We start from the raw sequence: 144,179 nt of genomic DNA, 5'->3' as shown, positions 1-144,179 counted from the left end.
TCGTGACCTTGTATCACCGCATGAAATCATTTTTCATGACGTTTTATGAACGTCATGGAAGTCCATGTCTTTCATGACAGTAATTAACCGTCACGTGTGCTAATTTTTGTGACGTTTTTTAAACGTCTCGTATACCTTTCGTGATGGGCGTATACGTGACGTCGTTAAAAACGTCACGAAAGATTTTTGTGACATTAAAAAAACGTCACGATAAACCGAATTTCTACTAGTGATCGTTCAAGCCTAATGCTGTCATGAATAATGACTAACTACAATATGCAAATTGATGCTAAGCAATCAAAGAAAAATAAAAATAAGCAAGAAAAGTAAGAAAAAACCAAATTAACTCTAAACAATGTACAAAATCCAATTTGTTCAAAACACACACAAAAAGATTTTACCAACAGAATAGTAAGGTTCGTGGAAAATGAGATATATTATGGGCAAGGGTGTGTGGTGTACAAGGATCGAATTAGGATGAAACCAAAGGCAACATGTAGTACTAGTGTACAAGACCTATATGGGTTACCTTAAGGTTCAGAGGTCGTTTGGAGGGGCTGCAATGTACCAACTGCATGATTTATCAACACACTTTACGACCAAATATTTCTTATTGGATTTGACAGTTTTGGATTGGAAGCTACATTTTAATGCGATTGCATGAACAACCTTCTTTAGTTCTGCCTTGTATTAGAAAACATAGTGTTCTTCAAACATGAAATTGGGAGGGGCATAATCAAAATCAATAGGGTCCATGAAATTAAATTTCTCCTCGTTGAGGTGACTAGTTTTGAGTGACATTCACTCTTTTACTCCCTTTGTATGTGGAACTATCTATAGGGTCGTCTATACCTACAACTATAAATTAGTCGCTTACCATGTCATTTGACAAAATTAATAGCGCCTAGACCACACATCTGTCTACTGTAGACTCATAATAATTGACTTACTTGCACCATTTCTGAATAAAGAGAGGTGCAAAATTTTCTTTTCTTCTTGAAAAGGGAAATCTTTAGAGATGCATCAAACAAGTTGTTGTAGGGTGGAATCGTGGGAAATTGGAAGCTGTAAGATTTAGAAGTCTTTGTAGTTGTTATGCTCCCCCCAAATTCCATGTAAAATTATAACTATTAGCAATTCCATTACTTGATTAGAATTCCAAAGTTGTGTAATTTAAAATTCCGAACTGTGAACGAAATACTAAAACGAATAGTATGGTTAGTTAAATTGGTGTAATCGGCAAGTAGTTAGAACTAAGATGATGTTGTGGAATTAATTAGTTTTGTTTCATAGTTTCCGTTTATGTAGGGTAGAGATAGAATTTTAATTAGTTTGAAACATAATTAAAATTAATTTCATTGTAGGGATTCAAATTTGAGGTTGAACCAGAATCTATGGCTTCTGTAATAGGAGGGGTAAAATGGATAAATGATACATTGGTAATCTCCGTGAAACAAGGGACGGCTAATGTGGGTGGGGTAAATATGAAACTTGACCCTACATAATTTTTGTAAAAGCAGGTGTTTGGCCATGTTTTAGGATTATGAAACCTATGACCATTTTTCATTAGACTACCATGAATTTGGCCATTACTAAATTGAAATACTTTATTTGTTTTGGTACAAATTAATTTGAAAATGTATTAAGGGGTGTAGCTGATATGGTAGAGCGCTCGTTTTGCATGCGAGAGGTACGTGGTTCAATTCCCTACACCTCCAAATTATTTTAGTGAGTAAATAAAAATGTCACATATATATTTAATAACGTTTTTCATTTTCCAATACTGGTTCTTTTTTTTTTTTTTTTACAAGCGAATTGTTATTTTACAAATTTAAATAAAAAATTTTGGAATAAAAAGATATTATAATACAAAAATATTATTATTGTTTTTCAAATATCACAAAACAAATGCAAAAGTAGGGATTTTAACTTATATTCTCAATAGCCAAACTTTTTTTCTTTTTTTTTTACAAAGTTGCTTGCAGAGTGCTCCGGTGGTAGATGACGAGGAGGTGATCTCTGGGAAGTTGGAAATTGATGTAGCTCTTCTGGAGAGACTGGTGATATCAAAACAAGTGCGTAGAGGCGAGTTCCAATGGGAGCCTGATTACCCCTTAGTTACAAGGGTAAAAAAAGATTGAAATCATGATGTTGTACTTTGTTTATTTAAAACTAGTATGTCTTGGCTTGCTTTTAGGCCCAGTTGATGTTATCTTTGTACATTCTTCTTTAACATGGTCCATTTATGCAAATATTAAGTTTTAGCATCCTTTAGAGTTGGAAAATTAACAGAAAAATTGAAATTTTTTGTGTAGGGGCATCAGGGGAGGTGTCAAGCACCTACCTCGGGCTTATTTTCTTATGTTTTTACCCTTAATGAAACACAAGTTCCCAAGTGCTTTTACGAGTTCACTACCTCCATACGTTTCAACCAAGTGTTTTGACGAGTTCACTACCTCCATACGTGTCAACCAAGTGTAGAAGAGTGTAACGACCCAGAAATTTCCGCTCACTTCTAGGTCACGTTAACTACCCAACTAATCAAATTTAACCCCGGCTATGACCTGCCAACTTCCTATGCACATAAACTTATAAAGTCAAGTCCCAATCCTCAGCAAATTAACGATAAACCAATCTCATGGAATAACATTCAACAACATTCATGAACCACTTCACGAGGCAAGTTATTATTCAATTTATGTGAATCTAAACAAATGGAATAAATCTCAAATAGGCACCTAACCCGAAGCAAATCTAACGACAAGGGAAAAAATCTCTCGAATATTTAAATGCACATAAACCGTTTATTGGCCACAACATAAGGCCCTAACCAATGAATTAAACTAAATAGGAAAAACTAAGCAGCCTATGGTCCTCGCTTGTCAGGTCTCCTCCGTCCCATCACCCTGGTCACTTCCGAGTCCTTCACCTGAAACAATCATTGTAGAAAGGGGGGTGAGTATATGAAATATACTCCGTAAGTAGTCCTCACCAAGCACACACAAACATCATGCTCATAACCATAAAGGAAACATACATCGTCATGCTCTATCATATCAGTATGCGAACAACCATAGACATGCTTTGCTGGTACATTATATATTCATCCATGCTCTGTAAGACCCAATGCTAACCACAATCATATACAAACAAATACCGTCCACCTGGCTCTCCAACACCTCAAATACAACTATGTTCACCTCAGTTATTCGAGCTCTTCGAAACCATTCTTTTGGTAGTGTCGGCCCCTGACCATTTATACCCAGAGCCCCGACACTAGTGCATCGACCCTCGACCATTTATACCCGAGGCCTCGATGTCTTACAATCTATTGGCCCTTGACCATTTATACCCAAGGCCCCAATAGTTCTCCTTCGGAAAGACTCCTCACATCGACCCCCGACCATTTATACCCGAGGCCTCGATACCCAATTAGTGACGTATCAGCCCCCGACCATTTATACCCGAGGCCCTGACACTCACCCATTCACTTCATAATTTGTAAAACTCCACATATCGTTTCTAGCCTCCAACCAAGATTCCAGTACTAACCCCTTAATAACACCAACCACCACAACGCCCATCAACAACACCACCACTAGTATGATTTCAATGCATCTCACAACTCACCAACACATTTCAGCATGCTTCCACAACATAAATTCATTCTAATAGCAAAACAATAAAACAATCATGCTTTCACAACATATTAAATCTTAACAACAACGCCACAGTGAGTTTAGTCGTAACGGAGCATGGTCAACAATTTTTAAACGACTGCAGTCCAACACAAATCAGCCAAGCACTCATTATCCAACATCCGCAAACATTCAGCATTGCAAGATATAATAAAAACTCATAAAACATGCCAAACACTTCATACAGATTTCAGACAACAAACATCCCCACCATAATATTTATTTTAACGAATATTCCCTGCAAACACACATCATTCCACGACAGATCTCGGCAGCTCAACAATACAAAGTTTCTACTATTATCACCAACGAACATTCAACACTACCTAGGCATACAAACCAACATAAACGAGAGTTATACCGCACGACATCGTATCAGAACCATTTTCAAAACATCATAAATGATACATCGACAAATAAATAATAAACACCAACACACGCACACACCCCCGTGCTACTTACTCACAACCGCTCCCTTAAATGTTGCGCCGACTCCACACCTAAGCACACCGAAACAGAAAATACAGCACATTAAAAAACCTATTTGGCCTCCGAAATTCGACTCTAAAAGGATTCGAATGACACATTACCCCTAAACTGGCTTCGTATGGATGTGGGTCACCTAGATCTAGCTTGCTAAGGTGTGGGTAGCCTAAATCGAGCTTCGAACAAGCGTGGGTCGCCGCCAAACGTCCCAAAACACCGCTGTAACGTTCAATCTCTGCCGCTGTTCCGCTGCTGTACGCCGTTCGCCGTGCGCCGCCGCGAGGAGGGGTCGCGCCGTCATTGGAGTACCGGGAGTCGCCGGCCGCCGCTGCTGAAAAGAAAGTGTGTGATTACGCTTGTTTACATGCGTAAAAAGAAGGTTTTAGATGCTGTTTTTACTATGTTTTAACTTTGTTTCGGACTTTTTCTCGGTCGTTTGAGTTCCAATTCATGCAAAATTCATATATGATGGTTTGTGGTTGGCTTATATTATATTTAGGACATTTTAGGACCATTTCGGAGTGTAAATTAATCAAAAGAAGCAAAAAGACGAAAAAAATCATGGGAGGCGCCAGGCGCCTGGGAAGCCTGCAGAAAAACAGTTTTTCTTCCAACTTTGTCCTTAATGAAACGCGTCTTCCAATGCATTTTGGTGGTTCCAACCGATGCATACGTGTAGAAGAAGTGTTCCACTATCAGTTTGAGCACGATTTGGTCAGTCAAAAGAGTTGGAAATGGGTGATTCACCATCGTTTTAGGACCTACCTAACCAATTCTGCACAGCTATAAATTCCAGCAGCTTCTCCACCAAATGCATCAAGCCTTGCTTCCTTCTCTTGATCATTTTTAGTGTTTCTTTATTGCTTTCTAAGTACTTTTGAGTTGCTTTCATTAGTTGCTTTTGATTTTTAAATCCCGAGCACTTTACATTCCTTTATTGAGCTTTGTTTTGTTTCCATTTGTACTTAGTTATTTTCTACTTATTCAAATATATAAAAATCCAGCACTTTGCTTATCTTCCCTTTGCCTTTACTTTATTTTTAGTTAAGAGAGTTGTGTTTTTGGAGGAAAGAGCACGTGACACTCCCCCTTGCTTGAAAGAGAAGGGCGAAGCTCTCAATCCCGATAAAAACCCTCCGTTAGTTAACTTTTGTTGTTCACACATGCATTCCAATTTCAACCATTTTACTTGCTGTATTTTCTTCAATATGTCTTTCTAAATTCCCGTCTCTAGCCCGGTTATGGATAGTTAGCCTTTTATGTCTAAAAAGGGTTGCTAAGAAGTAGTGTTTTTGCTTTCCATTCATTGCTCAACATGTTTTCCCAAAAAGTTAGGATTTAGAGAAGGTCACTGTAAGTCTTAACAAGTCAATACTGAAAAGGTTGCTTATTTGCATTGTTGAGTGGTTAAACCGAGGAGAGGAGCGCCTTAGACATAAGGGTTCCGCTTAAGTAGCCTAGACATAGGACCTTAACCCGAGGTTGCGACTATTTCCATCCTAAAACTAAGATATCTCTCATAATAGACATATTAGGGAATGTCTTAGGACTTTGAACTTGCTTAGACATAAGTCAAGTGAAAAGCGTAGTCGTTGGTTCCTAAAGTAAAATGCATATCGTCCTTAGCATATCCTTGATTCTTTGTTGGCTAACTTGAAGTAATTCGGGCTAGGTTTTACCATTATAAGTCCAAATCTCAAATCCAAAACCATTATTTGTGACCACTTCCCATTTTACAAGAATCACTCATTTCAACATTCACTATTCTTTAAAACTTTAGAGTTTGGAAATTATTTAGAAGTCCTTGAGGATCGATACTTGGATACTCCATCCATTTTATATTACTCTGACAGGTGTGCGCTTGCATCTATATAATTGTTACCCCGCTTAGTGCGTGCGTTCAGCAAACCACCAGTCAAGTTTTTGGCGCCGTTGCCGGGGACTTTAGTTTTAAAATTATTTTCAAATTCTTTTAGTTTTTATTTTTGTGAATTGTTGTTGGGTGTAATTTCCATCCACCGTTTTTGTTCTATATTTTTGGTCGTTTATCTCACAAGGGTAAGTTAAAGTGCATGAGCACAAGATCTTTTCTTCTACCCCTTGACCCTGAGATTGAGCGGACCCTTCGAAAAACTCGAAAGGAGCAAAGACTTCGAAAACAACTAGAAAAGCAAAAAGAGAGAGAAGGTGAAATCAATCCTGAAAGTGAGGTAGAGAGTACGAGCACATCAATGGCAGATATTCCACCTCGTGATCCGGTTGATCCACCTGCTGTTAACGGTAATATGAGGGATCATGCAAGGAATGATGAATTCAACCATATCCAGATGGCGGACAACAGAGACGTGGCAATGCGAGAATATGCCGCCACGGCTTTTCAGAACTTTGATTCAGGGATAGTCAACCCTATTCCAGCCCACGCAAACTTTGAGTTTAAACCAATGATGTTCCCAATGTTACAGACAATTGGACATTTTGGAGGGCAGGAACATGAGGATCCACATGATCATCTGAAATCATTCATTCAAATTGCAAATGCATTTCGATTACCTGGTATAACAGACGATGCTCTTAGAATAACACTTTTTCCATTTTCTTTGAAGGACCAAGCTAGAGCATGGCTCAATGCATTTCCACCGGGATCCATCACCACATAGGGGTCGTTAGTGGAGAAGTTCTTAACAAAATTCTTCCCACCTACTCGCCACGCTGATATCAGAGAGGAGATCATCTCCTTTAGACAGTATGATCGTGAACCTGTTCACGAGGCGTGGGAAAGATTTAAAGAACTAATCAGAAAATGTCCGAACCATGGCTTGCCGGCATGCATCCAGATAGAACATTTCTTTAGAGGTTTAGATCATCCTACTAAGATGATGCTAAACAATGCTGCCAACGGAGCCTTTACAAAGAAGACATTCAACGAGATAGTTGACATCCTAAATGACTTAGCTTCACACAACGAACTAAGATGATGCTAAACAACGAGATAGTGGACTGGCATATGATGGACCAACAATGCCAACAACAGATGTACAGATTCCGTCCACTGAACCAACTGTAAAGATACCAGAAAATCCAACAACACCAGGAAAAGAAAATATTAGAAAAGGTAATGAGGACACCCCGAGTGTTCCTCCACAGGTACAACCTTCTTTTACCTCTACTCCCCCGTTTCCACAAAGATTAGTTAAGAAAAATAATGATTCCCAGTTTAGAAAATTTTTAGATATTTTAAAACAATTGCATATAAATATACCATTAGTGGATGCTCTAGAACATATGCCAAATTATGCTAAGTTTTTGAAAGATATAGTTTCTAGGAAGAAAAAGATAGGAGAGCATGAACTGGTAGCCATGACAAAATGTAGTAGTGAAGCCGTAGGCAGCCCGCTACCCATGAAATGTAACGATCCTGGCAGTTTTACCATTCCATGTTCCATAGGAGGAAAAAACTTAGGCAGGGCATTATGTGATCTAGGCGCTAGCATTAATCTTATGCCATTATCAGTTTTCAAATCTTTAGGCATAGGAGAAGCTAGACCTACTACGGTTACCCTCCAACTAGCAAATAGATCTATCATAAGACCTGAGGGAAAGATAGAAGATGTTTTAGTCCAGGTGGACAAATTCATTTTCCCTGCGGACTTTATCATTCTAGATTGCGAGGCAGATTTAGACGTTCCCATTATTTTGGGAAGACCATTTCTAGCCACTGGGGATACAGTTTTTAATGTGAGCAAGGGAGAAATTACAATAAGGGTAAATAATGAAGAAGTTAAATTTAACGTTCTAGACGCCATGAAATTACCAGGAGACTTTGAAGAGTGCTCTGCTATAACTAGCTTGAATCCTGTTATGTTTGATGAGTTTTATGACTTGTTAGTTACAGAGATTGAAGAAGAGCTTGATAAGATAGCAGAAGGACCGGAAGATGTGACCAATCCTGTTAAAAAAATACAAAAAGAAGAATGCAAGTCGTTACTTCCGTCCATAGTGGAACCACCCACGTGAGAGCATAAGCCATTGCCGTCGCATTTGAAATATGCGTATCTAGGGGATAACGACACTTTACCAGTTATTATAGCTTCCAATTTATCACCTACTAATGAATATTCTTTATTGCAGATTTTGGAGAAGCACAAAAAGGCCATTGGATGGACGATAGCAGATATCCGAGGGATAAGCCCAGCCTTTTGCATGCACAAAATCTTATTGGACGAAGATGCTGAGAACTTTATCGAGAGTCAAAGGCAATTTTCTTATGAGAATGCTAAGCTGTTTAAGGAAAAAACTAAACAGTGGCACGATAGGCGTCTTCGACCAAACAATCTTCAAGAAGGTGATCTGGTTCTGTTATTCAATTCTAGGTTGAAACTTTTTCCTGGGAAACTTAAGTCTAGATGGTTTGGTCCATTTAAAATTTTTAAAGTCTACCCATATGGGGCAGTGGATCTAGTTGACTCTAAGGGAAGTATTTTTAAAGTAAATAGGCAGAGACTTAAGCTGTATTTTGGAGAACCAGTGGATAGAGGAAAAACCTCTATTCAACTTTCAGGTCAATAAATGTTTGCGAAAAATGTTTTTCCTTCTTATCTATTTTGAAAGAACAAAAGTAAAGGAAGGAAATTTTTGTATCTTACATTCTTTTTGTTTGATTATAAAAAGTTTTGCTTATTAAGAATGTTTTTGGAAAACGTTGAAAAACAAAAAAGAAAGAAAGAAAAAAAAAACGTTGAAAAATTTTTTTTTACGCAGGCGCCAGCGCCTGCCCTTTGCGAAAATAAATCACGCAGGTGCCTGGCGCCTGCTCTGTTTTTCAGAAGTTCAAAAATATTTTCCTTCACGGTTTGGGTTTTAATTTTCGATAATATGGGCTTTATTTTGGGTCAAACATTAATCCTCTATGATTTAACTTTAAAACTTCTCTTCAAACTCAAATTTTGTTTCCCTAATCCTATTTGGTATTCAAATTTGTTTTCTTTTCCTTTTAGGTTTAGGAAACTTAGTTGAACTTAAATGTCAATCCCTTTCCATTTAGGATTTAGTTTGGGGAAAGCTTAAATAGACCCATTGCCTAAGCTTTACAACTCCACCAAAACCCACACAACTTTCTTCTTCCCCTTGTTTTTTCCGGCAAAAACCACTCCCTTCATCACCCCTATTTTCGATTTTCAGCCACCACCAAAAAGAAGAAGAAATTTCCAGCATTTGCTTACATCTATGGCTTCTTCTTCTCAACATACTTCACTTCCTACCTCTTCTACTCAAGCTCCAAATGCCACAAGCATTCCCTTTCCACCATTGGAGAACTTCCAACACAACATGGTTTCAGATTCTAGGCTAGCTGCTGTTAGGGGAGGAAACCCACTTCAAACATTTGAATGTCCTCCATCCCAAGCTCCTACACAACATCCTATAATGAGCCCACATGGTTATGTTAATTTTCAGCAACTACCCACCCTTAATATACCTCAAAACAGTGAGTTTAGGGCTGAAAATCCTCAAAAACCTCCTCCAATGATCAATCCGGGTATGTACCAACCGTTTATGTTTAACCCGGTTCCTTCCTATCATTTTCCCTTGTCCCAAGTGCAAATTTCAGCTAGTGTTCATCCTTATGGAATGCCAAACTCATCTACTCTATTTCCTAGCCTTCCACCTTATTATGGAATGGGTCATTGGGTACCTCCAACCAATTATGGGATGATTTCACCTAGGGTTCCCCCACCACCTCAACTTCCATTCCTAGAAAGAGGACCTCAAGCACCATAATTGAACCCTAACATATTGAGTACCTTCAACATGGGACAACTAAAACCCTTAGAGCCTCCTAGGATGCCAACCCCAACCAATATGCCAATGGATGCCGGGGATGAGCATGGAGGAGAGCAAGAGAAGAGCCATAGCCATAGGCTAGAGCCCGGGGTTTCGATAGGGCAAAAGAGGAAGGGCAAGGAGGTGATGACAGACACAGAAATTGAGGAAGATGGGAGTAGTAGGCGTCTGACGCCTAAGGATTCTTCTATGGAGAACAGGGACGAGGAGCAGTTTTATTCATCTCTATTGATTATTACACCGGAAGATGGTAATGATGATTTTCTACTGGTTTCACGAGGCCATTGTTCAAATATGCCGGAAACAGAGGATACTGAGAACGAAGTGGTGAGAACAGATACTCAGGAACCTTCCCCATTGGATACACCTACAAAAGGAGCGTTTTGTAGTCACCAAGAGTTGCCTACTGGGGCAACTGGATCTACTCCGTTGGCAACGGATGAGTATGTCACACCGATGGCCACTCTACCAGGGGTAAGGGATGCTCACACTATTCCTTCTAATGCAGTTAACCCGCTTGGGTGTGATACAGGTAGATCCAAGGTTGGGGAGAATAGTACTCAAGAACCTACCAGCGAAGAAGATCCTGAGGACACGCAGACGATAAGGGAAATGTTTCAATACAAGAGGCGGGAGAAAAAGAGTTCAAAACGTCGTGCAGTTCAGGCTAAGAAGCCGACAGTGCCCATGAATGAACCTAAAACGAGAGCTGCGAAAGCTAAAGCAGCTGAAGCTAAGAAGAAGGTAGTGGCACCTAGGCCAGTTGATACAATTGAACTGGACTTGTCTGAGGGAGAGGAGGTCGCGACGAAATGGAACGCGGCAAATTTAGCCACTCGAACTTCATTAATGAAATCCCGTAAGATTATGACAGAATTGGGATTCGATCTCACTCTAGGAGATGTGCCTGATCATTGGAGGGAGACCGCTAGAGACAAAGAATGGAGACCACTCATTCAGCCCATACAATGTGAGGCTTTGGAGTTAGTCAGAGAGTTCTATGCTGCTGTCCATCCCCAGTCACATATAGCCATAGTGCGTGGGAAGAAAATACGGTTTGATGCCACTCAGATCAACTACACCTTCAACATTGAAAATATCAGAGATGCTGTGGGCAATAAGATGTTAGTGACTCCGACTCTAACACAGCTTGATTAGGCTCTAGAATGTGTTGGAAAGCCCTCTACCACTTGGGATTTGACTACTCATGGCAAGGTACGACTAAAACCCGAGGATGTTTCCCTAGCTGCTGCAGGATGGTTATACATAGTCAAAAATAGAATTCTGCCAACGGAGCATGATGAGCATGTCACTCAGGATAGGGCACTGCTGGTTTATGCCATGCTAAAGGGCATAGATGTGAATTATGGATAATTGATCAATACCAGTATCCATGAGTGTGCCCACCAGACACGTGGTAAGCTTTATCACCCACGTTTAGTCACTTCTTTATGCTTGCGACAAGGTGTACAGCTCCCTGAGGATCAAATTAAGAGAGATGCCCCAATTGTGGAAGAGAAGAATATTCGGCGTATTATCGCCCATGCGTTACAAGGAAGGGAAGGTACTGGGATGTCTCCTACATCGGAGATCCGTCGTCTTCGAGAGGAGAACCAACAGCTGCGAGATCAGGTTCGAGAAGTCTTGCAACATATCTACAACTTGAGGGCTTCATTGGATTTTGCGGTTTTATCTTCATGGCCTCCAGCGCTAGCTGCTATCCTTGGTCATCCATCTTCCAGTACTGACACTGATCCTAGTCCACAACCTCCGACTTCATGAAGGGGAGGTTCCTTCTTTGCTATTTTTTGTGTATTACTCTTTTGGTTAATGACGTAGTTTGCATATTCTAGCATTAGTACGCATGTTTTTTGTATTGATTATGTTTCGAGCTCAGTTGAAGCATGTATAAATTAGTATCGTTTATCTTCTGATCACTTAAAGTATGCCTTCACTTAACCTTAGTTTAGCTTTTTACATGCCTACTTTGAGGCATCTGTGCTGTGCATGTGATTTCATGTCAATGATGATTCTAAGAGATTGTTGAGTTTTCTGTTCTATGCCTGACTAAGCTTTGAGCTATTTCCTTTGTTTATGTGATAAACCCATTTTCTTTTATGTCTTTTTGATCTTTACAGACTTTAAACTTTTTCTTTACCCCTATATAGGAAGTCCTTGTCCTTTTTACTATTAAGCCTTTTTCATCCGATGCAAAAGTCTTTTCCCAGTGAGGACACTGTCTCTCTTAAGTTTGGGGGGGACAGTCGTTGTGTCAGTCGTTGTTTCAGAAAGATAAAGTGGTATTTATATTTGAAAACTCATGCTATTTTCTTTTGAAAAAGAGTCAGTTGGAAAAACAAATGCTATTACAGAAAGAAAGTGTTGAAAAGCACTTAGCTTAAAAAAAAAAAAGTTGCAAAAGAGTAAAAAGAGTCTTGTTGAGAGAAAATAAGAGTGGGGAAAAGACTTGTGTTAGAAAGAAAAGAGTGGTAAAAACAATGAGAGTTAAAGAAAATGTATTTATGATTTCCGAGTCCTACTGTAGACACCCATTTAGTTTTAGGTTGGGTGTTGACTTTGAAAATAGCAGTAAAGATGGTGATAAGTGACTTCGTGTTTCTCATTGTCGTCGTTTTATGACCTAGCTGTTAGTTCAAAGTCTTTCTACGAGTAGCTGTGGTTGAAACCGATGTTAGTGTGTGGAAACCTCAGGGGCTAGTAGCCGGTCTTTCAGATGTAAAAGTTTTAATGTAAGAAGGAAGTGTGCAGATTCCTTAGGGGTATTTGAAAACGTTTTCTGTTTTTGAAAGGAAAAAGAATTTTGAAAGAGAAAGTTTTTATCATTTCAAACTTGGTTTATAGTGACTAAGCTTACGAAGGCAATAGAATGGTAGGCTTTGACATCTTTTCCCTGAGACAATTTATGATTGAACATCTCGGTTGCTTTTGCTCTACCTTGTCCATGTGTTAGAAAGCTGATTAAAGTTGCTAAGTTTTGCTTGAGGACAAGCAAAAAGTTAAGTTTGGGGGTGTGATTACGCTTGTTTACATGCGTAAAAAGAAGGTTTTAGATGCTGTTTTTACTATGTTTTAACTTTGTTTCGGACTTTTTCTCGGTCGTTTGAGTTCCAATTCATGCAAAATTCATATATGATGGTTTGTGGTTGGCTTATATTATATTTATGACATTTTAGGACCATTTGGGAGTGGAAATTAATCAAAAGAAGCAAAAAGACGAAAAAACATCATGGGAGGTGCCAGGCGCCTGGGAAGCCTGCAGAAAAACAGTTTTTCTTCCAACTTTGCCCTTAATGAAACGCGTCTTCCAATGCGTTTTGGTGGTTCCAACCGATGCATACGTGTAGAAAAATTGTTCCACTATCAGTTTGAGCACGATTTGGTCAGTCAAAAGAGTTGGAAATGGGTGATTCACCATCGTTTTAGGACCTACCTAACCAATTCTGCACAGCTATAAATTCCAGCAGCTTCTCCACCAAATGCATCAAGTCTTGCTTCCTTCTCTTGATCATTTTTAGTGTTTCTTTATTGCTTTCTAAGTACTTTTGAGTTGCTTTCATTAGTTGCTTTTGGTTTTTAAATCCCGAGCACTTTACATTCCTTTATTGAGCTTTGTTTTGTTTCCATTTGTACTTAGTTATTTTCTACTTATTCAAATATATAAAAATCCAGCACTTTGCTTATCTTCCCTTTGCCTTTACTTTATTTTTAGTTAAGAGAGTTGTGTTTTTGGAGGAAAGAGCACGTGACACTCCCCCTTGCTTGAAAGAGAAGGGCGAAGCTCTCAATCCCGATAAAAACCCTCCGTTAGTTAACTTTTGTTGTTCACACATGCATTCCAATTTCAACCATTTTACTTGCTGTATTTTCTTCAATATGTCTTTCTAAATTCCCGTCTCTAGCCCGGTTATGGATAGTTAGCCTTTTATGTCTAAAAAGGGTTGCTAAGAAGTAGTGTTTTTGCTTTCCATTCATTGCTCAACATGTTTTCCCAAAAAGTTAGGATTTAGAGAAGGCCACTGTAAGTCTTAACAAGTCAATACTGAAAAGGTTGCTTATTTGCATTGTTGAGTGGTTAAACCGAGGAGAGGAGCGCCTTAGACATAAGGGTTCCGCTTAAGTAGCCTAGACATAGGACCTTAACCCGAGGTTGCGACTATTTCCATCCTAAAACTAAGATATCTCTCATAATAGACATATTAAGGAATGTCTTAGGACTTTGAACTTGCTTAGACATAAGTCAAGTGAAAAGCGTAGTCGTTGGTTCCTAAAGTAAAATGCATATCGTCCTTAGCATATCCTTGATTCTTTGTTGGCTAACTTAAAGTAATTCGGGCTAGGTTTTACCATTATAAGTCCAAATCCCAAATCCAAAACCATTATTTGTGACCACTTCCCATTTTACAAGAATCACTCATTTCAACATTCACTATTCTTTTAAACTTTAGAGTTTGGAAATTATTTAGAAGTCCTTGAGGATCGATACTTGGATACTCCATCCATTTTATATTACTCTGACAGGTGTGCGCTTGCATCTATATAATTGTTACCACGCTTAGTGCGTGCGTTCAGCAAACCACCAGTCAGAGACACAGTGAAACTTCAACCACTTTTCGTAGGGAGGTTAAGGGAGTTTTAATGGACAAAACCAGCAGTTCAAGTACCTTCATGTTCCTCCTACTTTCTCGAATAATCAAACGCAGCCATCCATGAGCTCCGACGCAACCAACTCAGAATAATAATATTAACCTTGAGAATATGGTGAAAGTACATGGCTAGAATCGATGTAGTGACAATCACAAAATGCTACCATTCAAAGCTAAGCGTCGATGAGAAACATAGAGATGCAAGTAGGACAACTTGCTAACGAAATGAAGTTGAGACCACAAGGCTCTTTTCCTGGACATACTGAAGTTTCAAAAAGAGAAGGAAAAGAGCAATGCAAGGCGGTAACTTTGAGAAGTGGGCCATGCTAGGACCAAAGATGTGGTTGATGCAGAGGAACCCTCTTAATCAGTTCAAGATGCCTCAAGTGAGGCATAGAAAGAAAAAACATCCTCATGCGACGGAGAGGCGCCTGACGTCCTTCCTCAGGCAAAGTATTCGTTTACCCCAATTCCTCATTTTCCACAAAGATTAGCCAAGAAAACTCAAGTATCTTAGTTTAGGAAGTTCTCAGACATCCTTAAACAGCTACACATAAACATTCCTTTAATAGATCCTTTAAAATCAATGTCGAATTATGCTAAGTTCCTAAAAGATATTGTGTCTAGGAAGGAAAGGATAGGTGAACACGAGATGGTAGCTATGAGAAAATGTAGTAGTGAAGTTGTAGGTAGTACTTTACCTATTAAATGGAAAGATCCCGACAGTTTCACCATCCCATGTTCCATTGGAGGAAAAATGATACGCGAGAACCCAAGTTTATGGACTACTTGAGTTTCTAGCCACTTAAATCCGTATAAATGGTTCAACTCAAAAGAGAAAGGTTAGATGGATTACCTTTGCAGTCGATTACCTTGAGCAGATAGATGACTCACTATGATTGAGGCTGAAACACTTCACGAGTTTGTTGACTAACCAAACAAGCATGCTCCTATGATAAAATAATGAAATCCTAAGTTCAACTACAAAAAGGAATACTATTTTTAGGGGGTGTTTTGCACGAGGCAAGTCTGGGAGAAAAACTCTCTAACTTCAATTTTATTCAATTCCAAGATAAAAAAAAAACAAACACACCTAATTATAGGCAAAGGCCAATGGCCTTTACAAGAATTTTGTAAAATAAAAATAAATCTAAAATAAAATAAAATAACTGAAAGATATTTTCCTAATTGGCACCAACTTGCCAATTAAGCATAGAAACTATTCCTTAAACTAATTTTGATAAAAATAAAATAAACTAAGGAAAATAAAAAACAAAAGTTTTTCTAAAATCCACAAACTTGCTAATAAAGTAAGGGAAATTATTTCCTTAAATCTAATTTGATAAAACAAATATAAAACAAATGAAAATGAAAATGAAATAATTTCTTTATTTGGGATGGATTGGGCAGCAAGCCAATTTGGCACCAAAAAGAGGCGGGAACATGTGGGGCAGCGGCAACAAGGCATGGGTGTTGTGCATGGGGCGTGTGCATGGGCATTGGTTGATAAAGGTTGTCGAGACCCTCCAAAATAATTATTGATTTTACTAAATCTAACTTGTAGAAGTAGTGAGACCAGGTCAAATCCCAAGGGAACCAGTGAAATTAATTTCTCAAAGTTAAAAAAATAGGGGGTTTTGTATTTAAAATTTGAAATTTAAAAAGATAAACTAAAAGGAAAACGAAAGTTAATGTTACCAAACTTCCAATCCAAATGTGTGATTTTCATCCAATTGTAATCTTGATCATAGGCTTTATATAAAAAATCGATTTCTTGATTCAAGAACTTAGTCTACTTACTCGGAACAACCGTGGTAAGTTTTAATTCTCCTAATTTAATTAATTTAGACCAAGCATCAAAATTAAATCTTATTAATAAATCAATTGGGCACGATAGCGTTCCATATTAATCAAAGAATAACATTAAGGATGATGAGAATGACTAAACCAAAATCAATTAATTTGAGATAGCTACAAGTTAATTAATTGTGTCCCTTTGTTTCCCTAGAGTCTATTATGCCAGCTATGTAAACATGGAAAAGCCATAAATACACACACATAAGCCAACCTCTTGCAACTTATTTCAATCATTCATGACAATTACGGATCACAAACTAATGTATAGCAGTAAAACAATTAATATGAATTAAGGCGTCAATTTAATTAATATAAATTGTTCATAAATAATAAAAACAAGAAACAAAGAATACTTGAAAAAAGAAGAAATCTCTATCTAACTTGAGCCTCCCAAGCTTACAATCGGACTTGAATCACCCTTGAGTTGGAAGAATTAAAGTCTAGCCACTCATGATAGAGAGAGAACTTGAATTTTGGAGAAGAGAGCTTTTCGTTGGAACTTGGATCATGGATCTCCCAATAAGGCTTCTCTATTTATAGAGATTAACTTTATCCTCTTTTAAGGAGGAATTATATCTAATAAGGAATTCCTAACTAATTGGGAAGATCATTTCTAAAATAAAACAAATTAATAAAAGAGTTCCTAATCAATTTAGGATTGTGTTTCCTACTTTGATTATATTTCTTTATTTACAAAATATCCTAAAAATTCATACTTGAAGCGTCCCGCCATAATAATTGTGTCTGTATTTTTCCGTTGAGCTCTCCCCAATTTGGTGAAGTCCACATTATCCTCTAAAATTGTGTTTTTAAATTATTATTCTTGAATATCTTCAATCTACCACCAAATGATAAATTATAATTTAATTCAAATATTTAAACATAATAAGTTAATAAAAAGTAAAATAAATATATAAAATATGGGTATCTTTTTCATCTTATCAAATTCCCCCATGTCTCCCTTCTCTATTCCTTTTTATATTTCTCAATATCAAAAATACCGGTAAAGTTAATCACACATCAATAAGATGAATCATAATGAAAATAAAGTGAATAAGCATTGATAAGTTATAATTTACAAAAACTCAAATATCTCATTAACTTATTAAAATTAAAATACAAAAAACTTGACACCCTCATGGAGTTTCACTCAATTTTCTCAAAGTGTTTTTAGGGTGCTTTACTCTCAAAGACAAAACTTAGCATGTTATTATCATAGGCTTGTAAATGAATCAAATCTCCCCACTTAAAAATGAACTGAATACAAAAGTCAAAGAGACTTTAATATTTGTTGTAACGGGGCTTAGATAAGGGTGTGGTCACTACAACAAATTTGCCTTTTCATGACGGGCATTGCCCGTCATTAAATAATAACCATATCGGTCACTGACCGACATTTATACGAGTGTCCTTGTTTCCCTTTCATGTCGGACAGTTTTAAGGTCGGGCATTGCCCGTCATGTATATTCTCTTGCCATCCGGACATGGCCGTCATGAAAGGACTATTTTAAGGTCGGGCAGCGCCCGTCATATAGCGTTTTCCATGACGGACATGCCCGTCATGAAATGATAACCATGACGGGTGACAACCGACATTATATGTGCGTCATTGTTTGTACGCCATCGTATGTTCGTTATGGAATGACTATATTTCGTGACAGGCATTGACCGTCATTATTTTGTGAATAAATTAATTAAAAAAATATTTGGTTGCCCAGACGTGGCTAACCAACTATATATATTTCCTTCAAACCTATGATAATATCTCAATATGCAGCTAAAACTTTTAACACATTCATCTATTATAAAACAATATCTTTTATAAAACTTAACTAAAAAACTAACCTTAGACTCAAAACACAAATAATAAAAAGTAAAAATTTCAACATAACCTCTCCACTTTTAGACTAACTCAAAACTAGCCAACAATATATCTCTCCCTTCGAACCTATTCTATAAAAGCTTAACAAAAACACAAACAATCACAAGTAAGTACAAATTTCATCATGACCTCTCCAATTTAGAATATAACTCAAAACTAACCAACCAATATATCTTCTTCCAACCTATTCTCACAAAATAATTCTCAATATTATTGAAACTCAAAAACTAATAGGCAAGTAAAACCAATTTCAACATCATGATCTTCTAAAACTTAACTCAAGAACTAACCTTAAACTCAAAAAACAAATAATCAAAAGTACAAATTTCAACATAACCTCTCCACTTTTAGAATAACTCAAAACTAGCATGGTTATAAACAAAACAAACACTTCTATATTAACACCCTTCCACACAAGAACAAATGGGACCGCCCGTCCCTTCAACAAAACTACATTCAGCAGAAGAATGCAGACTTCTATATATTATAAACAAAATAATCCAACACATTCAGCATCATCAGTCAAATACTTCTATAATAATCCAAAACTAATATGTTATGCAGTACCATATATACACCATTCAAACTTCTACATATTATAAACAAGACAAAGTATTTCTAATCTAGCAAGTACTACACAGAAAGTAGTCTGAACCAAATACTTACATCAAATAAACACAACTAATAAATCCATAGGTACTACACAAATCGTCCAACAAAAGATGCCCATTCTATTCAAACTTCGTCGATTTCTTCTTGTTGATAGGCACTTTTGTATTAAACTACAAAAAAAGAAAAAGAAAGACAATTATAATATAATGACAAATCATATATAAACACATAAAGGTATATGATAATGCGTACAAGTTCAGTTATAAGAGCATGAGGGTTCCGCACTATTTCTCGTATATACTTTTACAAATAGTACCCACACTCGATAGAACCTAGTTGTCGAGGACACTATGAAAATTTGAAAAATAAAAAAATTATGAGTTATACAAAGAATTTACTGCGACATTGTTATGATTTATGCAAATTTACCTTCACAGGTTTCCAAATTTTAGTACTGCGAGATTGTTGAGTAGAATGTTTGGCTTGCCACATTTTCAATAATCTAAATAATTTGAAACATTAGAATAACATAATTGTAAAACTTTCAACTATAAGAGTTCAAGGCACTTACGTGTTTATGATTCCCTTATAATTTTCTTCAATCTTACTTCTTAGAGAGTCCAATACATAAACACAATTCTCTCAGAGATGTATAACAAACAACTTCTAGTGAAAACTATTAAAACCAACATGATAATATTATCATTCATGCATGGATAAAAGAAACTATAAATAAGTAAAATGAAGTTAAATTGCTAGTTTACCCACTGTTATGTGGGATGAGTACTACTTGTTCTAAGTTACCCATGTCTAACCTGTTGGCTAGATGTCTGGAACAAGTTTCTTCAGACATTATTTGTGGTACAATGTTGTCTGGGTCAACCACCAAGAACTTCTTACATGTCTCCTCCTTACATTCATTCAAAAGATACCTAAAAATATAATTGTAAAACATTAAACTTCTTAGTTAACGAATCTAAGAAGATTTAATATACTTACGAAATGTATGTGAGCACACACATATAGCCTATTTCAATTATCTCGCAGTATTGCATGATGTCATCACGTGTTAAACTAATGATCTTCTCTCTTCCAAATATGTAATCACCAATATTGAATCCAATGACATCCTTGTGGTTCATCGTACGCATGGCATATTGATTTAGAAGTTATCGTACGCATGGCATATTGATTTAGAAGTTTAATAGTCATATGGACATCAATATGTTTAGATGATTGTGTTATTGGCTTCGACGTTCGAGAAGAAGGAACCTTTGACAAACAAAATTACAAACATTTAACAAATGAAATATTAAAACCTCACTCAAGTTAGAACAAGACATACCTTTTTCTCCTCATCTAAAATTACTAGTCTACGAGGCCATGCCACGAAGCTACCAATGGTTTGATTTAATGTCTCTATCTCCCCCTTAACAGGAATTGGTAGTGTAGCATTTTCACCAATGACAATGTCTACCATGACTCTCACATTGTCCACACCTAATGGCACTCAATGAATTGTTGGACATCTTATTTTTTTGGTTTTGAAAAAGACTAAAATCTAATTAAAAAAAATGTGTGTTTTACTTTAAACGGATGAATAAGGAAAATAAAAGGAAAATTTTAGGGTCGTTTTGATAATTATTAAGGGATCATAGTCTTTTTTTTTTTTAGAAAACATATATATATATATTAATGAAAGAACTTCTTATAAATACTTTTGGAAAGAAAAACCAGTAAATGCCCCACACTTTATAAGTGTTTTTAGAACCTGTTAAAATATTTTTTATTATCTAAATTCTAACCATTTGGTTCAAAATTCATTTCAAAATGACCCTAAAAGACCAATTGGTTTTATTTTGAAAAAGAAAAGAAAACGTAAAGAAACAAATTTTGCCAACATAAGGAAATGATAAGGCATAAAAAATCACAAACCCAGAGGGCAAATAAAACTAACATATAGAAATTGGCATACATTACAATTTACATGCTATGGAAAGAAAACTAACATCATGACCATTAAAAACCAACATTATATGGCATAAATATCGAGAGCAATTAATATAAACTATCATCTTCAAAGACATCTCCAAATACAATTGTTTAGTAAGAGATAAAACTTGAGAAGTAAAATAAATGGATGATTTCGGTAATACAAAAACACAAGCCAAAGAAACCAAGAGAACCACCAAAAGAATAACACGAAATGGTTCTAATTATTCCAAACCTACAAATTTGCATGCTTGGCCTTAGGTGCAAGTATCTCAAATGAGTGAACAACATGATGATATTTATACTAAAAAAATGATGAGAAGTGAAAACACAGAGTCTGAGTTTGCAAACAATCAAATTTGTATTATTTGATTTTATTACCAATTGACCGAGCTTCAACCTAACTACAATTTCCACAGAAAAAGAACAACACAGCTTCTCAAAACAAAATTCAATCATTCCTCACAAAAATATCCTTTACGGCCAAAAGAGGAAAAAAAAACAAAGCAGTATCTACAAAACCCACAATTTCAAAAGGCCATATGAACAAGGGATGCGAAACAATCGAAAACAGTTGGTGGGTGTCGGCCAAACCCTAGACAAATTGCAGCCCTTTGTCAGTACAAATCATGAAGCAATAGAGATTCTAAAGAGTCAATTTGAGTATTCTGACATTCATAAGAAACTTACCCACTGCACAAAAGAATGGATTCCGCCGTCGATCAAAGCCATGGAGGTCGTCGTCCTCATTACTGTCGCTGTCGATCGAAGCCATGGAGTTCCCCATCTTATGTTGTTGTCGCCATCGAAAGCTGTGGACTTTGACTGTCGCCACCAGACTCGCTATTCTACCTATTTCACGCGACAATGAGGTGAGAGATAAAGACCACAAAATTTGGTGGAAAGTTAGTGTTAGGGTTAAAAATAAAATTTGGGCCACTTTTGATGGCGGGCCCAAATGATGATCTACTATGTCGGGCCTTGCCCGACATTGAAATATAATTTCTTTTCTTTTTTTATTTTTTAAATTGTCCGTCATTGTTTCCTCCTTGTTTTTTTGTCCGTCATAGTTTCTTCCGTATTTTTTTCTGTCCGACATTAAAACTCATATTTGTTGTAGTGGGTAAAAGGAAATTTAGGGGTTTACAATCAAGACAACATAGTTATTTACTTGCATGATATTGATACAAATGTACTACTCGTAGCTTGAATTCTCTTCTCACATCTTCTTCGAGCACTAAGCACCTTGGAGAAGTAACATCAACTGATTGTTTCTTGGAAAATACTTCTCCAAATTTCATCTCTTTCATTAAGGAAACGAGGTGACTTCGTTCCATGATGTGACGTTTTTTTTTTTTTGCAGTACATAGTTTGGATAATGGCTTGAACAGTGAGAATGTAATATCATGCAATGTGTTTTTTAATTGTTATCTTGACAAAGGTAGAAATATTGAAGATAATAAATGAAAAATGTCCAAGGTTTAAGTATTGTGTGTAGAGTAAAAAAAATGGAAAATTAAGCTCAAATGTGGCTTTCTAAAGGAAAATGTAAAAAGGTTGGCTTTTAGAAATCTGAAATTTGGGTAAGCCTAAATTGCCCTTGTCATATTAAAGCATCACTTCAAACATGTGGTCACAAAATATGTTCATAAGCAAGTTCTAGAATAATCATGCTAAGTTTGATCACACTCATCAAGAAAAATAAATAGAGCAAAATGTAATGTATTGCTCAAAAGTTTAAAAAGCTCACTTGGGTGTGTAAATTGCATCAAGTCCAGTGCATTTTTCAATCAACAAATCAATGAAATACTATCATAAAATTTTGAAAGAAAAACACTAATCATGCTCATCAAATTTCATGTATAAAAAATTCAAACCAAAGATGCATTCTTAACATACAAAGTATTCAAGGGTATTGATCAAAATATCAAGGTTTAAAAAAGGATAAAACAGCATAACAAATCAAGATATACTGAGTATAAAGCATGAAAAAGATGTAAGTTTGAAAGACTCTTTCGAAAGATGACAAAAATCTCCCCCACACCTAAACTATACGATGTCCTCAACGTATAACTATGTAACTTGCTTATAAAAGGAGAAAATTGAAACTTCCTTGATTTGAAGTTACTTGGACTGAATAGTTTAAGATGTTGGCGATGGGAAAAATGTAAGCATGCTATAAAGTTGGACTTCTTCTTTTAATATCTAAACAAAAATCAAATAAACAAAGTGAATCAAAATAGAAAGACAAAAAATAAAATAAAATAAAATGAAGAAAATAAAATAAAGAAAACATTTGGGTTGCCTCCCAATACCGCAACAATTTAACGTCAGTTTGCTTGACGGTGTGCATAAATATTTCAATCATCCAAAGTCTAACGGCACAATAGAAAGTGACATCATATTAATTGAGGCAGAAATTTCAGCATTTAATGGTTCTGTCAACCCTTCAGCACCAATATCATTAATAATCACTTTAGTCTTATAATCAAAATTTTCCTCTGTAATTATATCATGTGTATCTAGATCATTCATGTTATTTCGATACAGAGAATGTTCAACATTAGTATCGAAAATATTAAATTTTACAATATCTCCATCTAATTCTATTGAAAAAGTGCCTCCATCCACATCAATCTTCGTTTTAGCAAATTTCATAAATGGACGTCCCAACAGAATGGAGGCTGACTTTGATGAAGGGTTACCATCCATTTCTAAAATATAGAAGTCAACAGGGAATGCGAGCTTATTAACCTGCACTAAGATATCTTTAACAACTCCGAGTGGGTTAACGTAAGAATGATCAAATAATTGAACCACTACACCAGTCTTTGGTGAGTCTTTTAACTTTAACTCTTGATAAATAGAAAATGCCATCATCTTTATGGAAGCTCCTAAATCTAACATGACATGTTCAATTTTGTTATTATTAATCACACACGGTAATGAAAACATACCGGGATCCTCGCATTTTTCTGGTAAGTTATTTTTCATGATAGTTGATAGTTTCTTACATACCTCTACTATCTCATTTTCATTATCTTTCTTTTTTTGTTCGTTAAACCTACTGGGAAAAGGAGGTGGTGAAGTGTAAGATGAAAGAGATAAAGGAGGATCAAAATTTATTCCGCATGATACGTTAGGAGAAGTTTCTTTCTTTTCTTCGCTCAACTCATTCTGCTTGAGTGGAATTGATACTAGAGGGATATCTTCTTCATTTCTCAACATAACCGCACTAATTTTTTCCACTTGATTCTTTTTTGGATTCACTTCTATTTGTGAGGGTAATGTTCCAGAACTTTGAGCTTCCAATCTACTCATTGATGTAGCCAATTGGGTAATTTGGTTGCCCAAATTTTGCATACCAACCCTTGTTTCTTGTTGAAATTGAAGAGTACTATTAGCAAGATTTTTAACAATTTCTTCTAGAGACATACCTGAGTTTGAAGCTTGAGTTTGCATAGGAGGTGGAGGTGGTCTAATGAAGTTTTGATTCCCATAGCTGAGATTTGGATGGTCTCTCCATCCAGGATTATAATGATTGGCGTATGGATCATAGTTTCTTTGTGGAGAAGGAAATCTCCCTATAGCCTTGACCTATTGAATGAAATCTTGTTGGAATTAGGGAATGTATTTGTAGGATATCCTTGAAGTGCGTACATTTCACGTGGCTTTTCTCCTACAGCAATTGGACGAACTAAAGTAGTTAGATCGAAAATTTGACTTTTAAGTTCACTTACCTCGTTGACTTGTGTAACAGATCCTCGAGTTCTAAATCCAAATTGTTGGGAGTTTTCAGCCATGTTTAAAATTAGTGGCTTGGCTGCTTCTGGTGTCTTGTCTACCAAAGCTCCTCCACTAGTTGCATCGATCATACTCCTATCCATTGATAATAATCCTTCGTAAAAATATTGGATGAGGTGTTGATCTAGGCTTTGATGATAGGGCAAACTAGCGCATAATCTCTTAAATCGTTCCCAATACTCGTACAATGTCTCCCCAGAGATCTGTGTGATTCCATAAATTTCCTTTCTAATATTTGCAGCTCGTGATGCAGGAAAGAATTTATCTAGGAATAGTCTTTTCATCTTGTTCCATGTTGTGATTGATCCAGAAGGTAGATAATAAAGCCAATCTTTTGCTTGATCCTTTAAAGAAAAGGGAAAAGCTCTAAGGTTGATTTGCTGCTCAATTACTCCATGTGGCTTCATTCCAGAGCATACAATATGGAATTCCTTCAAATGTTTATGAGGATCTTCACCTGCACATACACGAAAAATAGGAAGTAAGTGTATTAATCCAGATTTTAATTCAAAATCATTTTCAATATTAGGAAAAGTTATGCAAAGAGGCTGTTGATTCAAATCTGGTGCCGCAAGCTGTTTTAATGTTCTATTCGCCATCTCTTCGTTGAATTCCAAACGTCGTCTTCTCTTCCTTCTTAACTGGCGCAATGTCCTTTCAATTTAAGGATCAAATTGTAGTTCTATATTCTTAGAAGAACGAGTCATAAACAGTTAAATTAAACAATGAGAAAATAATAATGGCTCCCCGGCAACGGCGTCAATTTTGATAAGGGTTGTCGAGACCCTCCAAAATAATTACTGATTTTACTAAATCTAACTTGTAGAAGTAGTGAGACCAGGTCGAATCCCAAGGGAACCAGTGAAATTAATTTCTCAAAGTTAAAAAAATAGGGGGTTTTGGATTTAAATTTTGAAATTTAAAAAGATAAACTAAAAGGAAAACGAAAGTTAATGTTACCAAGCTTTCAATCAAAATGTGTGATTTTCATCCAATTGTAATCTTGATCATAGGCATTATATAAAAAATCGATTTCTTGATTCAAGAACTTAGTCTACTTACTCGGAACGGTCGTGGTAAGTTTTAATTCTCCTAATTTAATTAATTTAGACCGAGCATCAAAATTAAATCTTATTAATTAATCAACTGGGCACGATAGCGTTCCATATTAATCAAAGAATAACATTAAGGATGATGATAATGACTAAACCAAAATCAATTAATTTGAAATAGTTGCAAGTTAATTAATTTTGTCCCTTTGTTTCCGTAGAGTCTATTATGTCAGCTTTGTAAACATGAAAAAGCCATAAATACACACACATAAGCCAACCCCTTGCTACTTATTTCAATCATTCATGACAATTACAGATCACAAACTCATGGATAGCAGTAGAACAATTAATATGAATTAATGCGTCAATTTAATTAATATAAATTGTTCATAAATAATAAAAACAAGAAACAAAGAATACTTGAAGAAAAAAAAGAAATCTCTACCTAAATTGAGCCTCCCAAGCTTACAATCAGATTTGGATGACCCTTGAGTTGGAAAAATTAAAGTCTAGCCACTCATGATAGAGAGAGAACTTGAAATTTGGAGAAGAGAGCTTTTCGTTGGAACTTGGATCATGGATCTCCTAATAAGGTTTCTCTATTTATAGAGATTAACTTTATCCTCTTTTAAGGAGGAATTATATCTAATAAGGAATTCTTAACTAATTTGGGAAGATCATTTTTAAAATAAAACAAATTAATAAAAGAGTTCCTAATCAATTTAGGATTGTGTTTCCTACTTTAATTATCTTTCTTTATTTTCAAAATATCCTAAAAATTCATACTTGAAGCGTCCCGCCATAATAATTGTGTCTGTATTTATCCGTTAAGCTCTCGCCAATTTGGTGAAGTCCACATTATCCTCTAAAATTGCGTTTTTTTAAATGTTCAACATGACAGGGCCACTAGCAAGGGTGCTCGGGGTGTTGGCGAAGGCGCTAACGGGGTGTGTGGCAAGAAGGAGACATGTTGCATGGGACATGCACGGTAGGGGCATGCAGTAGGGGCAAAGCGCAGAACGTGCGACATTAGACGTAGGCGGCATGGGCAGGGCATGCACGGTGTGTGGCGCGCGCACATCGTGTGTGGCAATGGTGTAGGCGTGCGCGTTGTGGGCATTTTGCATGCAGTGGTGTTATCGTCTTGGTGTGACTTGGCTCTGATGACTCGTTTTTAAATATGATTATATCAAAAGAACTTAGGTAGAGCTTTATGTGACTTATCTGCTAACATTAACCATATCCCCTTAGGAAAAATAGGCATAGGAGAAGCTAGACCCACAACTGTTACTCTCCAATTAGCAGACAGATCCATTAAAAAGCCTAAAGGAAAAATAGAAGATGTTTTAGTTTAGGTAGATAAGTCTATCTTTGATGTAGACTTTACATCATTCTAGATTGTGAGGCAGACTTGGGCCTACCTATCATCTTAGCGAGGCCTTTCTTAGCTATTGGAGATACTGTGTTTGATGTATGAAAAGGAGAAATAGCAATGAAGGTTAAAAATGAGGAGGTTAAATTCAATGTTTTAGACACAATGAAGCTATCAAGAGATTTAGAAGAATGTTCAGCCATTTATACTTTTAGTCCTGCGTTGTTTGATGAGTTTTATTACCTATTTGTTGCAAGAATAAAAGAAGAGTTAGAGCCTGTATAAGATGAATGCCCAAAAGTAACAAGAGATTGCAAGATGTTGCAACCATCCATCATGGAGCCACCTAGTTTGGAACAAAAGTCTTTACCATCTCATTTAAAATATGCTTATCTCGGAACTAATAAAGCTTTTCCTATCATTATATCTTCTTGTTTGTCTACTGACAATGAAATATTGTTATTGCAGATTCTGGCAAAGAATAAGAAGGCGATTGGGTGTGTTCGATTTCATGCCCTAAACTCGTGGTTTGTAAATGTAAAACAAATTATTTATTCAATAAGGTTTTCTTTGAAGTTTTAGAATTGCATTGACCCAAATTCAATAAACTAACATCCAAGGTTATTTAATGTAACTGGAACAGTATATACCTCATCCTTGTGACACTAAGGATACGACTCACTTTCTAAAAGTTACAAATGGCTTGACCCAAGTCGTTCATGTGGAGACATGCGAATGGGGGTATTTTATACAATGAATTTGTATAAGATCGGAGCACAAAATTATTAATCTTTAGTTGTAACACCGTTAACTAATTAGATTAATATTTCACAGTATGACCATGTAACTCGATCTCAATCTTGAGTGAGTTATGAACTCCAACCCATGAGGAATTGTCTTTTGATTTGTATGGGTGAGAGTGGCCCGAGATGCCGACTCAATATGCCTAACTGACACGACCCGTCCTAAACACCAATTAACTATAGGACAAGTCGTGCCGACTACAAACCCTCAACCATCTACCAAGTCTGTAGTCAATTACTTTCTAAATTTCTAAAACTAATTTAGATTATTTTTCAACATATAAAACATAAACTGTAACATAATTCATGTCAAAAATAACTATTCGGCCACGACTTCTAAACATGTTGTACGACCACAAAAGGTACAACTATTCCAGTATAAGTCATTCTAGATGTACATACAAAATGATATGCAAATTCTGAGACGGTGAGTGGCAGAAACTGGTCGGCTATCTCTATGAAACTCAGGTGCAGCCTGGAAGAGAAAAACAATGATAAACAGTGAGGTAGGAAGCTCACTGAGTGGCATTTTAATAAGGAAATAATTTTGTAAAACTTCTTCCATAAAAAAATAACTGAGATTTAAACTCTTATAACAAACTTCTCTAAATTGAAATAATAAGCTTTCTCAGCAAAACTTCATATACTTTCTAAAGAAACACATTTTAAATACATATCAAATATCTTCTTTCAAACCTAAAACAGATTAAAGAAACTCAACACCATATATGTATCCACATTCTATTCTGGTCTACTAGCGCAGAGTAATAATCTCAATGCGCATAGCAGATAATTCTATTTCTGGTCCACTGGCATAGAGTAATCTCAATATACACAGCAGAATATTTCTCTCAACGCGCGGAGTAAAATGGTCCCAAAGACCTTCTATTTCTGGGTATACTATAGAAACACATTCACATAGCATACGGGTAATCACCTGGATACAACAATATGGTGGTTTGAAAACGATTCTCAGAAAATTGTCAATCTCATAAACAGTTCTAAAAAATCTTTTTTCTTTCTTTCTAAGAACATTTCTTTCTCAAATCACTTCTAAACATAATTCTTTATTATCATATTTAGTAAACACAACAGTTTCTCAAAAATTCATAAACATTTCTATGTTCTTAGAAGCATTCATAAATTCTCAGCAAACTCAATTTCTCAGCAGAAATAATCAAACATACGTAATATTTTTTTTTCTTGAAGTTCTATAATAGATATCTTAAAAAATTAGTAAATTAACCACTCACAAATCCTATGAACGAGGTGAATTTGGTTGGTACGCTGCTCCAATTCCTGTATGACCTTCAATTTCTTCTCCTTTCCCCTCTGCTTTCTTCTCTTCTCCTTGCTCCCTTTCTTTTCAGTTCTCTTTTTTTTTTCCTTCATTTTCTCCCCTTTCCCTTTCCTATTCTTTTTTTTTTTTTGAACACGTCACACACACACCAACCTCACACTACACACACGCGTCCCTTTTTTTTCTTTCAAAAGACCAAAATACCCTTCCAAGTAAGATTCCAAATTTTTTTTCCTTTTTTTTTTTACTGAAAAATTACAATACTGCACTTACACTAACATTTTGGGGACGAGTCTGAGTGGGGAGCTGGAAACATAACTTTGTGAGATGGAATTCACTCCTTCCCAACTTTAGGGAAGTAGATGAGTTGTTCCTTTAAGTGTTGACTCTAGAGGCCTGAACAAGGGGCGCCACTCTCTCATTGCCCCGAGAGGGACTTTGTTTTAAGGTAGGACCATAAACGATTGTTGATTAGAGGATCAGTGGTACTTAAGGAGCAAGAAGTATCTACAGAGGTAAAACGATAATTTGACCCAGCTGTAGTTATGGACAACTCGTGAAGGATTGACTTATTCATTATTGTTATATCCATGGACGCAAAATATTCTACAGTGCAAAGAGTGTAGTTGTGGGTCTTTAGTGGAGTGGCCCACAGTTATCGAATGTTGATTGATTTAATTAATGTGTTTAATTAATTAATCCGCATCATTAGAGCTTCTAATCTGTAAGTCCATTAGGTCCCCTTGCTAGCTCACAACAAGTAAAATGAGGATCAAGAATTTGAAAGAATTTGAAATGTTCAAATTTAATAAGGAAATGTATATAAGGTATACACCATTTTGTATAATGTATATATTGATACGTTATATAATTAATTTTGAATAAGGATTCGAAATTAACTGTAACGCCCCGAGTCCCTCAGGTCAGTTAGTCTCGAATCGGGAGATTTTTCATTTAAATTTCAAAGTGAATGTTAATTTAATTTATCGATAATTATCGGGCTCTAACAATCCAATTAAATGATTATTAACCGAGCTTGGTATGTTGGGTCTTGGGTTGAGGGAATGGACTCCTCCTTCTTTGGGCTTGGGCTTGGATGATTGGGCTTAATGGGAAAATTGTTTTAAATCAAAACAAAAGGGGAAACCCTGACACTTTTCTTTTTCCTCTTTTCCCTCCCTTTGTTTCTTCCCCATCCCTAGCCGACAGCCCCCCCCCCCAAGCTTCTCCTCCTTATTCTTGTTCAGCCGGCGGCCCTCTTCTCCGGCGAACCGGCACAGCAGTCCCTCACGCCGGCGTCCTCCTGCAGCAGCTCGCGACGGCGCACGACTCTCCATGGCGGCGATGCATTCCGAGCAGAACCGGAGCCCGACTGCTGCTACCTCCGGCGACGTGCGCAACCCCCGGCGGGCCTTCTCCACGGCGGCGACGCATTCCGAGCAGAATCGGGCAGCGACGGCAACAGGTTCGACGTCGTTCCTCCGGTGACCCCGCGCCCAGATCTGCGACGCCAGCAAGCATCGTGACGTTTCCTTTCCTCGGTTTGGTGTTATCCAGCCCCTCCGGCAACGTTAGACGATTACCCACACATAACCGAAGCTTGATTCTTGATACCCACTCCTTACGGCATTGGGTCGGCATTGAACCACCTTCAATCAGACCCAGATCTATGTTACCCATCAGTTTTTGACATCGTTTCAGCAAGCCTAAGGCCATTCGAAGTCGAATTTTGGAGCTAGAACATCCTCGGCGTCGACCCACTTCTAACCCAAGAGGTTTTGGTGTGAGTTAGTAGGTAACAACACACCTAAATTTGGGTTCAATATTATTTAAATGTTTCCAATTGGCTACTAACCTCGAATCGTACTTTTTCCTTGTAGGAAGTGTTTGACAAGCTTAGGAGCTTTAGGACTTTTGGTAGTAAGTAGCACGGGGGCGGGTGCGTTCGTTGATGCTTGTTATTTGGTTGCCGATGTGCTTTTTATGATACTTAATATTGGTTTTGATACATGGTTGTGTAGTGTAACTCTTGTTTATGTTGTTTTGTATGCCTGGTTAGTGTTGAATGTCCGTCGGTGATAATAGTGGGAATTTTGTATTGTTGAACTGCTGAGATCTGTTGTAGAATGATGTATGAATGTAGGGAATGTTCGTTAAGGTGAATTTATTTTGGAAATGTTGGTTGTCTGAATATGTATGAAGTGTTTGGCGTGTCTCGTGAGTTTTATTATATCTAGTAGTGCTTATGGAATATGGACGTTGGATGTTAAGTGTTTGGATGAATTGTGTTGGGCTCCAATCGTTTGCAATTTGTTGACTATGCTCTGTTATGACTAAACTCACTGTGGCGCTGTTGTTAAGATTTGGTATGTTGTGAAAGCATGTTTGGTTTATTGTTTTGCTATTAGAATGATGTTTATGTTGTGGAAGCATGCTGAATTGTGTTGGTAAGCTAAGAGATGCATTGAAATCATAATAGTGGTGTTGTTGTTGGTGGGCGTTGTGGTGGTTGGTGCTATTAGGAAAGTAGTACGGAAATCCTGGTTGGACACTAGAAATGGTATGTGAGGAATTAGGAAAGTTATGAAGCGAATGGGTGAGTGTCAGGGCCTCGGGTATAAATGGTCGGGGGCTGATACGTCACTAATTGGGTATCGAGCCCTCGGGTATAAATGGTCGGGGGTCGATACGCTAATATTGGATAAAGATGAGCGTCGGGGCCTCAGGTATAAATGGTCGGGGGTCGATGCGAGGAGTCTTTTGAAAGGAGAACTATTGGGGCCTTGGGTACAAATGGTCAAGGGCCAATAGACTGTAAGACATCGGGGCCTCGGGTATAAATGGTCGAGGGTCGATGCACTAGGTGTCGGGGCTTTGGGTATAAAAGGTCAGGGGCCGACACTACCAAGAGAATGGTTTCAAAGAGCTCGAATATCTGAGGTGAGCATAGCTGTATTTGAGGTGTTAGTGAACCAGGTGGACGGTAATTGTTTTATATGATTGTGGTTAGCATCGGGTATTATAGAGCATGTATATGGATGAATGTATAATGTGTTAGTAGAGCATGTCTATGGTTGTTCGCATACTGTAATGATAGAGCATGACGATGTATGTTTCCTTTATGGTTATGAGCATGATGTTGGGTGTGTGCTTGGTGAGGGCTACTTACGGAGTATATTGTATATACTCACCCCCCCCCCCTTCTACAATGATTGTTTCAGGTGAAGGACTCGAGGGTGACCATGGTGATGGGACGGAGGAGACCTGACAAGCGAGGACTATAGGCCGCTTAGTTTTTCTTATTTAGTATAATTCTTTTGTTAGGGCCTTATGTTGTGGCCAATAAACGGTTTATGTACCTTTGAATAATTGGGAGATTTTTCCCTTGTTGTTAGTTATGCTTCGGGTTAGGTGCCTATTTGAGCTTTATTCCATTTCTTTAGATTCATTTAGATTGAATAATAAACTTGCCTCGTGAAGTAGTTCACGAATGTTGTTGCATGTTTTTTTTTTTTTTGAGATTGGTTTATCGTTAATTTGATGAGGTTTGGAGCTTGATTTTATAAGTTTATGTGCATAGGAAGTTGGCAGGTTGTAATCGGGTTTAAAACTGATTAGTTGGGTAGTTCATGTGACCTAGAGGTGTGCGGAAATTTCTGGGTCGTTACATTAACACTAAATTGTTATGAGAGAATTTTTGAATAAAACTCAAATAAAATTTAATATGAATTGGATTCATATTAAAACTATTGGTAAAAATTAATGTGTATGAGATACACATTAAAACTATAGGTTATAAGAGAAATACATTTGCATCTGATTCAAATATATGCTATTAATTAATAATTAGTTTTTTAAATTATTGATTATATTAATTATTTAATTAAATTAAATTTTAATTAATTAATTATTAGTTAACCCACCCAAATTTATAAGAGAGTGGGGGAGTGATGAGGTGGGTAACTTCCTCCCACCTCATCGATAAATTGCAAAACTTTTCTGCAAGTTGTGCTACTAGAAAAACCTCTCTCTCTCACAATCTTTGCAAGAAATTCCCTGTTTCAAAAGACAGTTCCCACAAAGCTGGTTCTCGTCTAGAGGATAGTGAGGAAGACCTTGTGGTGGTGTCTATTGGTCTACTGTGAAGAACAGGTTCTTCAAAGGTAACCAATTTTTTCTGTTTTTCTTAGTTTTCTGTGTAATTGAATTCAATCGGTAAATTCGAGCAACGCGTTCACACGCTTCCGCTGGAGATTCAATCCCTTTAGGGTAGACCATTGCTAACATCTTAGGAATAAGCCTTTCATTTTGTACGCATAAGATCTTGCTAGAAGAGGGTGTGAGCAATTTTATTGAGAACCAGAGACGATTGAACTCGAAAATGGAGTCATTAGAAAAGATATTTTAAAATGGTTGGATTCTAGAGTCATCTACCCCATATTAGATAGCAACTGGGTGAGCCCAGTACAGTGCGTACCAAAGAAGGGATGGATGACCGTGGTGGTGAACAAGACAAATTAACTTATTTCAACACGAATGGTGAGTTGTTGGAGAGGTTGCATTGACTACCGTAAACAAAACAAGGTAACAAAGAAAGATCCTTAGATCCTTTTTTTGATTTCGTTCGTTGATCAAATGTTAGATCGTCTTGCACGTAACCTCTAAAAGGGTGTTTGGTTCGCTATTTTGCCATGGTTTATTCAGTTTAGGTTTGTTAAGTCTAGGTTTATTAAACCTAGGTTTGTTAAGTCTGTGTTTGGTTGGTGTTAAGTCTCGGTTTCTTAAGTTCGTGTTTTGTATTTTGTTAAACTAGCTTTATTAAACTTGTGTTCGGTTGGTTGAGTTTTAATTTTCTTTTTAAAAAAATATAATTTTTAACCTAATTACTTAATTAAAATAATTTAAATGACATCTAAATTATTTTACAAAATCAATTTTCTTATGACGTTAGGAAATACTATTTTAAGGATATACAAAAGATTTTAAAACATTTGTCTATCCAATTTTTTCCAATGATTAATTCTTAAAATAAATATTCAATTATTTGTGAAAATACTTTTCAAATATTTATCAAAGTCTAAACAAGAGTATACAAATTCATTCGACATAAATTTTACCGTAGAGAAAATGTTATCAACGATTTATTTAATTTTTCACTATTTACTAACTTAAGTAAATTTGATTACTTAATTATTCAAAAAAAAATTGATTACTTAATTATCATCAACATTACTATTAAATTTTACTTATTTTTATTTGACAATTACATTTTATTACAAAGCGAAAACCTTTTAAATAATATTTGTTTAAAAACTATTAACTTCATAAGTTAAAATAAATATATAAAATTAAAATAAACAATTATACAAAATTATAACATCTTTTACAAATATGATACTGATAACAAAAAGTAAATAAAAATTGTAGAAACAAAATGAGCAACTATATAAAATGGAAAAAACAAGAGCTAGAAATAGATACCAAGAACAAAAAAAAAATAGATTTTTCTGGGATCATTTGAAAAAAAAAGAAAAAAAAAACTAGAGAAAAAATTGTCAAGCGATGAATTAATTATTTATTACATGTAATTTTAATTAACTTGATTTACTTATTTATAATTAAAATTATAAGTAATTAATTTCATCATTTATTTAATATAATTAATTAAAAAATTAATGCATTTTCGAAGAGATAATAAAGACAAAATATACACTATAGTAACTTGGGGTGTAACGCCCCGCGTTCTCTGACTTGTTTATTTTAAGAGATAAATAGTGTCTTTAGATTTTTCCTTAAGTTGATAACTTTAATTCTTGGATTTTATAGTTTTTAAATTCTAATTTTTGGCTAAATTAGAATTAAGTTTAATTTCATTGGATTAAGATAATTTAAGTTCTCGACCTGTGTAGGAGATTTTTAGTTAAATCTTAAATTCACGGTTTTTAGGATTTTATTTCCTAAATTATACTTTGTCTTTGGATTATTATTCTTGGGTTTTAGAGTTTCAGTTAACTATTTTATTTCGGGTTGTTGTGGGTTTTATTTGATTTCTAAAGTATAATTATTGGGTTTATTGTTTTAGGCCATTGTGTTTTTTTAGTTGGGCCTCCTTTAAGAATAAGGGATTGGGCTTTTAGTATTAAAAACAAATAAAGAAAAAGGGAAATGAAGAGAAAATTAAAACAAGGAACCCTAGGTCCCCTCCCTTATTTCTTCTTCTTCTTCCTCCCAACACCCGTAGCCGCCCCTCACCTTGTGGTTCCATCATCGCCGCCCAGCCATCCCCATCTTCGGCGAAGCAGCGAACGGCGGTGACAGCAGCTTAACAGAGCAGCAGCGGAATGCGAACGGACCCTCTTCGACGATGCAGCTCTTCTATCGGCGGCAGCGTTGGCATTAGATCCCTCGATCTCCGGCGAGCTGTTTCTCCTCAGTCGAGCTCGACACCCAGATCTAGTTTGGTCAATTGGTTTCGCGTCGATCTCTCTCTCCCAGACGAAGCACGGCAACCCCCGTGCGTGAAGTTTCTCCAGCATGGTTCTTTCCCCGTGCGATGAGCAGACACCCACGGTGGCGCTTTCACCTGCAGCGACACACGAGCCGAGCGTTTTCCTTGCAGCAGCTGTGGTGGGCTTTCGAACTTGGATTTGGGAGCCCGAACCTCCTTGGCGTCGACCCACTCATAACCCAAGAGGTTTTACTGTGAGTTAGTAGGTAACGATTCACCAAAACTTAGTTTCAAAGCAAATTAAGTGTTTTTGAGTTGGTTTCTAACCGAAGCTTGGTTGCTTTGATTTAGGGAATCCTTCGGCGAGATTTAGCAGTGTGTTAGGACCCGTGTGTAAGTAGTTCTTACTTGGGAAATGTTTGTTGTTTGAATATGTATGAATTGTTTGATGTTTTCGGTGTGTTTATTAATTTTTAATATGTAAGTTGGTTTTGTCTTTGTGAATATTGGCTAATGATTATAAGTAGTTTGAATGAAATCATGTTGGTTCTGGTTGTTTATAACTGATTTGCTTTGCGTTGTTGGATTTGATGCTTAGTGGTATTTCTAAGAGCATTATGGATTATGAATGGGTTTATTGTTAAATGGTTGTGTTCATAAAAGCATACTGAAATAATGTGGGAGAAATCTGTTGTGTTGCGCATGCATGTTGGACATGTCATTTCATTTTTAGCCTGCTGTTTTTGGTTCTGCAAGCATGCTGGTTTTATTGTAAGTTGAGTGCTGCATGGGTCATGGCCTAGAAAGTATATAGTAGGACTCTGGTGAGAGTTTGGTCCTTAATGAAGTGAATGGGTTATGTTGTGTTCTGATTACTATGAAATTTTTAGAGTGTTGGGTGCGTATATGGATATATGGGTCATGGCTGAAAAGCATGTAGGTCTCTTGTGAGAGTTCCGGGATGTAATAAAGTAAATGGAGAACTAACAGGGCCAAAAAGGCTGGCACGTCACTAGTTGGGTATCGAGGCTCCAGGTGCAAAGGTCGGGGATCGATACCCCAACTTGGTAGAGATGAGTGTCGAGGCTCCGGGTACAAAGGGTCGGGGGTCGGCACGGTGAATCTATTTGTTGAATTAGTATTGGGTCTTGATGTTGTGGTGGTCAAGGACCAATACGTTGAGTAGTCGTCGATACCTTGGGGATAAATGTCAAGGGTCGATGCACAGTTCAAGGCCGTGGGAATAAATGGCAAGGTCGAACGCCAAGCCTCTGTAGATGAATGTCGAGCCTTGGGGATAAATGGCAAGGGCCGAAACGATTCGAGGAGTGAGACTTGGAGGACTAACATAGTGTGACTGGTTAGAAGTTGCTTGGAGGCAAATGACCATTACGTTTGGTATTAGTTGAGGCCTTGGGGATAAATGTCAAGGTCCAACGTCGAGCACCGTAGAAGCGTGGCTGTCTTGGCTATGCGAGGTCAGGGGTCGATACGACTCGAAGGAGTAAGTCTTGGAGGAACTAGGAAAGAGAACAAGTGAGTGGAGATGTAAGGATGAGTTTGACATGCATAGTGCATGATTAGTTAAACTTATGCATAAACTGCTTCTTTTAATATGTTTCGTTTTATTTAAAGCTTGAAGTTATTGACAAGCATGATGTGTGGATTCTTTGCTAAGCATGCTGTTGGTGCGTGACCCCTCAAGTATGTAATGCTTACTGGATACCGTCGTTGTACTCACCCCTTATTTTTCTCACCAGAGTTTGTAGGTAACAAGGTTACTCTTTGGAATGGTGGTGGCGAGGAGGAGGCTTGATCCGAAAGACCATTAGCTATGCTACGTGCAATTAATTTCTTTTAGTTAGGATAGTTGTGGCTATTTAATCTTGTAGTTGAGTTGTTAGTGGTTGGTTTTGTTTAGTTTTATTGTCTAAAGGATGTTTTAAGGTTGCCAATTCATTATTCTTTTTAGAACATTAATTTTTTTAGCTTTTTGAACTACGGGATTGTAACCTACTTAGGATATTTATGAATACATTTGTTTAAGTTGATCGTACTTGAATTAGTTTTTGCTTCATTGCCATTCGAGATGTTAATATTCATTTAGTGGATGGTTTATGGTTAGTAAAGGTTTCCTTGAAGGGTTTGGTTAATGTGAAGTCGGTATTAAATGGTTTATCTGTATAGGATTTGAGTTTCTCTTAAATCTTTAGTGTTGTTGTTCTGATTGTTCAAGCTCTCGTGAGTGTTGAAATTAGAGTAGCGCAGGAGAAGCGTGGTAGCTTTATTGCTTAGTATTGTTGTGAAGATAATTCTCTTGTTCATGTGAAAATTTTAGTTAGTCTTAGTAACGGTCCCTGTTTGGAAATGGTAAAAATCCTGGGGCGTTACATGGGGAGTAGGGATAAAGTACTATAACAACCTGGGGAGTGGAATAATATTTATTGTAGTAAACTTGGGGGTGGAATAGTATTTACTGTAGCAAACCCAGGTTTATAAACTGTGAAACGAACGTGGGTTTGTCTTAACAAACCATACCCCCGTTTTGAAAACGGGGAACCAAACGTCCCCTAAAAGCGCAACTAGCATACATCACCAAATTTGGTGGTCTTGATAGAATGGAAGATGGTAACTGAAATAACAAGTTAGATGTTGTTCCTACATGATAGATGTCATGCCCCAAATTGGATGAGATCTCTCATATAGGTGTTATCCCCGAAAAGATGGTAATCGTGGGGATACGTCACCAAATTAAGTGGTCTTGGTAAAATGGAGGGTGGTAACTGAAGAAACAAGTCATCAAGTTAGGTGTTGTTCCCACATGATAGGTTTCATCCCCCAAACTGGATCTTCTCCCCTCTATTGGTGTCATCCACGAAATGATGGTAACCGAGGTCATACCTTAGCAAATTTGGTTGTCTTGACAAAATGGAGGATGGTAACTGAAAGAACAAGTCACCAAGTAAGATGTTGTTCCCAAATGATAGGTTTTATCCCCCAAACTTGATGAGATCCCCCTGTATTGGTATCATTCTCGAAAGGACGGCAACCGTAGGGATACATCACCAAATTAGGTATCGTTGTAATTTCCTAAAAAAAATAAGAGGAAGGGGGTAAGCATTAAAAACACTAAGTAAGTAACCCAGCTAACAGGGTAAAACATGCATACACATACATAATGTAACATGAACATGTGGGACCTAAATCTTTATCAGTCAAATTCTTTTCCTTTCCTTTTAGCCAATGTGAGCAATTAACTCAACCCTCACAGACGATACCAACTTGTACATAAGTGAGTTTCTTGGGAGACTCTACCCCAATTGATGGTAGTTGTCAGAGAGTCAAGTCTCACCGACCTAGGTTCTCAATTTCAATCGAGTATGTGCATTACAGTAGGGGTAGTTTCCCCAAACTAACATCATATAAAATTTCCAACCTAAAATTTATGAAAGTTACTAGCCCAACCTAAATTAATTTCCCACAAATTAACTAAAATAAAAAAAAATGGTCTTCTTGGCCTCCGTGTCTACTAGCTCTGGGGCAAAAGGGACAGTTTTGTGAATTCTCTCTCATATTCCTCCACTGATCTATTGTCTTGTTTCAGGTTAAGAAACTTTGCTTGTTTCCTGAATCAGGTGATCGCTAGGTAATACTGTAGGAAGAAAGCCTCCTTAAACTGCAACCATGTGTTTGGGCTTCCACTAACATCGATAGACCTCTCTGCAGACTCCCACCATAAAAAAACATCATACATGAAGACAACACACTACACTTTTTGTTCCTCCAGACACCTCATATAACAAAAGATAGTTTGTATCAAGGATAATCAAGCATCTGCCAACATCGGTTCTACAGATAGTCTGTTAAAAGATTGAGGGTCATACTTCTTAAAATCTCGCACATATTTGGCTTCTATTGACATGCTCCCTTGATCTTGAGTTAGTTTAGTCATTTGGTTAGTAGTTTGAACAAGTGTCTGGAAGGTCTTCATCATTAAGGACGCTATAGTAGGCTCTAATTGCCCAAAAGTTTGACCCACTGGTGGATTCTCCATCTAACTAGGAGTTTGAACCACAGGAAGATTCTTCGTTTGTCAAGGAGTTTGACCCACTGGTGGAATCTTCGTCTGACCACTAGGTTAATTAATCACCATTGGCTCTATTGTCTCACGGTTTGCACCTCTACTTAATCCTCCCCGTCCCACAAAAACTCTTCTACGTGGAGCCATAATCTAATAACCATAACATAGTTCATAAACATATTGTTCATCACAATACAACATAACCATGCTTATTATTTATGCTTATTACACTTTTTTTAATGAAAAGAATTATTGTTAAAACAAAAGGCATACCTGGTGGTGACAAGATATCTATGTGGCTGGTCATGCTGACATAGTGATGCTTACGATAAAAGCAAGTCTACAAGACCATTAACTTTGGCTCTGATACCAACTGTAATGACCCAACTTTCTGGGACTTAAAGATATCGTGACGTAAGTCTATTATCTCATTCAGTTTGCAAATTCATGTAAAAGTAGGGACGTTACTACATGCATGCTTTGAATATTTAAAAATCCTTTTAAAAAATAATAATAAACAAAACAAAATACAATTTAATAACATAACTTTATAAAATAAAATTAAAAAGGTTTATTTGGAATCTCATAGAAGGTTTTATATAACACATAATATTAAGATAAATAACTCCTAATAAAATAAAAATAAAACATGAAACTAATGCAGAAATGAAAACCCATGGCACAGCCGGTAAATATCTTCGTCACATACCATGTACATCTTTATTTTTCCTTAAAAAATAACGGGAAAGAGGTGAATATTAATACTACTCACTAAATAACCAAACTAACAGTGTCAGACATGCATACACATACATAACAACATAAACATGTGGGACCTAAATCTTTATCAATCAAATTCTTTTCCTTTTTTTTTCATTTTCCTTTCTTTTTGGCTAATGTGAGCAATTAACCCAACCATACACAGACGATACCAACTCTATTATGGTATATAGGTTGGTTTCCTACGAGACTCTACTCCAATTTATGGTAGTCGACACCTAGTCAGAGAGTCAAGTCTCACCTACCTAGGTCCTCAATTTCAATTGGTCTGTGCGTCGTAGTAGGGTAGTTGCCACAAACTTTTTATAAAAAAAAAATCATATGATCATGCATGAGATCCCATAATTAAACATTTTGTAATGCAGCACAACAATTTCATATAACATTTAACTCACAAACAACATCCATCATATAGTCATTCAAAACATCATATGAAATTTCCAATTTAGCCCTAAAACATTTCAAAAGTAGAGTCATTTACCTTAATAGTAATCCAAAATAAATGTAACTTGATCTACGAAAGAAAACTGTTTTGCGAAAGCCAAAATTGAGAGAGAAAAGAAAAACGTACGACACCTTAACAAAATAAGTTACGGTTTGTGATATTCTTTTTTTAATTAATTGGAAGGCCCAGCCCATCTTTTCTTCATTTTTTTTCTTTTATCTTACTTTTATTTTTCTTTCCTTTTATTTTTTTTCTTTTCTTTTCGTTTTTTTTCAATTGTTTATATATTTTTTCTTAATCTATTTGATCTAATCCAAACTTACCTATTAAATATTATCTTTTTTTAGGAAAGATAAGAACGCATAACAAAAGGACTAAATTAGAAAAATCTCATTGATAAATAAAATTTTAAAAATTAATTTTCTAGTTTATTCATTTAAACTACTGAAATATCATATAAAAAAATACAAGATGTTACATTGTTTCCACATAATAGGTGTCGTCCCCTAAACTGGATCTTCTCTCCCATATTGGTGTCCTCCCTAAAGAATGGTAACCGATGTATACCAAATTTGTTGTTTTGGCATAATGGATGATGGTAACCGAATGAACAAGTCACCAAGTTAGGTGTTGTTCCCACATAATAGGTGGTATCCCTCAAATTGGATCTCTCCGAAAGGACGGTCACCATAGGGATACATCACCAAATTAGGTGGTCTTCGTAGAATGTAGGGATGTAAGTGCCATAACCGAACCGACGAATCGAACCGAACCGATTTAATTCGAGTCGGTTCGATTCGGTTATAGCTCAAGTCGGTTCCGTTCGGTTTCTATAAATCGAATAAAAAAATTGCCCTATCTTATACAATGCACCGTTTCCTCCTGCTGCTTCAATCTCTCAGCAAACTCATCATTCCCCCCTCTCTGTCAACAACTCATAATTTTCCTCTCTCTTAGTCTCTCTCTCAACAAACTCATGATTTCTCACCATTTCCGCTCTCTCTACAAACCTATGATTTATCACCATTTCCTCTCTCTCTACAAACCCATCTCTCGACAAACTAGTCTTTCCCAACAAACCTTCCGATTCTTTGACAACAAACCCACGACGGCCGACTTTCCGGCAAAATCCAAACAAACCCACGCCGACCAACCTTTCAACGATTAAATCTAAACAAACTCACTGGCCCTCTCTCGACAAACCCACTCTCTCAAGAAACCTACAACGGTGATTCCACCTTTGAACACCCATTCAACCTTCCAATCGAAGGATTTGGATCTGAAAAATATTGCAAAATAAGGTGTGCTTGTTACATCTTCCATTCATTGATAAAAAAAATTTGCTACGAAACGCCTTTTGCTGTCATGAAGGATTTGGATCTGGGTGTTACGGTGGGAACCCCTGACAGAAGGAGAAAAAAAAACCTGAAAGCGACCCGACCCAAACTATAACTGACAACCTTCGGATCGGTTCGATTTTGTCCAAAAACCAACAGAAACCAAATATTTACACCCCTACTTTTATCAGAATGGAGGATGGTAACCACCAACTTAGGTGTGTTGTTCCACCATGATAGGTGGCATTCCCCCAAAATGGAATCTAAACATGATAGCTGAACACACTCAACAAATCTTGCGAGTGTCTTTGCTGCAAGAAAGACAAACAAAAAAATAAACCGACAAAAGGGTCAAGATCATAAGAGAAAACCCTTGATGATTAGGTGATATGAAGGTTGACGTCCCAATAGAAGTTATAAATTAATGCCGACTCCTTAAAAAAAATTAGTTGGGTAATTGCAAAAAGCACCCCTAAAGTATGATGATTGTTACAATTGCACCCTCAAACTTTCAATTACAAAAATTAAACCCTCAAATTTTCAAAGACTGAAAAATTGAACCCCTAGACTCCCAATTTTACAAATTAAACCCTAAACTTCAAAAAATTAAATCTCTCTCTCCTCCTTTATACTTGTTTTCTCTATGTTCTTCCTCTCTGTACTTTGTCACTCTTAAAAATTGACTGGTTTTGTTAGAATTTCTAATAATATGGGGCCACACATAAAAATACCATAAACACATGTAAGCATTTGATGTGCTTTTTTGCTATTTAATTAGACCAAGAGAAGTGATATTGTGTAAGTTTGTTTAATAGAGTAATTATAAAATGACCATGGTCAAAATGTATAGATACTATAGTCGGCTTTACATAAAAATTACAATCGCATTTTATGGGTTTCATGCGTTTTGATTATTATTAAAAAAATAGAAATAGCTTGTGTACGACCTTACAATTGGCAAGCGAAAATTGTCATTTTTTTTATTCATCAATAAGTTCATATTTTGACTTTAAATGGCCAAAAAAAAATATATGAACGTATGTGAATTGATTTGAGTACGTATTCCATCAATTTTATAGTTAATTCCCATATCTTGAATTAATGTCGGTTAAAGTTCAAACTTTTCATCGGAAGTCTTTTTTTAATTCACTGTTTATGGTTACATTTTTTTATAGCAAATGTTACTACAATAGCTGCTAACCTCAATAATGTACCTATTCTTAATGGTTGAAACTTCAAAGATTCGAAAGAAAACATTCATATAATTTTAGGCTGCAGAGATATAGACCTTACACTTAGGATAGAGCAACCTCCTTCTCCTTCAGTCGAGAGTTCTCCTGATGAAAGGAGACTTCATGAGAAGTGGGATCTCTCAAACCGCATGTGTCTAATGATCATAAAACGCGGCATTCCAGAGGCATTTAGGGGTGCAGTATCCGAAGGAATAACTAATGCCAAAGATTTCCTTGTTGAAATAGAAAAGCGTTTTGCCAAACGATAAGGCTGAAACGAGCATGCTCTTACAACGCTTGATTTCTATGAAATATAAGGGCAAAGGAAATATTAGGGAGTACATTATGGAAATGTCTCATCTGGCATCAAAACTAAAAGCACTCCAACTTGACCTATCTGATGGTTTGCTAGTGCATCTAGTCTTTATATCTCTTCCTACACACTTTAATCAGTTTAAGGTCAATTATAACTATCAAAAAGGTGAATGGACTCTCAATAAGTTGATTTCTTATTTTGTACAAGAGGAAGAGAGATTAAAGCAAGATAGTACAGAAAGTGCTCACCTGACAAGCACCTCTAAGGAAAAGGCCAAAAGGAAAAAAGAAATATGAAGCTGCTAAGGGTCCAGCTCCTAAGAAACAACGGTAAGATATCAAATGTTGTTTCTTGTGAGAGAAACCTAGACATTCAAAGAAGGAATGTACCACGTATCATGTTTGGCGTAAAAAGAAAGGTGCATCTCTTACTTTGGTCTATTCTAAAGTAAATTTGACTTTAGTACCTAGAAACACATGGTGGTTAGACTCTGGTGCAACTACTCACATTAGTGTTTCTATGCAGTGTTGCCTGAATTACCCAAAGCCAACTGATGTTGAAAGACACATCTTCGTGGGTGAAGGAATTTGGTAGCAGTAGAGGCAATCGAGCATTTTAGATTATTATTATCTACTGGTTATTTGGATTTGAAAGACACTTTTGTTGTTCCATCTTTTAGGTGGAATTTGATTTCAGTTTTCTTGTTGGACAAATTTTGTTTTTTCTGTTCCTTTGGAAACAATATGTTTACTTTTTTTTTTAAGTTCAAATATTATTGGAACTGGTTATCTTAATGCCCTTGATAATTTATATATGCTTGACACAATTGCATCCTAAAATGAACCATTACATTTGGAATCATGTGGTCCAAAACGCAAAATAAGTCAAGAAAATTCGGCATTTTTATGGCACAAACATTTGGGACACATCTCAAAATCCAGAGTTGAGTGTCTTGTGTCTGATGGTATTTTGCTCCCTTGACTTTACAGACTTTGAAGTTTGTATTAATTGAAACAGACCAAAATAAAGAATGTAGATTCCAACAGAGCTACTGACGTTCAGAATTAATTCATACTGATATTTGTGGGCGATTTCCTATGGCTTCTTAGAATGGTCAGCAATACTTCATATCATTCATAGACGATTACTTTAGATATGGGTACCTATTTTTAATTTATGATAAATCACAGTCTTTAGACGTGTTCTAAACATTTAAGGCTGAAGTTGAGAAACAACTTAACAAATCAATCAAGAGTGTTCGATCTGACCGTGGTGGTGAATATTATGGTAAATATGGTGGTTCAGGTGAACAACGTCTTGGACCGTTTGTTCGATACTTGGAGGAATGTGCAATTGTCCCATAGTACACCTTACTAGGTTCTCTGAGTATGAACGGTGTAGTTGAAGATGAAACTGTACTCTTAAAGATATGGTAATGAGTATGGTTAATCATTATACTTTACCAGAGTCACTCTGGGAGGAGCACTCAAAACAACAGCTTATATTATTAATAGAGTACCAAGTAAATTAGTTGCTAAGATGTCTTATAAGCTTTAGACTGGAAAGAAACCTAGTCTAAAACATTTTCATGTTTGGGGATGGCTAGCTCAGGCTATGCCTTATAGGCCACATGAAAAGAAGCTAGAATCCAAAACAATTAGTAGCTACTTTATTGGCTATGCTGAGCGATCAAAGGGGTATAAATTTTATGATCTCACATTTAAGAAAATTTTTGAAACGGGAACAACAATCTTTTTTTTAGAATGTTGAGTTTGGAGAGAGAAATAAAGTCAAAGACATTGTTTTTTATGAGAAGAAATCAATTAGCATTCCTACTATTGCTTTTGACAGTGTACAGATCTCAAGAAGCATATCAAGCTCCTCAACCAAACGATGTTGAACAAACCCTAATTCATAATGAAATGATTGTTCCTCAAGAACAAATATCCTTAAGGCGGTCCACTAGAGAAAGGAGAAGAGTTATACCAGATGATTTCATTGTCTTTCTCCAAGAACATGAAGATATTAGTGGAATGAGGGAAAATGATCCAATCAACTTTCGTCAAACCATGTAGGATTTAAATTCTCAAAAGTGGATCGAAGCCATGAATGAAGAGTATAAATCTATGCAAGACAATAAAGTTTGGGAACTTGTCCCATTGCCAGAAGGTGCAAAACCTATTGGTTGTAAGTGGATTTTCAAAAACAAAAGGGATGCAAAAGGCAATGTGGAAAGGTATAAAGCACGTCTTGTAGCTAAAGGTTTTACTCAAAAGGAAGGAATTGATTATAAAGAGACTTTCTCTCCAGTTTCATCGAAAGACTCTTTTAGGATAATCATGGCACTTGTTGAAACTGGCTTAGAACTTGACGGTGGCGCAACCAGGTCGCAGGGGAATGCCGGGGCAGAGAGGTGCCGAAACCGGATTCCGAATCCTGGGCTTGGGGCGTTACAGATGGTATCAGAGCGGAACCTCTCCCAGTAAGTTGTGGTTCGGGGACGAACCAAGGCGGAAGCTGGTGGGCATGTGACGCCCGAGAGGAGGGGTACATGAATGAATCGATACCACATCCGAATGAGAGGGATCCTGAGATTATTGAAGAATGGTCAATAAAGGGTTAAAAAGAATTGATAGTCACTACCTATACCAACAAGGTGCACCTTCCTTTTCGGTGGCTCAATCGTAAAAACTCCAAAGTTAAGCGTGCTTGGCTTGGAGCAATCTTAGGTTGGGTGACCTCCTAGTTGCTTTACTAGGAAGCATGTGAGTGCTGGGTAGGTTAATGCCTTTAAGATCGGTTAAGTTGTTCCTATACAGCTGTAGTCACGCCCTATACTAGCAATGCGATCGGTTAAGGTGTTCCTATACCAACAGTAGTCACGCCCTATAATAGCAATGCTCACGTCCATCTACCTTAGCGTGACATCTTTGTTGAGTAGGTTAACATCTTTTTGATCGGTTAAGGTGTTCCTGTACCAGTAGTAGTCACTCCTCTATACTAGCAATGCTGACATCCATCTGCCTTAGCGTGACATCTTTGCTGAGTGGGTTAACACCTTTTCGATCAGTTAATGTGTTCCTATTCCAGCAATAGTCATTGTTATCTATCTTGAAGTGACATATTTGCTGAGTAAGTTAACACATTTTCGATTGGTTGAGGTGCTCCTATACCTACAATAGTCATTGTTATCTATCTTGAAGTGACATATTTGCTGAGTAAGTTAACACATTTTCGATTGGTTGAGGTGCTCCTATACCTACAATAGTCATTCTTATCTATCTTGTAGTGACATATTTGCGGAGTAGGTTAATACCTTTTCGATCGGTTAAGGTGTTCCTATACCAGCAATGATCATTTCCATCTGCCTTGTAGTGACTGCTTTGCTGGGTAGGTTAACACCTTTTCGATCGGTTGAGGTATTCCTATACCAACAGTGTCCACATCTATATGCCTTGCAGCAACATCTTTGCTGTATAGGTTAACATCTTTTCGACCGGTTAAGGTGTTCCTATACAAGCAGTGTTCACATCCATCTGCCTTGCAGGGACATTTTTGCTGTATAGGTTAACACATTTTCGATCGGTTAAGGTGTTCCTAACTCTGCAGTGTCCACATCTATCTGCCTTGCAGCGACATTTTTGCTGTATAGGTTTAACACCTTTTCGATCGGTTAAGGTGTTCCTATACAAACAATGATCACTTTTATCTGTAATTCTTATGGCCACCTTCCAACGTCTTCGCCAACCATCAAGTGGCTGCAACTTCTTAGCCATCTATCAAACTTGCAATATATTCGCCAATGGTCAAGCAGCTGAAAATGCTTCGCGAACGATCTAGTGACTATAACTTCCTCGTCAACCATCAAGCGGCTACAATATCTTTGCCAACGATCAAGCGGCTGCAAATTCTTTGCAAACGATCAAATGATTGCACATTCTTCGTTAATGATCAATTGACTGCAATTTTTTTTAACCAACGATCAAGCGGCTGCAATATCTTCGCCAAATATCAAGTTTGCAATATACTCGCCAATGATCAAGCAGCTACAAATTCTGGCGAACGATCAAGGGACTGCAACTTCTTCGCCAACGATCGAGCGGCTGCAAATTCTTTGCAAACGATCAAATGACTACACCTTCTTCGTTAATGATCAATTGGCTGCAATTCTTCTTAACCAACAATCAAGCGGCTGCAATATCTTCGCCAGTTATCAAGTTTGCAATATATTCGCCAATGATCAAGCAGTTGCAAATTCTTCGCGAACGATCAAGTGACTGTAACTTCCTCGTCAATGATCAAGCGGCTACAATATCTTCGCCAGCGATCGAGCGGCTGCAAATTCTTTTCAAACGATCAAATGAATGCACCTTCTTGGTTAATGATCAATTGGCTGCAATTTTTTTCTTGACCAACGATGAAGCGGATGCAATATCTTTGCTAACTATCAAGTTTGCAATATACTCGCCAATTATCAAGCAGCTGCAAATTCTTGCGAACGATCAAGTGACTGCAACTTCTTCGCCAACAATCGAGCGACAGCAAATTCTTTGCAAACGATCTAATGACTGCAACTTCTTCATTCATGATCAATTGGCTGTAATTTTTCTTAACCAACGATCAAGCGGCTGCAATATCTTCATCAACTATCAAGTTTGCAATATATTCGCCAATGATCATCATGTGCATATCCAATTTGGAGGATGACACTTATCATGGGGAATAAAACCCAATTTGATGGTTTATGCCCCCAATGATCATCCTCCACTTTGTTGCAGAGCTAGCCTTTAATAGGGTTGAGCGTTGTGTCGTCATTCTTGGTAAGGTTGTACATATACGTCTTGCAGCATCATTGTGGCCTTGCTTTTTTTTTTTTTAACTTGGACTGAACTTAAAGTTTTCTTTAAGCTGCTTACGTATCCTTCAATAAAAAAAGATCAAGTCATAACGTAGTTCAAGTACAAGATTTTTTTTTTTTTTTACTTTTTTTTAGGTCGTTCACCTTTTTTAACTCATGCGGACCAGGAGTATCATGTAGCTTAGACTCTTACAATAAGGAGTGTTATATTTCAAATGCTCTTATTTTCATCACTTCCATATCCTCTATTTTTAGTATCGATTAAGATGAAGAGCTTTTGTTACTTTTAAGGAACCTTCTGTATTTATGAGAAGGGAGAATTTTCTCTTCATACGTGAAGGAATAATGCTGTGAATTTTATTGTCATCATTCACTTCATCGGACGATTTTGCTTCCACAGTCTTCATCATTCTTTCATATTGATCGCTTGACACTTCGAGACGATCAAAAACGGATTTCGAAGATTGATTTTTCTTTGACGTGGAGATGCTTAGCCTTTGAAAGACTGAAGATCGAGTGGGGATGGATGTAACACATTGACTTTCTTCTTTTGCATTGGCCATACTCATCCTCTGAAAGACTGAAGGTCGAGTAGCTGAAGGCTTGATGCGATCGAAGATAGAAGTCTTTTTCTCAATTACTTTGGAGTCATCAACTTCTTCCACATTTATGTAATGTTGACTTGCAAGATTTTCTTTCTTCTTTTTTATGTAGAAGAATTTTTTGGGCAAAGTTCTTTTAAGGTCGCTGATATCTGAGGTCGAAAGGAGTCTTTATTTTCTTTTCTCTCTGATTTAGGCTTCCTTGAATCCTTCTTTCCTTGGTGCCCATGCTCTTTGTTGAGCATATGTGACTTCTTCTGAGCAAAACTTTGTTTTTGTTTCTTCCGACGAGTCACAATAGCCCAGTCTTCCTCTCCATAATTGATGGATTTGACAACATCTTTAATGGTATTTTTTGAAGTTTTCCATAGAGAGTGAACATATATAGGCTTCAATGTTCCAAATTGGATCAAGTCTATCCCCTTATTATAGAATAGACTTTTAGGTGTTTGGCTGTTTATATTTGTTGTTGCTGCTGCGTGATTTGATTGAGCTATTTCATTGAAATCCAGCTCAATCTTTCCTTATTTAGCTAAATTTAGGATACGCTCTTTTAGGACAAAACATTTTTCCACTAGATGACTGATAACTCGGTAGTACTTGTAATATTTTGGATTAAACTTTACCCATTTCTTCTGGTTGTATACACTCTCAAAGTATAATCAATCGTATTTCCAGTAATTGTTCCAACATATAAGGGATGTCGAAATTAGGTAAAGGATAGACCTTTTCTTGCTTTTCTTCATGCTTAGCCGTCTTTTCTTATTTCCTTGTTGCTTCCCAATTCTCTTTTCTTTTATTCTTGAAGACAACTTAGGAAAGGTTGTGTTTACACCAAAAGATTCATTTGGAGTTCTCTCAACACTTTTATTTCTTTCTCTAAGTCCGGCACTAAGAAATTCTTACTTCCTCGACTAGCAATGCTTAACTCCATATCGTGAGCACGAGTTGCTAACTCTTCAAAGGTGCGAGGTTTTATTCCTTGAAGGATGTAAAGAAGTTCCCAGTCCATACCTTGAGTGCATAATTCGACAACGGATAGTTCAGTAAGCCTTCTGGAGTAACTCTTATCTCTATAGTACTTACTTATCGTTAATTTGGTCAAGAACTTACTAACACGTAGCAAGTCTTGTAAGTGTAGACCCGCCATTTTCGAATTACAGAGATCGGAATCAAACAAGCCCTCGAAGGAGAGACAATTGCTGAAAACGGACCTAAGTAACCCTATCCATTTCTGGAGTTCACGGTGTTCTGAATCCTATGTTACAACCCTCCGAAGGGATAGGCGCTTATAAACACCAAGCAGGTGCAACATAAGAATCTCACGGTGTGGCCTAATGGAAGAGACTGTGGGACGTGTTGACACACACCCTTCACCCACTTACTATGAATTACTTCCCCTATTCACCTTGTTATTGACCCATGCAAATACTTTCCGAAGGGAGGTTGCCCAAATAGCAACTCGAAGCCGAGCATGAATCTCACGGTGTGAACTCTTAGGAACGTGAGAGCTATAAATAATGTATCTCATACACTATTAATCTCCCACTAAAGTGTTCTATTATAAAAATTGGGTAATTATTAAGCTATATACCGGCTAATTATATACAACCTAAGTCTAGGTGATTTTCCCAGTATAACTCTTATACTGGGATTAACCTACGATGTCTAGGTGATAAACCAATTTTATTACCTCACATTTCTCATGCATGCTCATAAAACTAGGGTTATTGACTCAGACGTCAGTTTGATCTCCAGGTAGGAGGTGTTCCGTAAACCGTCAACTTAAGTACCCCAACCTTAGACAAGATCTCACCGGGTGAGTAAACAACTTTTGTTTTATAAGTTATCGCCCTATTTTAACTATTAAACGGAACGAATTGCTTTGCACCGGTTAACCCTAGGTGAGCATTCAAGTTTATCTTTGTTATAGATTATAAAAGTCTAAGTTATTTTATAACACTTATAAAATATAGACATAACAATTATATGATTGACATAAATCTAAAACAAGCATCCACTTAGTAAAGTCATAAACTAATAACATTTATATCTAATTTATGATATTAATTTCATGCATTCACTAATTAAAGTCATAAACTAATATAACATTTATATCTAATTTATGAAATTAATTTCATGCATTCACTAATTAAAGTCATAAACTAATATAACATTTATATCTAATTTATGAAATTAATTTCATGCATTCACATACATTATAACTCAAACATAAATGCAACCATGCTTATCCTATGGTGGGGTTTTAAATCTATATGACATACTTTATGCATAAAGGATTTAATCTTCAATTAAAACATACATCAAACATGCATAAATAATTGAACAACTACTAAAAATGGTTGATTTTGGCATCCCAAGCACACACAAACTAAGCTATTACATTAATAAGCTTGAAGTAGCCTTGAACCGCCCAAACCGCCTTCCACGGTGCTCGAATCGGCCTCCAAAAGGTGAAATTAAGTGCTGGAAATTCAAAAAACAGTAGCAGTAACGGAAAAGACAGCATGCTTTTGAGCTTGAACCGGCTTCGTTTACAACCTCTGATTAACTCTAAATGACTCAAGTAAATTACAAACTCGATCAAGCACAACAAGGCCCAAAACGAGGGCTTAATTACAATAATTAAATAACCAAAAGCAAGCTAAAAGAAGGGATGGCAAAACAGAAACCGTTGTAGTACATGCAACAATTCATCTTATGAATTAAACCCCACCAAGCTAAATAAGTGTAAAAAGCATGCTCTGATACCACATGATGGAACTCTTAGACATGCACAGAGGAAGCTAAGGATCATAATACACTTAATGAAGCAATTTAACTAAAACAAGCATGCTTGGAAAAATGATGAAAAAGGTAAAGAGAAAAAGATTAACTTTATACCTTTGAAGACCTCCATTATAACTTCTTCTCCTAACTCAATGGGACCACCAACGACAAATCCGTGCTATCCTCAGGTTGATGAACACGGTTGTGGGACCGAATTTTGAGTGAAAACAAAGGGAAAACACTAATGATTAGGAGAAGACAATAGAAATTTGAGTGGAAAAATTCTGCACTTATGCAAGTAAGCATTAGCCTTATCCAAGTGATCTTCAACTTCACCTATATAAAGACCAAATGTATGCAAAGACATGTCTTACATGTCTTCCACTTCAAACTCCACTAGCATGTAAAAGATAGGTGTCATTGCCTTGAAGAAACACTTCAAAAACCATTAGTTAGTGGGAAAATCCAACTTTGATAAAACTAATTTTTATAAAAACAAAAATTGAAATATCAATTTTCTATTAAAACAAAAACCAAGCCAAATAAATATCTCATATTAATTAGTCTTTGACACCTAAGCTTGATTAATCACATTAATCAAATTACAACTCTTTTTCATGCTTTGAACTTATTTAAAACTAATTTAAATAAGTCATACTCTCCATAATAGTTAAATGTCAATTAGATTATATATTATATCTCATATAAAATACAATATTCCCTTAAAAACCGAATTTGAACACTTCAAATTCTTGCTTCACCTAGTTCATCAATTTTATCCTTTATGAGCTAGCATGGAGACCCGTTGGACCTACAGATCATGGGCTCCAACGATTCGAGACTAACCGGTCAAACTCTTTAACTTAGTTAATTAGCATTCGTTAACTAACAGGAATGTCCACTATAGCCTGTAGATGCACTCCCCTCACTGTAGATATATTTGTGTCCATTCGATATAAATGTCATCGGTAAGTTGATCCTTCACAGGCCGTTCGTAACCTCAGCTAGGTCAAAAAAAACCGTTTTACTCCTGAGTTACATCTTTTCTCCTTAAGTACCACTATCCCTCTAATGAACAATTGATTTAGGATCAAATCACTAAATCTAATTCCTCTCGGACCAGTGAGAGGATGGGGCCCCTTGTTCAAGACCCGGGATCAGCCCTTAAGGGAACAACCTCTCTACTATCCCTAAATCGGGTAAGAGTGAATTCCGTCTTGCTAATTCTATGTCCCCAACTATCTACCCAGTCTTATCCCTGAAATGGGACGCATATTGAGCAGCCGCTGATGAGCTTACTCTCACCTATGATCAAGGGAAAATCCTGAATAAATAGCAATTCACAGATGACTCAGGATTTAGATCAAGTTATTTAGGTCATATCCGTAAATGGTGTTAATACGTAATAGTGATTATTTCAGGGTCAGTCTTACACAATCTCATTGTGTAGAACACCCCCGCTCACATGTTTCTACACGAACGAATCAGGATCACTTCGTTTATGACACCTTACAACATTTGTAACAATCATAAAGCGAGTCGTATTCAATAGTGTCTCTAGGAAAAAGTACCCAACTTGATCCATGTACTATAGACTGTTTAGGCTATTTACTTGAACTTGATCCAGTTTATGTCTCCACATAAAGTCCAAGTACTCATTATATTAGCCAAAGGTTTGTAGTTTATTAGATTTATTAAAAAACAAATTCACTTTCATTTAACAACATTTGTCTGAATAACCTCACATTAATGTTCACTGTTTACAAACTACGAGTTTTAGGACAGAGTACCCAACAATGTATATTGATACATTATAATATATAGTTAATTCTAACTTGAAACTATATATTATGAGAGAAATCATTTGAATAAGGTTCAAATAAAATAAATATGAATATGATTCATATTAAAACTATAGGTTAAAAATTAATGCACATAAGATGTACATTAAATCTATAGGTTATACAAGAGAGAATATGGTTTAATTAAATATGAGATATTTAATTAAATGTTAAATAATTAATTGTTAATTATTTAGTATTTATATTTAATTAATTAATTATTAATTAGATTAATAATTATTAATTAAAATTTATTAATTATTAATATGATTAATAGTTAATAATTAATTAATATTATTGATATTATTAATTATGAACTCCCCCGGTGACCTAACGGGTCTATACTTTCACTATACGTGGAACGTAAATAGTTGTTGGAATAGTACGAGGAGACGTAACCTTTAGTAGGTAAATGCTTCTAAGTCAGTACAGCACATGCATGTGAACAAGGTATTTTAACAATATCCCACTGACGACAAGAATAGCTTATTTTTTTAAGTATTACCTCAAACTGTCTATGGTTATCAATTACCTGATAAATATCGTTATTGACAGCATAAACCTAGAAAGAGAACAAACATCAGTTTTTTATTATTTAAGAGTCCAAACATATACCACAACTAAATTAATTAAAATGAAAACATTTACTAATAAATCATGGGTATTAATAAATTTAAGGTATTGATGCTTATGAAAACTTACTTGCATTATACGAAAAGCTGAAATTTGTTCTCTTAAGTTACTCTCAGCACTTTCGTGAATTCAGTAATTTGAAAATCAACATCGTTCTTACACTCATAGAACCACCTCTGCAACATCATCCACACAACTTCTAACATGGAAGTAATTGGTAATTATCTTGCATCTTTCATGGCAGCATTTAGACTTTCTGAAATGTTGGTTGTCATAAAATTGTATCTTGACGAACGAGAATAAGCACACGACCATTTAGAGAAACCTATGCCTGACAACTCCTCGCGTAAGCCTCGTACAGTAGAATCTAAAAGGCGCATGTTATGTTCAAAATCCTCAATGTTATATGCTTTGGCACATCGGAAGAATAATTTATCAGAAATTTTTTCCTTGTACTTCAACTTCAAATTCTTGAAGAGGTGGTACGCGCATATGCAGTGGAAAGCAGTAGTGAAAACCTTCTCAACTGATTTGACTATACTCTTGTGCCGATTTGAGACAATTACAAGGTTTTGGCGAACACCTATACATGGTTTTAGATGTTCAAAAAACCAAACCCATGAAGTGTCGTTCTCAGAATCGACAACACAAAATGCCAAAGGGAATATCTGATCATTTGCGTCTAAGTGCAAGCTGATAACAAAGTGTCACCGTACTTATTCTTCATTGAAGTTCAATCAACTGAAATAACAGGTCGACAATATTCCCAACCATCGATCGAAGACGATAAAGCCATAAAAAGGTATTGAAACCTTCCATGATTGTCAACTTTAAAATCACAAACTGAACCTACAACATTATGTAAATAATAGATTATATATTATATTACTCTAATGGGGATACATATTGTAAATACGTGAATAGAATCATACCTGGATTTTTCATCTTAATCATATGACAAAACGAAAGAATTAATGCGTAAGACTCCTCAGGAGATCCCCTAATTTCTTTAATTGCATATTCTTTTGCACGCCAGACTTTGTGATAATTGATACTAGTACCGAGTTCTCGCACATGGGATATAACATCTTTAACACTAAGCAAATCTGTGCCGAAGATGTTAATTCTATCCTTAATAAACTCCTTGATAACAGAAAAAGTTGCTTGCCTATGATCGTTAAGAACTATTTCAAGAGAACATGTATGTTCTTGTACAAATTTCTTTACTATCCAAATCTCTCTTATTTGGTCTCCAAAATTGGAAGCATGAAAAAATCACTGGTAGTTGTCCATAAAGCTACATAACGATTTGATTTGATAGTCCTAAATTGAAAATTATCTCTTATAGCCATAGATCGCAACGCATTCTGTAAATTACGGTTTCCACAAAACTTGTCATTCACTTCAATGTGGAAATTCGCTGAAATATTGGCAACATCAATCGAGTGATGAAATTGACCAATTGATGGTATACCATTGTCTATTGAACTTGAAATATTAATAGGCATGCGATCTAATACGTTAGAAAGACAATTTCTACAATCGACGACTAAACTACAACATTGGACAGCACCATTAAAAGTGACGTTGTGTAACCAATACACATCCTTGTCATCTAATATTTTCATGTCCTTCTTAATAAACCGAGTGGTTCCAATGCATGAAAAGACATTAGGATAATCAGAACTACCTACTAATCTCAGTTCTTCCATTATCTCTTTCATCAAATTGGCATATGATATTTTTTGATGTATAATTAGTTCTGACACTTTGTATTCCACGTAATTATCTCTGTCGTTCCAAAATCCACTATGAAACATGCGCATGATAATAGAATTACTACCTACATGACATTTATAAAAATACATTTACTTACGTGGGTATATATTGTATCTTACTTAAAAGGTGTTTAATAGTAGATTTCAATATTATATTTTATAATAACGAAACAACGTGATCATAATTTATACCCATATATAGATAGCTAAACTGTAATTTAAAACAAGAAAATAACATTCATTCATACCCATATTTCCTTCAATGTATAGATAAACTGTGATTTTATTCTCCTTTCAATATTGACGTCAATCAATACGTGCTTCCCGTTAATTATCTTCTGTTAAAGGATAAATAACACACAAAAAAAATAGTTAGACATTTGGACCTCGAACACAAAAGAAAGAACTAAATTGTAATCAGAAAAGTGATTTCATTAAAACAAAAACACAATAAAAAATGTGAACGGCAGTGGAAAAAATTCAAACAATATGGGTATTAAAGCAACTATACCAACCTGAAATATTGAAGCAATCAAATAAAAAACTAAAACCCAAAGAACGGGTATAAAGAAGGACCGTAGCAGTAGGATGTGAATGAACAAACATGTATGAATGAAAAAACTGTACCAATAGCAGAAATCAGCATAAATGAAGATCATGAGAAGACGTATGTTGTACCAACAATAATTAAGATTTGGATATTTTTTTAATTAATAATATTGGTAAATAAAGAAAATCAATCTTTTTGAAGGATTTGAAGGAGTGAATTAAGGGATTTGAATTGAAAATTAATATGGAGCTCATAATAATTAAAGGATTGTGATATTAATTTATGGAATTAAATCTTTTATATTTCAAAAAAGCAAATAACTATAATAAATGTAAATGCAATAAATATGGGTAAATTCGAAATTAAAATAAAATCCTACCTACAGAAATCCAAAAGTGTAAAATAAAAAAAATTTAAACATTTGTGTAAATAAATTTTTAAAACAGCCCTCTGAAGATATTCTCTCAAAAGGTATCTTAGGTTGAAAAAGTGAGATTTCTAATTTTAGGTAAAACCTAAACTTTTTTAAGTTAATTGGTCCAAGTTCCAAAACTTAAAAGTGGACAAAAATCGAGGTAGCCTCGTAGAAAATTATGGAGAAAACTTTCCTCCTCACCGTTCAGAAGCATTGTGCTCCTTACCCTCACTTGGTCCTATAGTAAAATGACAAGTGTTAGCTATTCTTTTATTTTAATTATTTTATCAAAACTCATAATCTCATCAAAATCTCTTTTTAGTCTTTTTAAAAATGTCTGATGATTAATTCTCTCATTTTTCTCTCTCCCTACATCATCTCACCTCCTCTTTTTCTCACTTATTGGTACCCATTTTTTTCTCAACTTATGCATCACTCTAACGTCTTTCTTTTCTCTCTTCTTCGTTTTTTTTTCTAAACTAATGTAGCTTATGTTTATAGTATAAAAATACATATCCACAATTTAAAGTTACAAACACACATATGTATATATTGATTTTTAATTTTCATAGTTTTAAATGATTGCCAAAAAGTCGTCGAAAAGTCGCTTAACATTATATCGTTTTTTTATCTATTCTATTATTTTGCTTCGCATCTCATAGTCTTCTAATTTAAATGGGGCTTCTGTAGTTTTTTGTCATAACCATTTTTGCAAAGGGATGTAATTGAGGAAGTTTTGAAACATTGGATTAAAGTTGCAAATTTTTTTTCTTCTTTCCCTTTAGCTTCAAATGACCACCATCACATATTAACAGTTCAATTATCGTAAGTGTAAGATATCAAGAAAATTTACACAAGAGATAATAAATTAGATATCAAGACACAAATTAATATGGTTCAACCAATTTAGCCTACATCTACTGAAAATTGAAAGGAAGTTTTCTTATTAGTCAACAATAAAAAATTAGTAGATTGGGAAAAATTGAAACAAGATGAATGCCCAAAATTATGGAAAAACTAACACCCTATCTCAACAACAAAATGCAACTATCACTTACATGTCACATTGTATTCACATGGTTTAATAGCATAAAAAAGATAAAAGTTAAACTTTTTTTAACTTTTTTTTTTCTTTTTCTCTTTCTTTTGTCTTTTTTCCTCACCCTTTAAATTAAAATATTTCTTACTAATTCATTAACAAAAGATAAATCAAAATTGAATTATAGAAAACAATCAATGTTTATAATTTTATACTACATTCAACAAAAAATATATTATATGACTAAAGATAATTCTATCTATTTCTTTCACTCAAAATATTACAAAATAAGTTTGATCAAGTCAAACTAACACTCTAATTTTCAACCTCATGATTGTTGGTCGGAGTTTTATTGCCCTGTAGTAAAGTTGCCTACAAAACAATAATATAATATGAAATATTAACAAATATTCATTAAACATATAAACTAAACTAATTTGAATGTACAATTTACCTTAAGTAATTTAGTGAATGACATATTATTTTGCCAATCAATGCACGTGCCAACATTTTTATTTATAGATGTTGCTTGTTGGCTTAAAATCGGCAACAAATTTTTTGCACACACATCAGTCTCCTAATAACAAGAAATTTTGACCTATGGATGTTTCTTTTTTTACCTCTAAAGATGTATCAAGATTTTTACTAATATTTATGATCTCCCTTTTTGTATCTTTCTCCATAGTAGTTTGACTGTTTTCCTAAACGAAAAAACAAAAAAAAATCATTAAAAGAATTAAATATATTTGAGGATCTTGTGTTTGATATTATATCTGTGTAAGTGTTAATTGATTTGATGAAGATACTTTGTTTGACTTCACTCTCTTTTTTGTTTTTTTTTTTTTTGCATATTCTCTTTTCAAGTAGATCTTTCAACCGGTTACGAGGATGACCAACCGTAGGCTTTCTCCTCACTCCACTTACTTGTACTAGTGTATTACCACGTGCAATGCACGTATAAATTTTTTTTAATTATAAGGTAACTTAAATTTTATATAATTTCACGTAAAATATTTTAAGTATAATTATTTTAAAAAATAATTAAGATTAATTTTTATATATATTTATTATTATTGACAGCTAATTACTAATAATAAAATGTATTATTTATAATTATTTTTTAAATATACTATTTATAATTAATTGTTAATGATATATTTTGTAAATAAATAAATTAAAAGTAAAGGAAAAAATTATATATTAATAAAAAAGTAAGTAAGTATTTTAATATTTTTATTTTTGAATTATTTGGTCCTTTATTTTATTTTTTTAATATTTTGTTTGTTTATTAAATATTTGTTTAAGGCTGACATTTTGTTATATATGTTGAATTTTTTAGCTAAATATAAATTATTTTATTGATTTAATTTTATATTATAATTAAAATTATTAAAAAAAATTCTTCAAATTATTATTAGAAAATAAAATGACCAAAAGTTTTATATTCCACCTTTTACGATTCTATACAAATTATTGTTTATAATTAATTTATTAATTAAACATTTTCTTTATATATTGACTTCTATGATTGTTTTTTTTTTCAACAATAAGAACATGAGCTTGTAATTATCTATATTTTAAACAAATATTCTAAATAAAATTGCTCAAAAAAAACATTCCAAATAAAAAAAATGCACTAAACAATAAAAAACATTAGTAACAAAAAAAAATCCAAATCCTAAACTAAATAAAATTGCTAAAAAAAAGAAACATTCCAAATAAAAAACACACTAATTAGAAAAATAACAATAGTAACAAAAAAAGTCCAAGTACTTACTATACACTCATCTTTTAGAGTAAATATGCTCAGATTACTTGACAGATACTATTATTCAACTTTGTAAAATTGTGGAATGGTAATGTCACAAACCTAGTATTTGAGATACGTAGATTCAACATATGCCTCTCTTACAACTTGATGAATATGTCACAAATATCTCTAGATTTTTTCAAGATTGAATTATCTTTGAGAGATGTTTCAAGGAACTAAGAATAAAAAAGTATTGAAACTTGTGAAAAACATGTAGAAGAAAGCCTATTTTTATAGTAGTAGAGGATAAAACGTTACAAAAACTTTTCAAATTCTAAAACTCTTGAAATTCTAGTATGAATTTTAATTAAAGAAAAAATTAATTTTATGTTGTTGGAAAACTTTTTGCATTCTAACCTTTTATATTCCATGCATTTATAGTATTGATAATTAATAATTAATAATTAATAATTAATTTAATATTTGTAATAATATATTACTGGCGCAATTTGTAAATTTGTAAATTTAGTAAACGGAAAAAGTGTCCAAAAATGTTTTTCCTACATCCTACCTTTTTAATATAGTATAGATAATAGCACAATTATTGGTATATCCAGTACTCGTTTCTCCCACGTGTGGACTATTACCAATCGAAACTAAATCTGGTTCATTGCCAATTATCTTCCATAAAAAATATTTTTCTTCATTTCCTCCAAATCTTTGAGCAATTGAATAAAATTTGCACAAGCATACCCAAACAACTTTTCATGTTCTGCTGCTAGTGAAGTACTTTGACAAAAATTACGACATAAGTGGTTATAACGTTTTCCATTGGAATCTTTAAAATTTCCATTAAACTCATATATTGGATTACCAAAACCGCTTGAAGCTCTTGCATCTTTTGTCCACCTTCTCAAAATGTATGGAGTAGGAATTCTTTTCACATTCTTCTTATCAAGCACCTTAAACGCATGACTACATAAAATACCCATGATAGTGAATTTTATGCGACTACAAAGTGACTGTCTGAGTTGAAGCATCACATTTGACCAACCAATGAATAGATATTCCAGGAAATGATACTTTATACTCTGTTATACCATCACACTTACCAACCTTGTTGATATTACAATTAAGAATATCCATATACTCTTTTTGGAACAATTTAAACATCTGTGGCATATAAATTTCTCCCCCATGCTGTAACATTTCTGCATATTTGTCAACAACACAGATGATGTTTGACTCATCTTGAAATCTGCAATGAATTCTTCATATCTTTGATATGTTAAAACCCTTTCATAATGTTCAAGGAAACACAAAATGTCATGACTAGGCTTCAAATATTTCTTCAATACACTATTCATACTTTCACTTCGTTGTGTGCTTTTCATGTCAGCTGTAAAAGTATGTCGCCCATAAACTATTGCCCATTTTTCCCGCAACTCAAACAAATCTTTCAACCACTTATTATCTATAAGATTATACTTTTCTAGCATTTGTTGTCATGCTAACAACAATCATCTTCATCTTCATAAATCATATACACAATTGTTAAAGTCGTGAATGAACTCTTTTGATCTATGAAACACATGACTCAAACTCTTAGCAACATTCTGGAAAATATGCCAAACACATAGTCGATGTTGAGCTTTAGGAAAGACATCACATATTGCTTTAGCCATTGCTAGATTGATCTGTAATAATTGTCTTTGGTTGCTTTCCGAACATGGCACTAAGAAAAGTTTCAAACAACCATTTAAAATACTTTCCAGTTTCATCATAAAGTAAAGCTGCACCAAAAATACCACTGATTGTTTATGATGATTCACCCCAAAAAATGGTGCAAATGGTTGTCTAAGTTCATTTGTTTGATAAATGTGTCAAAACAAATAACATCTCCAAAAAGGCCATAATCACAAATAGATCGTGCATCAGCCCAAAACATATTAGTGATCATGTCATCTTTGTCAAATTGTAATGCATAAAAGAAAGAAGAACTCCTCATTTGTCTTTCTTGAAAATATTACAATAATGCTCTAGCTTCTCCCTTTTCCATTCTCGCTTTTCGCTCTTTGTGTATATAATTTCTATAATCTTTATTCAAGAATCCCAAATGTTCTCTACCACCAACTTCCATACTCATTAGTTCCATGGTCGCTTTAAATGAAATTTCTGATCAATCTGCATCATAAGCTAAAACCTTTTGAGCATTGGAAATTCTCCTGTTGATCGACTTTTAAAATATGCTTCATCGGTTTTCTAACAAGGTCATGATTGTGATTTCTATTAAAAGAGACAACTTTATATTGATCATTCTTTCCAAGTAAGCATGTTATGTGCGCTTTGCATCCAATCCTAGAAATTGGTTGAACATATAAAGTATTTCAATATGTTGAACATAAAAGAAAGAGACAACTTTATGTTAAACATATAAAGTATTTCCTCTTTGCTTGTATACATGGCGAAACCCTTCCTTCGAGCAACAAAAAGTTGTCCTTGAAATTTCTCCATTTTTTTTTTCCATTTTGCGATGTTGTTTCCTTACATTAAAACTAACATTTCCTCTATAATTGACATAAAACTTATATGCTTCATCCATATAACTATACTCCATTCCAATAATTGGCTCTCCAACTTCAAGTTGAGTATTGGTACTAGCTCTTCCAAATGAACTTCATAATTTTCTCGACCCAGTCACCGGAGTATGTTGGGCTGGAATGCCCCCATTCCTATTAAATAGTTGCTCATGTAAATTTGTATCTTCTATGTTGTTCTCTCTGGCTTCAACTAATCATATTAAAATTCATGCATATAAAATATAACTAATAATTAGAAAAACACTATACATTAACATATAAATAATTTTATATGTTAAAAAAATGATTTTATTAAATAAACAAAAAGCAATAACAACGAACCAAAATTATGTGAAATAGCTAGCTTTAACATAAAATTGAGAACTACAACCCTTACTATTCATCACACTGTACACAAAAAATATTTAAAAATATAACAAATCAATGACTTGATTAAAGAAATGAAGGAAAAAAACAACAAATCCATTTATTATTTAGATTAACATTGAAAAAATAAAAAGTAATAAATTGTTATTGGATGAAATTAAAAATTAAGGGTAAATTAACACACTTAAGAATATGAAAACCCAACAACGAGAATATTAACAAAAAATATATATATATAACTTTTAACAGCATTACAAAAGTAACTTACTTGTTCGAAATTAACCAAAAGTAGAGAAATATGTGGTGTGCTCAATCCAATGTCCCAAAGTTTATTCAATTACATTTTTTTGCAAAAATGGCCACGAACAAGAAACTGTAAAAAAAAGGGGAAAAATGATATCTGTTAAGCGACTTCTTAACAATCATTTAAAACTGTGAAAATAAAAAGGAAAAAACAATAAAATATATATATATACCTTTAAATTGTGGAGATGTAAATATTGTAAACTTAGGCTGCATTAGGTTGGAAAAGAGCAGACGAAGAGGAGAGAAATGAAATATGGTACATAAGTGAAAAAAATGGATACCAATAAATCATAAAAAGAAAGAGGTGAAATAGTGTAAGGAGAGAGAAAAACAGTAGAATGAATCGTAAAACACTTTTAAAAAAAATTAAATGAGATTTTGATAAAATTACGAGATTTGATAAATTAATTAGAATAAAAGAATAACCAACGCATGTCATCGTGACACGTGAGAGGAACGGTAGGAGCGAAGTTTTTCTCCAAAAACAAATTATTACTCGGCCCAAAAATCTCGAATATTATGGCTTATCCCGTCGAGATTTTGCAGCATTTTTTTGGCGGGCTTTTCTCGGAATTCTACATAAGTAGAAGCTCATAGTAGGGATCATTCTCTCTCAACTTCCTTCAATAAGCTCCGATGGAAACGCACGCGGACGACGAGATTGTTCCCATGGAGACAGATGGTGAAGAAGAATTTCCTCGTAAAGAACCTCCCAAAATCCTCCGCCTCCACGAGTCCGTCGTCAATCGAATTGCTGCCGGAGAGGTCATTCAAAGGCCTGTGTCCGCCATTAAAGAACTCGTCGAGAACAGCCTTGACGCCCAATCCACCTCCATCAACGTAGTTGTCAAGGACGGCGGCCTCAAACTCATCCAAGTTTCCGACGACGGCCATGGCATCCGTGTCTGTTTTTCTTTAATCAACTCCATTTTCCTACTTACTGTTTGCTTATCAAAAACGAAAACGAACCAAACCGAAATTTGAAGGTCATGCTTGAGTATCTACATTCGTAATCGTCTCGTCTCATTATTGCGTGGGTTTGAGTTATTTACTTTAAGTTTATAGGAGTGAAAGCCATGCTATCAGATGAGGGTTCTTTTTCCCCGATTTTTGTGGAGATAGGGAATAAGGAAACCCTGTGGTAGTGAATATAATTCGAGGAAACTTGGCAATTTTGTTGCATTAACTTTCTGATTTTCTCAAATTTTGGCTTGTTTTTCCGTAGTTTGAAGACTTGCCGATTTTGTGCGAGAGACACACGACGTCCAAGTTGTCCAAATTCGAGGATTTGCAGTCCATAAAGTCGATGGGATTTCGAGGAGAGGCGCTGGCGAGCATGACTTACGTAGGTCATGTTACAGTCACCACCATTACCAAAGGACAACTATACGGTTACAGGTAGAAATACTACAAGCAAGCTGTGGCTCTACCTCATGTCTTTCATATTTGGTTGCTCGGGGAGTTGTAAGTGTAGGGAAAAAATATTAGTTATGTAGATTAATTATGTTAAATTATTCACTTTGTTTTTCATAGAGTGAATTTTTTTCTAGAATCTTTCTGAGTTTCCTGATATAATGGGACAGAGTATCCTATAGAGATGGAGTGATGGAGCATGAGCCCAAGCCATGTGCTGCTGTAAAAGGAACTCAAATAACGGTAAACGTACCAGTCTAGACTACTCCTGTAGTAAAACAACAATATCTAGAGTCAGCAATATTTGGAGTTGACAATGATTTATTTAGTTAACTAAAGGAATTCGGCTGACATGATGGGTAATCCAATTCCTATGTATGGTATGATACATGCTAAATCAGAATCAGGAGATCAAGATTTGTCTTTATTTCGTACAAAGACACTTTTGTTTGAACACTTGAAAGTTTCAAATCCAATAATCATTCATTGTAATTGGCAGTTTAATTTTCTTGGATGTCTGGTTCCAGGTTGAGAATCTGTTCTATAACATGACTGCTAGAAGGAAGACACTACAAAATTCGTCTGATGATTATACAAAGATTGTGGATCTTCTTAGTCGTTTTGCCATTCATCATACAAACACCAGCTTTTCTTGCAGAAAGGTTGTTTCAGTAGTTAGTAAACATTGTTTGTTTGTATTAGTTTTGTAGTGTCTTCTCAGATGTTTTGATGGCTTACAATGTGCTTTGACTTACAATGTGCTATGTCTATGTGAGTTGGACTTCTCAAAATGTTGGTTACTGTATTGTATCAGCATGGAGCTGCCAGAGCAGATGTTCACTCGGTTGTGTCAAGTTCAAGGCTGGATGCCATTCGTACAGTTTATGGTGCATCAGTTGCTCGCAATCTTATGAAAATAGAAGTTTCAGGAAACGATGAAGTCTGTTCAGATTTCAAGATGGATGGTCTAATCTCCAACTCAAATTATGTTGCAAAGAAGATCACAATGGTGCTTTTTATCAATGGTATTGCATATTTTTCTTATCTGTTAAGCGATTCCAGTTGAGTAGTATCTCTAGGGACTATGGGTATCTTGAAAAAGTTTTGTGGGTGAAAGAATCACTTTGTGAATTCTTACCTATGGCGGATGTTTTATTGTAGTTTTTCAAGGAGGGGTTGTTCTTCTATTATTTCTGTTTTCTTGTTATATGGGGATCTTTGTATACTCCTAAAGGAGTGTTGCCTTTGAAAATTTTTCACTATTTTGACAAAAACTTTGTTCCTTTTCAAAATAAAAAATAAAAAATAAAAAATAAAAAATAAAAAATAAAAAATAAAAAATAAAAAATAAAAACAAAAAAACCATCCCCTTCTATGAGCTCTTAACTAAAAACCTATGAAACTACCCAAATTCTCTTCCAAAGGATGACATGAGAATGTTTGTAAATAATGACCTCACGCCCACCTACTCCCTTAACATCAAGACCTCTGACATAAGATAAGATAAGATATTAGCGAACAACTAACTTCTTGGTTTCTATATCTTACCTTATCTCTATTGACTTTCATGAATTTTATTCTTTGTTTTTATTGAATCAAGCAGATTCAAGCAGGTTCCAGCATTATATCCATATTTCTTCTGTTAATTAATCTATTATTGTCTTGTTTTCTGTCAGTAGATTGTACTATCGTGAATACAGCCGTAGTTCTATTTAATTTCCTGCTGCAAAATAGGTTATCATTAGCCAGAACTAGGGAGTTTTCTTTGGAGAATTATTCCATATGAATGCCTCTGTACCTGAGAATTAATCAACGAGACGAGCATTCTTCATCTTCAAGTTGCCTAGATCTCATAATAATGCTAATATCTAAGCCCACGCAGAGAGGAAGTATTAAGAATGAACTACAAAGATTATATTTACATTAACCTATAAGAGCTTAAATTTTTTGGTCTACTCGTAATTTAGAGACAGTTTTGTAGTTTTTACCAATTTCATTTGAAGATCATGGATCATAGTTGCTAGGGTCCTTGTTATTATTATTTTCATATTTTCCTTTTATTTTAACTTTTGCAGGTAGAATGGTAGAATGTAGTTCTTTAAAGAGAGCTGTTGAAATTGTTTATGCTGCAACCTTGCCCAAAGCATCCAAACCTTTTGTATATATGTCAATTATATTGCCACCTGAGCATGTTGATGTGAATGTTCATCCAACCAAAAAAGAGGTGAATTTTTTTCTTGAGGATATCCTTTCTAGTCTTTTCTTGTTGGCAGGTATTTCTTTTGGTTGATATAAGCTATAGGTACTCATAGTTTTTGCGCTCCAAAATGAAGAAAAACTGAAATTTAAGACAATTTTATTGGTTAAATGAACTATACAACAAATGGGAACCCTCACTAGGGAAGATACAAAAAAGTTTTCCAAATAGTGACAAGAGTAGAACTAAGTTATAAAGGGACTATATCGCTTATGTCAAGTGGCCAAAGAAGTACGGATATAAGACATGGATATACCAACATGGTGGCGGCGTGTTATTTCTAAAAACCCAGGACATAAATATGACAAGATACATTTTTTGTAATATTCTTATTTTTGTTTTTTGTATCAGAAGGAAAAGTTAAAGAAAACAAGTCTAATGTATTTCACTCTCAATTTTTAGAAGTAAATAAATGAATGAAAGTTTGAATATTTTTAGTTCTATGTGTCTAATAATTGTTTGTCATATGTTCCTGAGTGTTCGACACATGTTTAATTTGGTGTGCTTAACGAATTCAGGACACATGCCTAAATATCGGATCCATATTCAATTTGTTAAATTAATTCCCGAGTTATGAAACATGTCTATTGAACAATTTGAACTAAAAAGCATTTGATAGATCCAATAAGTATTAATATATTATAGTGTTTAACATGTGTTGGGCATGAACATGTTACACAAATTAAAGCCATGCTTCATAGAGAGTTGCAATTGTGAAAAGGAATTTCAATTTCTCATAAAGAGAGAAAAAATTTCTTATAAAAAAAAAAAATCTCATAAAGAGTGTCAAAACAATCTTCCTTGCACAGTGCTCTATTTCTTTCAAGAAAAGTTGACATTGAGATTCTGAGCTTGCTTTACAAATTAGATCTAAGTAGTCATCAAAATTCTTATGGAAGTTTCTTTGTTTACACTTAATTCTTTATAAGTTCTCTATAACTGTAGAATTCACAAGTTCAACGTTTGAAGTTTTATATTGTTCTACGGACTAAATCTCTATCAATATGCAGGTTACCCTTCTGAATCAGGAAGTTATTATTGAGAGGATACAGTCAGCGGTTGAATCAAAATTGAGAAGTTCTAATGACACAAGAACATTTCAAGAACAGGTATATTTAATAGCTTTGTCTGAAAAATCTACAAATTGGATTAAATTGGTTATTGAAAATACCATTTTTTTTCCAAACAAAGAAACAACTTTTCATTCATCATATGGAAAGGAAATGTTCAGGAAACAAATTCTGGAAAGGAAAAGATCAAAATAGGGAACAAGCTCAAGTAGGAGCATTTCAACCATAGAAGATATATAAAGAAATTGAAAAACAATGAGCCATCAAACTAAAGGATTTAGGGTCAACAATACCAGGAAACTACAAGGCTCCACCGAAACAACCCAAAAAACAAAATTCCACAATGAAATGATCCAAAAAAACTTCCAACCATTGAAGCTACCCCAATGAAGGAGAAGAAGCATCCGAAAAAACCACTTGGAGCTGAAGAAACCCATAGAAAAAAAATCTTTAATTATCAAACAACCCAAAAAGAGAGTCCGAGGAATAGACCGTTGTTCCTAAAGAGAGAACTAAATGTATTAGCAAAATATCCTTTTAGTATACGTTTCTTCAACTTCATTCTTTGTTTGATAAGTTTCTTCACTGTAGTGTTATGAAGACTTTTGAGGTGCAAAAATATTTCAATCAATATAGTTAATTTATTGGATCTCAGTTATTGATCATACTCCACCATGAACTGCATATTATAGGATGTAGAATCTTCTGCAGCTTATCAAATGGTTATGAGCAATGACTATAATCAGAATTCCTCACAATCTGGTACAACATGTTTTGGTCTTTGTGGGTGTCACACCCTTTATTTTGTAGTTTTTAAGATTGTTTACCCGTCCCTTCAGTCATATTGTTGTAATGCATCTAGGGTCAAAATCACAAAAAGTTCCAGTGCATAAAATGGTTAGGACAGATTCAACAGATCCAGCTGGAAGGTTGCATGCATACGTGCAAATGAAGCCTCCTGGCCTCCCTGAATCTAGCTTGACTGCTGTGAGGTATGTATATATCTTGGTTTTTAGTATGGAGCTATCCATATCAAAGTTTTGCATTGTTAATTGTTATTAGATATCATCATACAGACTGTATTTGATGTAACTTAGACAGTTCTGTTCTTTGTTGTGCTTAGTTTTAATAGTCTTGGGACTAGTGAAAAAAGTAAAGGGCTTAGAGAATGGGAGAAAGTTCATAATAGATAGGGGAAAGGAAGGAAATGGCAGAGATGGTGGGTGAGGTGGGGGGAGGGGGAGATGGTACCCAGTTTTTAATATGAAAATTATGGAAACAAATATATATCTTGCGAAGAATTGGGGAAAAAAATACACACTAAAGATAGACATATTGTGAAGGATTGACGATGCTAAATGTAAACATGGAGAGAGATACTCTCTAGGATTGTGGAGCCTATGATTATTAATTTTCACCAATCTTTTTATCCCAATCAATTTCTTTGTTGTTTAGTTTTATTAACAGTTATGGTTCAACAAAATATTTTTTCAAAAGAAATCTTCAAAGCTGAATTCTTATTTGTTATCCAATGTCCAGCATTTGCTACGGTATCGCTGATTAAAAATCTTTAAGAGATTCAGAATGATATGGAAAGGAGTCTTTGTTTTATTGACTCCTTCTTGCATGTGCCAATAATTAAAATGTCCTTTATTTATTTTTATAGTTGCAATGTGCGTCCTTGAAATTATAGTTGCTGTAAATTGAGGAAAGAAAAAAAAAAGAGGGAAGAAAGGAGATGAAAAAAAGCCTCCCAGTTTCTAATAATCATGGAAAGACTGGTACAAAAGAAATATCTGTGATTTGCATTCCACCAAGAAGCCAATTGCTGTATCCTATTGATCAGCTGAAATTTTTTTGTCCTCAAATTGTATAGTTCTTCTCTTTCCAAATAAGCCAAAAGGTGGCCCCCATGGCACACAATCAAAGAATCTTAGGTCTCCTTTTGAAATAGAAAGTCAGCCCCTACACTCCCTCCAAGAGCCAATCACCCACATTTTTTGGGGAGGCATAAAGAGTGCCCATCTCCTTCAGAATAAAACAACCTCCGTAGGCAACAAGACAGTGGAGAAACAAGTGGTCCAGGGACTCCTCATGTCATTTAGAAAGATTGTATATTTGGGAGAGTCCAATTGGAGAACTTTCTCTGAAGCCTATCAGCCGTATTAGTGCCCCTATACATTATTATGGACCATAAGAAGAAAATTGAAATTAAAGGTTCAAGAATTTATATGTATTTGCAAGGTAAATATAGAATCATACTGTTTTATAATTTGCATTATTATTTTTGATAAGGATTAATTATTTGCCCTTTTACATACACTGGATTTGTAGGTCTTTTGTTAGACGGAGAAGGAATCCAAAGGAAGTTGCTAATCTTACTAGCATTCAAGATCTTGTTACAGAAATTGATAAGAATTGTCATGCTGGTAGTTTCTCGCTGAATCTTTGAATTCTATGAAAGCTTTGGAGATTTCAATTGAACAGATATTAAATGCTGGCAACTGCAGGCCTCCTTAACATTGTAAGACATTGCATATATGTTGGAATGGCAGATGATGTCTTCGCATTGCTTCAGCATGATACTCATCTCTATCTTGCTAATGTTGTGAACTTGAGGTAAAGATTCATAAAAATGATGAGTTAAATTTGAATTTATTGTGGAGATTTTTTTATTTTTATTTTTATTTTTGAACAAGATATGAACTTTTCATCTATTAATAAAAATGAACAAAATTGTTCAAAGATACAAACTCTGTGAGGAGGGAAGAAAAATAAAAGTATTATGGAGCATTCTTATGAAGTTTTAGAAACTTCTTTAACCATATGACACGTATGTTGTAGTCTTGCTCTGATTGGCCGTTGCATTTTGTAACCATTCATTTCCAATATTAGAATACTGTTGAATAACTGTATTTGTATACCTCTTTGAATTATCATTATTCAGTATACGGTAGGCTAATTATTACTGAATTATCAAAGATTCAAATAGATTGAGATGAGCAGAAGCTGAGAGAGGAGTGAAAGCTTGTTGGGTTGGGAGTTAACTTGTAGTTTTGCTTTTGCCCAGAGGACTCTTGCAAAGTTAAATCTTTGAAACTGTTCGTGGGTATAGGGCAGTTTTATTGAGGCGCACCCGGGCGCTCGCTTCAGGCTAGAGGTGAGGCGATTTCCCTCAGGTGCGCCTTGCAAGGTGTCCAGGCGAGCGCCTTCAATCGGGCACTCGCCTTGGTGCGCCTTTGTGCGCCTCTCGTCCGAGACCAGGCGATCAATGGGTGATCTGCCTTATATATATATATATATTTTTAATTTTTAATGTGTTTTTTTTTAAAAGAACCTTCCTCCCTCGCGAAATACCCCAGTCCACAAATCTTAACCATTCTCTCTGCCTCTCGACATTCACCTTCACCATCTCAATCTTTGGCCATCGCCCGCTCCCGTCTCTGAACATCACTGTCGCCGCTCCCGCCTTCGACTAAACTTATTTAATTTGGTTGTTTTATGTATCTTGTTGACGTTTACTATGACACTATTTTGGTATTTATTTTTTAAACTATGTTTACTATATAAATTTATGCACTATATATATAGTTTTTATTTATTTATTAAGGTGCGTCTCGCTTCACTCGGGCGTCGCCTTTATATCGCCTCTCGCCTCCAGGCGATCAAAGGGTTTGTCGTCTTGAGGTGCGCCTTGCGTCTCGAAAACACTGGTCTGGGGCCAAATTGGTGCATGAGTTCGAGAAAGATGCCTAGAAGCCAAAAAGAATTGTCAATATGTTGGGGCCTGTGATGAGTTGAAGAATCCTTATTTTTGGATGGACAGTGATGAAATCAATTCAAGCCCTAATGAAGTGGGCTGGCTGCTTTGCAAAAAAAAAAAAAAAAAATACTCCTCCTTGGCGAGTCACATTCTACAGGCGTCTATTTATGAACAAAGGAAATAAAAATCGAGCCTTCTTATTTCTCTATATGAAATTGTTCTTGGAGAAGGAAGAAAATATTCTTGATCTTTCGTCTTCATTATTTTCCTCAAATAAGACATTCAATTCACCACCATTAAGGGTATAAACCATATCAATATTTTCCTTTCTGTTCAAGGGTTCAATATCAAGCATATTTTCTTCCTTCTCCAAGGACAATTTCACATAGAGAAATAAGAAGGCTTGCTTCTTTATTTCCTTTGTTCATAAATAGACATAAATAGACACCTATAGAATGTGGCTCGCCAAGGAGGAGTAATTTTTTTTTTTTTGAACAGAAAGGAAAATATTAATATGATTTATACCCTTAATGGTGGTGAATTAATTGTCTTATTTGAGGAAAATAATGAAGACGAAGCTACTGATTTTGGTGGGGAGTCTAGGGACTCTTTTCGAATAGAATGTAGGCTAAATATATGTTTTAGTTTCTAACGTTGGAGTGTTTTTTCAGTTTAGTTCCTATTGTGTAAAAAGCTTCAATTTAGTCCTTTATGTTTTAACTTTAATATTTTTCAATTTAGTCTCTCACCGTTGATAAATGTTAATATTGGTTGATGATTAACTTACATGACATAATACTTAGTAAATTGACGTAAATTTAAAGGAGAAAAAAGGTCATTAAAATAAAATTTGAAATTTCTACAAATTTCTATATATATATATTTGATATTTGTGAGTGTCTGGGCTTGGTTGTGCGCACTTCGATTAACCTCATGGGACAACTACCTGAACCTACCACATTTGTTTCCATGTAAACTCGTAGAGTATTAAATCTTTGGTTGGTGGTCACCATGGTTTGAACCCATTTCTTTTTAGCTCTTTACCTTTTACATTAGCCCTTGTTGACTACTAGGCCAATCCATGATACTTTTTTTCTCTTTTTATATATTGTATATTTTGAAATTAGTATTTTAGCTTCAGTGAGATAAATTATATTTTCTTGTAAGGCTATAAAATAGCCCTTTGGGATTTGTAGGAGAGATGTTTTTTGAACAATATTATTGAATAAAAAGGTTTTAGAGAGGTTCTCTCAGTTTTGGGAGTTTTCTCCTTTGGCCATGGATATGGCTTCATTATAAATCTGCTGCATGAGAGGGGATTGAATAGGTGGTTTTGGAAGATCGAGAGGGATTATATTAGAAGTTGTGGAAAATCATTATGGAGCTCTCTCTCAGTCAATTAGTGGGTATGTTGGATCTCTATTATCTATGAGTCACCTAGATATAACGAAAGGGATGATATTTTTTTGGGGACTTGGAGAATATTCATGCGTCAATGTTGGGTGCATAGATAGTGTTTTGGAGGTGGCTTGAATATCTCTTTTTTTTTTTTTTGGGAAAAGAAACTATTTCATTGATTATATGAAATATGTAATTGATTACAAAAGGGGAGAGACCCCTTGGGGTTACAAAAAAGCTCTCCAATTAGATAAGAGAGAAGCGAAAATATAGCGGTAAAAGGGAGGAGAGCATTTACACCAAGAAATAACCAAAAAGACTATAGATTCAAATAATTGATGAGGTGAGCGCTCCTTATCTTGAAATATTCTTTAATTTCTCTCCAACCAAACAGTCCAAAGCACCACTCAAACGAAATGAGACCAAAGGCAATGTTTTTCCTTTTTGAAGGGATGACCAGTGAGAGATAAGGCCAATAGTTGAGATATATCGGTAGGTAGAGTAACCGACCATCCATAGAGAGAAAGAAGAGTGTTCCACAAGTTAGAGGTCAATTTGCAAGAGACAAAAATGTGCCCGATATATTCACCATGTTGCTTGCATAAGACACACCAATGTGGGGAGATATGTGGGCATTCTTCTTTGTAATTTGTCGTGAGTATAAAGGAAGAATTTAATCTTTTTCGGGTGAAGGTCCTTCCAAATAGCCCTGTACAGTGAGGAAGAACCCTGTAAAGAGGCAGATAGATGTATATCTCTGAGGAGTGAAGATGTAGTGAATTGGCCGTGGGCTTACAATCTCCAAGAGATAACATCTCTGTTGGCTTGAATATCAAAAGATGGCCTTCTAAAAACTCAAATGGTGGTAGAACTAAAAGCATGAAGGGTACCACAAAGTTACTAAAGATTTGATATTATTTGGAATTCCTTTATCCAATGGGTTTTCTATGTGGTCTAGCTTGAATGTCAGTCTTTGATTGATACAATTTTGACTTCCAAGCAATTGTTTTAACAAATCTATCTTTGTTTTAAACCCCAGAATTAGGTGGTTATTGTTTATAGGTTTAAATACTATTTTAATTTTTGTTCTCTACTCATGAGAGTTAGTATAGACTCTCCCCTCACGGTGAGGGTGGAGAGGAAAAGTTTTGTTCTTAGTTGGTCTGGAAATGGTAAGTTTGTAGTGATTGAAGAAGCTTGTAGGGGAAAATCTTTGAAAGTGTGCTTGAAGATGGGGATGTTGGCTTGAGCGAGGTATTGTTTCGTTGTCATTAGTTCACGCCCAAATATGGAGTTCTTCGGGAGGTGCACTCACCGATTGGTTTAATCTGGCGTCAGTTGGTTATTAATTCTAGGGGAAGATGTGTGATTGCGATGGAATTGCAAAAAGGAAGATGTTCGTCGTTGATTGTTCCTGAAGGCGTGGGGAGTCAAGGTTGGTGCTCGTTTGGTGAGATGCTGGAATCTTCTCTCCCTAAAAAATCTGCAAAAGCAGAGCGCTTAGAAGTTAGAGAGCCAAGGAATGTCATTCCTCTTTTTTGTCATTTGTGAAGGTAGCGTTCTCGATGAAACACGCGGGCGTACTCCTTGCTTCTAGGGACATTGATCTGAAGCTCGACCTGTGCACCGTTTTTCTTCTCTGTCATGACAAATCAATTGATTTAATGTAGGCATTGCTCTTTCCTTTGTCGGGGGAGGTTAGGTTATGTGGGGTTGAGGGAGGACCTTGGTTTTTTGTTTTCTCAACTTCCGCTTTGTTGGTGAGGAAAAATGCAAACAGTCTAACTTATGATTGAAAGAGAGGTTAGAAGGTTGGGTGAGTTTTAAAAGATCTTTCTTTTCTGCTGGAATCTGGGCATGGTTTTTTTGGGAAGATTGTTGTTATCTAAGAAGCACGGACACAGACACACGAAAAAATATGTCTTATTTATTTATTGATTTATTGATTTTTTTTTCCTTTTTGTAGAGACTAAGGTTGGAGAGAATCCAATGTGATTTATTCTCATTATTAAAGTCTATATATATAGACAAATATACAAGGTTGACCTAATCCTATAAGGAGAAGGTAAATGACAAATTAATATTAATACAAGAATATGAAATATACTAATATCTATACTCTAACACTCCCCCTCAAGTTGGTGCATATATATTAGACAAACAATCTATTCAACTTGTGTTCTGTGATTTTTTGATATCATTGGGATCACCTCAGAAGTTACGATTGATTTCTTCTCAGCCATAACAAACAAACGAACTTATTTGAACAAAACGACAGAACCAGACCAAACCACCCGAACCAAACAAAACAGATGAATCAAACTGCTGGAACCAAACCGGATTAGGTGTTTTCTGAAACCAGAAACCCTAAGTGCTACCCCACGACAACCACAGGGGCGAAGGCGACGGGTGGCGACTGGCGGTGACGAAAGCACACGGCGACGACAATTGGCGGTGAGATGAAACTCACGAATAGGAATCGGAAAACAGCAGCGCTGGCGAATCAGCAAACGGCGGCGGCGGTAGTAATGAGTTGAGTTGGATAGCAATGAACAAAATCCTGAGGGACAAAACCCTAATGGGCACAAAACTCTAATGGGCATCAAAATCCTAATGGGCAAGAAACCTAGAGCTCTGATATCATGTAGAGATTAAGGTTGGAGAGAATCCAATGTGATGTATTCTCATTATTAAAGTCTATATATATATACAAATATTTAAGGTTGACCTAATCCTATAAGGAGAAGGTAAAAGACAAATTAATATTAATACAAGAATATAAAATATACTAATATTTATACTCTAACACTTATATTAGTCACGGCTTCGACACGCCTGTCTAAAAACCCAAAGAAAAAGGTAGGCTATTTGAAAAAAAATGAAAGCAACCCATGTTAAAAGTAAGTCTCCTATTATAAAAATAAATATAAAATTGTATTTTTTTAATAATAAAACCCAAGACTTTAAGTTTTCTGAAGGATCTAAGACTAAAGAGAAGTCTTCCTCTCCCCTGTTGTTGCCACGCTTCGCCTCCCAGCACCACTGCCGTTCTTCATGTTGCCGCCACCGACCAACTATGTAGCTATTGTTGCCGTTGCAACACTAATTAGGTTCCTTTTTTTTCTTCATTTATACGTTAACTTTATTTTCAATAGTTAGTAAAACAAATGAAGTGTGTTGGGTTTTATTTTTTAATATTAGATGAAATCTTCTATGGTGGAGTAGAAAAAGTCTTAGGCTGGTTGTTTTATTAATGATAAAAAAAGGTGTACAAATAGGGGAAGCCTAGTCTTTATATATAGGCTTAGCTTATGGGCCAATGGGCTTTAATTGCAATAATGGTTAACTAAAGTTAATGTTGAATTAGTTAGAAGTTAAGATTATGTGGACTTAGTTAGAAGTTGTTTTAAAGTTGTTTAGATTTTGTGTTTAAATTTAGCAAATAAATCTCCTTTTTTGTTAGGGAAGTTAGGAGGTTATTCCTAGATTTTGTTTCCTCTTGTAACCTATAAATAGTGCCTCTATTCCTCATCTTTGATCAATCAATTTGAGAATTTATTTCTTCTCTCTTTTCTCGTGTATGTCTCTCTGGTGTCTCTATCCTTAGTTTTTATGGTATCAGAGCCAGGTTTAGATTGACACCAGAATGGTTAAAACAGCCATGATGACTGATGTGCGCAAGGATGAGAGTTCCGACGGATCGAATACGACCTCAATTTCTCTCCCTAAAAGCACATCCACGACACCTCATGTCTCTGTCTCTGAAAACACTTCACTCCAAATTACCTCTCCAAAACTCAACGGAAAAAATTTTCTGCAATGGTCTTGATTGGCCCTCCTAGTTATTTGTGGCCGCAGTCGACTCTGGTACATCAATGGCACGATAGCAGAACCAGATGAAGCTGACCCTTCTTTTTCCGTGTGGGATGCACAAAACTCAATGGTCATGGCATGACTCATGAATTCGATGGAGGAGGACATTAAAGAATCCTTCATCTTCTACTCAACAGCAAAGGATCTTTGGAATGCGCTCACTATGGCTTTTTCTGATTTTGATAACTCGGCTCAATTGTTTGAATTACGCAATAAGGCACATTTCTTACGACAAGGTGAATCCGATGTCACCCAATACTACAGCTCATTACGTAGGTTGTGGGCTGAACTTGATTTATGTCTCAATCTCGAATGGGAGAACTTGAAGGATGCTGAACGCTTCCGCAAACACGTCGAGAAGGAACGAATTTATGATTTTCTTGCAGGTCTTCATCCGAAATTAGATGATGTGCGTGGCCGCTTACTTGCCACAAAGCCAATCCCAGCCATTGACAAAATCTTCGCAGAAGTTCGCTGGGAGTCAAGCCGTAAACGTGTGATGATGGGTGATACACCCACAAAACCTCTGTCCCTCTCACTGGAATCATCAGCTCTGGCGGCACGAGGTCCACCACCACCTTCATCCCGATCTACTCGTCGGAACAACCTATGGTGTGATCATTGTAAGCGCACAAACCATACAAAAGATCGGTGTTGGGAACTTCATGGTCGTCCTCGACGGAAGAATTTATCAGGGGATTATCGGCCACCTCCACCTACAAATACTCCACCTTCTCGAACCAGCTCCTCCGGCTATCAAGTGGGCCCTAGTGTGTCAAACTCCCAAGATTTGGCCACCTCTCTCCCTCCATTTTCGAAGGCACAACTTGAACAGCTCTATCGCCTCTTAACACTGCCGGTTGAGTTTACTCCTTCGTCAAGTTTTGTGGCACAACGAGGTATTTTTAGTGCAGCTTTAACAAGTCAGCAGCATTCCGATCAGTGGATCTTAGATTTGGGTGCAATTGATCATATGACCGCTTTTCATGATATGTTTACCCTGTACTCACCCAACCCGATTCAGACACATGTCAAGCTTGCAGATGGGTCATCGGCCATTATTAAGGGTTTTGGTTTTGTTATTCTTAGCCCAAACATTACATTGTACTCAGTGCTCCATGTGCCTAAATTATGTTGCAATCTAATTTCTATTTATAAGTTGACTCATGATTTAAAGTGTCAAGCCCTGTTCACTGACTCTAAGTGTTTGTTTCAGGACTTGATAACGGGAACGACGATTGGCAATGCTGATGGCTTTGAAGGGCTCTACTACTTCAGAGGACAAAATCTAAGAAATAAACAAGTTCTCCAGGTTGGTAGTGAGTCGAATTCTAGGGAACAACAAATTCTACTTTTACATCGCCGTTTAGGGCACCCGAGTTTTCAGTATCTTAAACATTTGTACCCTTCACTTTTTCATAAAGATAACCTTTTTACTTGCGAAGTGTGTCAACTTGCAAAACACTCTCGTACATCTTATCCTTCTGTTGAGTATATACCATCTAGTCCATTCACAATGATTCATGGTGATTTATGGGGGCCGTCTCGCATCAAAACTATGTCCGGTAAACGTTGGTTGCTTACCTTCACTGATGACCACACTAGGGTTTGTTGGGTCTATTTACTTAAAGAAAAATCAGAAACTGCATCAATCTTTGAACAGTTTCATTCTCTCATTCATAATCAATTTAATACGAGAATCAAAATTCTTCGCACAGATAAGGGGACAAAATATTTTAATCAAACATTGGGAACTTTCCCGTCTCAAAATGGAATCATTCACCAAAGTTCCTGTGTCATTACAAAATGGTATAGCTGAAAGGAAAAATAGGCATCTTTTAGAAACTGCTCGTGCTCTCATGTTCACCAATTCTGTTCCTAATCGTTTTTGGGGTGATGCTGTCCTTACTGCTTGTTATCTCATTAATCGGATGCCCTCTCGTGTTCTGAAATTTAACACTCCACTAGAAATCTTACTCACTATCTATCCGCAAATCCGATCTGTCCTCACAATTCCCCTCAAAATATTTGGATGTACTACATTCACTCATGTTTATGATCATGAACGTCACAAATTGGAGCCAAAAGCCAGAAAGTGTCTTCCTTGGTTATTCTCTTATTCAAAAAGGCTATAAATGCTATTGTCCATTCACCCATAAATTTTACACTACCATGGATGTCACATTTTTTGAGTCTCAATCTTTTTTTTCCCTAAATTCCCCTCAGGGGGAGACTCAGCCTATTACAAGTAGTCTTGATGGAAATTTTTGGGAGATTGATGATCTAAATACCAGAATTGAGTCCCCTTAGTCAAAAATACCTGAGATTGATGGTCTAAATACCGAGTCACCTCAGCCAAAAATACCTATCCCGATAATCCCAATTACTCAGATAGAAGAGTCAGTTCCTATTATTTCCTGTAATAATGAAGATGATCAAGTCAACCCAAATCGAAGTGACAAGCAACCTGAGACTCTTGTTTATTATCGGCAACAAACGGTTCAAAGAGGAGTGGAGCCACCACAGCCTCAACAGCAAAGTCATGAATCCATCTCGTCCTTAGGTACTGAACAATCTACCCTTGTGCCTCAAGACAATACTAATGATCTTGATCTTCTTATTGCACTTAGGAAGGGTGTGAGATCGTGTACTCAACATCCAATTGCTCGATGTATTGGTTATAGTCATTTATCTTCAGCAGTTCAGACCTTGGCTCTCAATCTGGAAGCCAATGAGGTACCAAAATCCATTCAAGAGGCTATGAGCAATCCACAGTGGAAAAATGCGATAGATGATGAAATGAAGGCTTTGAAGCTTAATGATACGTGGACAATAGTTGATCGTCCTCAAGATAAACCAACGGTAGGATGCCGATGGATCTTTACTGTCAAATATAAGGCTGATGGGTCCATTGAAAGGTATAAAGCAAGATTGGTGGCCAAAGGATACTCTCAGACTTTTGGGGTAGACTATCAGGAGACATTTGCACCCGTTGCAAAATTAAACACAATTCGTGTCCTCTTGTCCCTTGCTGCAAATCTGGATTGGAAACTACAACAACTGGATGTCAAGAATGCATTCCTCAATGGAGATTTGGAAGAAGAGGTGTACATGGACCTTCCTCCAGGATTTGACATTGACAAGTATGATGGAAAGGTGTGTAAGCTGAAGAAATCTCTCTATGGTTTAAAACAATCCCCACGTGCATGGTTCGGGCGATTTTCAAAGGCTGTTTGTAAACAAGGATATACCCAAGCTCAAACTGACCATACAATGTTCTATAGACACTCTCAAGGTAAGATCACCATCCTCATTGTTTATGTCGATGATATTATCGTAACAGGTGACCATCATGAAGAAATAGAGAGACTAAAACAGGTACTTGGAAAGGAGTTCGAAATAAAGGACCTGGGAACACTTCGGTATTTTCTAGGGATGGAAGTTGCAAGGAGCAGAACTGGTATATCTGTATGTCAAAGAAAATATGTACTAGACCTCTTGAAGGAAACCGGAATGCTTGGATGTAAACCATCTGATACTCCAATAAGTCCCAATCATAAGTTGGGAGAGAGCCTAGATGGGTACCCGTTGATAAAGGGAGATATCAGCGTCTTGTTGGAAGATTAATCTATTTATACCACACTAGGCCGGATATTGCATTTGCAGTGAGTGTTGTAAGTCAATACATGCATGCTCCTACTAAAGAACACATGGAAGCCGTGTATCATATTCTTAGATATCTTAAAGGAACTCCAGGGCTTGGATTATTTTTCGGAAAGGATGATGACAGAAAGATTAAGGTGTTTACAGATGCTGATTGGGCAGGTTCTATTCAAGATAGGAGATCTACGACAGGATATTGTACCTTCGTCTGGGGTAATCTTGTTACATGGAAGAGTAAGAAACAATCAGTTGTTGCAAGAAGTAGTGCTGAGGCTGAATTCAGGGCATTATCTCATGGTATTTGTGAGATAATGTGGCTGAAACTCCTTCTCCAAGAACTCAAGATCAGGTTTGATAGTTCAATGGAAGTCTATTGTGACAACAAGGCTGCAATTGCTATTGCACACAATCCAGTGCATCATGATCGTACTAAACATGTTGAGGTTGACAGGCATTTTATCAAGGAGAAGATTGAAGAGAAAATTATAAATTTGATGTATGTTCCATCATCAGATCAAGCTGCAGATATCCTAACAAAAGGACTCTTGAGACCCGTGTTTGAAAGGTTGTTGATCAAGCTGAAACTGTTCAATCTGTATAGTCCAGCTTGAGGGGGAGTGTTGAATTAGTTAGAAGTTAAGATTATGTGGGCTTAGTTAGAAGTTGTTTTAAAGTTGTTTAGATTTTGTGTTTAAATTTAGCAAATAAATCTCCTTTTTTGTTAGGGAAGTTAGGAGGTTATTCCTAGATTTTGTTTCCTCTTGTAACCTATAAATAGTGTCTCTATTCCTCATCTTTGATCAATCAATTTGAGAATTTATTTCTTCTCTCTTTTCTCGGGTATGTCTCTCTGGTGTCTCTATCCTTAGTTTTTAGTTAACCACAGTAACTAACTAATAACCTAACTAATCTAAACAATAATAAGAAACAAAATACTTAACCTAATTACAAAGAGAGCTCTAACATCTAAACACCTAACAAACTACTGCATCAATTCCCCCCTTCATAAAAAAAAAACTCTTCCTCAAGTTTAAACACTAAGTTCACTAAGAGGATAATATGTATACAAATCAGAAACATTGAAGGTGTTAGAAATGTTATAGCCTTCCGGAAGCTCTACCTTGTAAGCATTAGAGCCAATATGTTTAAGGATCCTACAAGGCCCGATTTTCTTCTTTTGTAACTTACTATAGGTTCCTCTTGGAAATCTCTCCTTTTGAAGATGCACAAGAACCAAATCTCCTTCAGCAAACTCTTTGTACCTTTGTTTCTTGTTAGCAAGTTCGGCATACCAATTCTTGGTGGATCAGAAAAAGCCTTAGGCTGGTTGTTTTATTAATGATAAAAAAAAGTGTACAAATAGGGGAAGTGTAGCCTTTATATATAGGCTTAGCTTATGGGCGAATGAGCTTTAATTACAATAATGGTTAACTAAAGTTAACCACAATAACTAACTAATAACCTAACTAATTCTAAACAACAATAAGAAACAAAATACTTAATCTAACTACAAAGAGAGCCCTAACATCTAAACACCTAACAAACTACTACATCATTCTACCTTTACCAATAATAGTCAAAGTCAACCAACTCAAACTGAGGTAAAGAGCTTTCAATCTTGAATTCTAATATTGAAGATGAATCAAAGCTACTTTGGCACATAAAAAATTGAACGAAAGAGGTGGAAATATTTCATGGTAATATAACTTTTGTCATGGCATAAATAAAAGTTTCTTTCTTTATTATTATTATTTTTTATACCAGAGTTAGAGCTATTTAGTGGAGATAAATGGTCAAGATATTTTGAATTTGTTGAAAAGTTACTCCCCAAGATATCGCCGATATTCAAAAGTTGGAAGATGAGGCAAATAGTCGTGCAACTAAAAAGACTCCTAAAACCATTCCTTTACCATCTTCAAGCATATCTATTGGCAAAGTTGGTGTGAGTAATGCTCCTATTTCAAGTAGTTTTGAGTAAAAGAAAAGGAAGGGTATAAAATGGTCATTTAACAGGACATCAATGGGCCAATTACATGCACTTATTGCTCGGATGGTTTATTCTTTAGGGTTGCCTTTTTATTTTACGAGAAATTCACATCGTATAGGTGCATTTACTTATGCTACAAATAATTTATTATCAAGATATGTGTCTCATGGATATAATTTGCTGAGTACAACTCTTCTAAGAGAGAAAAAAACAAATATTCAAACATTATGTAGCCCATTAAAGACATATGGTGTGAGAAGGTCATAAGTATTGTGAGTTATTGCTGGAGTGATTCACAAATGAGACCTTTGATAAATTATTCGGCAGTTATAGATGGTGAGCCAGAGTTTTTGAAAGCGATGGATTGCTCAGGTGAGATTAAAGATGAGTATTTTATTGCAAATTTGTTGAAGGAAGTAATTAATAAAGTGGGACCTCAAATTTGTTATAGATCTTGTAAGAACAAACACCTTCTAAACACACACGACGACACCTAGTACACACAAAGAATCACCCTAGGGGAAGAATAAATGACTTACCTTTAAGGTCAAAGCTTTGGATAGAGAGAACTTGTTCTAGATCCAAATTTAAACATTGCACAAGTTTGATGACCAACCTAAACTTGCATGTTTCAAAGAGTTTTGTGTAACTAGATCAAGATGCACCAATGTTCAAGTTCATGATTTTGGGAGCAAAGAGGAAAGCTCAAGGCTATTTTCATTCATCAATAATACAACCTCCCAAGTGTACAAGAAGAAGCTAGACTAATAGAACTTGATTTCTCTCAAATAAAAGGAAAATGACTTTAACTAAACTAGTTGCAAAGGGGCATAACTAAGTTACACAAATTGATGGAGTTTCTCTAAATGAGCTTCTAAAGTGCATTAAACCCCATTCTTTGGCCTAGGACCTATTAAATAAATTATACATGAAGTCTAAAAGAAGATTATAATACTGATTACATGAAAACACTACTTAAGACTCAAACCCTAAATACTTCATAAATTAGAGCTATTGGGTTCGGTGTCTTCATGTTTCCTTGAAGCTTCTTTCTCCAATTGTTCTCCTTCCTCGTGAAGCTAGATAATTCACATGTTGAAGTGGAGATCCCCTTCTTCATCGGTTGGCCCTCATGGCATGATGTGTGTTGCTTGAAGCATATCAATATGTGTACCAAAAAATGTTGAATACAATCGGCTATTATATGAAGAATGTAGTTGGATCTCTACAATTGTTGGTAATGTGATGGTGGTGAAGAACTTTATTATGAATCATTCAATGAGACTTGCAGTTTTTGATAAGTTTGTAAAAATGCTTTCTGTGGCAAAAACATTGCCAGGCCATTATTATACTGAAGAGGTTTAAACTCATTAAAGGTGGTTGGTAAGCTATGGTTTTTAGTGACAAATGGACATGTTATAGAGAGGATGATGTGGGGAAACCAAGATATGTAACAGAATTGATGTTAGATAATGTGTGGGGAGACAAAATTGATTATATCATTTTCTTCACTTTACCTATATATGATATGATTTGGGTTTGTGATACAGATGTACCTGGTCTTTATTTGGTTTATGATATGTGGGATACTATGATTGAAAGTGTGGAGACGACAATATAGAGACATGAAGGAAAATGTGGGGATCAAGTCTCTTTTTATAATGTGGTGTATAATATTCTTTTTGTTCGTTGGAACAAGAATAACACCCAACTCATTAGTTATAAGGGAACAATAGGATCTTCAACAACAGATCCCTTCCCATCGAGATTTTTCTTTATAGAGTTATTGTACTAGAATAATACCCCACTCATTTGGTTTATGATACGTTGGTATAAATATTTCTACCCTCCCTTCATTAGTTACAACTTAAACGACTTTCTTAAACGATCTTATTTCAAATTGGAAGGTGTTCTTGTAACCTGCCTTTTTGGCCTTTTGTATATTTCTTATCATCAATGAAATATCGTGTTTCATATAAAAAAAGAATAATACCCCACTCCATTTTTCAGCACGTTCATTGAATCCAAGGTATTTTTTTAATTATTACATCTATTTATTATTATTTCATTTGTATTATGATTTCTATATAAGAGTTCAACATTTTCTAGACTTATATTTAGGTACTATAGTATGCATTGACTTAAAGAGGATCCTAATCGAGTACCTCAACATAAAGATATGGAAGTAACTCGTGAGATGTAGTGTCTAAAGATATTTTTCTAAGCCAAAAGACTGTGCAAAAGCGAACTTGGAATTTACTAATTTTTTGCCTAGACCAGGCGAAGTGAAGAAAATGATATTATCAATTGTCTCCACACACATCATTTAGCACCAATTCTTTACATATATTGCTTTCCCCCTATCATCCTCTCTATAACATGTACATTTGTCACTAATAACCATACTTTGTATACCACCTTTTTGAGTTTAAACCTCTTCAGCATAATAATGGCTGATGCAAAACGTGTATCTACCAGAGAAAGCATTTTCAAAGATACAAACTTATTAAATATTGCAAGTCTTATTGAATGATTCATAATAAAGTTCTTCACCATCACATCACTAGCAATTGTAGAGATCCAACTACATTCTGCATACGCTAGTTGATTGCCTTAGAGTACCCTTCCTTACCTTTTGCACAAAACTACTTGAAATAGGAGCATTGCTCACACCAACTCCCCCAATAGATATGTTTGAAGGTGGTAAAAGAATAGTTTTAGGAGTCTTTTAGTTGCACGACTCTTTGCCTCATCTTCTAGTTTTTTCATATCGGCGATATCTTGGGAAGTTAACTTTTCAACAAATTTCAATACTTTGACCACTTATCTTTAATAAATGAGCTCTAACCCTTGTATAAAAACTTTTCTTTATGTCATGACAAAAGTTACATTGCCATCAAATATTTCAATTCTTTATGCTTAGTCACATATTACCAAAGTAGATTTGATTCATTCTCAATATTGTAATTAGAGATTTAAGGCTTGGTTTGGGTTGATTGACTTCGACTATTATTTCTAGAGGTAGAATATGCCATCTAATATTTCAAAGTAAAACCCAAAATACTTTTGGTTTTTTTACAAACTATTAAAAACGGAAAAATACTACCTAACTGAAGAAAAAACCAAACCTAATTAGTGTTGTAGTGGTGTCATAGTTGGTCAGTGGCGGCATGAAGAATGACAATGTCGTGGGAGGTGAAGCGCCGCAGCAGCAGGGGAAAGGGGGACTTCTCTTCTGTGTGAGTTTTCTTTTAAAAAAATATATTTTTTCTATTTATTTTTTTAACAGGAAGCTTATTTTTAACATCGATTGGTTGGGCTTCCATTTTTAAAAAATAGTCTACCTTTTATTTTAAGTTTGTTAGATGGGCGTGTCCTTTGCATGTCCTACATAAAAAAAAATGACATCTTTCGCGTGTTCGGATGTGTCTGTGCTTCCTAGGTATTGGGCGTCTTTGGTTGGTTGCGAAGTGAATGTTTTTCCTCCTATTTAGGGTTTCCTTTGGGTCATAATCCGAAAGTGTTGCCTTTTGGGTGCTTGTGTTGGAAAATATTCAAAAGCGTCTCTCTTCATGGAAAAAAGTTTTTTTTTTTAATTATTTTCTTCCTAAAGGGGTGAGGTTCATGCTTATTTAGGCTGTTCTAAGTGGTATGCCGACGCACTATATGTCACTGTTTAAGCTTCCAGTGTCAGTAAGCAAGAGCTTGGAGAAGATGATGAGGGATTTCCTTTGGGAGGGACGGGATGAGGGGGGTGGGTGCATTTAATTAATTGGGAAACCATTTCAAATCCTTTGGAGGTGGGAGGTTTGGGCATTAGGAACTTGAGACTTAAGAATGAGGTTGTGTTGCCTAAATGGTTGTGGTGTTTCTTTCAAGAGGTTTGGGCATTAGGAACTTGAGACTTAAGAATGAGGTTGTGTTGCCTAAATGGTCGTGGTGTTTCTTTCAAGAACTTAGGGCATTGTTGTGTAGGGTTATCGTGAGCAAGTATAGGCCACATTCTTTTGACGAGGTCTTAGTCGGAGGACTTAAGATGTGTGCTAGAAATCCGTGGAAGGCTATTTCGTTTGCTCCCCCTTCAATTCCTAGTTTTTGAGATGTTCTATGGGGGATGGGTCTAATACCTACTCCCATGGGGAAATTTGGGTGGGAGACAGACTCCTTGTCCTTTTATTTCCATGTCTTTACCATCTCACTGGTAAGGGGTTGCATTCGGTAGCCTCGGTTTTGGTTTCAGTGGGGAGTGCATCTTCACTTTCTTTGGGTCTCAGGCGACTGGCGTCCCTTGATGGATAGAGAGACTTTTGAGGTTCCAGCTTTACTTCTTATGCTGGCAGATGCTCCTTTTTTGTGGGGGAGGAAGGATTTTCGAGTTTGCCCTTCAAGAGATTTTCTTGTAGCTCTTTCTTCTATCTGTTGAGTTATCTCTCTTCCACCTTTTGCCCTGTTATTTGCCTCACTTTGGAAGGTCAAAATTCCAAAAAATCAGGTCATACATGGAAAAATCAATACATTGGATCGTATCCAAAGGTGCCTTCTTCCCTTTTGGAGCCTTAGTGGTGTGTGCTTTGCACAGGTGCCTCGAAGTATCTTGACCACATTATTTGGTCTTGTCAGTTTCCTCGAAAGATTTGGGATCGTTTTTTTAGTGCTTTGGGGTTATCTTTTGCTTGTAATAGAGATTGTTGAGCGATGATGGAGGAGGTGTTGTTGTCCCCCTTTTCTTGATAGGGGAAGTTTTTTTGCGGTAAGTTTGTTTCCTAGGTATTGGGCATCTTTGGTTGGTTGCGAAGTGAATGTTTTTCCCTCCTATTTAGTGTTTCCTTTGGGTCATAATCCGAAAGTGTTGCCTTTTGGGTGCTTGTGTTGGAAAATATTCAAAAGCATCTCTCTTCATGGAATTTTTTTTTAAAATTATTTTCTTCCTAAAGGGGTGAGGTTCATGCTTATTCAGGCTGTTCTAAGTGGTATGCCGACGCACTATATGCCACTGTTTAAGCTTCCGGTGTCAGTAAGGAAGAGCTTGGAGAAGATGATGAGGGATTTCCTTTGAGAGGGACGGGATGGGGGGGGGGGGGTGGGTCGCATTTAATTAACTGGGAAACCATTTCAAATCTTTTGGAGGTGGGAGGTTTGGGCATTAGGAACTTGAGACTTAAGAATGAGGTTGTGTTGCCTAAATGGTCGTGGTGTTTCTTTCAAGAACTTAGGGCATTGTTGTGTAGGGTTATCGTGAGCAAGTATGGGCCACATTCTTTTGACGAGGTCTTAGCAGGAGGACTTAAGATGTGTGCTAGAAATCCGTGGAAGGCTATTTCGTTTGCTCCCCCTTCAATTCCTAGTTTTTGAGATGTTCTATGGGGGATGGGTCTGATACCTACTCCCATGGGGAAATTTGGGTGGGAGACAGACTCCTTTTCCTTTTATTTCCATGTCTTTACCATCTCACTAGTAAGAGGTTGCATTTGGTAGCCTCGGTTTTGGTTTCAGTGAGGAGTTCATCTTCACTTTCTTTAGGTCTCAGGCGTCCCTTGATGGATAGAGAGACTTTGGAGGTTTCAGCTTTACTTATGCTGGCAGATGCTCTTTTTTGTGGGGGAGTAAGGATTTTCGAGTTTGGCCTTCCAAGAGGTTTTCTTGCCGCTCTTTCTTCTATCTGTTGAGTTATCTCTCTTCCCCCTTTTGCTTCGTTATTTGCCTCGCTTTGGAAGGTCAAATTCCAAAAAATTATTAAGTTCTTTGAGTGGCAGGTCATACATGGAAAAATCAATACATTGGATTGTATCCAAAGGTGCCTTCTTTCCTTTTGGAGCCTTAGTGGTGTGTGCTTTGCACAGGTGCCTCGGAGGATCTTGACCACATTATTTGGTCTTGTCAGTTTCCTCGAAAGATTGGGATCGTTTTTTTAGTGCTTTGGGGTTATCTTCTGCTCGTAACAGAGATTGTCGGGCGATGATGAAGGAGGTGTTGTTGTCCCCCCTTTCTTGATAGGGGAAGTTTTTTGCGGTAAGTTTGTATCTTTGCTATCTTGGGGGGAATTTGGCTTGAGAGAAATAATAATCTTTAGGGGGTGGAAAGATCTAGTGAGGTTGTTTGAGAGCTTATTAGATATAATACCCTCTTTGTGAGGATCAGCTGTTTGGGATTAGATTTAGGGTGCGTTTGAGAGTGTCAAAATCACTTCCCTTTCCATTGATCATGTTTGGCAAATTAAAAAATTGATTTTTGGAAAGTTTAAGATCACTTTAAATTGATTTTTAAAGTATCACTTGGATGGTGATTTTGAAAAATCAGCTATATTTAAATCTATGTTTTCAAAATTACTGATTCTACCATCACACCCAAACATACCCTTAATACCTCTTTGTTTGGGATGGTACATCAGCTTGACTTTTTGAGCTGCACTTGCCTTCAAAAATTGGTATGCTTTGGGTAAATGGAGTGAAAGCTTGTTATATGAGCTTTGGTTTGAAAGAAACCAAAGGGTATTTGAAGGGAAAAAGAAGTCAGCACTTAAACTTTTCAACCTGGCCAAACTTAAAGTATCTCAATAGTGTGCTCATTCTAATTTATTCTCTAATTACTCTCCTAGCATGTGCCCCAAAGAGGTAGCCCAGTTGGCAAGGGCTTGAGGTCTTTTGTCATACCAGTTCAGAGGTCTCATGTTCATACCTTTTGGTGAGCTTACTACATGTATCGTTTTGAATCTTATTCTTTTAAACTATTATCTTAATTCAAATTTTAAAAAGATTAAATTTTATCTTAAATAAAGATGCTTATCTAAGGTACAACTCTTAAAAAGAAGATAAACTTACATAAGTTAATTATCAAAATAAATTTTAAGTTAATTATCAAACAACAAATAAATACTATAATAATACTAAAACTTCCAGGTGTTGCATTATTAACCGTGTAAAGGGAGTAGGGAGGTGTATTCAAGTGCAACAGCCACATGGGGCTTTAGTGGGCTTAAAAAATTAGGGTTCTTTTTAAAGCAAAAAATAGAAACAAAATATATATATGTATAAACTTCATGTGTGTAAACCTATTATAAATTATAAGATTAAAAAAATTTAAAGAAATGAGGGCTTATTTACTCGAATGTTTAAAGATAATAGGTCTAGGCAACTTAATTCTTTTTTACTTTTAAAAAATGTCTGCATTGTAATTTGTAGCAAAGAACTCATGTACCAGCAAGTTTTACATCGATTTGCGCATTTTAACGCAATACAATTGAGCAACCCAGCCCCTCTGTCCGAGTTAATTATTTTGGCACTGAAGGAGGAAGATGTGAATCCAGTGTGCAATGAGAATGATGGTTTTAAAGAGAAGGTAGCTGAGGTAATTCGCTGTCCTCTCTGATATATGTTTTTAAGGCACAAATTAGTGCTTTCTTCAGTTTTCTTATAGCTTCTTGTTCTCTATGTCTAATGTTTTGCCGCTGCTTTTTAGATGGGCTCAAAACTACTCAAGCAGAAGGCTGAAATGCTGGAGGAATTTTTCTGCATACATATTGACAAAAATGGGAATTTGGCTAGACTTCCGCTCGTACTTGACCAATACACACCTGATATGGACCGTGTTCCTGAATTTATAGTTTCCTTGGCTAATGATGTAAGTTTTTATATCCTTCTGTTGAATTTTATTATTATTATTATTATTATTATTATTTACGTTATTCCATCTATTCATTTTTGCATTATCCTTTTGGTCATATTAATTTCTCTATGGTGCTTGGTATTCCTTAAGTACTAAATTTAGACATAAAATGTGCCATTACATAATTTGCACGTTTTATATTTGTAAAATGATCGCTTAATACTAAGTCATACTCTACAATTAGCTAGCTACTTAATTATTGTGTTTTGTCTCTTAGGAATTATTCTTATCTGCTAGCGATTATTATCAAATATTACGAGGTCTCTTCAATATTGAATTTTACTTTTCTGTATTTGGATTTTGTTCTCTAATGTTAACTTTTCTTGGTTATTTCTTAATATTTCCAAACAGCCTTTAGCCACATGTTATTAGCTCTTGGGAAAATAGATCTTGCTTTTACCTAAGAGCAAATTGTGAAACAACCACTAGGGTCTCACCTTCCATTGTAAATCCATTCGATTCTCATGTCCACAAATTTTAACTTCTTCAAGAGTATTTTTGAACTAATCGTTTTTTGACATTGGTAGAACCGTAGAGGCATCCTTTTTTTTATAAGCACTTGTAGAAATTAATCATTTCATATTTAATTGCTTTTCCGTCCACTAAACTTACCTTTTCAGCTGAAAACATCCCAGAAATGACATATTTTCTGTGTTGCTAGATATCTATGGTAGAATGCTGAACTCTGATCACCTTCTTTTAATTACCGAATATTGCATCTTTGAATTAGATCTATTTCGTCCTGGTGGTAAATATCAATTAGGTCTTGCTTGATATTCTTGATCATTTTTTTTTTCGCTACAACAAAGTCAATATTACAAGAATATAACAAAAACAAAAATCAGAAAACAAAAGGTTCAGTAGAAGCAAACTTATATCATAGAAATCCTAAAAACTTCTTTCTTCCGAAGCGGTTTCAGCACTCTTCTTGTTGTGCTTCTTCGCTTAACTTTGGTTCCTAAGAAACTTCGGGTCCATCCCTTTAGTGGAAGTGTGGCGATGCTTCCTTGGTTTCTTGATGCCGTTTTTATGGGCATTCTTGATTATTTATTTATCAGTCACATTAAAGCTCCTCTTCGTTCTTATCCATCTCTCATAACCCTTTCTCAAGATCCTCTTTTCAAGTCGATACTCCTTTTCTAAATCTGTAACTTCATTTTTAAATGACTTTTGAGTTCTGTAACTTATGAAAACTTCAAATCCATCCCCACTCATATGTTTTATCTTCCTCCCACTTGGTTTTAGTAATGGTTATAACTCCTTATTTTATTGTGAATAATTCTAAACCTAAAAGGGGAGGATTGCCTCACAACATACTTGCCATTTTCCTATGCCACTAAATACTGAAATAAAAGTAATTATATGGAACAACAGAGATTTTGAAGAAACCTCCTCTAGTATAAACAGGCTCGTAGATGGTATACAGCTTACGACATCTCTTTGGTGCCTCGAACACAGAGATTTTTTTTGTAATTACAACTTATCTTCGATTCTCCATGATTGGACAGCGTTCATGTATTAGTTTCTTTTGGAAGATGGTCCTCTCATCCCTTGCCCTTAGGTTGTTTTGTCCTTGGTGTTGTTTTGTTAATATATCTGTCTCTTATCCCAAAAAAAAGAAAAAAAAAGGCCATTATCTGGAAGTCAAGAAACTGCTCAAGCAACGGTTCTTAATTCAATACACATCTTTGAGGAATGCATTATCTGCCTTAGCTAGTATACCATATACCTAAATGTACTTATAATTTGTAGATTGATTGGGAAGATGAGAAAAATTGTCTCCAGTCGGTTTCAGCTGCCATTGGGAATTTCTATGCTATGCATCCTCCATTGCTACCCAATCCATCAGGTGATGGCTTGCAGTTCTACAAACGGATAAAATCATCCGGGAAACCTGAAGATGAAGATATAGGTAACTGCTTGCCAATATTGATTTCTTGAATGTTTGGTTTTCCTTTTCTTGTTCTTTTACGTAACAGATTATTATTGGCCCTAATATCTGCTGTATTTTTCAATCTGAGCAATAATGGGCTCTATTCTAAGAAGCATAGACACTTCTATTTGGGTAATGTGTCTGTGTTGGACACCCCGACACTTACTAGACATGTATCAGACACTTATTATCTCAATAGAATCACACCACTATGTGTACAAAGTAAAATATGGATCTGATACTTATTAGGCACATATTGAACACTTGTTAAGCATAAGAAATAGACATAAATAGTAATACCTGATAAAAGTTTTGAGGGCAAGATACATCAAACTCACTTTCTTAAGCATGAAAATGTTGATTTTGAATTTTCTTGTATAAAAAATGATATATACTTTAAAAAATTGTATATTTTAATAAACGTGTTCTTATGGTATACATGTCTTGTCTTAGATTTTTAAGAAATGACATGTCACCGTGTCCATGTTGTGTCATATCATCTCCTATGTTTATGATTACAGCAAATGACATACTAAGATTGCGTCTCTGTGATCAATTAGCAAGGTTGAGTTTGTAATGACAGCTTTCTCTTGTTCTTGCTTCATAATATTTTTCTTTTCCATGCTTACCAGCTGAAAGTAGTTGTATTCTATCCTTTTTTTGCTAGCCTTCCCAAGCATGTTCAGTCATTTAATGTTGACTCTCTGTATGTATAATTTAGACTTTCTTTTGCTTTAATTTTCCTAACCTTCCTGCGCATTAGGGCTTAAAATTAAAGCCAACCTTTTCCTACACTTGTTTCAACTGGAATGTTGTTTCTGCATTTTAAGTGAATTCTATAGGCATAGGTTCAAGATCAAAAGGGTTGTAATTTCTATTTCACATATCCAATGCTACTTCCTTCTCCACACAATATAGCCTTGCATGATCTTTAAGGGGTCATTTCCAGGTGATGGTGAGGTGGTAATGGAGAATGAAATCGAGCATGGGCTACTATCGGAGGCCGAAACCATGTGGGCTCAACGTGAGTGGTCAATACAGCATGTTCTCTTCCCATCAATGAAACTGTTCTTCAAGCCTCCAAATTCTCTGGCCGAAAATGGAACACTCGTTCGGGTAATTTTTCTTCCCTTATAACTTCACCCCACCAAAGAGAATATATTGAAGAAGCTATTATTTATAGGTAGGTCTAGGAATCAATCCCATGTAGGCTGAGTCGAACACTTTTTTTAATGCTTGTATCATAACGATCTACAAATCGATACACGAGCAACTTTTCCATGTTCACTTCTCGAAAAATTTGATATTGTCCTTCAAGGAAATCTTCAACGGTAGTTTTGGAAATTAGGACTTCAGAAACGTTATTTTCCAATGTTTGAAATTTTAAAAAAACCCAAGTCAACAGCACATCTAAAACCTGTGGAGATTAAGTAGATATGAGGATTTTATTGACCATTCCTCGAGACTTTTCGTTATAAGTAGCTGCCAATTGCTTCATTTGTTGACCACAACCTACATTTAATGTGTGCTTTTGGTTGCTTGGAAAACTGATTGGTGGTTTATTAAAATGTAATTATCATTGACTTTCACAGGTTGCATCATTGGAGAAACTTTACAAGATTTTTGAGAGATGTTGAGGGATCAGTTCCATTAATCTGAGGCTTTTTCATTGTGTAGTGGCCACTTTTGCATCTTTATTAACAGCCTAATATGTTCTTCCCTTCCCATTGTCTATCAAATGTAAATCTTTGTCTTGCCCTTATATCATCCCATTTTGTTCATCTTTTTTATTGGGGTTATAATTTTGGGTGATTCGAAATCCAAATTCCATTTAGTTTCACTAATTGTAATGGATTTGTTTGAAAATATTTGCTAAACCTTTTTTTTTTTTTTTTTTGGATTTTAATGGGTTTGCAACCAAATTCTCCTATTTTAGGGATATTTTTTTTTTAAATATTGTTTTCTAGAACTTACTTTTGAAATATATGATTTTCAAAAGTCTCTAGTTTTTAATTAGCTGAAAGCAAAATGGTTTGTTGAAGAGATAATTTCCCTGCCTGTCATCGAATTGCCTCTTCAACCGACGATTTATTTGTCTATTGAAGAGATGATTTCACTGACAAATGGAAAATTTGGTGAGATAATATGGAGAGTAAGTTGAGAGAGTCTGAGAGGTTAACAGTAAAGTAGGAGAGCCGATATGAGCTTAACCTAGCGATTTAGCATGTATCTCTGATCACTCTGATCTTACTTGTAATAAAAAAAAAACAATAAAGAAGAAGAAATAAAAGAAATTTAAAGGGATAGAGAGAAGAAAATTGAAATGGAGGATCAACCGGAGGTTATGGAGTTAAAAAAAAAAGAAAGTGAAACATTGTAGGGAAATAATTTAGAATGCCTACCATTTATGCAAATCATATCCAATCCCCGCGATTTATCAATTATTTTTATTGTGGGTATAGTTCAGCGGTAATTGACATATACCTTCAATCATGAGATTGTGAGTTTGATCTCCCACCTCCACAAACTACTTTTATCATTAGTTTCAAAACTATCTTAATTTTGGTTTAAATTTTTCTAATTTCGTTATTCTTTTTTAAAAAAATCTAAATCGGAAGGGGCATATATATTGAATCAAAAAGTTATGTTTGAATCTCAACTCCGTAGTAAAAAAAAATTATTTATTTAAAGTTGAGATATCACATGGACATTTTAACCCTGAATGTTTTCCCATTTCCATTATTTTTTTCTTCCCTCTCTCGTTAGTCCCTCTCTCTGCCACCTTGGTGCGTTTACCTCTTCTCTTTGAAATCGTGTTGAAGTGACAGATTTGTCCCTTTAGGAGAAATCTTCAACAAACGATTTAGTTGCTACCAAATTGAAGCTACAACTTTTTAAAAGCAAGTTTGATAAGTAATATAATTTTAGATATATATATATATTACTTAAAACTACAATTCAAGATCTTGCTTTTTCAATTTATTGCAACATCTAGTTGTTTCATTTAGTTCTATTAGTTGCTTTGCTTCACTGGTCTACATAGTTTTTCTTGTGTAGCTTCCAAGAAGATGATTGGTTGGGATTTTATGGCCAAACAAAAGGACATCCTTTATCGACTTAAGTTTTTTAATTGATTGATGATTTAAAACGATTGAATGAATGAAATTTGATTTGAATAAATGTTTAGTTACATGGAAGAGTCAGTAGATGATCTAGAGAGAGTGACAGGAGGCAAGCAAGCGGCCAATGCCCTCTCCAAACAATTTACAATATCCGTCATGGAAGGTCGATGCCGCCCTTCCGTAATCACACAATCCGCTGCCAAATACCCCACATACTTCACCGCCTCTATTTCAAACGGCGATGGCGGCGGCACTTTTGGGTCCAAAACTCTATGAATCTCATCCCTCACAATGTATGGCACCATCACATCCACCACATTTCTTGGCACCCCATTCTCATTCTTGTGGATTGCCTTATACCCCGACAACAACTCAAGCAATACCACTCCGAAGCTGTATACGTCACTCTTCGTAGTTAGCTGTTGCAAACGGTAGTACTCTGGGTCCATGTACCCTACGGTACCTGCTGCGCGTAGCGAGAGGTGGGATGTGTCATCGTCTGGCCCCATCAATGAGAGTCCAAAGTCGGAGACTTTGGCCGTCCACCTAGCATCGAGGAGGATGTTTGAGGACTTAATGTCGCGGTGGATGATTGGCGGGGAAAGGTAGTCGTGGAGGTATTGGATCCCTCTGGCAGCGTCGAGCGCGACGGCAATGCGGCGACCCCAGGAGGCGGCGAGCGGGGAGGATTGGTGGAGCTTGTGAAGGTGGTCGTGGAGGGTGCCATTGCTCATGAACTCGTAGACTAGGACTCTCTCATGGCTGTCATCGAAGAATCCGAGGAGGCGTACAAGATTCTTGTGATTGATGCGAGACAAGGATTCAAGCTCATTAAGGAAGGCATTGTCTCTGTCTTCTTGTCGCTTTGTCCCCCAAGCAGAGGATGAGATGGTGGAGGTTTCAGCTCTTTTAATGGCCACTTCTCGACCATCACTCAAAACTGCTTGATAAACCGATCCAAAGCTTCCCGTTCCAATTTTGTGATCTTCAGAGAAATTGTTTGTGGCTTCAAGAAGAACTGAGAGTGGGAAGTCCTCCAATTGGCCCCCATTTCCCAGGCTGATTAAATGGCTCAATCTCTTTTCCAAAACTCTGTTGGTCCCAATTTCCGCCGTCGGACGACTATTGTCGACGACGGTGGGATCTTCCATGGGGCCAGAATCGTGGACGCGACAACCTCTACGTTTACAATATCTGAAGAGAAAGAAAGAAGAAATCAATACTAAAGAGAAGCTCCCAACGCAGCCCACAACAAGCAGAGCCACCATTCGACCGCTCCACTGCTCGCTGGAGGAATGATGGGATAATGGCGGCGGTGGAGGAGGAGGAGGAGCGGCCGCCGCCGTAGGCGGCGTCCTGTCGTCAACAAAAGGTCTGCAAATCATCATTCCTTGGGGACAATATTGAGCTGTGTTTTCCAAAGGGCCACTTCGGCATTGACTTCTACAAGGCCCCGGAAGAACATGGTCAAAAACAGAGGAATTCCCATCAAAAATCTCATTTCCCCAACAAACTAAAGAGAGATTCTCCCTCACGGCTCCACAGAACACACTCTTTTTTGCTTCAATCGCACTGAAAAACTCCCCTCTTAGCCTCTCCGGCAACGTGAAATTCCTCTCCCCCCAACAAACCGCCGTCCCATTCCGCCGGAGACCGCAGCTCCGATTCTCCCCCAAAGCCAACCCCTTAAACTCCCCCGCCGGAATCTCTCCGACCACCGCCCCCCAACACTCCACCTTGTTCATCCCATCAATCGCACAAACATGCCGGAATCCGGCCGCCACCGCCCGGTACCCGCCGCCGCCGACAACTCCCGACCAGTCCCCACTTCCCCCACACCTGATCGCGCCGCCGCCGGAGAGCCCACACACGAAATCGCCGCCGACGGCGAGAGATGAGAAATCAAGCGTAATATTCGGAGTAAACCGCCGCCATTGCCAACACTGAAGCCGATTCGTCGCATTAACAACTCCACAAATGTGGGAATTCCCCGCCCGGAGCTCCTTCAAACCCGGTCCCTTATAGATCCGTCTGGTCTCCACGGCGGTCCCATCTGCAGAGAATCGCCAGCAGACGACGATGGATTCCGCCGCCGCCGGAAAATCCCGCATCCCGCAGAGGAACCCATCGCCGGCGACGATCCCAGAAAAGGAATCGTTGGAGCTCGAAGGAATCAGAAGCCCAGAAGGAAAACTGGAGCAATTCAAAGAAGAATCCGGATTCAATCCGCAGATGAGAGTCCGATTTCCGGTCTCGGAAATGGCGACGGTGGAGAGAGAGGAAACAGAGAGAAAACAGAGAGAGAGGAGAAGGAGGAGGAGGAGAAGAAGAGAAGCCATGGAAATGGAAGATGAAATTTCATAGTGGGGATATGAGGAATTGAGGATTCGTTAATGGAAGATTTTGCTTTAAGAGTTGAAATCCAAAAGAGGGACGCGGTTGAAGACGAAGACCACTGACTCAGTCCTTACGAATGAAAACTTCTGAATTCTTCTTTTTACTTTTTTTTTTTTCAAATGGAAAATTATTTATTATTATTATTATTTTTTAAATTATTGATTGAATTTGGACTCACTTCTCCCAGTCAAACTTTGTATAAGTGGCCACAAATTGGTCGGAAGTCAAAATTTTTTTATTCATTTCTTTTTCTCTCTTTTATTGTATTTTAAAGTTCGATATATTTATTTTGATTTTTAAACTTTGAGTTTGTCGTGAAAAATTTGTGTTTACTGTAGGGGTGGTAGAATTTTATGTAGAGTACCAATACATATAAATAATGGAAAAATATCAACTTTAAAGCTGAACTTGACAATATATATCAATTTATGCCTTGTACTTGGATAAATTTGCCTTAAACTTTAGACAATGTCCGAAATAAATTTTCATTGGAATTTAAGGATGGATTTTGTACATTAATCAAACTTGATTGGAAAATTTTGATATTTTATGAAATTATTGAATTTTTTGAATTTTTTAATTAAGAGGTGAATTATAGAAATTGAATAGAGAAATAATAATCTCATCTAAGTTTAGAATTTTGAACTTAAATTTATTAAAAAAAATATTCGTGATATAAACTTAATTAGACACATTTTGACAGAAAAAACTGAATTTGAGACATATTTAGTAGAAAAAACTTAATTAGACATATAAACTTAATTAATTGAAGGCATATATTTTATCATTTTATTTATTTATGATTTGAAATGGTCCATATTTTATGTCAAGACATTTATAAAATTTGCAATACATATAACAGCTAAAGTATTTTTATGAGACATTTAATACATCTTTGTATTTCTAACTAATTTTATTGCTAATAATAATTATTTTCAATTTTATATTTTTAATATAATTTAATCAATCTTTCTTTTTAATATTTAAAAACACTTATCATAAATTTAAAGTATATAATAATTTTGTTAATAAACTCACTAATATAATCAAATACATTTTCAATTTTGATTTCATTATAAATTGAAATAAATTAAAAAAAACAATTAAAAAAACACCTACGTTACACATTTTAATAATTAAATTCAAACAAGAAACAACTCTAAAGTTTTCCATGAAAACGTGGCTGCAGCTGGGCCCACTGCTTGACTATAAGCTTAATGATATCAAAAATATGTTTTATGTTGTGTCAAAAAATCTTTTTATTTCTTTTCTAGTCAAAATAGTTTGTGCATATTATCATTATTTTTCTTTCTTAAATTGTTTTGGTATAAATTTGAAGGATGGTTCAGGGTGTTGGATTTCTATTTTAATTTTAATTTTTAACTTTTAAAAAATAGGTGTTTTTGATAAGTAATTCAATTTTATGTTTTCTGTGTTTTAGAAAATGTTTTAGAAATTTTAAAAGAAAAAAGTAATTTTTAAAAATAGATTTATGCTTTTACTAGTCTTTTTTCCCTTGGGTCTAAAATTTTTTGTTTCTCTGTATATCTCTGGAACAAATTTCTCTCTTCACTTAAAATTTTTTTCTACCAAAATTTCTCTCTCTAAATTTTTAATCGCTACCATATCTACTATTTGTTGAAGGTAAAATTACAGAATGTCACGTGGATCGAAAACTACAGTTCACAATCGACCTCATAACGTCTGTTGGATGCGAATCCTGGCCTGCCACGTGTCGTGATCGAAAAGGTGAGTTGGATGAACACGCAGACGAAATATAGAAATTGGCTCCAAAGTACTCAGGTCGGCAGACAGGGTAGGACCTAAAGTGCCGAGCCGACCCGAGACAAAGTCCGTAACAATGTCCCTTCCGTACCCGACAACAAGCCGCGATTTTAGAGTGTGTCAGAACTCCTGTCGGGCCCAGTTTCTATAAATAGAAACCTTAACCTTAAATGTAAGGTACGCGATACTAGATAGACTCGGCAAGTTAGCTCGGACTAGAACTGACTTGCTCGTCGGAGTGCTAACTTTGTTTTGCAGGTCTCAAGAGTGTTTTGGGGAGGTGTTGGGCAGTTGGCCATAGTTCGTCCTGAACGTTCCGATCTACGTTACATTTAAGCTTAGCAATTTCGAGTTCAAACATTTGGCGCCATCTGTGGGGACGACACATCTAGAAGTTAGTCTCACCTTTTGCAATCTGAGCCAATGGCCCAAACCTGCTCCCAGCAGTCACGATCTCAACTTTAACCAATCCGCTCTCCGATGAGGGATGCTGCCACTTCCCGTGCCCATCCTCGACTCGCGTACTCTCAGGTGGCCGGGACTCCTGTCATCGAACGACGACCCCAGGCGGGGTGGTCAAGGAAAATGGAGGTCGGCCGGCCACATCCGATCCCATAGCAATCCGGGACTTCCACCTCGCCTCAGATCAGTTTCCGCCACTGCAGCCTCAGAGGAACGGGTTGCCGCCCCGTGCAACTCGCCTTCGCGGCTGGGGGAACACAGGTACGCGTTCCTGGGCAAGTGTCGACGCAGGTGTGGACCCCGTCATGGTAGCTAACGTGATCGCCGAGCTTACGGAAGTAAAGGCAAGGCTCGAAGCGGTCGAGAGAGGCAGCGAGGTGTCCGGCTCTTCCGTCTCCAGGGATCCCATTCGAGGAAAAGGGTTTATGCATCCGACCCAAATAACGGAGTATCAGTTCTGACCTCCCAAGGATGCCCGAGCTGGAGCACCCTCGCGAAGGCCACAACGGGTGGGGACAGGCGATGCCTTGGGAGCACAGGTACGTGACCACCCTCGGCAGGACCACCGGGTCGAGGACCGACGCCCGAGGGTTCGACCAATTCGGACTCCCCTGGCATCTTTCAATAGCTACAACGCCTGTCAAGGCCGAGGTGAGGGGAGGCCAAGGCGACGAGTGGTGGCGCCCGGAGATCGGGAGTACCTAGTCGGCGACGAGGAGGGTAGCCCAGAGGTCGACGATCGAGAGAGGTCCTCCCACGGTAACCATTCATTCCGGTCTGAAGTGGACCTCCTCCGGGATCAGTTTCAGAGGGAGATAGAAGATCTCAAGCGGCGGTGCAGGCCTGTAGATCCGCACCGCGTGAACGAGCAAGAGGAACCGCCTTTCTCCCAAGCAATCTTGGACGCACCTATCCCACCGAGGTTCAAGGCTCCGATCATGAGTTCCTACGACGGGTCTGGAGATTCGATCTCTTAAGTGGAGGTGTTCGAGGGGAAGATGGACTTCCTGGCCGCGAACGACGCCATGAAGTGCCGAACGTTTCAAATAGCCCTAGAAGGCTCGGTAAGGTTGTGGTAATGACAGTTGAAGCCCCGGTCCATCGATAGTTATCAACAGCTGAGGAGGTTGTTCATCAACCAGTTCTCAGCTCGGCAGTTGTTGAAATTGCCGCCTTCTCACCTCAGAACAGTGAAGCAATGGGACAATGAGTCTCTGACAGAATACATCGCTCGGTTCATAGACGAGCATGTCAAAGTGGTAAGTTGCACCGATGACATCGCCATGATGTACTTCACCACGTGTTTGAACGACAGGAACTTGACAATAGAGTTCGGAAGTCGACTGCCGGCCTCCCTGAACCACGACACTTCAGGGAGGCCGGCAGTCGACTTCCGAGGTGAAGTACATCATGGCGATGTACTCTTGTTGTCTCGGCGGGCCGACGACAACAAGAGTAGAGGCCGTCGTGACGAGAAAGCTCCTTCAGACCGTCGAGGGTCGAAGTTCGACAGGTTCACCCCGCTGAACGCCTCAATCGCGGAGATCTACGCAGCGGCCAAAGACACCGACCTGAAGGCGCTTTTCGCAGCCCCAAAGAGGCTCCGTCAACCTCCAGGGAAGCGAGACAAGCGACTCTACTGCCGATTCCACAAGGATCACGGCCACGACACTTCACGCGATTTCCACCTGAAGGAGCAGGTTGAGGATCTGATCCGGCGGGGTTATTTGAAAAAGTATGTCGGCAGGCGTGAAGCGGCAGAGGCAGAGGGGTCGGCTCGGGAGGAGAAGCGAGCGAAGTCACCACCGCCGAGGCGGAAGGAAGATCGCCCCGCCATTATAAATACCATCCATGGGGGCCCGAGTGGGGGACAGTCGGGCAGAAGAGAAAAGCTCTGGCTCGGGAGGCAGCACAAGAGGTCTGTACCTCGTACCCCAAGGAGCCTGTGATGCCGATCTTGTTCGATGACCAAGACAGTGAAGGAGTGCACATGCCCCATAAGGACGCGCTAGTGATCGCCCCACTCATAGATCTTGTGAAGGTGAGAAGAGTTCCTATCGACGGTGGAGCGTCGACCAATATCTTGTTATTCTCGACCTACACGACTCTGGGGTGGGAGAGGAAGCACTTGAAGCTCAGCCCGACGCCTTTGGTCGGTTTCGCAGGGGAGTCAGTCAGCACGGAAGGATATGTCTCGCTCCCTGTTACCATCAGCGAGGGAGATCAACAAGTAACTAAGGTTGTAGAATTTGTTGTTACCACGACACTTCACGCTGTTTCCACCTGAAGGAGCAGGTTGAAGATCTGATCCGGTGGGGTTATTTGAAAAAGTATGTCGGCAGGCGTGAAGCGGCAGAGCCAGAGGGGTCAGCTCGGGAGGAGAAGCGAGCGAAGTCACCACCGCCGAGGCGGAAGGAAGATCGCCCCGCCATTATAAATACCATCCATGGGGGCCCGAGTGGGGGACAGTCGGGCAGAAGAGAAAAGCTCTGGCTCGGGAGGCAGCACAAGAGGTCTGTACCTCGTACCCCAAGGAGCCTGTGATGCCGATCTTGTTCGATGACCAAGACAGTGAAGGAGTGCACATGCCCCATAAGGACGCGCTAGTGATCGCCCCACTCATAGATCTTGTGAAGGTGAGAAGAGTTCCTATCGACGGTGGAGCGTCGACCAATATCTTGTTATTCTCGACCTACACGACTCTGGGGTGGGAGAGGAAGCACTTGAAGCTCAGCCCGACGCCTTTGGTCGGTTTCGCAGGGGAGTCAGTCAGCACGGAAGGATGTGTCTCCCTCCCTGTTACCATCAGCGAGGGAGATCAACAAGTAACTAAGGTTGCAGAATTTGTTGTGATAGATCGGAGCTATGCGTATAACGCCATAATTGGTCGGCCCTTGATTCATGATCTCAGGGAAGTTTCGTCCACTTACCACCAGGTCTTGAAGTACCCCACCTCGGCCGGAATTGCGACAGTCCGGGGTGAGCAAAAAACGTCCAGAGAATGCTATGCCACTGCGATGAAGGGAATAGCCACTTATGCAGCGGTCATGGACGCGGCAAAGCCATGCGCCGACGAACCAGACCAGAGCCGCGGTACCCCAGCTGAAGAGCTAGAACTTATCCCCCTGCTGGGGTCAGAAAAGCAGGTCAGCGTCGGCAGCAGATTGGGGGCCGAGGTAAAAGAAAAGCTCGTCGGTTTTTTGAAAGCAAACGCTTACGTGTTTGCATGGTCTCATGACGACATGTCGGGCATAGACCCAAGTATAATGGTGCATAGGCTTAATGTAGATCCTAGCTATAGACCTGTGAGGCAAAAGCGTCGGCCTGTCGACGCCGAGGGAAGTAATGTAATTTGTAAAGAAGTCGAGCAGTTGCTACGAGCTAAATTCATAAGAGAAGTTCATTACCCCGCGTGGTTATCTAATGTTGTTTTAGTTAAAAAGTCAAACGGCAAGTGGCGTGTCTGTATTGACTTTACGAGTCTCAATAAGGCGTGCCCGAAAGACAGTTTTCCCTTACCTCGGATAGATCAGCTCGTCGACGCAACGACAGGGCATGAACTCCTCTCCTTCATGGATGCCTACTCCGGGTACAATCAGATTCGGATGCATGCCCTCGACTAAGAGCACACCGCCTTTGTTACCGATCAAGGGCTGTATTGCTACAACGTCATGCCTTTCGGTCTGAAGAATGTCGGGGCGACCTACCAGCAGATGGTCAACATGATGTTCGCCAAACAGATCAGACTCAACATGGAAGTATATGTGGACGACATGTTGGTAAAAAGTAAGCAGACGAGCTCCCATTTAGCCGACCTGGTAGAAGCCTTCAGTGTGCTTCGGAAGTATCAGATGAAGCTCAACCGGAGCAAGTGCGCCTTTGGGGTCTCGTCAGGAAAGTTCCTTGGGTTCATGGTCCACGAACGCGGCATTGAAGCAAATCCGGATAAGATAAGAGCAGTCCTCGAGATGGAAGCACCGAGGAATTTTAAGCAGCTGTAGAGGTTGAATGGCCGACTGGCAGCCCTGAATCACTTCGTATCTCGCTCCACTAACAAGTGTCTCGCTCCACTAACAAGTGCCACCCTTTCTTCCAAACGCTAAGGAAAAAGGAGCGGTTCGAATGGATCGACGATTGCGAAGCCGCACTTCGGCAGTTGAAGCAGTACCTCAGCTCGGCTCCCTTGTTGTCCAAGCCGCTGCCTGGCGATGTACTCTACCTGTACCTAGCACTGTCGAAAAACGCAGTGAGCTCAGTACTTATCAGGGAGGCGAAAGGAAAGCAGAGCCCTGTTTACTACACAAGCAAATCGTTGACCGAGGTCAAGGCTCGTTACCCCTGTGTTGAGAAGCTGGCTCTAGCCTTGGTAACCTCGGTGTGACGTTTACGACCATACTTCCAGGCGCACAAGATAATCGTTCCAACAAACTTCCCCTTGAGGCAGATTTTCTACAAGCCTGAAACGTCGGGTCGACTGATGAAGTGGGCCCTAGAGCTCAGTGAGCATGACATCGCCTTCGAGCCGAGAACGACATTGAAAGGTCAGGCAGCTGCAGACTTTGTTGCCGAGCTGACCCCACCCAAGCAAGGGGGCGATGTCCGTGACCAGTGGACACTCTACGTGGATGGTTCATCCAATGAGAAAGGTTATGGGGCAGGCATGTTGCTCCTCGGCCCCGGTGGTCTTCGGTTCAAGTATGCACTCCGGTTTCGTTTCCGAGCTTCCAACAATGAAGCCGAGTACGAGGAATTGATAAATGCCCTAAAAGTCGCCAGAGGGATGGGCGTAAGGCGACTCTTGATTCTCAGCGATTCCCAACTGATCGTCAATCAAGTTACCGAGGAGTGTCAAGTGAAGGAAGCTCGTATGGAGAGGTATCTGGCCAAAGCCCGAGCGCTCCTCGCCCAGTTTGAGGACTACGTGATTCGACAGGTGCCGAGGTCCGAAAACTCCAACGCCGACTTACTGGCTCGCCTAGCCTCGGCATACGAGACCGACCTACCGAGAACAGTTCCAGTTGAAATACTCGTCGAGTCGTCCATCGACCAGCCTGAGATAATGGAGGTCCAGTCAGCTCAGCCTCCATGGATGGACCCGATTAAGGACTTTCTGGTCAGTGGCTCAGTCCCTGCTGATCAGAGCCAGGCCAGAAAGCTCCGACGCCAAGCTGCTCACTACTTGATACAAGAAGGCAAGCTCTTCAAGAGGGGATATTCCCTACCATTGTTGCGGTGCCTCGACCCAGAGCAGGCGAGATATGTCATGTGAGAGATCCACGAAGGGGTTTGCGGAAACCATGGAGGAGCTCGGTCAATGGCCGTGAAGGTCGTCCGCCAGGCCTACTATTGGCCGACGATTGAACGTGACACCAAGGAGTTCGCCAAAACATGCAACAAATGCCAGGGCTTCGCGAGCATCTTGAGACAACCCTCGGAGATGCTGACGCCGATCTCGAGCCCCTGCCTTTTCGCTCAATGGGGAATAGATCTGATCGCCCCACTGCAGACGGGGAAGGGGCAGTTGAAGTTCGCCATAGTAGCTCTAGATTACTTCACCAAGTGGGTGGAAACGGAACCTCTGGCATCTATTACCGAGAAGAAGGTCGTCAGCTTTGTATGGAAGAGCATAATATGTCGGTTCGATATACCGAGCGCCATCATTACCGACAATGGAAAGCAGCTTGACGGTGCCCAGTTCAATCGATTCTGTCAACAGCTCGGCATACGTCACCTCAGCTCGTCGCCGACCCATCCACAGTCTAACGGGCAAGTTGAAGCTATCAACAAGATCATCAAGCGTGGTCTAAAGACGAGGCTGGAATCTCTGAAAGGTCGGTGGGCAGAAGAGTTACCAGAGGTGTTGTGGTCTTACCGAACTACGCCCCGCCGATCTACTGGTGAGACGCCATACAGCCTAGCCTTCGGGTCGGAGGCCGTCGTCCCTGCGGAAGTTGGCATGCCAACGCCCCGAGTTGAGAATTTCGACGAGCAAGCCAACATTTAAGCTCTACTCGTGAATCTTGACCTCCTCAAGGAGAAAAGATCTCACTCCCAACTCAGGCTAGCAGAATATCAGAACCATATGGCTCGGTACTACAACACCAGAGTGAAAGTTCGGACGTTCAAACCTGGAGACCTCGTCCTCAAGAAGGTAATACAGCATGTCGGTGCACTCGAGCCGAACTGGGAAGGTCCGTACAGAGTCTTGAAAATACCCCGACCTGGAGCATATCTACTGTCCGACCTCAACGGGAGACAACTCCCCCACCCATGGAACGCCGAGCATTTGCGAGTTTATTATCAATGAGATGTGTGTAGTTCATTACCCCAACGTGTAAAATTTCATTCATTAATGAAAGCCGATCTCCAATGACTTGTGCAAAATTTGACTTTATTCGTTAGAGTTGTTACTACTACCGAGCTACGTCAAATAGGGGCTAAGGAAGACTACGTGGTATGACCTATGCTAAACGACCTATAATAAGGGTATGACCTATGCTAAACGACCTACAATAAGTTATATTTATTACAAACATGCGAAGCAATGGTCAGCTCGTAGGAACCTGGTTATCCCAAATACACACCACCGAGCTGAACTGTTCGGCTCGTAAGCCGTTGTGTAGGTAAGAAATTATCGAGACTTGAGAAACTCAGATAACGAGACCAAAATTAAAATTGAAAACCTATGCTAAACGACCTACAATAAGTTATATTTTTACAAACATGTGAAGCAATGGTCAACTCGTAAGAACCTGGTTATCCCAAATACACACCGCTGAGCTGAATTGTTCGGCTCGTAAGCCGTTGTGTAGGTAAGAAATTATCGAGACTTGAGAAACTCAGATAACGAGACCAAAATTAAAATTGAAAACCTATGCTAAACGACCTACAATAAGTTATATTTTTACAAACATGCGAAGCAATGGTCAACTCGTAAGAACCTGGTTATCCCAAATACACACCGCTGAGCTGAATTGTTCGGCTCGTAAGCCGTTGTGTAGGTAAGAAATTATCGAGACTTGAGAAACTCAGATAACGAGACCAAAATTAAAATTGAAAACCTATGCTAAACAACCTACAATAAGTTATATTTTTACAATCATGCGAAGCAATGGTCAGCTCGTGTGGATCTTAAGCCTGATAGAATTTTGCTTAACCACTGTTATTTCTCTCTCCAAAATTTCCATCTCTACATATTTTTATTTATTTCTTTTTGTTATAACATGTCATTCTTATTTTCTTTTTTGTTAAAAAAATATATATTATTATCATTTTTCTCTCTCTAAACATTCAATATTTTCTCAAACTTTTGTATGTCAAATTTCGCATTTTATAGCATTTCTTTCGCTTTTTAATTTTTTTTTATCTCCAACTTTTATCTATCTAAATGGTTTGTTTTTCAATTTTCTTTTACAATAACTTCGGATTCTTTTTTTATTTATTTTTTCTCTAACAAATCTATCCAGAACTTTTTTTATCTACATTTTTTCCTCATTATAATTTTCCTTTTTTTTCTCTCTAAAAGCTTTTTTTTTTCCTAAAATTTTCTCTTTTATCTTTAACTTTTATCTCACTAAAACTTTTTTCTCTCTAAATATTTTTTGTTCTCTCTGTAAACTTTCTCTTTAAAAAGTTTATTTTTATTTTTCTAAAATTTTATTTTTAAGGATGACAAATACCTGTTGGATCCCACTAAAAAAAGGAATGTATTTCCTACTATATCCCAATCCCGTCCTCGATTCTATTTTTTAAATAATTAATATATAGTTTATCAACAATTTTTTTTTCTAAATTATGAATAAATATGAAATATTTGATTATTTATAACAGTAAATAATATTTTTCAGTAAAAAGTATATATAAACTTTCAAAATTTTGTATTCTAACTTTTTGAAGTTTAAAAAAAAGTAATATTATTTTAGGACTAAATTATTATTTTTTAAAAAAATATTTAAAAATTAAAATAGACATTTTAAAAGTTTATAAATAAAAATAAAATAATAACGTCGTAGAATGGAATCTAATTATCTAAATCTTAATTAATCTTCAAAGCTATAGTTAATCTTTGCTAAAAAAAACAATATATATATATATATATATATATATATATATATATTAAGAAAAAGAACGCTATATTTAATCCCTAAGAATGAGTAAAAAGGGAAAATTGTTTATTATTTCCACAACGCGTTAATTTGCTAGAGATGAATGATTTTGATTTTTCAAAGTCTTGTAGAAACATCAATTTATTTGAAAAGAAAAAAAGCTCACAAAAATTTTTAAAATATTAATATATTTATAATTGGAATCTGAGGGCTAGGAGACTGAGAATGAGAAAGTGAGTATAGCTGAGTAGTAATTGGCTTATCCTAAATAGAGACGAGGATAAAAAATATGTTATCTTGTCCCATGTCCTATTTATTTTTTTGTTATTATATATATTTAAAATAATCTTAAACAAAAATATTTATATATGAAATTTATGAGACATTGTTGTCTGAAGAGACAATGACATTGTTGTAATTTTAAAATTTTAGGATTTATTGTATTGATAATTTGAATTGTGGAGCTTAAATTTAAGAATTTATTTATAAATTATGAAACATTCTTAACAAATTAAAAATTTATCCCATTAAATAGAGATTCTTCGTAAGAATTTAACCATTTAAATAGAATTTTTTTTTGTTTTAGATAGAGATTCCTCATCGGAATTCAACCATTTAAATATTAATGGAGATATTCACATGGATAATTTACCATTTAATTAGGAATTTTTTAAAAGAAGAAAAAAGAGGAATAATCTTTTCGTGAGGAACTCAATTCTTGGGAGTTCCCTCTCTGAAATCTCTACACAATTCTTGCAAAATTTCGTGAAAAATAATCACTTGAACTAAGAATAATGAAATGAGGCGTGGGGACTGGAAGCCTTGTCTGCCCGACCCCGATAACACTCCAATCTAAATAAATTTTGCACCTAAAAACAAGTTAAAAGATAAGATTTAGAAGGGAAAGTCTTAGTCTTTGTCCCTATTATATTTAGTAGAAAAATGAGATTGATCATATATATATATGTCAGCTTCCATCTAAGTTCCTAATATAAACATTTAATTGGATCATTTTCTAACTTAAAAGTTCTTAATTTTTCAGTGAAAGGTCAATAGTTTTCTATTTTTTTTATGAATTCAATGATGAATTATACTACTACTTCATCTGGTTCGTTTTCTTGTTCAAATTTAATTAATTTTACCAAAACTTGTTATTAAAATCTTAAAAACTAATTGAAAGACATTTGAAAACCCGTTTTCTCCACAATACACATAAAGTTGGAAATTATTGAAATAAGTTTTATTTTTAATTATTTTTTTATTTTTTTGCATAACTAAAACTTTTCAGTAACAACACACAGAGCAACATATTAGTGTTAGTTGAGTTTTGTGATTCAACTACTACATTGACAGGCCTTATTTAGGAAGATAATTGCGGTCATGACATGTTGAATACCATAGAGGGAATAAAATTATCGTAAGTACTATTAGATTAGACGAATCAAATTATTGTTTTCTTATTTCTCAAGAAAAAAACTAGTAAAGTGATTGGTTCAGGTCCTCAAGTCAATGTTGGAGCCTGTTTTAGGAGTGAGCCAAAAACACCTTGAACGTGAAACCATAGCAACTTATTAAAATTAAATGGTTGTTAAAAGTTAAAACACTTTATCCCTATTTTTAAAATTTTAACGTAAATTTTCTAACCTAACCAAAATTCTTTAAAATCATGGTTACATTTTAAAGAAATATACTGAGTATAGTATCATGTTGAAATTATGATAAAAAAAATGAGACTAAAAATAAAATTGAGGGGCCAAATTGATCACTTTTTAAAAGTATAAGGACCAAAATGAACCAAAGTTGAAAATATATTTCAATCAAAATAAATTGAGAATTCATGAATTTATTAAATATTTTTTAAACCTTCAAAATTTATTAGACACCACTTTACAAACTTTATAAATACACTTTCCAAATTTGAGAGATAGGACCCTAAAGTTAATGAATCAAACTTTTAGTTTAACAAAATATTTTTTTTTCCAAAATTGCCAAACGCGTGACCTAATAACAATTGAGGCCCGGTTTAGGCTAAGGGAACGAGAATCAAGAAATGAGAATGAAAGGACCCATTTGATAAGTTTCTTCAAGAAACAAACTTGGTTCGTAAACTATCCCACTTTTCGTTTCTAAGAGAAACGTTTTTAAGAAAGGGGCAAAATTTTGAAAACTACGTACGGGAAGTAGTTTTGTTTTTCATGTTTCTATTTTTTTATTTTTTATTTTTGTGTTGTTGTTATTATACATAACATATATTGCACTTTGTTGAGCGTTCATTTGGTCCGTTGGCACAACTGCTTTCCTATATTTCACCTCTCAGATCAACTTCGGCTCCCGGTTTAAAATAACCTTTTTTTCCTATATTTTCTTAAACAAAAATCATACTTTTTATTTATTAAATTAAAAATATTTAAAAATACATTATTTATTTATCATATTTTCTTAAAAAAATATTTTCTATTTATTAAATTATAAATATTTTAAAAATTATTGTTTATTTAAGTTAATTATATTTTGTTAAAAAATATATTTTCTACTTTTTAAATTAAAAATATTTTAAAATTTTATTCTTTATTTAAAACTAATAATTTATACTTTTATATCAAATAAATTTATATTGTAAATTATAATTTCTTTAATTATTTATATTTTTCGAGTATATATTATATATTTTTATATTATATCTACTAAATATTGTAACAAAAAATAAAAATAAGTCAATCTAAGTTAAAAACTTAAAACTTATATCCTTGGTCGAGTGGTCGTGGTTTTGAATCTTCACGCTAACAAAGTTTTATACTTAAAAAACTAAAAGTAAAAACAATAAATAGTAAACAATTATCAAATACATTTTTTGGGATAAAATATATTTTTGGTCTCCGAGTTATTTGGTCCATAAATTTTAAAAAGTGACAATTTGGTCCTGACCTTTAAAAGATAGTTCTAAAAGGTACTTGAGTTAAATTTCCATTAGTGTCATTAACAGAACGCTAAAAAGTGACAATTTGGTCCTGACCTTTAAAAGATAGTTCTAAAAGGTCCTTGAGTTAAATTTCCATTAGTGTCATTAACAGAACGCTGACGTTGCTGTGAGAGATGAATATTTAATCATTTTCTGTTATTTTTTAATTAAGGTGTTAATTTTTTTTAATCTCCCTTTCTCTCTCTTCCCTCCTCCTTCTCTCATTCATTTTCCCTTCCCCACCTCTCCCTCTCTCTACAAAATCCACAGCGTCCATTATCTTCCCACAAAAGACAATTCCACCAGGTGACGAACTTGTTTGCTGCTTAAAATTGGTGTGAAACGATTTGTTAATCGGAAAACGGACTCTGATTCTCAAACTTTAACAATTCGTACAATTCCACCAGCCTCCGACTCTGATTCGTTAATAGGACACAAAATTGTTTGGGAGGTGAAAATTATTGTGAAATTAATTAAGGAAAGTAAGATGAAGATGGTGTTGTCGGAGCGGACAAAGATCCATTAAATAGCAGAGAAAGAGGGAATGAGGAGGATGCTTCTGGAAGGCGAAAGATTGATTTGATCCATCAAGTTGAGTCAATGGATTTTGTAGAGAGAGGGGGGAGAGAACGAACTGGAGAAGGGGAGAGAAGAGAGAGAAAGGAAAATAAATTAAAAAGAAAACATCAACACCTAATTTAAAAAATAATATAAAATTATTAAATATCCAACTCACCAATGCCAAGTCAACATAATAATGCTAACCGAAATTTAACTTCATGGACTTTTTAGAACTATTTTCTAAAGGTCAGGGACCAAACTGTCATTTTTTGAAACTTAGGGACCAAATAAAAATCTATTTTCAAACTCAAGGACCAAAAGTATATTTTACCATTTTCTTTTTGCAAGAAACAAGAAACACGAATGATAATTAAACACATTATTGTTTCGAAATCTAAAAAAAGTTAGAAACAGAAAACGAGAAATAGAAAATGAGAAACAGAAAATTATAACTTTACCAAACCCATCCAAAATTTTCTTTCCTTTGTTGTAGGAATGAAATCAATTTCCCATTTCTCTCTTAGGACCCTTTCAATTTCATCCACATCCTTTATTCTGTGGGCTCCACACCTTTATAATAATTATTTTACAGTTTCTACTCTTTCTTTTAAATTTCGCGTTTTGTGAATAGTGTAGCGCCATGACCAATGCGGTAAAAATAAGGTTGTGCAGCCGCCGAAATGGGAGAGTTTGGGAGAGGTTTTTTGTCAGTTTGCCTTTTTGGCCAATTTGGATGGAAATGAGACAATTGGAGAGCTTAGAAAAGAGAGTTTCAAGGTTCGAGATTGTGGAGCTCGCTTAGAGAACGAATGATTAACATGCTGAACATAGTTTCTTCTAATTTTCCTTGATTTTTCTAGTTTTGTTATGGACTTCTCATTGTGATTTTATTGTTTTCCATTGAATATGAAAAGCTAAACCTCTCACCTTAGGGATTGATGTAGCCATTCAACTTTATGGATTGATTGTTTAGTTTTCTTGATTGAATGTTTATTAATGTCTATTTATGTTTCTCGATGCTTAATGCCTTTAATCTACTGGCCATAGATTTATTGATTTTAGACTTAAAATCTTACGCTCGGGAGAGGTGGTTGAGATTTGAGAGTTCTTGACCTATAGAATATATAATTCGTTCAATCTTGAGTAATTGACTAATTGGTTCATAGATTCAATAGGTGAAATCAATCCCTTAGGACCTTTCTCCTCGTTGTTTTTATCTTTATTATTGCATGTTTATTTTCTTTGATTCTATTCTTTCATTCGGATTAAATTTTCTAAATAAAATTGAGTGATTGTAATTGCGGTACTTGAGTGCGCTAGAAACCCAATCCAGAGGATTGTATCGGTATTCACTTACCATCGATTGTAGTAGAAATTGCTTACCATAAGTGTATGGGCCCAGTTTTAATAAAGTGGTAAGTCAATATCGATATCGTCCTCTGGATTGGGTTTCTAGATCACTCAAGTACCACATATACAATTGCTCAAGTTTATTTAGAGAATCAAAATCAAATGGAAGAATATAATCAAAAGCAAATAAACATGCAATAACAAAGATAAAAACAATTGGGAGAAAGGTCCTACGGAATTGATTTCACCTATTGAATCTATGAACCAACTACTTAATTACTCAAGATGGAACGAATTATTAATTCTATAGGCCAAGAACTCCCAAATCTCAACTGTCTCTCCCTAGTGCAAGCTAATTCTCCTTACCAATTAATAAACCAATATCCCTATCTAGTTTCTATAACAAGTAAAGGCTTTATTGAACAAGTCTTTTAATGACCTCTAAAGGACTTTTAAATCTCCCGATCTTAAAACCCTTTTAGTTATGCATCTCAGTTCTAACTCTCAACCACCTCTCCCGAGCATAATATTTCAAGTCTAAAATCAATCAATCTGTGGCAAGTAGATTAAAGGCATTCAGCATAGAGAAACATAAATAGAACATTCATAATCACTCAATCAAGAGAACTAAACAATCGATCTATAAAGTTAAATAGCTATATAAATCCCTAAGATAAGAGGTTTAGCTTCTCATCTTCAATGGAAAACAATAAAATCGCAATGAGAAGTTCATAACAAAACTAGAAAAATCAAGGGAAAGGAGAAAAAACTATATTCGGCTGTTAATCGTCCGTCCCCGAAACGACCTCCATAATCCTGAGCCTTGAAAATCTCTTTTCTTAGCTCTCCAATGGTCTCCTTGTCCTCCAAGTTGGCCAAAAAGGCAAACTGCCAAAAAATCTATCCCAAAAACCCCTTTCTCGACGGCTGCAAAACCCTATTTTTATAAAAAGCTATTGCGGCAGCACCATGGCGCTATATACAGGGCCATGACGCTACTCTATTCACAAAATACGAAATTTAAACTTTAGAGCGCCGCGACGCACTAGGCCAGCGCCATGGCGCCATCTCCTCGCGTTTTTGGCCTCAAATCTTGTTGTTATTCCATCTTGGTCACTTTGATTCCGATTTTTCTCTCATTTTGATATAAATATGTCTCGTTTCCTTCCGATACTTTATTCCTGCAAAATATATCTTATGTGCTTAAATTTGTCATGAAGAAACGAAAACTAACAAATAATTTTAATATAAATCTCATGAAATGTAGCTCACAAAGTGTGCTATCATCTATATTAAAACTTGACCCGTACACTTGCAGTAAGCAATTTCTGTTCAAGTTTTTGGCGTCGTTATTGGGAATTGACAATTATTTAGTTTCACTTGATATCGTGGAGAACTTGCTTGGTCTTAAGAGTTTTTTTCCCTCTTGTATATATTTTCTTTATCTTGATTTTTTTTTCATTATTTAGATTTTTCTTTAGTTTAGTTTTTGTGTATTATTTTCATGGTTACTTGGTTGAGTGGTATATGCCTTTATGCTTGGCTAAATCATGTCTTTTTATAATTACGAGTGGCCTTATGAGGAGTCTTCGACCACTCAAGGGCCACCAACATTATTGAATTCTTATTCTTCCATTTACCCCTCTTATGACCATGAGAATTCTTATGATAATTATGGGTGTTTTCAGGAAAGTCAAGTGCCTAATTATTATCATTCTGATTATATGAGATATAGAAATTATTTGTATGGTGACAATGAAGGTACTTGGAGCCAAAATTATCCCAACCAGAGTGAGGAAAATTCGTCATTTGAAAATTTATTGGGAGAATATACTTTGGAATATAGAATTAAAAATCTTTGTGCAAAAGAATCAGAAAGGATGAATAAGATAGAGGCCAAAGTGGATAGGATGAAGGCCACAATTGAAGAAAACGGAGTTGCCATAAAATGTTTGGAAATACAACTTAGCCAAATATTTTATTCAATTAAAGCACTTCATGAGTAAAATGTTTTCCATACTACTGAGGCAGAAACTTGTAGAGTTGTAATCATTGATAGTGGGGATGAGTTGGAGAACTTTGAGCAGACAAAAACCTGTGAAGCTAGATTGTCATTTTGATTCATCTCATAAATGTGTGATTGACTTTACTTTTATTATTGGTTATTGAGCAAGATGAAAGGGTATTAGAAAGGAGATTCAGTATGTTGAGTTAAGATATAATTGATGATAAGCATGGTTTAGGTGGGGCAGAATTTGATGAGATTAGATTTACACCCTTTAACTTTTTTGTATTATGCATGAGATCATTGGATATGTTTTCTTGAGGACAAGAAAAAAGCTAAGTTTGGGGGTATTTGATAGCACACTTTGTGAGCTATATTTCATGAGATTTATATTGAAATTATTTATTAATTTTCGTTTCTTCATGACAAATTTAAGCACATAAGATATTTTTACAGGAATAAAGTGTCGGGAGGAAACGAGACATATTTGGATCAAAATGATAGAAAAATCGGAATCAAAGTAACCAAGATGGAATAACAACAAGATTTGAAGCCAAAAACCCGAGGAGATAGCGCCACAGTGCTAGCCTAGAGCGCCGCGGCGCTCTAAAGTTTAAATTTCGCGTTTTGTGAATAGTGTAGTGCCATGGTCCTGTGTGTAGCGCCATGGTGCTGCCGTGTCAACTTTTTGTAAAAGTATGGTTGTGCAGCCGCCGAAATGAGGGAGTTTGAGAGAGGTTTTTTGGTAGTTTGACTTTTTTTGGCCAATTTGGAGGAAAAAGAGAGCATTAGAGAGCTTAGAAAAGAGAGTTTCAATGTTCGAGATCGTGGAGCTCGCTTCAGGAATGGACGATTAACACGCCGAACATAGTTTCTTCTCATTTCCTTTCATTTTTCTAGTTTTGTTATGAACTTCTCATTGTGATTTTATTGTTTCCATTGAATATGAGAAGCTAAACCTCTTATCTTAGGGATTGATGTAGCAATTCAACTTTATGGATTGATTGTTTAGTTTTCTTGATTGAATGTTTATGAATGTTCTATTTATATTTCTCGATGCTTATTAATGCCTTTAATCTACTGGCCATAGATTGATTGATTTTAGACTTGAAACCTTACGCTCGGGAGAGGTGGTTTAGAGTTAGAATTGAGATGCATAACTAAAAGGGTTTTAAGATCGGGAGATTTAGAAGTCCTTTAGAGTTCATTAAAATACTTGGTCAATAAAGCCTTTATTTGTTATAGAAACTAGATGGAGATATTGGTTTCATAATTGGTAAGGAGAATTACCTTGCACTTGGGAGAGGCAGTTGAGATTTGAGAGTTCTTGACCTATAGAATATATAATTCGTTCAATCTTGAGTAATTGATTAATTGGTTAATACGTGAAATCAATTCCTTAAGACTTTTCTCCCGATTGTTTTTATCTTTATTATTGCATGCTTATTTTCTTTGATTCTATTATTTCTTTCGGATTCAATTCTCTAAATAAAATTCAGTGATTGTATATGTGGTAGTTGAGTGAGCTAGAAATCCAATCCAGAGGACGATATCGATATTCACCTACCATCTATATTAAAACTTGATCTGTACACTTGCCGTAAGCAATTTCGCTACAGATGGTTGTTCCAATAAAAAATATTTTAGTTGATGTAATTTATTTTAATTATTTATTATTTGTTAATATTAAATAACTTGTTATAATAAAAAATATTTACTATCAATAAAATAAAATATTAATAAATAAATTAAAATTTATTAGTATTTTAATAAAAAAAATTAGCACTTCATAATTAGCTAGAAATAAAAATAGTTATATTAGTAATGGTTATATATAAAATTCATATTCAAACCGTTTTAGTAAACAACATCAAAAGATAAACAATAAATAATAACGTTTATATTCTGATTGATTTCATTTCGATTCTTTGCTATTTCGATTTTTTTTTTTTAAGTAAGTGGTGCCTAAGATCGTCACCATACCATCTCGGAATTTTTTGAGAAAAGCAAAAGTGTGAAACGATATGCCAAAACGATGATCATGGATTCACAAGCAAATAATTTAAAGATGAATTATAAATAAAATAATTGAGAAGAATCTTTCCTTTATCTGCATGAACAATATTGTGGGCCTTTTTCTCTTTGACCAATACCAATATAAATAATTCTAAAAAAAAAAAGAAAAGGAAACCAAAATAATAATTTTCATCATCACCCACTTTTAAATTAATTTCAAACATTATTTTTTCTTATTTTTTTTTTCAAGAAGCTTGATTTATCATCTTGATGTCATCACCTTTGGATAATGACATCTCAAGTATATACTTATTTTAATATTTGATTTAAAATATAATTCAAATTGATGCCAATTTAATTAGCATGAAAATTGTCACGAACAAAAATAAATATTGCACAAATTTATGTTTTGTATTATTTTTCTCTATTACTCAGAAAATTCCAAAGGAAAAAAAAAGGGGAAAAAAAACTCTCCCTCTTGTATAAATTTCAACAACATTTTGTTTGATATTTTGATTCACTTTTTTATTTTTGCTAAATTCTATCATAATATGAATAAAAAAAAACCCATGCCTTAAAAAAAGAAAAAAAATCTAAGTTTAAATCTTATTTTTTACCTTCAATATTTTGATATTTACTTAATTTTAATTCCTAATTTTTTTAATTTATTTTAAAGAGTACACTTGAAATAAGAAAGTAAGGATTCAAATATATCATTTTAAAAGAGGTCATTAATATCTTAACCAGTTAAACAATACTTAAGTCGATGATTTAAAACTCTTGAACATTCTAATATTCTATATGGTCTTTGACCTTTACATTGAAAAAATCATTTTAGTTTTTGAAGTTATTTGTTTTTTTTTTCCTTTTTGTTTTTTAAATTATTTTATATAAACGTAGATCTTAAATATTTACATCCGTAGATGTTTACATGAAGAAGTATTTAAAGCCACAAAAAGTAGGTCAAATGTAGGATTTTAAATCAAAGTCCAGTTTTACTTAAATTTTTTTACCCAAAAACTACTGATAGTTGCTAAAATTATTTTGGTTAAATTACAAGTTTAGTGGCTCAAATGTATCCATTAGTTCTTAAACTTTAAAAAGTGTCACATAGGTTGCTAAACTTTCAATTTTGCGTCTAATCAATCATTAAATTTTAAATTTTGTATCTAATAGGTCTCTGACATATTTCACATTTTTTTTTAATCACAAATTTATTAGCCACAAAATTTAAAAGTCAAGATTCTAGTATACACAAATTTAAAGTTCACGGGCCTGTTAGGACATAAAATTGAAAGTTCAAGGACGTATCAGACACTTTTTAAAACTCGAGGATCTATTAGATACAACTTTGAAAGGTGAGTGACTAAACTTATAAAACGCCCCCATGCTTAGGATTCGAATAAAGGATTCGGAATCTAGATTCGTCATTTGGTGGCTGCGCATACCTGACTGCATCATACTTGAGTTAGTTGGAAGATGAGTGAAGATTGTCCCTACAGACTAACTTTGAAGTTCTTATGATTAAGCCATCGAAAAGAAAGGTGAATATTATTGGAATATATGTAGTTAAATCAATTCTTTCAAGCCTTTCTTTACTATACTCCCATGATTTCAGGATCCTCCCATTCATATGTGGTGTCAGTTTATTCATGTACCCTCTTCTACTCGGTTGTTACAAGACTTGTGATTTGACCCATTATTTGTTATGCAAATTTTAATGATAAAAGCATAAAAGTTAAAGAAAGCCCTTCTAGTTTGACTAGATTATGAAAAAATATATATCATAATTTGGTATAAGCCGCGGAGGGAACCCACCTAATCAATTAACCTACTCCCATACATTAAAAGGCATGGTATTTGTTTATAATTATATATATGAATGAATAATTCTAAAGTTGAAACCATGCATTATAAATATTCATCATCCCACCTCAAAAAAAAAAGTATGCCTTTTCATATTGAATGGTTGCTTTTTTACGTAGTTTCCCCATTTGAAAATTTCTCTCTCTCTAAAATAATTGAGTTTGAATTTGAGTTTGCTCCACACGATATGTATAATGTCAAAGCTTCGAGGGTGGTTTGAGTTTTTATTGCTTTCATAATACCAGAAGATTCTGGAAAGAGAAAGAGAGGAATAAATTAAAATTAAATTCACTTTTCAACATTTGAATTTCTTTTTCTTCTATTTTTTGGTCGTTTGTTTGGTGAATAATTTCACTTGGTAGGTAGATGTGATCTTTATTGATTGTTTGATTTGATGATTAATTCCTTGGGGAGTTGGACTTGTTTGAATGAGATATATCAAAATCTAATCATTTTAATGACAATGTCTGACATAACTCAACTAGTTATAGAATATTAAGGCTCGAATCCATACCCAAGATATAAACTTGAATAATTTGTGCAATGTTAATACGTTTAAAAAATTATTCAAAAGTTAAACCACGAACCATGAAAATACTTGAATCTAGTGTCAAATTTAAGCATGTAAAAAAGTATTCAAACTCAACACTAAATGTCCAAATATACCTCTAAGAAACATCCAACACGACTATAGTCATGTTTAGCCACGTGAGTGCTCATAACTAACTATGAATCATGCTTTAACGAGTTCTAATATGCTATGTCAAGTAGTCCTGCTTTCTCGGTCCGAAAAGTGAATTGTTGGAATTGGGTTTGCTGCTATAGCCAAACATGGGGGAAAGATCATTTATACTGATACTGACAAGATAATTTTTTTGAGCAATGGATATACCGAAGAATTCCATTAGTTATGTATCAACGTTCTAACAAAAATACTTGTATGCTGCAAAAATCTCAGGTTCACCAGGTGCATTAAAAAAGGGCAAATTTTAGCGGACGATGAGTGTAAATTACTTGACTAACTGAGATATTCATGTCACCACTTATTAAAATTTTTGGTTTACTTATATAAATAAAGGAAGACCACAGAGTTTGTTGGGATAATGGATCCAAAACAAGAGACTCTTGTCCTACGAGGAAAATGATTTTTAATACTACTACAAATTCCTACAAGGATTAGGATATTGTTTTCTCATAAGGATTATGATATTTTCATATCTATAAATATAGCCCTCTTGTTAAAATTTAATTTGAACAAAATCCAAAGAAAAGAGACTTTAGTGGATGTGGATAGTGTGTGAAAAAAAGTCTGTATCTCGTGGGTTTAGTGTGGGTGTTTTCAATTGTGTAATCTTAAATAGTAATTGTTAGGGTACATAAAAGTAATATAGTCATTGTAGTTGATATCTTGAGTGTGATCTCCCTTGTAATATTCTCAACTAGAGTAGAACTAGATTTTTTTTTTCCAAAAGATTAGACGTAGTCCCAAGATTATGATGAACCAGTATAATCCATGCTTGAAGAACTTACAGGAGGATAAATTGATCTATATTTTTTCCCCTTAGAGTTAGAGAGCATAGAAGGATAGTAGACTCGTTAAGTAGAAATAAAAATAGGAGCAATAGACCCTTTATCCCAAGATTGGTTGACTAATCTTGTCTTGAAGCGGACTCAAAAGATCAACTGTGTTTAAGTTTTCACTATTATTTGTATGTACTACCATATATGTATTACCTTAACACGGCCAATTGAGAAAAATGAGTGGATGGTTAGAAACACCAAGAATAAGAAGTTTGTGTATTCTTTATTGCATTTCCTTTCCTTCCATGCTAGATGGTCTACTTCTTATACAGTGGACTGGTAAGATGTGTGCATGTGAAGCCTAAGTAGATGAGTGCATGAATGAACCAACACTGCATCTGATTAAGAGGAATCTTGAGGCTATACAAGCTTGGCTAAGAAAGACCTAAAAGAATATATAGCTACTATCTATGATTACTATTATGGCCGAAATCTGGTTTATAATATGACAACATCTGGTAAGGTTACATAGACCAGGTGTAGCCACTAGGCATTAGAGGAAATTAAATTAACTTAATGATCCACGTGACATAATTGATTATGTAGGAAGCTGTGACTGATCTAATAATGACCCACACCCACACCTACAGGTGTAATAGGCTTAGTAAACCGTGTGTCATGTCAATAACAAGTTAGAAATGCATTTGTGTCAAGCTGCATCAGAATATGTGGTGTGAAGGTAGGACAATAACTTCGTTGGCATAGCTCATACATGCTTCACTTATGAAGTAATAACTATACATGGTGAAGAATGGGGAATGGTAATAGCTCACTGCATCACGTGGCTGTTATGTGCATTGATGTAGATATACTTGTCACTCATTAAGGCCACGTGTGGGCTAGCATGAACATAAGAGAAATGTGCAATTATTATTACAACATAATTGATTAACTAAAAGTAAGTTGGACGTAATAGTGGGAACAAGGAAAAGATTGTTAAGAGTAAAGGAGGAAGAAAGGGTAGTAAGGTGCCAGAACCTGTGTGCGTCATGTGCAAGGTTTGACCACTATCGACAGTAACCTGTTCTTCACCGTTGTACTTGTGCGAGACTGACAAGTTTGCAAAGTTAGAGGTCAAATGGGTGTTGCATCTAGTGTCAGATAGCCAACAGGAATTGTCTCTAGGAGTTGTAGAAGTGGAGGCGGCAAGGGTGGCAAGTTGAGCTGGAGGATGGCGATCAACCTTGGGATGCATGATTCATTTGGTTATAACAATCCAATGCATTATGGTCAAATTTTCCACAAATTTGGCAGTGTAATCAACGAGATTGTAGAGCCTCAGTAGGATGAGAAGGCGAGAGACTAGGAGGGACTGGTGTCGTCGGTATGGAAGGAGACTGGGGCCGTAGTGGAGTTGGTGTTGGGTGTGTTGCCCTAAACTTGTAGTTTGTAATTATGTAAAAACATATTTATATTTAATAAAGTATGTTTTCATATTCAATCAAATTGTTGTTCAATTTATTGTCCAAATCCAATAAACTAAACATCCAAGGTTATTTTCATGTAATAGGGTTAGTATATATATATATATATATATATATATATAGGGTATATATTTGATATTACCATCGATGTACAAGTGGATAATGTCCCTGGAATAACCTAAAAGGTCTATAGTATATGGATAAGGTTGGGTTCCTTATCTTGGAAACACTATGGATACGACCCACTTTGTAAATGTTACAAACGACACAATCCAAGTCGTTCGTGTGGAAACATGCGAGTGGGGGTATCCTATACAATGAGTTTGCATAAGACCGGACAGCGAAATAACCAATCTTTAGATGTAACGCCGTTGACTAATAGATTGCTATTTCATAGGATGACCAGACAACTCATTCTCAATCCTCAGTGAGTTACGGATTCCTACCCGTGAGGACTCGTTCTTTGATCTGTATCGGTGAGAGTGACCTGATTCGCTGACTCAACATTCCTACCATTTTGGGGATGAGACCGAGTGGGGAGTTGAGAACATAACTTCACAAGATGGAATTCACTCCTCTTCGACTTTAGAGGAGTAAATGAGTGTTCTCTTAAGTGCTGACTTCAGGACCAGAACAAGGGGCTCCACCGTCTCACTAGCTTGAGAGGGACTTCCGGTTATTGGTTGGACCGTAACCGGGTTGTTCATTAAAGGAGCAGTGATATTTAAGGAGCAAGATGTCACTCAAGGGTAAAATGGTAATTTGACACAACTAGAGTTACGAGTACTCGTTAAGGATTGATCTGCCATTAATGATCGTACATCCGTGGACACAAAAATATTCTACAGTGAGAAGAGTACAACTGTGAGTCTTTACTAGAGTGACTCGTAGTTAAACGAAGGTTGATTAACTCGGTTAATGAGTTTGACCGATTAATCTCGTTTCGTTGGAACTTCTAATCTGTAGGTTCATTAGGACCCCCCTTGCTAGCCCACATCAGGTAAAATGAGGATCAATAATTTTGAAATAATTTGAAATGTTCAAATTATATAAGGGAATATATATGATGTATATTGATACACTATATATAAATATATATTAATTTTGGATAAAGATTCAAAATTAATACTATATATTATGAGACAAATGTTTGAATAGAATTCAAATAATTAATATGAATTAGATTCATATTAAAACTATAGGTTACATAAGAGAGATGTTTTTTAATATGATTCAAATATATAGTTTTAATTGAAGTTGTTGTCAAGCAAATGTTTCCAACAAAATCGCTAGGTCCTGATTGTTTTCCGGCCATTTTCTATTAGAAATACTGGAATATTGTGGGTCCTAAAACTGTAGAAGCTTGTTTAAATATTCTCAACAACAATGATGATGTTGGTATTTGGAACAACACCTATATTGCTCTTATCCTGAAGGTGAAACATCCGCGATTAGTGATTGACTACAGAGCCATCAGTCTTTGTATGCTATCTTGGTTATTGTAAAAACCATTGCAAGTATTCCATACCATTAAAAATCAAGAATATCATTGATTATGCTATCTTTGATGCTCAATTAGCTTTTGTTCCATCTCGATCCATTACAGACAATATCATTACTGGCTATGAGTGCCTTCACACTATTTGAGGCATCAAGACAGTTTTGAATGGTATTGTAACGCCCCAAGATGTTATATACCATCCTAGGCAACGCTAAATAATTCACCTGGCTAGCTTAAACTCTAAACACGAGATAATCAACTCCCTGGGAAATAATTTAAATGAAATAAAGCTTCGACTCCCATACGTTCTACCAGAAATATCAATTTTATAAACTGTCAAAACTTCGCTCTCCGTGGGCAATTTAAAAACAAAGACATCTCATATCCGCCTCAGTGGCTAAAATTCTTAAATAAATAAAACAACCGTACACCTAAACTCCAACTACAACGGTGACGCGTTTACCAGCAACATCCATAACAAAATAAAGTAGTTCTAAAGAATACAAAATTTCTCCTCGGTCCACACCTAGCAATAACATAAATCCCAACGCTACTCATACCAAACGACCCTTCCCTCTATCCTCACTAACTCGACTAGTGATCCCTCCTCGGTCAAGCCCTCTCCACGTCATCACCGCGGTCGACCCTGTTCACACCTGAAAACAAATAAGGATAAAAAGGGGGGTAAGTACGTAAGGTACTCCGTAAGTAGCACTTCCTAACTAACACAAAAAAATCATGCTCACAGTCACGGCATATAAAATAAAACGATAGCAAGGCAATTAAATAGGCAGCGAGAGAGAGCGGACAATAACTTGACATTTACATACAACAACCATGCGTCGGAACTACCAAGACTACAACCAATGATTTACTAGCCCTTGTCCCACAGTACTAAACCTCCCTCTACACCCCCCCTGTGTTACTCCCCGTTTAACTTCTCGAGGCATGACGGCTCTTGACATTTATTCCCAAGATACCGCCCCCCCTCCTTTTACAGTACTTGACGTTCGACCTTGCCATTTATTCCCAAGACCTAGCACCACTAGTTCGCAAGCACCACTCTACTTTAGTCCTTCAAGCCTAACTCCTCGTGTCGTATTGACCCTTGACATTTATCCCCAAGGACTCAATACTCCTCTACAGAAACTTGATGTTCGTAAAGACCTAGGTGGGTGAGACTTGGCTCTGCTAACCTGGTACCAACTATCATCAGTTTGAGTAGAGTCTCCCAAGAAACCCACTTATGTACCATAATGGAGTTGGTATCGTCTGTGTGGGTTGGGTTAATTGCTTACTTTGACCAAAAGGAAAAGAAAGGAAAAAGAAAAGAACAAGAATTTGACTGAATAAATATTTAAGTCCCACATGTTAATGTTGTATGTGTATGCATGTTTGACCCCATTTGCTGGGTTACTTACTGGATATTTTTAATACTCACCCCTTTCCCCTTATCTTTTTCTTAGAGAATAATAAAAACGTGCAAGGTGTGTGACGAGGATGTATGCAGGCTGTGCCATGGGTTTTCGCTTCCGCTTTAGTTTCATATTTTTTTATTTGCATTAGGAGTCATTTATCTTAATATTATGTTTTATGTAAACTATTTATGGGATCCTAAATAAAATATTTTTTTTAAACTTTATTTTATAAAGTTATATTATACAATTGTATTTTGTTTTATTTATTATGATTTATTTTTAAAAGACTTTTAAAATATTGAAAGCATGCATGTAGTAACGTCCTTTAGAAGTTTAAGTCCCGAAAGGTTAGGTCGTTACGTTAATAATAGCTCGTAAATGACCATGAAATAGAGTGTTGGCCTTGAAGTCCCTAATGATGAATTCTTGATGGATAATACGGATTTCTTGCTGTCTGCCTTGGTTAAAGCCCTAAATCACCAATTTACTATTTGATAGTTCTTCCATTAAAATGCCTTGACTTAGGCATTATATTGACAGTTCAACCGTCATCAATGAGAATTCAACTGACCTTTGGTGTACTCAGGCATTATATTGCTTCATCTATGAAACCTATAGACATGCAACATGAAGCGCATGTGTTTGCTTGGTAGGTTGAGGCATTTGAAACATTAAACTCTTTCAACGCTTCGATAAGAGCATTTTTTAAGTCGCTTGAAGGAGCAATAATAAATCGTTTGCCTTGAAAGTGAATAGATCTTCTAGCTTCATTACTACGAACGAATTTACGTCTCTTGTCATATTGACAACGTGATAGGTGAAAGTCTTACATACTTCTTCTTGTCTTTCATTAAGAGGATCATTGAAGGGAAATCCCATAGAGTTATCAGTCGTCTAGATTGAGCAATATCTTCATTTTATTTCTAAATGAGCTTAAGTGTCCTTAGACTCTTGTTTCCTCACTTCTGCAGAGTTTTGCTTATTTATCTATGGTCTCGAAATAAGCGAGACTCTTTCTAAATGAAGTTTTGATTTTGCTTATTCCAACGAATCATAAGACTTAATCCTCCATCTTCGTTCTCTGTATGCTCATCCTTTACTCGGCAGATTTCAACGGAAGCCTCTTGCTGGGGTCCCATGAATACATGCTCGAGCTTTCCTAACTAGATTGAACCCACCTCATAAAATAGGGTTACATATGGCTCGCTATAGGGCTTGCTGTTATTGCAGTGTGGTTTGTTTGAGCCACCTCGTCAAGATCCAACTCAACTAGCTGTTGGGAATTTCTCTACCTTTAAAAAGATTACAGACTCGTGGAAGTGCACACGGTCACAAATAATACTCAGAAGTAATCCAAGGTCAAATCCTCAGGGACTTGTTGCTTTTCAAAATCAAGTAATGCCGTGAAATGATTCAAATATACAATTGTGTCTTAGGAAGAAAAAATGTGATGAAATGTTCTTGTTTGGGGTTTTAACTATCAAGCAATTTAATAAAACTCAACCTCTTTACTTCTTACCTTAGTTTTGATGTAAAATATAGAAAACACACTTTGTTGGGATAATTCACCAGGCACGATTCTAGCTTTTCTTGGAAATTTGAGTTCTACTCTTTCACTATCGCTTTTGGTTGTTGTAGAGGCTAGGGTAACCTACAATCATATTTCTATGTGTGATGACAATCCTAGAAAATATTTATCAACTCATTTGCTTTATGAGTCAGAGGACATATGTCTAGGACCATATTTTATGTGCTTATGTCTAAGTCACATCCCATATTGGTTTCCTATTATTTTACCTAACTCGCCCTTCTCAAGGTTAGGCTTTAGTATATAAATCAAGTTCCCACTGGTCAAATGGAAAAAAGACATAAAGAGAAGTTTTTAGAAACCAACTAAAAAATGTGTCAGGCACAATTCTAGGCAAATCCCGAGCGTGTTGAAAATCAAATTGTTTTGACTAAGGCATTCCACAAAGAGGTTGATAACTAATTTAGAACATTTTTAAAGGAAAGAAAATGCACGAAAATATAAAGGAAGTATTTTTCATTGAATTAAAACGAATAAACAAGTCGTACAATGAGTTCTAGCTTGACCCTCTTCTCTCTCGAGTGTGAGGGGAGTGTAAACTCACTAAAGAACTTAAGAATAACAGAATAAACAAAAAACAAATGATAGAACTTGAATTAAAAGCAATAAAGTACGAAAATTGATAAGCGACAACCCAAGCGTATTGAGCTACTTGAGCCACAAGCCACTTGAATCCAATCGTATAGTTGGTTCAACCGAAAGGCCAATGTTAGAGGGATTACCTTTGCAGTTGTTACCTTGAGCAGACAGATGACTCACTATGCTCGAGGTCGAAAACACTCCATGAGTTTGATGGCCAATCAACCAAGCATGCTCCGAGGGGTTCAAATACGAAGGCTTAAGTTCAACCACACAAAGGGATTCGAAATTTGAGAGGGGTTTGCATAAGGCAATGAGAGAAACACTCAATTCTATTCAAAAGACAATTCCAAGATGTGTTACAATGGAGGGATACAAGCCTATTTATAGGCCAAGGCCCTTGGCCTTTTAAGGAAAATAACAAATTTAAAAAGAAAAATAAAAATGATAAATTCCTAAAAAGTCTAAACTTGCCTAAAAGTGAAATTAAATTTGATAAATAAAACAAAGAAATGAAAGATAAAATCCAAAACAAATCTCCAAAGAATAAACAAAAATATTAAGGAAACATATTCCTTAATTAGGAGGAGTGGGTGGCAAGGAAGGCTGACGTGCGTGGGGGCTGGGCGTGCACGCATGCTGTTGGGCAGAGGCGCGCTGGACTGGCGCTGGCACGGTGGCATGCACACGGGCGTTGGGGCAAGGCGCTGGCGTGCGCGTGGGTGCGGGGTAGGGGCGCTGGCACAAGGGCGCGCGCGGGGCGCTTGTGCAGGGGTGCTGGCGCTTGATGGGCGGCATGGTGTGGGCGGCTTGGGCGCTAGACGGCAGTATGCTGGTGGCATAAGCGGCAAGGCGTCGGCAGGCGTGGGGTGGGCGTGGGTGCTGGTGGCGACAAGGTGCGCAGGCGCTTAGGCGTGCAGGGGGCGTAGGCGGCTAGCATAGGCGTGGGCGAATGGCAGCGAGCGCATGGCAAGGCGATTGTGAGGTTAGCGACACAGTTCGCGCGGCAGGGGTGCAAGAGGGCATGGGCATGTGCTTGGCGGTGCTTGCATGCCGGTGGCTCCTCGATAGGGTTGTCCTTGAAATGGGGCCACTTGCTTGACCTCTCTTCTCCTCCACGCTTCTTCTTGACCCTAGTGGTTACTTCATTAGTTCTTAAAATAGTCAAAAATTTGTTGGAGTGTCCAATGAAGTCTTCTTGGTTTGGGGGGTCTTTCCTCAAGCTCTTCCTTCTTGTTGGTGTAGGTGTCACCTTGGAGTGTTGGGCCAAATATGATCACATCATCTCCTCTAGTTGACGACGAGGTGTAAAAGTTCCTCCATGTCTTCATAGTGATGCAAATCAAGCTTGTCGGCTATGTCCGGATTAAGACCATCTAAGAAACGAGCCATAGTGGTCTCCTCATCTTCCTTTAGTTGCAATCGGCTCATCAACATGTCCATCTCCTTGTAGTAGTCTTCAACTCCCTTGGTGCTTTAATAGAGCTTATTAAGTTTCCTTGAATTTGCTCTATAGTAGTGTGGTGGCACAAATCTTCTATTCATGAGTTCCTTGAACTCTATCCATGAAGCTATGGGTCCCTCATGATTTCTCCTTATATGAGCCATCACTATATCCTACCAAGTTAGTGCATAATCTTTAAAATGAGTGATTGCGAGAATTACCTTCTTGCCATCATCATAATTGTGGCATGCAAACACTAACTCAACCTCCTTTTCCCATGTTTCAAACTCTTCGGGTGTAGACTTTCCATGGAAGGTTGGGATTTTCAACTTGATGCTCCTAAGGTAGTTTTCTTTTCTTGGCCTCTCTCGGTGTTATTGGAATCTTCCTCTTCCTTGGCCAATGTATGCTCTTCTTGGAACTACATCAAAAGGATCCTCATTAGCAAAATATTCATTTAAAGTACCTACCTCATCTTCTTGAGATCCGTCGGATATCTATCTTGGGCTCGTTGGTCTCCTTCGGTGTGACATTCTTTGTGGCCTTTCCAATCCTTGAACATGTGTGTTCATCATTTGTAAGGATTTGGTTAGGTCTTCAAGCCTATGTGTAAACCTTGCAAAGTTTTGGATTTGAGCTTCCTTAAGCCTTTCATCGCTCACATCGACCTTGTTTCTCTCTTCTTGTGAGTCTTGAGACTTTCCTCTTGATTCCATTACTACACAAGTAAAAGGTTAGGATAAACAATTAAAATTTCACTTTCACTCCCTTACTTGTCCTCTCAGCTTCCTCTCCTTTGGTAGGGTGGATTTTGATGTGGATACCCTTTGCAGATGCTCACTTGAATGCTCGTGGCAAATCAGTCTTAGAACAAGTTAGTATAAGCCTACAAGCAACTTGCAAAAATATCTTCTTTTTTTTTTTTTTTACTAAGGGTCAATGGTATAGAAGACACCAAAGACAAGACTCAAAAGAATACCAAATGATAGTTACAATGATACCAAATGATATCTATAAAGAATAAGGCAAGATATGAACAAGAATGATAAGACAACCTTAAGCCTAATGCTTTTGGTTTTATGGACTCAACTACAATATGCAAATTGCAGTTAAAGCTAAGAAAAGAAAGAAATATTAAAATAAAATCAATGAAGTAAAAAATATACTAAAAAGATGTACAAATCCAACTTGTAGTGCAAACACACACAACAATAAACTTACCAACAAAACAGTGAACTTTGCAGTAATTTAGGTAACTTTGGGTGAGGGGTGTGCGATGTATACAACTCGGATGAGGCTCCAACGAGTGGCAAAAGTTAGCACAATAAGTGTACTTAGAGTGTGCAGCTGCCAAAAGGTTTGGATTTCGTTGGAGGGGGCTGCTCTCTCAAAGAAAATTCTGGGGCTGCACAATTGGACTCTCTCGGGTGGCCCAGTGGATGTGGCGGTTGTCCTCCTTCTTTTGGACTGTCCAAATAGGTCAAAATAATCCAACAATAATTTTAAATCAAAATAGATTTGGACAAGATTTGGTGGCCCAAAGATTTTCTCCAAAAACATCCAGCTTCAAATTTGGAAAGTTTTCTGCTTGGACACCTTCTCTTCTTTCACTGATAACTTCTGCTACAGACCTTGATGGTGGCAATCTATATGTCCCTAGAAAGCTCTTTCAAAGACCTTTAATTTGGTATTTGATTTGACTATATTCAGCAAAAAGGTCAGTAAGATATGAATCGTCGAAGTTGGGACACTGTTTCTTCGACGGCTGCAGGAATTCCTGAATGCACAGTGTTTTTGAAAAGTGAAAACTTTCAAACCACTGATCGAAAATTATCGATTTTAGGCTCTATGGAAAGCTAACACATAGATCTTTCGAATGACACTAGTTTCACTCAATTTTAACTTCTGAGCATAAAGTTATGGATGTTTAAAGTTGGCTCTGAGTTTATGCTCTATGCAGGTTTCTCTCAATTTATAGGGTTCGAAGAAAAATTGATAACTTTGGCTATAGGGCTCAGATTAAAGTGAAACTTGGTTTGTTGCAAAGCTTTTGAGGTGAAGGACACAAACAAACAAATTTTGGACACTTTAAAGCAAATTTTCGAAATAAAAAATTTTGTTGCAAGAATGATATATTGAGTGGCACGTAGGAGAACATGAACAATAGAAATTTCTATGAGATTTTTGGGATAAAGGAATGTAAAGACAATGACAAGAATTTAAAGACAAAAAATAAACATACATCTTGGTCTAGAGCCTAAGCTCTGATACCAAATTATACGCGATAACCCAAGCGTATTGACCTACTTGAGCCACAAACCACTTCAATCCAATCCTATAGTTGGTTCAACCCAAAAGGCCAAGGTTAGATGGATTACTTTTGCAGTCGTTACCTTGAGCAGACAGATGACTCACTATACTCGAGGTCGAAAACACTCCACGAGTTTGATGACCAATCAAACAAGCATGCTTCGAGGGGTTCAAATACAAAGGCCTAAGTTCAACCACATAAAGGGATTCAAAATTTGAGAGGGGCTTGCACAAGGCAATGAGAGAAACACTCAATTCTATTCAAAAGACAATTCCAAGATGTGTTACAATGGAGGGGTACAAGCCTATTTATATGCCCTTTAAGGAAAATAACAAATTTTTTAAAAAATAAAAATGATAAATTCCTAAAAAGTCTAAGACTTGCCTAAAACTGAATTTAAATTTGATAAATAAAACAAAGAAATCATAGATAAAATCCAAAACAAATCTCCCAATAATAAACAAAAATGTTAAGAAAACATATTCCTTAATTGGGAGGAGTGGTCGGCAAGGAAGGTTGACGCGCGTAGGGGCTTGGCGGATAGGCGGGGCGCGAGCGCACGGCGCTGGGCGGTACTAGCACGGTGGCATGCGCACGAACGGTGGGGCGTTGGCACGAGGGCGCATGCGGGGTGCTTGTGCAGAGGCGCTGACGCTTGATGGGCGGCATGGCATGGGTGGCTTGGGTGCTAGGCAGCAGTGTGCTGGCGGCATAGGTGGCGAGGCGCTAGCGGGCATGGGGCGCGCATGGGTGCTGGTGGCAGCAGGGCGCGTAGGCGCTTGGGCGTGCAGGAGGCGTGGGCATGCGAGCGGCTGGCATAGGCCTGGGCGAACGACAGCGCGCGCATAACAGGGCGATTGTGAGGTTAGCAACATAGCATGCGCAGCAGGGGCACGCTGTGAGGTTAGCGACACGGCACGTTCGACAGGGGTGCACGTGGGCAGGGGCGTTCGCTTGGCGGTGCTTGCGTGTAGGTGGCTCTTCGATAGGCTTGTCCTTGAAATAAGGCCACTTGCTTGACCTCTCTTCTCCTCCACGCTTCCTCTTGACCTTAGTGGTTACTTCATTGGTTCTCAAAATAGTCAAAATTTGTTGGAGTGTCCAATGATGTATTCTTCGTTTGGGGGGTCTTTCCTCAAGCTCTTCCTTCTTGTTGGTGTAGGTGTCATCTTGGAGTGTTGGGTCAAATATGATCACATCAAAAATACAAGAAAATAATAACTAAAACTTGAATCTAAGACTAAGAACAGGTTCTACAACAAAGAGAGAATTTAAATGAAGCTGAAAACGAGCTTGGAAGGGATAATTTGCTGCTGGACGGATGGCTTTCTTATATAGGCCGGAGTTGTTGAACTTCCCACCTTTTTAGGTGGAATGGAGTTCAGATACACCTAACAACTTCAATTTGACTTAGACTCACGGTTATACTTTGATTCAAACACATGAGAAATGTCCTTCTTGCCCCTCATTAATCAAAATGCATGTTTTGGCAAAATTGTTCTACAAAAATGCGTCAAGCGCAATTCCTGCAAAACAGAAAATTGTTATTTTTTTCCAACTTTAACCGCATTTTTCTCATAATTTTCCTAAAGTACTATAGTTTGACTTTTGAGCATAAATGTTCTATGCATGTTCTACTTTAAGAATATGTTATCCTTTTTGGCAAATAATGATAGGAAAAGGGTCAAAATCGTGGTCAAACAGGCTACCGACACATGTTTCTGCAGTAAAAAGTCAACCCTAATACTAGCCTTAAAATTCGTTCTTTCAACACGAATCATTTATCCATTAAATGACTAACAACTCGATGTTATATGTAGTAGTTGGGATCATTTGTTTTCCCAATTTCTTCCGGTGGCATACATACAGGGAGTTTTATGAGTCCCTTTTCCAAGAATTGTTGTAACATGTCTGTAATGTCAGAATCCAAAAAAGTGTAAACTTTTTCCTATCTTTCTTCTAAAGATAGGCGATGTCTCCATTTCCATATGGTCGCGTTTCGATCTTATTTTCCTTTTCTTTTGAGGAAAACTTGAAAAGGCTAGTATTAACGCCCACAGATTTCTTCGTTGCACCCTTGTAAATCTTCTTGGTTATCTTCACTTCCTTCTTTTATTCTATTATTTAGGGGTACATGCTCTTTATTACCTTTACTAGTCATACTTAGCTCCATTTCATGAGCGCTTGTTGCTAGTTCCTCAAAGGTGCGAGCTTTTATGCCTTGAAAGATGTAAATAAGTCATAATGCATGCCTTGGATGCACATTTTCACAACGAATACTTCAATATATCTATCTTTGCAATCAAGCCTTAGAGCTCTCCATCAATCGACATATTTGACAACTGGTTCGCCTTTTCTTTTCTTTTCTTTTCTTTTTTTTTTTGTATTCTGGCTTCCATCATGCTAATAGTTCACCTTGTATTGTAAAAGCAATTTAGGAATTATTTTTCAACTTGTTGCCCTTCATTGTCCGAACTAACTTCTTGACCAATTAATTACCCTTAGTACCAGCATTCTCACAAATTTCAACGAATTGAGTAATGTATTGCTTAAAGTAGCCATTGCCATTAAAATGCTGGAACTTTTGTGGTTGGTATCTAGCATGCTTTCTCAAATCATTAATCCTCCTGGTATATGGTCTATAATACAAGAAAGAGTTTTGAGTAGGTCCACCGTACTGTGCTCTTATCGTGTTCATGATAATGTATTTGAGTTGTTGAATGGACAATTAAGCGATCATAGTGGAATGTTGCGACTGGTTTTCTAGTATGATAGCTTCCCCTTATCGGTTACTTTAACAGTAGGGATTTGATTCAAAAACATCCTGACATTCATCTGATTCTTCAAAGAAGCGATTTCATAATATCTTTCTTTGACTATCTTCATTAGAGCAATGAGCTTCCTTTCCATCTCGGTCATCATTATTTCATGATGTTTGCATTAACCATCATGATTGATTTCACATCAATATCTAGCATTTCCTCAAATTTATTAGAGGAGTGAGTAGACACGTCCAACAAAGGGTTATCCTCGATAACGACCCTAGTTTCAGCAGATTTCTTCATCTGCTTCACTATCTTGCTTGCGATAGCAGGGGGATTTGGTTCTTTTCTAGTATAATTTGTTTGGAGTTCCTACGGGTGACTGACCCTATGCAGGAGGCGCTTGAAACATAAGTCTTTGTGGAAGCTTTCTTGGCTGACATTCTTCTTCTTCCTATTTTGAAAAAGCTTGAGTCTTGAAAAAGAGATGAGAGATAGATATTGTCGCACTAGGAATGTTAATTTGTTCACATAAGATTTCTGGATAAATTTGTTTCATGGTGTTGAACTTTGATTTTGTATATTTGTGTAGTGGATGCAATTTTTAGTATTTCCTTTGATTATTTCCCTTGATCTTGACTTGAAAGTTGAGGTGCTTGTTCTTGAACTTGGATCAAAGCCTTATGTGCTTCAGAAATCTTCAAGAGCGAGGAGTCTTCAATTTGCTGTCTAAATTCTCCAACTTCTTAAGCTTTTGAAATAAAAAGGACTCCTCTATTTATAGAGTTTTCCCACAAGCTTTAATGGGCCTTGGGCTCAGGTGATTTTGGATCGAATCCATGGACTTGGGTTCTATTTCGAGCATGGGCCCAATTAATTTCAAAAGGCATGAGCTTGAGTTATTTTGGATCAAGGCCATGACTTGGGCTCTATTTGGGTTATATGCCCAATTTAATTTCAAAAGGTCTGGGTTTGGAGATTTTGGACCAACTTAATTGACTTGGGCTCTATTTGAGTCATAGGCCCAATTTCATTTAAAAAAGTTGGGTGATTTTTGGACTTAATCCCTTGAACTCGACCTTAAGTTATTTTGGAACCAGCTCAATCCTTTTAAATATATTTATATATATTTAAATTTAGTTATTTCTATTATCGATCAACTACAATGGTCTTATAGTAATTTGCGTGTTAGGTCAAATTACCATCCAACGGATTTTTTTTATTGAATTCCACACCCATTTTTAACATGACCAAATTCGACCAATCAAATCAAATTTATAGAACCCAATAAGAGACATGTTGCATTATTGGAGGATTACTATTTTTCATCTTTAGTTTGTAATTCGTCCCAAATTTAATAAAATATAGTTTTGTCGATAATAATGTGGTCGTTTATGATTGCTCCAAAATTTATAGTTCTATAATGGGAGTGATGAAGAATGTGGGAGAGGAAAATATCAATAGAGGAAGAAAGGGAAAAAATTCATTACCTTAGTCGATCCTGTCGAGCTTGAAAGAGATTCGTTGATGAAAACCAGGATTACAGTGAGAGAGAAGATAAATGAGAAAGAAGACAAGTGGGACAGAATTTGGAGGACTACTGAAAGTTGGAGAGAGAATAAGAAATAGTTTGGAGAGAGAATGAGAGAAAAAGGAAAGTGGGAGAGATTATAAAATATGGAAAAATATTTTTGAATTTTGAATTTATTATTTCAAATTCGCAATTTTTAATAATAAGCTTTTGGTTTTATATATATTCATACTCTTTGAATTTTCTCATTAATACCTGTTAAAATAAAATTGGGAGATAAAAAAAAAAGATAAAATAAGAACTATGGACGGGACTAACTATGGTATGTACAGTTAATATCCATTTTGGGTGGTTTTCGATCAAATTTATTCAGGGCCAATTTTGACGAGAAATAGTGGCCACCTCGATAGGTCCCATTAGCAATAAACTTGTGGAAAATGAACACAAGTGCATCATGGAGCGATGCCAATAGAAAGGGGGTTTGGGATGGATAATATCAAATTCCCAGGAAGAAATTATTAAGGCTGGAACACAAAATTATCACAGAAGACTGATGACCAAGCTCCTAGAAACCATGGCTATCGTGGAAGGCTTGAATCACTACCAATCAATCCAAGACTTACCTCTTATGTGGAATCCAACTTCATTGAACTCGCTCAACTTCTAAAAATTTTGGATGAACATCACTAAAATAGATGGCTTCTATAGAAGCCTTAGAACTCGCGATGCACAATGGTGGAATCTTTTTGTTCATATATGCCGAGAGAAGAATAGAGCGGCTCATGCACTAGCCTTTCATTTTTTTGGCTTCTAAAGCTAGTTTTGTCTATGATATATTCTATTGATGCGATGAAAGACTTATAAGTAAAGAATAAACACTCCACCGCTCAAATCAGTTAAGAGCCCGATCTAAGTAGGTTGGATCTAGATAGAATCACATACCTAAATATAAGAGTAAATGCATATTTATTGATTAAGAAGTACGGGTCCCACGCAACTGTTATGTTTAAACCATTTTACAGAGATAAAAAGAGAGAGAGGGATGAAAAGTTAAAATCTGGAAATTTTCATTTTTGGAATAGAGAGAAAAATCCATAAAAATCAAGAAATTTTCATTTTTCCCTTTGTTTCATACACATATCGTTTTGAGATTTTGTTATTAATTTTTTATGAGAAAAAGAGGAATAATCTTAAAAGAGAAAAGAAGAAGAAGATTGGGAAGAGAGAGAAAGAAACACGAAGAGAGATGAGGGAGAGACAGGATGAAGAATGGAAAGAGAGAGAATATGAAGAATAGGAAGAAATAAAATAAGAGAAAGAAGTTTTTTTTGGGGTTGGACTGGGAATTATGATAAAGTGAAAATGTTTAATTTCACGCGAAAGTGACATATGCAAAATGTTAAAAAAAAAAAGCTTTAGTTTTCAAAAGAGGGGTAAAAATCAATTCTGCCTTGAAAAAATGGCTAATCAGCCCAAAAACCAAAACTTTAATTCTTCCTTGGTATTTCAAAGACATCATATTCTGTTTATAAGATATATGTAGAGTAAATTAGTGGTAAATGGATTGGGCAAACGAGGGTGAAAGTAACATAATAAAGGAAGTCTGAAATGTTTGGGCTCCATCATAAAAGGGCTCGAACATCTAATATATGACTGGTGGAGTGATAAATTGGGCTTCATCAAATGCCAAAAAATTACAATAAATCCATAAGCCAATCATATCAAATATTAATGAAAATTTTAGAATAATACTAACAGGATGACAAATTGGTCACTTTGAATAGATCATATATTTTTTGTTTCCGAGAAGTTGGACAGAGGATTATCTACCCGAGAAAGAATTGGAGTTGTCATTAGAAGGAAAATCAGATGATATGAGAGAAAGAATAAAAGAATGTTGACAAAAAGGCATTTGATACGATTCGCCTTGTTGGCTTTACGATCTTCAATCATACCATATGTTTTGATAATAACAAACTTAATCTACTGACAATTGTAGTGTTTCAAAGTGTTCATAGTGTCAATTTGAATTTGCTAAAATTGGAATTCAGATGGAGAAGTTATGATTAAAACAAGCTGAATGCAAAATATTCGAGAGGATGAGGTGGGTGAATTAGATGCTAACAGACAACGAGCTGAATTATTAAAAAAAAAAACAATGAAAGAAAGAGGAAAAAAAAATGAAAGAGAAAATAAAATGAAAATGAAAAGAAACGAAAAAAAAGAGAAGTTATCATTTAAAAAAAGAAAAAGAAATTTTAAAGTAGTCGTTAGTGAGGTTATGTATATATATTTATATTTTATTATAATATAATCTAATTATTACTTTTTCAAATCCAATCTCCACCCTTCATTCTTCCCTACCTATTTTTTTGATTTGACTCTAAATTTGAGTATCCTAAATCGGTCTTAAGAGACTTAAGAACATTGATTGAACTCCATTAGTGCCAAAAACACAAGACCTTCGTGTTTATAATTCAAAAATCCACAGAAAAAAAAAATAATCGGGTTTCACACACCATTTAAGGGATAGAGAATAAGAGAGGCTTTTGCATTTCGATTTTAAATGCATCATTATAAGAAAATAAGAAAGAACAATCACATTATATCTATATCTAATACTAGACTCTTAAACATAAGGTTGTTTAAAAGGGCAATCTTTAGTCTGATATGATATAGAATATTTCTCTATATATCCTATAATATACTATGATATATATAATACGCATACTCTGGGACGAAAGGATTCGAACCTCCGAATAGCGGGACCAAAACCCGTATCATTAAGATCTAATGGTCCAACTTTATTTTATTTTCAAACCATTTTCTAAATCATTTTCCTTTCCTATTTAAACCCCTCTCCTCTCCCAAATTTATAATACATTAATTTTTCAAATCCTCCCTAATTTATTATTGCTCTCTCCAAGCTCTAAATTTTACTTCCATTTTTTTTCTTAGAGATTTTCTTGTTGTGAGCTTAAACTTGTACACCTACTTTATTTGAGAGTTTTAGTGTGTGAAAAAAATCCTATTTCCACACTTATTTGGGTTTCGTTCTTGAGCCCGGTAAAAAGAACGAAGTATGAGTTTTGATCTTTGTCCCGAAAAAAAGGTTGGGTTAAGTTTTAGATCCCGTAAAAAGAGCAGTTTGTAAGGTTTGGTCTTGATCCAATAAAAGGACCGAGTTTGCGATCTTGAACCCGATAAAGGATCATGTTTAGTGGATCATCTCGAGAAGTGCTCGGGAACTGGAGTAAGTTGGGGTTGGCCGAGCCACTCTAAATCTCTTGCGTAACATTTTCTTTATCCCTAAACTTTTTATTTCTTGCAATATATCTTTCAACTATATTTTCCTAGATTGTAAATAATTGTTGTGCTTATCTTGAATATTTATTTTGAGTTACTATACATGGTGCATAATTTGTCTTTCCTTAAAAAGTTTACTTAGTTATTTGATTTGTGCCCTAAAATTGAAAAAGTTTAGTAAATTGATACTGAAAAAGTTTAGTAAATTGTTCTTCAACATTATTTACCCTCCTCTAGTGTTCTCATACCAATCCAACACTTGGTATCAGAGTGGGTTGCTCTTTTTAAAATAAAAAATATATTTCAAAAATTATTTTGTTTGATATCTGTTGTTTGAGTTTCTCTCCAACAAGTGAAATTGTAGCAATATTGATCTTATTTGAAAATTTTATTTCGTAATATATCATTTTGAAAATTATTTGTGAAATTTTTAAAATTATCTTTGGAAATATTTTTTTTGAAAAATTTGAAAAATTTAATTGTTAGAGCATTATGACAAACTTTGTGGTAAATGGAATTGTTATAGGTCAATCTAGACCTCCTTTCTTTGATAACTCAAATTATGCATATTACAAAGTTGGAATGAAATTCTATTTGCAATCTATTGCCTTTAATTTATGGTTAGATGTTGCTAAAGGTCTTTTTATTCCTATGAAGAAAGCAGATGGTAAAGATGCGCCTAAATTAGAAGAGGAGTATTATGAAAATGAAATGAAAAAAGTGTCCTTTAATGCTAAAGCTATCAATTGTTTATATTGTGCTTTATGTAAGGATTAATTCAATAGAATATCTATGTGTACTTCCGCTAAAGAAATTTGGAATATTCTTGAAGTTACTCACAAGGGAACAAACCAAGTTAAAGAGTCTAACATTAGCATGTTTGTCCATAATTATGAATATTTATTTAAGATGGATGCTAATGAGTCAATTACCGATATGTTTACTTGGTTTACCAACATTATAAATGCCTTGAAGGGTATTGGTAAAGAGTATACAACATCGAAAAATGTTAGGAAAATTCTTAGGTCTCTTCCTAAGAGTTGGAAAGCAAAAGTGACGGTCATCCAAGAAGCTAAGGATCTCATCAAACTTCCTTTGGAGGAACTTGTTGGCACAGTCATGACTCATGAGATTACAATGAAGGAGCACTTGGAGGATGATTCCAAAAAGAAGGAAAGTATTGCTTTGAATTTCATAAAACCAAAGTGGAGTCCAATGATGAATTTGAGCTCAACGAAAAAGAACTTGCATATCTCACGAGAAAATTCAAAAATCATTTTAAGAAGAAGAATGTCTCAAGAGGAAATTCCCATCAAGAGCCAAAAGGAGAAGAGAGTAATAACCATGAAGGTATTATTTGCTATGAGTGTAAGAAAGCAGGACACGTGAAGTGCGATTGTCCTGAACTAAAATCTTCTTCAAAGAAATCCAAAAGGAAGACGTTTAAAGCTACTTGGGATGACTCCGATGAGAGTAGAAACGGAGATGATGAAGAAATTGCAAATATGTGTTTCATGGCTTTTGGAAATGAAGAAGAGGACAATAACGAGGTAAATTTTGAAAAACCCATGATGAGCTTATGAGTGCATATGAGGAAAATAGAGTTGAATTTGAAACAAGAGTTGAATTTGAAACAATATGCTCAAAATAATTATCTCTCAAAAAGAAATATTCTAGCATGTCTAATGAGATTAAATCTTTAAAAGATAAAATAGATGTTTTGAATATTGAAAATCATTTTTTGATTGAAGAAAATGCATGCTTGAAAAGTAATGATGATGTGAAGCATTATGTTATTGAAAATTCATCTAATGAGGAAAAACTTGCTTTATTTGATAAAATTAAATTTTCTGAGCATGATATTTTTTATAGAGATGAACTTGAATGTGCTTGAATATGCTAAACAAATTACGAAGAAATTGACAATATGTGCACAAAAATTAGATTAGATTATTGACATTGGCAAATCTTGTAATGATAAAAGAGGATTAGGTTATGTCGATGAGAGTTCTACTCCATCTACTTCAAAAACAATTTTTGTGAAAGCCTCATCTATTGTGCAAAATGAAAATTTGTCTAATGTTGTACCAAAGTGTGATGTGCATAAGCATGATGTATCTAAATTTGTGCCTATATGTTATTATTGTAGAGTTAAATGTCATATTAGACCAAATTGCTATAAATTGAAAAATGCTCCTAATAACAATTTATAGCAATTTGGTCAATCTTATATTTTCAATATCACAAGATATTAATAACAATTTGGTCACCTTTCAAGATCTTATATTTTCAATATCACAAAGAAAAACACAAGATATTATTTTAAGGGAAAAATTCATGCATAATATCTTTCAAGACAAAGAAAATATTATTGAAAATATAAGATCTTGAAAAACACTAAGATATTATGCATGAATTTTTCCCTTACAATAATATCTTGTGTTTTTCTTTGTGATCTTGAAAATATTATTGAAAAATGCTCCTAATAACATTTTGGTCTAATATGACAATAATATTATTGTAGAGTTAAATGTCAATCTTCATGCATAACATCTTGTGCTTTTTTTTTTTTTTTACAAATTTGGACATAAATTTATGCTTGTCATTTGCCCAAATTGAATGTTATACAAAATGGAACTAAAAATAAATGGGTTCCAAAAGTTAATTTTACTAACCTACATTGACCCAACAAAGTATGGGTACCAAAATCTCCTTAAAAATCTTGTGTAGGTTGGCTCCAAAATTTCAATTTGAATGGTTGCTTGGTTCAAAAAGGAAATTATCACAAAATCAACTCTACAATTATCTTTTGGTGCTTCAAATGGAAAATCTCCTCATTTGGTAACTTTGTTAATTTCAAAATGACCTTTGAGATTTTTCTTGAATATATTGTGATATTGAAAATATTATTGTGATATTTTTTGATATATTGAATTTTGTTTTTATTATTGGAGCTTAAATTTAAATTTGAAAAAATTTTGTTTTGTTATTGCAGGAGTTTGTTTAGTAGTAATGATTACTTGAAGTGTTGAATTTTTTAATAATTATTTTTAAATTTTTGGGTTGTTAATGTGATATGAACTTGAAGAAATTATTTGATTTGTTTGAAATTTTATGAAAGACCTTTATGCTTGATAATAATTTGGTACTTGGAATTAATGGTTGAATTATTTTCTATAGGGGAGTTCTAATAGTTTATTTGATTAATTTCTTGAACCCTTATTGGTTGATTAATGAAATTGTTTGTTTTAATTGCTTAGAATTGATGTCTCTTTTTATCTCAACAAATTGGTTTATTCTTTCGAACAATTGATATATATTATTTAACAATTGGTATAATTGGATAGAAATTGATATATCTTTGATTGGAAAAATTTTGGTATCTTATTTAGGCCATTGTCTTGAGTTTCTATCATTTGGTATGTCATTGAAAATTTGTATTTTGGTATGAGGAACTTAAATTTATTTAAATTTTATCTCTTGAAGTTTGTATCTTTGGGTTATTAATACTTATTATGATTGTTTGATTTATTGAATAATATTTGCATTTTAGTATTAGTATGAAAATCTTGAAACATAATTTTAGGGGGGAGTTATGTCTCTTGAAAAATATGAAGGTTTGATTCTTATTCTCCTTAAAAGATTTTTTATTGAACGAGATTCTTAGTCTCCTTAAAAGATTTTTTATTGAAAGAAATTTGAAGCTTTCTATAGAAATTTTCGTCTTACATTGTCTGATAATTTTTGGTCTTACATTGTCTGATAATTTATTATATCCCTCTATGATTCATTCATTTAGGGGCAGTCTCATGTTTTATTATTTAGTAATGATATATTTATTGATTTTTGTTTATTGCATTTTTATGGAAAGTAAAATTTTATTTTTATATGTTTTGATGATTTTTACTTGTTACAATTGGTATTGAAATGATATGAAAATATTTATTTATCCTTTTTGATTGATTTCAAAAAGGGGAGAAAGTATGAGAAAAATGGAATTGTATTATTGAATATATTTCTTATGCCACTTTCAAGATATTTTTCTTCAGTTGTTTGTCATCATAAAAAATGAGGAGATTGTTTGCTTTACGAGATTCAATCATACCATATGTTTTGGTGATAACAAACTTAATCTACTAATGATTTTAGTGTTTCAAAGTGTTCATAGTTTAGAGCTTGAATAGATAAATCCAATGCAATTTGAGTTGCTCAAATCAGAATTCAGTGAAGAAGTTATGATCAAAACAAACTGAAAGAAAAATACTCGAGAGGATAACGTGGGCGAATTTGATGTTGACAGAGCTAAATTATTAAAAAAAAGTAAAAAAAACAATGAAAGAAAGAGACAATAGAATAAAAATGAAAAGAAATTAAAAGAAAAAGAAAAGGAAATTAAAAAAAAAATAGAAGTTACTGTTTGAAAAAAAGGAAAATTTTGAAGTAGCCATGTTGGTGAGGTCAAGGTTCGAAATATCGATGGAAATGTCGGGGTCCTGATTTTATGGATATGTCGATGTCTACGGATATTTGGGGAAAAATTACGGAAATTGTGAAAATTAATAGTAATTGTTTTAATTAGTAGATAAAACTTTAATTTTAGCTTAATTAAGTTCTAATTGATCACTTTTATCCATTATATGTAAAAATATGAGTAACTTACTTATGAAAATATCGATGTCGATAGAAATGACAGAACAAGATAATGAAGATTGATGAAAATAATTTGAATTAGTAAATTGAAGTTCGATGTTGTTTAATTATGTTTTATTAATAATTTATAACCAAATCTAGTCTTTAATTATATAATTGAATATTCCTTAAAAAAATTATATAATTGAACAAAATATAAAATATTGATATATACCTATGATGATTAAATTGAGTTATTAAAAATTAATGATAAGTTTGAAAATTTATAATTATGTTTGAAAATAAAAATAAATCTAAGATTAAAAAAATCAACAAGAATAAAAATAAAAGTAAGGAAGAAGAAAGAAACAAAAATCAAATATAATAATATAATAATTTATTTATTTATTTATTTATTATAATGAAAGAAAGAAAGAAGAAAAGAAAAAGAAAAGAAGAGAAGAGAAGAGAGGAGCAAACCAAAATCTCATCCGACATCGATAAGGTGAGAAGGGGGGAAGGGCGCGCCTCTAGAAAACCCTCCTCTACCTTCCACAATTTCATTTTGGATGGGCTGGGCCCATTAATGGGCCCGGCACTCTAGTGAAATTATTTTTTTTTTTCAATTCAATCGATATTTCGACGATATTTAAATATCGTTGATAAGGGAGGAAAATGATTTTCCCCCTTGTGTCGATTTGAGTCTCTCGACACGTCGACATGTCGACGTGTCGACGACATTTAGAACCCTGGGTGAGGATATGTGTGTATATATATATATATTTTTTATTTATATTATATTATATTATAATAATTATTTTTTCAAATTCAATCTCCACGTTTCATTTTCATCATTAAAATCTAATGACCCACTTTTATTTTATTTTCAAACCATTTTTTAAACTATTTTCCTGTCCTATTTAAACCCCTC

General features: G+C 36.0%; 5 protein-coding genes, 2 long non-coding RNA genes, 1 other non-coding gene and 3 pseudogenes across 9 annotated transcripts; 5 read left to right on the top strand and 6 right to left on the bottom strand.

Moving 5' to 3' along the window:
• Window positions 1-6,895: 6,895 nt before the first annotated feature.
• Window positions 6,896-7,002, bottom strand: LOC148208164 (small nucleolar RNA R71). Its single transcript, XR_015789137.1, has one exon. It is a non-coding gene; the product is annotated as a small nucleolar RNA R71 (small nucleolar RNA).
• A 16,391-nt stretch (window positions 7,003-23,393) lies between these two features.
• LOC111023248 (uncharacterized) lies at window positions 23,394-25,432 on the bottom strand. The gene is made up of 2 exons (XM_088120132.1): window positions 24,713-25,432; window positions 23,394-24,626 (listed from the first exon to the last, which is right to left on the bottom strand). The coding sequence occupies exons 1-2, from the start codon at window positions 25,430-25,432 to the stop codon at window positions 23,394-23,396; spliced, it is 1,953 nt and encodes a 650-aa protein (XP_087976258.1).
• Window positions 25,433-28,339: 2,907 nt separating this feature from the next.
• LOC148208163 (uncharacterized) lies at window positions 28,340-29,444 on the bottom strand. Its single transcript, XR_015788676.1, has 2 exons — window positions 29,314-29,444; window positions 28,340-28,535 (listed from the first exon to the last, which is right to left on the bottom strand). It is a non-coding gene; the product is annotated as an uncharacterized LOC148208163 (long non-coding RNA).
• Window positions 29,445-35,552: 6,108 nt separating this feature from the next.
• On the top strand, window positions 35,553-37,874 carry LOC148208162 (uncharacterized). The gene is made up of 3 exons (XR_015788978.1): window positions 35,553-36,074; window positions 36,160-36,201; window positions 37,569-37,874. It is a non-coding gene; the product is annotated as an uncharacterized LOC148208162 (long non-coding RNA).
• A 4,769-nt stretch (window positions 37,875-42,643) lies between these two features.
• LOC148208161 (uncharacterized) lies at window positions 42,644-44,332 on the top strand (annotated as a pseudogene).
• Window positions 44,333-60,932: 16,600 nt separating this feature from the next.
• Window positions 60,933-62,985, bottom strand: LOC148208160 (protein FAR1-RELATED SEQUENCE 5-like; annotated as a pseudogene).
• Window positions 62,986-64,052: 1,067 nt separating this feature from the next.
• On the top strand, window positions 64,053-94,414 carry MLH1 (MUTL-homolog 1). Of its 2 annotated transcripts, XM_022303314.2 has the most exons (16): window positions 64,053-64,430; window positions 64,753-64,925; window positions 65,111-65,183; window positions 65,468-65,602; window positions 65,755-65,965; window positions 67,016-67,164; window positions 68,208-68,306; window positions 68,960-69,029; window positions 69,130-69,259; window positions 70,602-70,696; window positions 70,778-70,886; window positions 90,130-90,295; window positions 90,407-90,568; window positions 92,366-92,525; window positions 93,496-93,662; window positions 94,139-94,414. In XM_022303314.2, exons 1-16 carry the CDS (start codon window positions 64,164-64,166, stop codon window positions 94,181-94,183), a joined length of 2,211 nt encoding a protein of 736 aa, XP_022159006.1. In that variant the 5' UTR covers window positions 64,053-64,163; the 3' UTR covers window positions 94,184-94,414. The 2 variants fall into 2 exon arrangements, with proteins under 2 accessions (XP_022159006.1, XP_087975449.1); XM_088119323.1 differs by lacking the exon at window positions 64,053-64,430 and having other exon boundaries at window positions 64,918-64,991.
• Window positions 91,502-91,828, bottom strand: LOC148208159 (large ribosomal subunit protein eL29z pseudogene; annotated as a pseudogene).
• Window positions 94,415-95,697: 1,283 nt separating the features above from the next.
• Window positions 95,698-98,145, bottom strand: CCR4 (CRINKLY4 related 4). Its single transcript, XM_022303312.2, has one exon. The coding sequence runs from the start codon at window positions 98,005-98,007 to the stop codon at window positions 95,734-95,736; it is 2,274 nt and encodes a 757-aa protein (XP_022159004.2). The 5' UTR covers window positions 98,008-98,145; the 3' UTR covers window positions 95,698-95,733.
• Window positions 98,146-102,855: 4,710 nt separating this feature from the next.
• Window positions 102,856-103,935, top strand: LOC148208158 (uncharacterized). The gene has a single exon (XM_088120131.1). The coding sequence runs from the start codon at window positions 102,856-102,858 to the stop codon at window positions 103,933-103,935; it is 1,080 nt and encodes a 359-aa protein (XP_087976257.1).
• A 499-nt stretch (window positions 103,936-104,434) lies between these two features.
• LOC148208157 (uncharacterized) lies at window positions 104,435-105,581 on the top strand. The gene is made up of 2 exons (XM_088120130.1): window positions 104,435-104,533; window positions 104,715-105,581. The coding sequence occupies exons 1-2, from the start codon at window positions 104,435-104,437 to the stop codon at window positions 105,579-105,581; spliced, it is 966 nt and encodes a 321-aa protein (XP_087976256.1).
• The last annotated feature ends 38,598 nt before the right edge of the window (window positions 105,582-144,179 follow it).

The sequence above is a fragment of the Momordica charantia genome (genome assembly GCF_013281855.1).
Source record: "Momordica charantia cultivar OHB3-1 chromosome 11 unlocalized genomic scaffold, Mcharantia_2.0 BLBB01000011.1, whole genome shotgun sequence".
In the NCBI taxonomy this organism is placed as follows: Eukaryota; Viridiplantae; Streptophyta; class Magnoliopsida; order Cucurbitales; family Cucurbitaceae; genus Momordica; species Momordica charantia.
Note: the sequence above shows the minus strand (reverse complement) of the source record. Positions and strands in the feature narration are given on the sequence as shown.

Bases quoted from the DNA above. Each gene is read 5' to 3' on its own strand.
- LOC111023248 (XM_088120132.1), bottom strand. From the start codon at position 25,432: ATGGCGAATAGAACATTAAAACAGCTTGCGGCACCAGATTTGAATCAA. The intron at 24,627-24,712 runs GTAGGAGAAAAG...TTCATTCAATAG, and splicing joins CTTTAGTTCGTCCAATTGCT to GTCAAGGCTATAGGGAGATT.
- MLH1 (XM_022303314.2), top strand. From the start codon at position 64,164: ATGGAAACGCACGCGGACGACGAGATTGTTCCCATGGAGACAGATGGT. The intron at 64,926-65,110 runs GTAGAAATACTA...ATAATGGGACAG, and splicing joins GGACAACTATACGGTTACAG to AGTATCCTATAGAGATGGAG. The intron at 90,296-90,406 runs GTAATTCGCTGT...GCTGCTTTTTAG, and splicing joins TTAAAGAGAAGGTAGCTGAG to ATGGGCTCAAAACTACTCAA.
- CCR4 (XM_022303312.2), bottom strand. From the start codon at position 98,007: ATGGCTTCTCTTCTTCTCCTCCTCCTCCTTCTCCTCTCTCTCTGTTTT.
- LOC148208158 (XM_088120131.1), top strand. From the start codon at position 102,856: ATGCCGATCTTGTTCGATGACCAAGACAGTGAAGGAGTGCACATGCCC.
- LOC148208157 (XM_088120130.1), top strand. From the start codon at position 104,435: ATGGATCGACGATTGCGAAGCCGCACTTCGGCAGTTGAAGCAGTACCT. The intron at 104,534-104,714 runs GTACCTAGCACT...CCATACTTCCAG, and splicing joins CCTGGCGATGTACTCTACCT to GCGCACAAGATAATCGTTCC.